The sequence below is a fragment of the Oncorhynchus tshawytscha genome, linkage group LG09, assembly GCF_018296145.1.
Source record: "Oncorhynchus tshawytscha isolate Ot180627B linkage group LG09, Otsh_v2.0, whole genome shotgun sequence".
NCBI classification, from domain to species: Eukaryota; Metazoa; Chordata; class Actinopteri; order Salmoniformes; family Salmonidae; genus Oncorhynchus; species Oncorhynchus tshawytscha.
Window position 1 is genome coordinate 38767761 of NC_056437.1, and position 114340 is coordinate 38882100.

The window sequence follows — 114340 nt, forward strand, 5'->3', positions numbered from 1 at the left end:
TTCTAAGCTGTGTACAGAAGATAGGAAGACTCTTATGGGATCATGATTCACTTCGGAGGTCTGAGGCTTCAGCCAACTCATTTCCTCTCAGTCATATTAAAAGGAACTACCCACACCCATCACTCTGCTGCATGCAGTGTGTGTGTGTGTGTGTGATAAAGGGAAAATGAATAAAAGGACCGATAAGGTCTACCATGTGCCGTGGTTACTAAGCAATGCTGCTGCAACCTCGTGTTGGAAAGTTGCGAATCGGAATAGTCAAACTCAAATGTGTTTATTTCAGCTGGGAGTAAGACAGGCTATCAGACAGCTTCTGTGCATGTCTCCGGTTTGATCAGTCCAATAACATGGAGGTCTTTGACCGTTTACAAGCTGCAGTTTTTTTGTTGACTGTTCTTGCCAACATACTCAGATGTATCATTTGTCAATAGAGATCCCCATGCCGATGACTCGTTCCACGGCATTGATCATCAGTTTGACCATGAGCCACAGAGTCAACTAACGGTCAACTAATCAAATCAAAGCATATTGTATTGGTCACATACACATGGTTAGCAGATGTTATTGCTTGTGCTTTTAGTTCTGACAGTGCAGCAATATCTAAAATGTAATCTAACCATTTCACATCAACTACCTAATACACACAAATCTAAGTAAAGGAATGAAATAAGAATATATACATATAAATACATGGATGCGCAATGACAGAGCGGCATAGGCAAGATGCAATGGATGGTATAAAATACAGGACATACGTATGAGATGAGTGATGCAAGATATGTAAACATTATTAAAGTGGCATTATTAAAGTGACTAGTGATCCATTTACTAAAGTGGCCAATGATTTCAAGTCTGTATGTAGCCAGCAGCCTCTCTGTGTTAGTGATGCCTGTTTAACAGTCTCTCGGTCCCAGCTTTGATGCACCTGTACTGACCTCGATTTCTGGATGGTAGCGGGGTGAATATGCAGTGGCTCGGGTGGTTGTTGTACTTGATCATTCTTTTGGCCTTCTTGTGACATCGGGTGCTGTAGGTGTCCTGGAGAGCATGTAGTTTGCCCCTGGGGATGCGATGTGCAGACCGCACCACCCTCTGGAGAGCATTACAGTTGTGGGTGGTGCAGTTGCCATACCAGGCGGTGATAGATGCCAGTCTGACCAGATGCTCTCAATTATGCATCTATAAAAGTTTGTGAGGGTTTTAGGTGACAAGACACATTTCTTCAGTCTCCTGAGGTTGAAGAGGCACTGAATGCTGAGCTATAGTCAATTAATAGAATCAATGTATGGATCCACTAAGGTAGGGTCATAAAGAGAATGGTTGTCAATATGATATATGATATATGAATATGATGTTAGCTAATTGCTATGAATGATTCAGAAAGCACACTATATATTAAAAAAAGGTGAAAATGGTGCTGGAGGGGATGGCTGCCATTTTACAGGCTACTAACCAACTGTGCTATTTTGTTTGTTTTTTCACATTGTTTGTAACTGTTTTTGTACATAAAGTTGCTGCTACCATCTCTTATGTCCGAAAACAGCTTCTAGACATCAGAACACAGATTACTCACCTCGAAGTGGACAAAGATTTTTTCATTAATGAGTCTGACGTAAAGGAAATACTTCTTTCCGGAGATCAGGCCCAATTCCCTGTCATTTGTGTGAGGAAAAGGTGAAGAACAGAGGGAGAAGATCAGGGTGACTTGTGAGGATTCGGAGACGAGTGAGTAAATCGGCACTACCATCGGTTCTATTTGCCAATGTGCAACCACTGGAAAACAAACTCAATGATCTACGGCCAAGACTACCCTACCAACGGGACATTAAAAACTGTAATGTATCACAGAGTCGTGGCTGACCGATGACACAGATAATATAGAGCTGGCTGGATTTTTCATGCATCGGCAGGACAGAGCAGCTACATCTGGTAAGACGAGGGGCGGGGCTGTGTGTTTGTTTGTCAATAACTGCTGGTGTGCGATGTCGAATATTAAAGAAGTCTCAAGGTATTGCTTGCCTGAGGTAGAGTACCTGATGATAAGCTGTAGACCACACTATCTACCAAGAGAGTTCTTATCTATATTATTTGTAGCCATCTATTCACCACCACAAACCAAATCTGGAACTATGACTGCACGCAACGAGCTGTATAAGACCATAACCAAACAAGAAAATGCTCATCCAGAAGCGGCGCTCCTAGAGGCCCGGGGACGTTAATGCAGGCCAACTTAAATCTGTTTGACCCCATTTCTACAAGCATGTCACATGTGCAACCAGGGGGGAAACAAACTCTAGACCACCTTTACTCCACACACAGGGACGCATACAAAGCTCTCCCTTGCTCTCCATTTGGCAAATCTGACCATAATTCTATCCTCTTGATTCCTGCTTACAAACAAAAACTAAACCAGTATGTACCAGTGACTCACTCAATATGGATACAGATGGCAGTGTGGTGCCAGGACAACAACCTCTCCCTCAATGTGAGCAAGACAAAGGAGATGATCGTGGACTACAGGAAAAGGAGGGCCGAACAGGCCCCCATTAACATCGACGGGAATGTAGTGGAGCAGGTCGAGAGTTTCAAGTTCCTTGTTATTCATATCACCAACAAACTGTCATGGTCCAAACGCACCAAGACAGTCATGAAAATGGCACAACACCTTTTCCCCCTCAGGAGACTAAAAAGATTTGGCATGGGTCCCCAGATCCTCAAAGATTTCTTCAGTTGCACGATTGAGAGCATCCTGACACGTCGTAAAATCGCCTGGTATGGCAACTGCTTGGCATCTGACCATAAGACGCTATAGAGGGTAGTGCGTATGGCTCAATACATCACTGGGGCCAAGCTTCCAGCCATCCAGGACCTATATACTAGACCGTGTCAGAGGAAGGCCCAAAGAATTGTCAAAGTCTCAAGTCACCAAAGTCATAGACTGTTCTCTCTGCTACTACATGGCAAGCGGTACCGGAGCTATTACGCAGCAGCGTAAAAAATGGGGGGTGGGGGGGGCACACAATGCAAATAGTCCGGGTAGCCATTTGATTACCTGTTCAGGAGTCTTGTCCTAGACTTGGCACTCATGTACCGCTTGCCATGCGGTAGTAAAGAGAAAAGTCTCTGACTGGGGTGGCTGGGGTCTTTGACAATTTTTAGGGCCTTTCTCTGACAATGCCTGGTGTAGAGGTTCTGGATGGCCGGCAGTTTAGCCCCAGTGATGTACTGGGCCATACGCACTACCCTCTGTAGTGCCTTATGGTTAGAGGCCGAGCAAATACCGTACCAGGCAGTGATGCAACCAGTCAGGATGCTCTCGATGTTGCAGCTGTAGAACCTTTTGAGGATCTCAGGACCCATGCCAAATCCTTTTAGTTTCCTGAGGAGGAATAAGCTTTGTCGTGCTCTCTTCACGACTGTTTTGGTGTGTTTGGACCATTCTAGTTTGTTTTTGATGTGTACACCAAGGAACTTGAAGCTCTCAACCTGCTTCACTACAGCCCCGTCGATGAGAATGGGGCGTGCTCGGTCCTCCTTTTCCTGTATTCCACAATCATCTTCTTAGTCTTGGTTACGTTGAGGGAGAGGTTGTTATTCTGGCACCACCCGGCCAGGTCTCTGACCTCCTCCCCTGTATCCGGCACATGTGACAAATAACATTTGTTTTGATTTGAAAGTATGTGGACACCCCTTCAAATGAATGGATCCGGCTATTTCAGCCACACCCGTTGCTGACAAGTGTATAAAATCGAGCACACTACCATGCAATCTCAGTTGACAAACATTGGCAGTAGAATGGCCTTACTGAAGAGCTCAGTGACTTCCAACGTGGCACTGTCATAGGATGCCACCTTTCCAACAAGTCAGTTCATCAAATTTCTGCCCTGCTAGAGCTGCCCTGGTCATCTGTAAGTGTTGTTATTGTGAAGTGGAAACGTCTCGGAGCAACAACGGCTCAGCCGCAAAGTGGTAGGCCACAAAATCTCACAGAATGGGACCGCCGAGTGCTGAAGCGGGTAGCTCGTAAAAACTGTCTGTCCTCTATTGCAACACTCACTACCAAGCTCCACACCCCCTCTGGAAGCAATGTCTGCACAAAAACTGTTCGTCGGGAACTTCATCAAATGGGATTCCATGGCCAAGCAGCTGCACACAAGCCTAAGATCACCATGCACAATGCCAAGCATCGGCTGGAGTGGTTTAAAGCTCGCCGCCATTGGACTCTGGAGCAGTGGAAATGCGTTCTCTGGAGTGATGAATCACACGTCACCATTTGGTAGTCTGATGGACAAATCTTGGTTTGGCTAATACCAGGAGAGCGCTACCTGCCCGAATGCATTGCGCCAACTGTAAAGTTTGGAGGAGGAAGATTAATGGTCTGGGACTGTTTTTCATGATTCCGACTAGGCCCATTAGTTCCAGTGAAGGGAAATCTTAATGCTACATCATAGAATGACATTCTAGACGATTCTGTGCATCCAACTTTGTGGCAACAGTTTGGGGAAGGCCCTTTCCTATTTCAGCATGACAATGCCCCCTGTGTGAGATGTTCGACGAGCAGTGTGTCCACATACTTTTGGTGATGTAGTGTAGGTTGACTCTCAATTTTTTATTTTTTTGGGTGAAAGCACCACATACTAAATGAAATCATGACATCTAGAATATGATCTCTAGGCTGATATACGTACACCCAGTGTAGATCCCAGTTAAGCTACTATCATCATCGTTACCATCATCATGCAACTCCTCCGTTATGTTCCATTAGTGTTCACACATGCGTAGTGAGCTGTTTCTCCACATTGTGAAATGTTGTCTGGAGGCTGGTAGAGCTTTGTGAGTCGACATGACATGGCGGCAAATTCAAGATACAAGAACCATTTGAACAGTTTGCTATTACAGAGGATGAAGGAGCGGAAAGAGCGTGGAGATGTGGAAATGGACAGTGAGGAAAAAAGAAAGGAGCTGAGTGTAGGGGGAACTGGTGTGGTGAGGAAAATTGGCAAAAATAAAAAATCTACTCCTGTAGGTCAGAAATTGAACCTAACGAGAGTGAGGATGAATTACCTGTGGTGGCAGGTGCGCTGAAGACCACGAGTTAGGACCTTGTCCAGATTATGACAAAGATGATTCTGACCCAGTGGGCGTAGACTTTTTGGACAGAAAAGATCCTAGCCATATGGCTGATCCATATGTGGAGTCAGGTTGGATGGAAAAGAGGTTGGGCACTGTTGAATCGTGAGAGTAACTTGAAGTGGACTCGTGATTATTTTTTTGTGTCTTCCATCCAGAGGGAACCGGCACTCTGCATCACATACTTCAGGACTTGCTTTGTTTTCCAGAGCAGGGTGTGATCACTGGAGTGGCGTTAAGTGTTGAGGAGGACGAACTGTTTGATGTGATTCAGGCCCGGTGGAGCGTGTGGTGAAACAGGGAAGACGGTCTGTCCTGCTGTTTTGAAACAAGCTTGGCAATGTGCGGGGGCACCGGTTAGTTGAGATAATTGAGGTAATATGTACTTGTAGGTAGAGTTAAAGGGACTATAAACAGAGTAGCAGCAGCGTAAAAGAGGGGTCTGGGTAGCCCTTTGATTAACTGTTCAGGAGTCTTATGGCTTGGGGATAGAAGCTGTTTAGAAGCCTTTTGCAGTAGCAGAGAGAACAGTTTTTGACTAGGGTGGCTGGAGTCTTCGACAATTTTTGGGGCCTTCCTCTGACACCGCCTGATATAGAGGTCCTGGACAGCAGGAAGCTGGGCCCCAGTGATGTCGGAATCCAAGCAGTTGCCATACCAGGCAGTGATGCAACCAGTCAGGATGCTCTCAATGGTGCAATTGTAGAACATTTTGAGGACCTGAGGACCCATGCCAAATCTTTTCTGTCTCCTGGGGGAGAATAGGCTTTGTTGTGCCCTCTTCACGACTGTCTTAGTGTGTTTGGACCATGATAGTTTGTTAGTGATGTGGACACCAAGGAACTTGAAGCTCTCAACCTGTTCCAATACAGCCTCGTCGATGAGAATGGGGGCTTGCTCTGTCCTCCTTTTCCTGTAGCCCACAATCATCTCCTTTGTCTTGATCAAGTTGAGGGAGAGGTTGTTGTCCTGGCACCCCACAACCAGGTCTCTGACCTCCTCCCTATAGGCTTTCTCATTGGTGATCAGGCCTACCACTGTTCTGTCATCGGCAAACTTGATGATGGTGTTGGATTCGTGCATGGCCATGCAGTCATGAGTGAACAGGGAGTACAGGAGGGGACTGAGCATGCACCCCTGAGGGGCCCCCATGTTGAGGATCAGAGTGGCGTATGTGTTGTTACCTACTCTTACCACCTGGGGGTGGCCTGTCAGGATTTTCAGGATCCACTTGCAGAGGGAGGTGTTTAGTCCCAGGGTCCTTAGCTTAGTGATGAGCTTTGTGGGCACTATGGTGTTGAACGCTGAGCTGTAGTCAATTAATAGCATTCTAACATTTTCCTTTTGTCCAGGTGGGAAAGGGCAGTGTTGAGTGCAATAGAGATTGCATCATCTGTGGACCTGTTGGGGTGGTATTCAAACTGCAGTGGGTCTAGGTTTCTGGTATAATGGTGTTGATGTGAGCCATGACCAGCCTTTCAAAGCACTTCATGGCTACAGACGTGAGTGCTACGGGTCGGCAGTCATTTAGGCAGGTTACCATAGTGTTCTTGGGCACAGGGACTATGGTGGTCTGCTTGAAACATGTTGGTATTACAGACTCAGGGACAGGTTGAAAATGTCACTGAAGACACTTGCCAGTTTATCAGCACATGCTCGGAGCACACGTCCTGGTAATCTGTCTGACCCTGTGGCCTTGTAAATGTTGACCTGTTTAAAGGTCTTACGGAGAGCGTGATCACACAGTCGTCCAGAACAGCTGGTGCTCTCATGCATGTTTCAGTGTTACTTGCCTCGAATCGAGCATAGAAGTAATTTCGCTCCTCTAGTAGGCTTGTGTCACTGGGCAGCTCGTGGCTGTGCTTCCCTTTGTAGTCTGTATTTGTTTGCAAGCCCTGCCATATCCAATGAGTGTCGGAGCCGGTGTAGTACGATTCAATCTTAGTCCTGTGTTGACGCTTTGCCTGTTTGATGGTTCGTCAGAGGGCATAGCGTAATTTCTTATAAGCTTCGGGTAAGAGTACAGCTCCTTGAAAGCGACAGCTCTACCCTTTAGCTCAGTGCGGATGTTGCCTGTAATCCATGGCTTCTGGTTGGAGTATCTACGTACGGTCACTGTGGGGACGACGTCATCGATGCTCTTATTGATGAAGCCAGTGACTAATGTGGTGTACTCCTGAATGCCATTGGAAGAATCCCAGAACATATTCCAGTTTGTACTAGCAAACAGTAGCTGTAGCTTCATCTGTAGCTGCTTCATCTGTCAACTTTCTTATTGACCGAGTCCTTGGTGCTTCCTGCTTTAGCTTTTGCTTGTAAGCAGGAATCAGCAGGATAGAATTCTGGTCAGATTTGCCAAATGGAGGGCAAGGGAGAGCTTTGTACGCATCTCTGTGTGTGGAGTAAAGGTGGTCTAGAGTTTTTTTCCCCCTCTGGTTGCACATTTAACATGCTGATAGAAATGTGGTATAACTGATTTGAGTTTCCCTGCATTAACGTCCCCGGCCACTAGGAGCGCTGCCCCTGGATGAGCGTTTTCCTGTTTGCTTAAGATTTTCCTGTATACAGTATACAGCTCATTGAGTGCGGTCTTAGTGCCAGCATCGGTCTGCGGTGGTATATGTACAGCTCTGAAAAATATAGATGATAACTCTCTTGGTAAACAGTGTGGTCTTCAGCGTATCATGAGATGCTCACCGGAGGTAGAGTAAAACCTTGGGACTTCCTTAGATTTCGTGCACCAGCTGTTGTTTACAAATATATATAGGCCACCGCCCCTTGTCTTACCAGAGGCCGCTGTTCTATCCTGCCAAAAAAGCTTACAACCCGCCAGCTGTATGTTAATATTGTCATTGTTCAGCCACGACTCGGTGAAACATAAGATATTACAGTTTTTAATGTCCCGTTGGTAGGATATACGTGCTTGTAGTTCGTCTATTTTATTATTGATTTATTGTACGTTGGCTAATAGTACCGATGGTGAAGGTAGATTACCCTCTCGGCGATGGATCCTTACAGGGCACCCGGACCGTCGTTCATGGTGTCTGGAGTAAATCCTTCCCGTCCGACTCGTTGAAGAAAATAATTCCTCCAGTACGGGGGAGTAATCACTGCCCTGATATCAAGAAGCTCTTTTCGGTCATAAGCCATGGTGGCAGAAACATTATGTACAAAATAAGTTACAAATAATGCAAAAGAACATACACAATAGCACAATTGGTTACAGGATCGTAAAACCGCGGCCAACTCTTTCAGCTCCATTACTGTGTCAGTTATCCAGTTATCCTGTGAGAACCTTTGTACCAAACCCATTACAGCGTTTTAAGTGCCAAACTTATGGTCATGTTGCAGCAGTGTGTTGGAGGGAGATTTTTATATGTGAAGTGTACACGAGGGCATGAGACAAAGGAATGTGTAGTGTTGAGGGGAAAAGCTGTGTGTGTTAACTGCAGGGGAACCCATGGTGCTGGAGATCAGAAGTGTCTGATGAAAGAAAAGCAGGTCGAGGTTGCCAGGATCAGAGTAGAACAGAAGGTGTCCTTTGCTGAGGCAATCAAGAGAGTAATAAAGGAAGATGGGTCCAGGGCGAGGGATCCTAAGAAGCTCCCTGTGAGTAGGCCGTGGCCAATATAGAGTGATAGGAATACTGTGTTTCTTTAAGGTTGGCTTCTTAGCGTTCATAGCCACGGTTATTTACTGTACCACAGAAATAGAACGTAAATCACAGAAAATAAATGTTGTGGTGGCAGGGAAGTACTTGGGTGTACGAGATTTTACTGCAGAGGAGTTACAAGGTGTGTTAAACGATAGTGTTCTGGCTGCTGGCCTGATGTTGGATCAGATAGGGCCAAGTAGTGGAATAGTGGTGAGGTTTTAATGGGTGTAGGGTTAGTTGGTAGGGCAATTTTTCTTCCCTTTTCCCCATCCTTTTGCCCTTCTCTTTCGTGTCATGAAGTGTGAGGAATTCACACTCCAGAACAGTAGGTGGAAACCAATGATGTGTATTAACTCTGAATGACTGACAGGGGCTGCTGTATTTAACCCACTGCACAGCCATTTTGGTAATCTTGTACTAAAAATATTTAGAAATGCATTTATTAATGTCTACATTTGCCTTTGACACATGTATTATATCACAGACACCTTAATGCATACTTTAAATTATATTATGCGAGTAAAACATGAAAATATATTTCTTTCCTTAAAGTTATTTATTTATTTATTTAGGTTCTAATGTTACTGTCCCCACTACAAGAACAAAATACTACTATTAATTTAATTGTGTCCTTGAAACATTTAATTGAAATATTGTAGAATTCCATTCATTCCTATGGAGGTCTGCTCATACTCGGGAGTGACAATATGGCCGACCGGTGGCTTCGAAGCCTCTCAATGGCCAATACATAGCATCAGCAATCCAGGGTTTATATACGTAATTGGCGGAAACACAGGAGCCTCACAATCCAGTACAGTAGGTAGATCAATATCAATTCCTTGTTTTTCTCTTAGGAACAGGGCACAATTGAAAGGAGTGTTTTCTGGGGTAGCATTCATTATGTAGATGGAGCAATTGAAGTTGAAGATTCTGTGTGTTTGTGATGCCTGCCATTTGGTGCATGGCAGACCCAGTGGGGAGTGTGGTGAAACAGAGGAGTCACTGTCAGTCCCTTTGAGTGTTGAGTCAGTCTCTACCCAACAAAGTCGTGTAAGGATATATTAGTTATCCTGTTAGAGCTTTTGTGCCGTATCCACTGCATTGTTCCATGGTCATGTTGCAGCAGTATATAGGAAGGAGATTCCAAGATGTCGGAAGTGTGTTGGAAGGCATGGGACATAGGATTGTGTAGTTTTCGGTGGATAAAGTTGTGTATGTCAATTGTAGGGGTGCCCATGTTGCTGGAGATCGGAAGTGTCCGGTGCGAGAGAGGCAGGTTTAAGTGACCAGAGTCAGAGTAGAGCAGAAGATTGTCATATGCTGAGGCAGTGAAGACATTAGAGGAGGATGGTTCCACCTTTCAGTTGGTTGCGATCCACCAATACAAATGTAAAGAAGAGCTGTTTCTTGTACTGGCTATACAAGTACTTAGTAGTGGGGATGTTTGTGTTGTAGCTTCAATGAGCAAGGCAGAGGCAAAAGGCCTGATATGGACAGTGATGGTGCAAAGATGGTGGGAGCAGTGGAATATAGATACTAAGGGCAGTCATTTATTTCAAGTACAGATGAAGTCTGGGAGGGGAGTTCAGCAGGAAAGGACAGAAGAGGGGAGGCAGGGACACAGCCGGTCACTTGAATAATTTACCTACTTATTTACAGATTCTCATTTAGCTCTCTTGTAGCTTTGTCAACTCTGTGTGTGTTTTCTATACCTGTTCGCACCTCCTTTCTGTAGGCTTTACAGACACTCCCCACCCCTTGGCTGCAATTCTTTTAATTTAGTGTACCCTGTGAGCACAACCCATGTGGAATTCCGGGTCTCTGGCAGCATTTGAAACGGCCTATTTGCTGTCAAGAACATCAAGTTCATCTCAGCCTATGCTGCCTTTCAGTACCTTGACGTTTTGGCCCTGACGGAGACATGGATCACCCCAGAGAACACTGCTACTCCAGCTGCTCTTTCTTCATTTAACTATGTTTTCTCTCATAATCCGAGATCACCTGGTTGTCATGGTCATGCAAAGCTTCCAGTCGAAGCTCGCATCCACTACAAGACCATGGTGCTTACCTATGGAACAGCAAGAGGAACTGTCCCTCCCTACCTTCAGGCTATGCTCAAACCCTACACCCAAACCTGAGCACTCTGTTCTGCCACCTCAGGTCTCTTGGCCCTCCCACCCCTACGGGGAAGGCAGCTCCCGCTCAGCCCAGTCCCAATTTGTTACTGTACTGGCACCCCAATGGTGGAACCAGCTTCCGCCTGAAGCTAAGACAGCAGAATCCCTGCCCATCTTCCGAAAACATACCTCTTCAAACAGTATCTTAAATAATCGTCCTCATCCCCTCGAAAATAAAGAATAAAAATGTATCCCACCTCTTCAAACAATATCTTAAATAATCCTCATCACCTCGAAAATAAATAATAAAATTAACCCGGACTTGCACTTGACCCCCCCCATTCTAGCTCTGACTCTACTGATAGCTATGTCACTGAGGAAGAAAATGTACTTTCTACGCCTGTGACATGTGGTTGTCCCACCTAGCTATCTTAAGATGAAAGCACTAACTGTAAGTCGCTCTGGATAAGAGTGTCTGCTAAATACTATAATGTAAATGTAAAATGAATAAGACTTTAAATGTGATAGGAAAGCATCCAACAGGAATGTGATTATTGCAAGGAAACAGAGACAGTGGGGCATGTATTGATACCGTGTGGGCAGTATGAGAGGTAAAGAGAGAGGCTGAGATCTAGTATAAGGGAGAAGGAGATACAGTCAATTTTATATTGAGTATGTTGAAAATAGTATATTGAGTAGAACTTCCTTCGATACAGTCGCAAATATTTTTTAAAGAGAAACAGGGCTGGCTGGTAGGATTTAGTTTCACTCTGTCGCTGGCACACACTGCAGTGCACTAGGTGGCAGTAATGCACCATAACGTTGTATGCCAACCGCCGAAGAAGAAAAAGAGCTGTTTCTCCAATTATGTTGCCTTCCATGTAGCAGGCAGTCTGTTTTCTTGGACACTTCTATCTAGTTTTCTCCTACACCAAGCTGGTTATAGCATTTCCACCTCCCTGGAAACCATGGCCGAACAGGCCACGGAATCCGCCCGGCAGCCCCAGCACGACGGTAAAGTTTGTTCTTTTTTTGGAAGTATATGATGACGTTTCGAGCTAATCCAGATACTATAAGCGGCCTGTGAATCTTCGGTTTAGCTAGCACCATCACCCGACGTGTCACCAACCTTACCTATACTTGGCCATTATTTCACGTTTCACAATGGATGTATATAATACATAGCGAGCTTCACGGGCACCAAACTAGATGTGCATACTTTGTCAGAAAATACATGTATCGTTACATTTTGCGCGATAAGAATGGCATATGATTGCTGACCCACCTGTCTGGATCTATTTTAGCCACAGACGACGCTTAACTAGATAGCATCAACACAGTTCGACTAACTACGTTAGCTAGCTAGCTGTCATTGTTGTTTTGCAGCGCTTGACAGTGTATGCAAGTTATTCGACGGAGTGGAAGTTGGATAGTGGTGGTTATATTTGTACATGTAGCAAACGTTTTTGAAAACAGTTTTTATTGACGCATGAATATTCAGTCATTTAGTTCTCCATCACCTGCCCTGGTTTGCAAAATGTAGCGTCTAGCCCTAAAGTTATACAGGTAACGGTTTGGGGACGGGCCAATGTATGACGTTTTGCTCCAGACTAGTTTAGTTTACTAGCAAGCTAGTAACGTTAGCCACACTCCACAGATAAATTGTAAGCCAACATGTCTTTATACATTGAGCCTATGATTGAATTGAAAGGATTATTTTTCTCTAACTAGCTACACCAAATCTGGTAAAGGAGATCATGAAATGTGTCATGACAATGCCGGTGTTTACATGAATTTGCGCATGTGCCCGGTGATTTCAACCGTAGTACCGACGCTCTAAAAAGTCGGATAAATATTACTTTACTGTGGATATTTTGTCTAAAATTCCAACCCACTGAAGGACCAACCGCAGACAATCGGTAGATTTAAGTTCAAATGCAATTTTATTTAACATTCAGGCATGCTTTCCAAGTCATACTGATTTATTAGGAAACCTACGTTTATGCTCTCCATAACGACTGAGATTGGTCTGTTGTCTTTTTGAGTAGTGAGTTAGGCTATGCATTATTAAGAATGGGGAAAAACTGTACAGTATGTAGCCTAAAGCTAGTGGACAAATGGGCCTATACCTCAAGTAGGCCTAAAGCCCCAAATCATCAGACTGGTACTTGCAACTAGTGTACTTTCTGCGCTGGAAATTGACTCTAAGACGTAGGCTATATAACCATTATGTTGGACACCAGGGAAGTTACTTTTCAGGCACCCCATGTTTTATATGTATAAACTTGAATCTCTGAACAACTTGGAAAACCTCGAGTTTGTTCTTTGGTAGGCTCATGTCATAGATCTTTGTTTAGTTTGCGTGTCTTAATGGTCAAACCTTTTGCTGACACTGTCAGTATGCCAATACAGTCATTAATAGATATTGCCCCTAGAATGCTGCTTTGTATTTTGTACTGCACAGGTGTCATCCTTTTTGATTGGCTACAATTAGTCCACCAGTTAGACTTTGTCCACCAGTTAGACTTCCATTTATTGTATGCTATTAAAAACACCAACCGTGCTTATTGTTGAAGTGAAGACCAAATTACCCTCCCACTCAGTCCTGCCTGGGCAATACTTTTTTTGACCAGATTCCCCCTTAAAATAAATAACATCCCCTCTTTCAGGCTGCTGGTTGTAAAGAGAAATACCTTTTTATTTCTGGAAGTTTCTTTAGTGTTCTTGTTTTGTCCTCTTCCTTAGTGGTGCTCCAGCAGCGAATGGCAGCCCTGGAGCAGGAGAGAGCAGAGTTCTTCAAGCTCAAACAACAACTGGAGTCTGAGTTCAACCAGAAACGGGCCAAGTTCAAAGAGCTCTACATGTCCAAAGAAGGTGACTGTTCAATGTAGGGGTGTGACCTGAATTAGGGATCATTAACATTTAGAAAAAAAACTTAATTGAAACACCCCTAAGCCTACAATTTCCATTTCCCTGCGGAAGTCTAACATAATAAAAACATCCCCATCAAAAGCTGTCCTTTTAAGCTAGAGATATATATTTTTTTGCATGGGTTGCTTCTCAATCCACTGATATCTCCCTTCTGCATCTGCGGTAGAAGGAAGAAAGAAAAAAAAACTTAACCTGACTCAACCTTCCTTCTCCCGCTCCTGCTGGCTTTCAGCAGATTCTGCTCTTCTGAAGTTGCTGGTAGGCTACGCGAGGAGGTGGTAGGCTACGCGAGGAGGTGGTAGGCTACGCGAGGAGGTGGTAGGCTACGCGAGGAGGTGGTAGGCTACGCGAGGAGGTGGTAGGCTACGAGAGGAGGTGGTAGGCTACGCGAGGAGGTGGTAGGCTACGCGAGGAGGTGGTAGGCTACGCGAGGAGGTGGTAGGCTACGCGAGGAGGTGGTAGGCTACGCGAGGAGGTGGTAGGCTACGCGAGGAGGTGGTAGGCTACGCGAGGAGGTGGTAGGCACGCGAGGAGGTGGTAGGCTACGCGAGGAGGTGGTAGGCTACGCGAGGAGGTGGTAGGCTACGCGAGGAGGTGGTAGGCTCACGCGAGGAGGTGGTAGGCTACGCGAGGAGGTGGTAGGCTACGCGAGGAGGTGGTAGGCTACGCGAGGAGGTGGTAGGCTACGCGAGGAGGTGGTAGGCTACGCGAGGAGGTGGTAGGCTACGCGAGGAGGTGGTAGGCTACGCGAGGAGGTGGTAGGCTACGCGAGGAGGTGGTAGGCTACGCGAGGAGGTGGTAGGCTACGCGAGGAGGTGGTAGGCTACGCGAGGAGGTGGTAGGCCACGCGAGGAGGTGGTAGGCTACGCGAGGAGGTGGTAGGCTACGCGAGGAGGTGGTAGGCCACGCGAGGAGGTGGTAGGCTACGCGAGGAGGTGGTAGGCTACGCGAGGAGGTGGTAGGCACGCGAGGAGGTGGTAGGCTACGCGAGGAGGTGGTAGGCTACGCGAGGAGGTGGTAGGCTACGCGAGGAGGTGGTAGGCTACGCGAGGAGGTGGTAGGCTACGCGAGGAGGTGGTAGGCTACGCGAGGAGGTGGTAGGCTACGCGAGGAGGTGGTAGGCTACGCGAGGAGGTGGTAGGCTACGCGAGGAGGTGGTAGGCTACGCGAGGAGGTGGTAGGCCACGCGAGGAGGTGGTAGGCTACGCGAGGAGGTGGTAGGCTACGCGAGGAGGTGGTAGGCTACGCGAGGAGGTGGTAGGCTACGCGAGGAGGTGGTAGGCTACGCGAGGAGGTGGTAGGCTACGCGAGGAGGTGGTAGGCTACGCGAGGAGGTGGTAGGCTACGCGAGGAGGTGGTAGGCTACGCGAGGAGGTGGTAGGCTACGCGAGGAGGTGGTAGGCTACGCGAGGAGGTGGTAGGCTACGCGAGGAGGTGGTAGGCCACGCGAGGAGGTGGTAGGCTACGCGAGGAGGTGGTAGGCTACGCGAGGAGGTGGTAGGCTACGCGAGGAGGTGGTAGGCTACGCGAGGAGGTGGTAGGCTACGCGAGGAGGTGGTAGGCTACGCGAGGAGGTGGTAGGCTACGCGAGGAGGTGGTAGGCTACGCGAGGAGGTGGTAGGCTACGCGAGGAGGTGGTAGGCTACGCGAGGAGGTGGTAGGCTACGCGAGGAGGGTGGAGGTGGTACGCGAGGAGGTGGTAGGCTACGCGAGGAGGTGGTAGGCCACGCGAGGAGGTGGTAGGCTACGCGAGGAGGTGGTAGGCTACGCGAGGAGGTGGTAGGCTACGCGAGGAGGTGGTAGGCTACGCGAGGAGGTGGTAGGCTACGCGAGGAGGTGGTAGGCTACGCGAGGAGGTGGTAGGCTACGCGAGGAGGTGGTAGGCTACGCGAGGAGGTGGTAGGCTACGCGAGGAGGTGGTAGGCTACGCGAGGAGGTGGTAGGCTACGCGAGGAGGTGGTAGGCTACGCGAGGAGGTGGTAGGCTACGCGAGGAGGTGGTAGGCTACGCGAGGAGGTGGTAGGCTACGCGAGGAGGTGGTAGGCACGCGAGGAGGTGGTAGGCCACGCGAGGAGGTGGTAGGCTACGCGAGGAGGTGGTAGGCTACGCGAGGAGGTGGTAGGCTAGCGAGGAGGTGGTAGGCTACGCGAGGAGGTGGTAGGCTACGCGAGGAGGTGGTAGGCTACGCGAGGAGGTGGTAGGCTACGCGAGGAGGTGGTAGGTGCGCGAGGAGGTGGTAGGCTACGCGAGGAGGTGGTAGGCTACGCGAGGAGGTGGTGGTAGGCTACGCGAGGAGGTGGTAGGCTACGCGAGGAGGTGGTAGGCCACGCGAGGAGGTGGTAGGCTACGCGAGGAGGTGGTAGGCCACGCGAGGAGGTGGTAGGCTACGCGAGGAGGTGGTAGGCTACGCGAGGAGGTGGTAGGCCACGCGAGGAGGTGGTAGGCTACGCGAGGAGGTGGTAGGCTACGCGAGGAGGTGGTAGGCTACGCGAGGAGGTGGTAGGCTACGCGAGGAGGTGGTAGGCCACGCGAGGAGGTGGTAGGCTACGCGAGGAGGTGGTAGGCTACGCGAGGAGGTGGTAGGCTACGCGAGGAGGTGGTAGGCTACGCGAGGAGGTGGTAGGCTACGCGAGGAGGTGGCAACCTTTCTCATGTTGAAAACATTTCGACTGATCTGCGTGCCATTATGGTATTCATATGCACATTTTTGTGGAACAGTTTAATTTAATTTTAATAAAGTTTAGGTACTGTATCTCAATCATTGTCATGTGGTTAATCAAAATTCTATCCAAAATAAAATGATACAAACCTAAAAAGTAACTTAATGCCAACTATTTAAAAATAGCCTACATAAAGGCAACAAATAAAAACATTGCAGCCTGCAGGTAGAAAATATTCAGATTTTAATAAAATAATCCTATAAATCACATTGTTGCAGACACGCCATGTGTAGCCAAACTTGAAACATTCTTTCAACTTGGGTCTGGCCTGAAGCTTGTGCTAACAAACTTGCAACATTGTATAAAATATTCTGGGCCCTGAGAATTTCCAGCTCCAGTGAGCTCGGGACAGACACAGCTGTAGGCTATTTGCTCAAGGGATAAGTTTCCACTGGATCAGAACATGACATTTTTTCCTTTCTCGCAGAGTGGGTATCGAAAGATTTTTCAAATACATTGAAGAAATATTGACATTCTCAATGGATGTAAAAAAAGACTGTGTTTTCTTGCTGTTTGCGGGGAAGAAAGCTCCACAGCTCATTAGTCGTGGTGCATTAAGCCAATCAGAAATACTATCAGATCCTCTAATGAGAACATTTTATATGCCTACTTTTGTGCAGGCCAGGTAGCCTATAGGCCTACTTCTATGCGTAATCAGGTGCGTGTCCTTATTCAACATTGACAGGAGCGAGCGCACCAAACAAAAGACAATAACTAAATTGACAGCTCGTAAATGGAATGAAATAACCCAAAACTTGTTTCTCACAAGTGTAGCATAGGTTGTGCACTCTGCAAACTACATGTCAACTCTGAGAATGAATAAATGACGAATAATAATATATTGAATGCATTAACAGAAATTACCGTAACCAAACACATTGCCTATTAGAAGTGATAGGAAATAATGTATATCACCAGTATTATATTTACCGTTATGTAATGGAAAATTGATAGACACTAACAGTCAAACGCAAACAATTCGCATGTTAAGAAAAAATGAATGTGCACCACTTGTTTGGAGAGAGACGTGCATCTTAGCCACACTCTCCTTCTTGGACTGCCATCCCCACGGCCTTTGCAATGGTGAGCGCTATTTGGTCGGTAGTCAGAACTGTATTTCCCCCTAGTGGTCATATGCAGGACCATATCTGGACCATAATTGTGATTTCACGTCACTTTTTTTTTTTTTACAAGATTTTTTAAAACGTTTGATCATTGAACTAGGGATGTTGACTATCATGCCATTTTGCTAATTGTAAACTCCCAACTAATTGTAAGCTTCATGAATATGGGAGAGGGAAAGGGGGATACCTAGTCAGTTGTACAACTGAAATGTCTTCCGCATTTAATTCAACCCCTCTGATTCAGAGAGGTGCGTCGGGTTGCCTTAATCGACATCCACGTCTTCGGAGCCCGGGCCCTGGTCTCCTGGAACATATCCGGCCTTATCATGGGGTAACTCTCTTGTATTTTCCTCAGTTCCTCAATTTTCTTCCCCAGAGGAGCTGAAGAGCCAGGCAGCGTCTCTGGAGGGGGCCCAGTCGGAGCTGAGTCGTGTCCAGGCCCAGCTGGAACAGGCCCAGGCAGACATGGAGAACATCAAGGCAGTGGCCACTGTGTCAGAGAGCACCAAGCAGGAGGCCGTTGACCAGGTCAAGAGACAGTGGCAGGAGGAGGTGACCTCCCTACAGGCCATCATGAAAGGTAGCTAGGCGAACTCTACTTTGCCTCCTCTGGCTTTCATTTTGCCATTCAGTATCTAGTTGGTGACACTGTTGGAAGGCTTTCAGAAAAGCTGTAACCCATGTAAAATTTAGTCTAGTCTAGGCCTTCATAAAAGGCAGTCATTCATTCTGTTACAGCCTTGATGACGTATCATCTTAGCCTGACACGCAGACATTAAAATAGAATAGGATTACAATTCTGTGGCTAAATAAGTTGAGTTGAAGAGTTAAGCAGTGATAAGCCTGGTTGCAAATGAACTGCTACGCTTTACACTGAGGATCAGTTTCAACACAGTACCAGTCAATGCTCACCTCCCCCCCTCCCCTCAGACACAGTGCGTGAGTACGAGGTGCAGTTCCACCAGCGCCTGGAGCAGGAGCGTGCTCAATGGAACCAGTACAGGGAGGCGGTGGAGAGGGAGATGGGCGAGCTAAGACACCGCCTCTCAGAGGGTGGACAGGAGGAAGAGAACTTGGAGAACGACATGAAAAAGGTAGGCTGGTTTCACACCTGGGGTGGGTGGGGGGTCATCAGAGTACATGTTTCCTTTTGTCAGGGTTGGGGTCAATTCCATTTCAATTCAGGAAGGAAACAGAAATACCAATTCCAAATCAATTTTCTTATAGAGAAGCGTTGATGACAATTATAATTTTAGTTTACTTCCTGAATTGACTGAATTTAAATAGAATTGAGCACTTTTGTTTTAGATTTGACTTATTTGTCTGTTTTGATTCAAGGTCAATAGAGTTGGACTTGATTTGAATGTCTTTTTTCCCCCCAAGGCTCAGGAAGGTGCAGAGAAGCTGCGGTCGGTGGTGATGCCCATGGAGCAGGAGATGGCAGCTCTGAAAGCCAAGCTGACAATGGCAGAGGACAGGGTAAAGGAGCTGGAAGCCTCAAAGGTTAGTCAACGGGGACTGGAAAGGAAAATGGATGCTGTGGAAGTTAGACTTTTACAATACAAAAACTCCATGATGCTAATTTTATTAACAAAACAATGTTATCCATCCAAAATGTCAATTGAGGTATGGGTTATATCCTTTGCAAAGGAACATGATTTTGTGTTGATTATTTATGACATTTATAGGGAAAACTGCCTGAAGTGATACAGAGGGGGGAAAAAATGTCTAAAAATGTCTTACAGTTGAAATATGTCATATGAGTTAGATGACAAATTTTCATTCTGTAGGTAAAGGAGCTCAATCATGTCCTGGAAGCAGAGAAATCCTGCCGCACAGACCTGGAGATGTACGTGGCGGTGCTCAACACTCAGAAGTCTGTCCTTCAGGAGGATGCAGAGAAACTACGTAAAGAGCTCCATGAAGGTGACTCACTTGTAAAGCTTTATTCAAATGCATGCTGTAAAACTTTAGGAAAAAAAGATGTGAGAGACTTCAATACAAGAGTACAGCACAGTATTCTTTCTCTTTATCTCCACTTCTCTCAATCTCCCCCACCCCCTTTTCTAAATGCCATATTTTCTTAGTTTGTCACCTGCTGGAGCTGGAGCGGCAGCAGCACAACCAGCTGAAGCACACGTGGCAGCGGGCCAACGACCAGTTCCTGGAGTCCCAGAGGCTGCTGATGAGGGACATGCAGAGGATCGAGAACGTGCTCTCCTCCGAGCAGCTCCGCCAGGTGGAGGAGATCAAGAAGAGGGACCAGGTACGCACACTAACGATAAATTACCATTATTTTTTACAGAAGTGCTAGAGCTGGGTGATATGGACTTAGTCATATTGTGATGAATGTAACTATTTTGCTTGATTACAAATACAACGATAAAACAAAATGTCTTAATGGACAGTTACTTTACATCAGCGGCAGGGCTCTAGACAAAATGCTTTCAGTGCCAAGTAAGAATTGATGGTAGCCTATGTTGAGAAAGTTATTTCATCTAACATATCCAGGGAATGCATGATTTTACATTTTGATGGGCAACCTGGCAAAATAAAATCCAGAAATATCAGATTTATTTTTGGATCTTCAGAGAATTTGCCGACATCTTGCTCCCGAGTGGCGCAGTGGTCTAAGGCACTGCATCTCAGTGCAAGAGGTATCACTACAGTTCCTGGTTTGAATCCAGGCTGTATCACATCCTGCCATGATTGAGAGTCCCATAAGGCGGCACAGAATTGGCCTCGCCAAGTAGGCCATCATTGTAAATAAGAATTTGTTCTTAATGGACTTAACTAGGTTAAATAAAGTAAGCTACAGTGGCAAGAAAATTCCAATAGGTTCACATACTTTATCTGGATTTCTACATAAATTGGTTATAAAATTTGATCTAACCTTCCTCTAAGTCACAACAATATTTACACAGTGTGCTTAAACTAATAACGCACAAACAATATGTTTTCATGTCTTTATTGAACATACTGTGTAAACTTTCACAGTGTAGGGTGTAAAAAGTATGTGAACCTTTGGATTTAATAACTGGTTACCCACCTTAGGCAGCAATAAACTCAACCAAACAGTCAGGAGGAATTTTGGACCATTCCTCTTTACAAAACTGTTCCAGTTGAGCAGTATTCTTAGGATGTCTGGTGTGAACCGCTCAAGGTCATGATACAGCATTTTAAATTGGGTTGAGGTCAGGACTCTGACTGGGCCAGTCCAGAAAGCGTATTTTCTTCTGGTGAAGCCATTCTGTTGTTGATTTCCTTCTGTGTTTTGGGTCGTTGTCCTGTTGCATCACCCACTTTGGCGGACAGATAGCCTTACATTCTCCTGCAAAATGTCTTGATAAACTTGGGAATTAATTTTTCTGTTAATGATAGCAAGCTGTCCAGGCCCTAAAGCAGCCCCAACCATGATGCTCCCTACTCCATACTTTACAGTTGGTTTTGATGTTGGTGTGCTGTGCCTTTTTTTTCTCCGACATAGTATTGTGTTCCTTCCAAACAATTCAACTTTAGTTTAATCTGTCCACAGAATATTTTGCCAGTAGCGCTGTGGAACATCCAGGTGCTCTTTCGCTAACTTCAGACGTGCAGCAATGGTTTTTTTGGACAGCAGTGGCATCTTCCGTGGGATCCTCCCATAAAACACCATTCTTGTTTAGTGTTTTACGTATCGTAGACTTGTCAGAGATGTTAGCATGTTTCAGAGATTTCTGTAAGTCTAGCTGACACGCTAGGATTCTTCTTAACCTCATTGAGCATTCTCCGCTGTGCTTTTGCAGTCATCTTTGCAGGACAGCCACTCCTAGGGAGAGTAGCAACAGTGCTGAGCTTTCTCCATTTATAGACCATATGTCTTACTTTGGACTGATGAACATCAAGGCTTTGAGATATTTTTGTAACCCTTTCCAGCTTTATACAAATCAACAATTCTTAGATCTTCTAAGATCTCTTTTGTTTGAGGCATGGTTCACATCAGGCAATGCTTCTTGTGAATAGCAAATTCAAATTTCGTGAGTGTTTTATAGGGCAGGGCAGCTCTAACCAACATCTCCAATCTCGTCTCATTGATTGGACTCCAGGTTAGCTGACCCCTGACTCCAATTAGCTTTTGGAAAAGTTAGTAGCCTAAGGGTTCACATACTTTTGTGTGAATGTTTAAACATAGACAAAAATAAACTAACACACAAATTATTGTAAACACATTGTCTATTGTTGTGACAAATATGACACATTTATGCAGAAATCCAGGTAATTCCAAAGGGTTCACATACTTTTTCTTGCCACTATATTATTCCCCACCTCAAAACACTTAGCTAGATTGCTAACTCTGAATCCAATATTGCTGCTATATTGATTGATTTATCAGTAAATGTAAACTCATGTCCTACAACAACTTTCCAGTGCTAGACCTAGGCTACTTGATGTAGGTCGTTTTTCCTAGCCACCATGCTAATGCATTGCCTGCTCTTTGGGGTTTTACGCTGGGTTTCTGTGTAAGCACTTTGTGACAACTACTGATGCTTGGGATTTATAAATAAATGAGATGTAGTCCTATTAACTGCAAATGGCGCGTTTGTCTCTGCTCCACTCCAAGGGTGTTTATTCACTATGTAAATAAACACCCTTGCACAGAATAACTTTTTGCGGCTCCGCCATCTTTTTATTTTTGATAGCGGTTAGGTTTTCCAGCTTAGCCTTCTGGTCTACTCTGCCATCAAAAGTATACCTGATGGGGACAGCTTAAAACAATGCTGCCCCATCCACAGCTCAATCCAAAATGCCTTCCTCAATGAACTGAAAGAGAGGCTCCTTTTGTAGGGGTAGCCCCTCCCATCAGAACAATTAACACTAATTAATTAAGCAGTTACCTATTCAAACCAACATTTTCCATTTAACTAAACATACTAAAGTATATACATTGCAACAAATTTTTTATGAAACAATATCCCAATATAACATTTACAAAATCATATCCCTACTGACATGGTGTCTTTTAATATGCCCATTTACATTAACGAGCCATTCGGGACAGGCACTACAAAGTCAGCCCGATTCCCTTAGCTCTGGTCCTTATCCAGCATACCCGGAAGCTACAGGGATGGAGAGAGGAACAGAACCAAACCAACAAAGTGCTCATCCATAACATTGATGAGTATAATAAACATTACTTACATTAAACATGAATGCTTATCTGTATATTCTTTATACCATAACCGGGTTATTGATGGGAGGTAAGTGTGAAATGTATGTACTAAGATAGGGACGTTAACTTATGTGTCGACCCACATTATTAACGTAGCTGATAATGGAGCAGGGAGGCGTGATGAGCGTGTGTGTGCGTGTTAGTGTACCAAATGCTGCCTGGGGCCTGTGACGGACTTCTCCGTCACAGTGCCATGAACTCCATATTAAGAGGTAAGAAATAAATGATATACTCCCAGAATGCTGTGACTTATCAGATGTACAATAAATGCTTCAGTAAGAGGAAGGCAATGTTGTATGTAATTTTCGGTTTATCATCCCAGGTTTAACTCACACCCAGAGTCAGAGGGGTGTGTGTGTGTAGGGGGATGTGTTTGACCGTGCAAGGGTGAATCAGACGGTACATGAGAAATAGAGTAAATACCGTGTCAGCTTGACGGTGTACTGACATTTATCAACAGGATATTGTGTGCTTATGGGAATGCAAGCCAGTTGATAAGGTAGAAATACCCTGTCAAAGTGTAACATTGTTTACAAGTCATATTTACATGCTCAGACTATTTATTGACATTGTTTGCTTCCCCCCAGGAGGAGGATGATGATAATGAAAGGATCATCCAGGCTAAGGAGCAAAACGAGGAGGACGGGACAGAAACCGAACCTTTAGAAGACTCATTTCTTGGGCTCAGTACTGAAGAGGTAGGGATATGACATCACCAACACCTTACCGAGAGCACATTACCCCAGACACACACGATTCTCTGAGGTCAACCGCTCCATAAAACATTCTCGTTCATATTGTATATGTGACCCACCACCTGGATTCCGTCCTATGCAACAAAATTATAAAGTGTTTTTTACATTGTATAAAAGTAGACGGGCTACAAAATGGTATACTGAACAGAAATGTAAACGCAACAATTTCAAAGATTTTCCTGAGTTACAGTTCATATAAGGAAATCAATTTCATCTATGGATTTCACATGACTGGGAATATAGATATGCATCTCTTGGTCACAGGTGGATAGCTTTAAAAAAAAAAACATGTATCTGGTGTGACCACGATTTGCCTCATGCAGTGTGACACATCTCCTCTGCATAGAGTTGATTAGGCTGTTGATTGTGGCCTGTGGAATGTTGTCCCACTCCTCTTCAATGGCTGTGCGAAGTTGCTGGATATTGTCGGGAACTGGAATGCGCTGTCATACACGTCGATCCAGAGCATCCTACACATGCTCAATGTGTGACATATCTGGTAAGTATGCAGGCCATGGAAGAACTGGGACATTTTCAGCTTTCAGGAATTGTATACAGATCCTTACGACATGGGGCTGTGCATAATCATGGTACAACATGAGGTAATGGCAGTGGATGAATGGCACGACAACGTGCCTTAGGATCTCGTCACGGTATCTCTGTGCATTCAAATGTCCATCGATAAAATGCAATTGTGTTCGTTGTCTGTAGTTTATGCCTGCCCATACTATAACCCCACCTCCACCATGGGGCACTCTGTTCACAACGTTGACATCCGCAAACCACTCGCCCACACAACACCATACACGCGGTCTGTGGTTGTGAGGCCGGTTGGACGTACTGCCGAATTCTCTAAAACGACGTTGGAGGCGGTTTATGGTGGAGAAATTAATATTAATTTCTCTGGCAACAACTCTGGTGGACATTCCTGCAGTCAGCATGCCAATTGCACGCTCCCTCAAATCTTGAAACATCTGTGGCATTGGAGTTGTGTCACAATTGCACATTTTAGTGGCCTTTTATTGTCCCCAGCACAAGGTGCACCTGTGTAATGATCTTGGCATTTAATCAGCTTCTTTATATGCCATTTCTGTCAGGTAGATGGGTTATCTTGGCAAAGGATAAATGCTCACTAACAGGGATGGAAACAAATTTGTGCTCAATTTGAGAAAAGCTTTTTGTGCGTATTGAACATTAATGGGATCTTATTTCAGCTCATGAAACATGGGACCAACACTTTACATGTTGCGGTTATATTTTTGTTCAGTATATATCATACACTGCAGTTGAGAAACAATGAGAAAGTAATTCTGCTTTTAAAGTTGATAAACATCTAACACCACTTTTGATAAAAATAGCCTGTGAATGTTTTGGTACAGCTACATGAAGTAGTCCCCTGGAATCAGTTTCATTTTATCAAAAGTGGGGTGTGCCTTCGTAAAAGTTAATTTGTGGAATTTCTTTCCTTAATGCGTTTGAGCCAATCTGTTGTGTTGTGACAAGGTAGGGGTGGTATATAGAGCCCTATTTGGTAAATATTATGGCAAGAACAGCTCAAATAAGCAAAGAGAAATGACTGGGCATTATTACTTTGACTGACTTATGTCTTACTGTGGAACATTTAATTAACTTTGAACGTTTCTTCAAGTGCAGTCGCAAAAAAACATCAAGCTCTATGATGAAACTAGTTCTCATGAGGACTGCCACAGGAAAGGAAGAACCAGAGTTACATCTGCTGCAGAAGATAAGTTCATTAGTTACCAGCATCAGAAATTGCAGACCCCAAAAGATGCTTCAGAGTTCAAATAACAGACACATCTCAACATCAACGGTTCAGACGAGACTGAGTGAATTAGTCCTTCATGGTCAAATTGCTGCATAGAAACCACTACTAAAGTACACCAATAAGACGAGACTTGCTTGTGCCAAGAAACGCAAGCAATGGACATTAGACTTGTGGACATCTGTCCTTTGGTCCGATGAGTCTAAATTTGAGATTTTTGGTTCCAACCGCTGTCTTTGTGAGACGCAGCGTAGGTGAATGGATGATCTCCACATGTGTGGTTCCCACCGTGAAGCATGGATGAGGAGGTGTGGGGTGCTTTGCTGGTGATGCTGTCTGTGATTTATTTAGAATTCAAGGCACACTTAACCAGCATGCTACCACACCATTGTGCAGCGATAAACCATCCCATCTAGTTTGCGTTTAGTGGGATTATCATTTGTTTTTCAACAGGACAAGGTGCTATTTCATAGTTTTAATGTCTTCACTATTATTCTACAATGTAAGAAATAGTAAAAATAAAGAAAAACCCTTGAATGAGTAGTTGTGTCCAAGCTTTTGACTGGTAGTGTATGTGATTGACGATGGTGTCAATATTGGAGAGGTTGGCCAGAACCTTGGGCAGGAGGGAGTTGATGTCATGGACACCGGCTCCTGGGTGTCAGTGGCTCTTGGTCCGTCAACACAGACTGTAGGCAGGCCAAAATCTCTCACCATCAAGATGCCCACAATGATGGTGGTTGTGATGGAATCCAATGGAGAAGGAAGAGGGGGAGCAGGATGGGACTGCCTCGGGCAGGGCGGATGAAGGCTTCGAGCCAAGCCAGCCAGACTTTTCGCACCCGCAACAGCAGATGGTGTCGGAAACCCCAGCAAGGTGGAAGATGGCCCGAAACCCTTCAGCAGGTCACATACTCAAGACAGAACTGTGGTGGCCGTGAGGGAGGGTGCCACAGGGAGGCCGCCGGCTGATGGTATACTCCCAGGATCCATGCTGACTCCCGGGGCTGGTAGGTCCGTCTCAAGTGGGCCAAAGCTGTTTGATAGCTGGATCGGGTAGATGAAGGGTGGCCAGACTGCCTCCCCGATCTCCTACGCCTTGCGAGTGTCCAGTCTCCCATGGGCTGCAAATTGAGGTTGACATCTGTCTGTTGGCTTGGGACAGATCACTGCCGCCCGACTCATCGACAGCTTTGCAATAGGAGGCATTTATAACTGCGATTGGGTTTGCTTGGGCTACAGCGAGTTCGGTGTACTTAGAAAGCAGATTATCCTTTTCTCGCAGCCGGAGGATCTCTTCCTCTCAGCCTCTTGGTGGTGCATTTAGGGCAGACAAATCCTTGTTAATTTGTCAGTTCGACCTTATCTTCACCTTGTGATTGTGTGGAAATCATCTCACACCTTAAGCATTTGTGCCCAGCTGTGGATAACTAACACCGGTGGGCTAGCACTGCTAGCGTTAGCTTGCTCAGTTTTTTTATGAATGCTAGCAGCTAACTGCTACTTAACACTAGAACCGCCTGGCCTTTCAGCATATAAGTATCCGCTAGAGAACGTTGCTGGGCGTCTCCTTTAGCATATGCATCAGATGCATATCAACTAGCAAGGTGCGCAAACACGCTTGATAAATAGTCTGTATTGTAAAGGATGAATTTCATAAAGATATATTAATGACAAGATAAAATCAACAAATGACTTTTTTTTTTTATCAGACACTGTATTGTGCCCTTATACACCGGCCCTTATGCATGTTTCAATCTCGTCTTCTCTTTATGCTTCGGGTCCACAGTCAGCACACAGCTTCGGGGCTGCCGACGTGTGCACCTGCCGACGTGACATTTTCGTCTTTTTCTAGAGTGGTAGCTGTGGTGCTTGGGGAAGAGGGAGAGCAGGACCTGCTGCCTGCTTGGCGGCTGTAGTTTCTTTCTTGTTGTTCATGTGGTTCTCACGAAGCTCACATGCCAGATCCATGATGAAGTCTCTCCAGCTGACTGTCTTGTCAAGGCATTGCTTGTACAACATGTGCGCGTTGATAACAGCCATGTCGAGCACTTTGTAGAACACTGCTACAGGCCAGCGGCTAGTATCTTCTTTTACAGAGTACAGTCTTGCCATCTCGTCGAGTGCATCCACACCAACCTATAGAATATAATATAGGTTATAATTATATAGAATAATATTAATGTAATAAAAGTAGATAATATTTGGTGTTTGGCAAATGGAAAGGCTATCTGTATATGGCAGATGGCAACAGTGGGATGCAAGGTGCTGAGGATCCAAACACTTTAGTTCATTTTATATCTGTACACCACAAGTATTGCCTTACCACTCTCTCTCACTGATGTACAGTACAGCTCCGCTGGTATGCTTTGCAATCAACTTGTCTGCCAGGGAAATTGATGTGAAGAAGTTGTCCATGGTCACCTTTCTGCCTTTGCCCATTTTGTAAGGCTCCCAGTTTTAAAACCACAGTCTGTCACTCACCCGCTGGCATGGTTTAATCTTTCCTGTAAAATGGCACTGAGCTTTTGTTGAGAACAGTTGTTCATCAACCGTTACGTTCTCTCCTGGCTTGTAAGAAGCAAAGAAATCCGTCACGACTTTTCAAGGTGTCTGAGACGGCGACAAACTTGTCTGTCTGCACACGTATTGGTGATGTCTCCTTGTCATCGTAACACAAGTGTCGCATAATCTGTCTTTAAGCAGTTGTGTGGCATGGTCTCTGGAAAAAGCCCACCCTATACCTATCAGACCAAAATGACTCCACATCATGCTCTTTCCGCTGTATGCTCTACGGACATACAAGAGTGTAATAAATGCTTTGAGTTCATTCATGGACATGTCCTAGGTACGGTTTCCTTTTCTGTGCGCATTAGCGACGGCACAATCTCCAATGTGCTGCAACATCTGCATGTTAAGTGCACTGGCAATTTGTGTCTTTGCGTGATGTGTAAGGCCTACTCTCTGTGAGAATATTCTGCGCTCTTGTCACACTTTCCACCCAAACCGTGCCATCCCTCCCAGACTCCTGTCTAACCGTGGCAGTTGAAGTCAGAATCGGATGAAGACTCTTCATCAACAACGTTGATTTCAAGCTCAATATCCGATCCTCCTTTTGACTCCAACTCATCTAAATTATCTAAGTTAATTTGTTACGTGCGCCGAATACAACAGGTGTACGTACTGTAGACCTTACAGTGAAATGCTTACTTACAGGCTTTAACCAACAGTGCAAAAAAGGTTTTAGGTGAACAATAGGTAAGTAAAGAAATAAACACAACAGTGGAAAATAACAGTAGCGAGGCTAGTTAGTCGGACTGATTTGAGGTAGTATGTACATGAATGTATAGTAAAAGTGACTGCATGTATGATAAACAGAGTAGCAGCAGTGTAAGAGGGCTGGGGGGGCACACAATGCAAATACACTGCTCAAAAAAATAAAGGGAACACTAAAATAACACATCCTAGATCTGAATGAATGAAATATTCGGGCGGGCCAGTCCATAGCATCAATGCCTTCCTCTTGCAGGAACTGCTGACACACTCCAGCCACATGAGGTCTAGCATTGTCTTGCGTTAGGAGGAACCCAGGGCCAACCAGCATATGGTCTCACAAGGGGTCTGAGGATCTCATCTCTGTACCTAATGGCAGTCAGGCTACCTCTGGCGAGCACATGGAGGGCTGTGCGGCCCCCCAAAGAAATGCCACCCCACACCATGACTGATCCACCGCCAAACCGGTCATGCTGGAGGATGTTGCAGGCAGCAGAACGTTCTCCATGGCGTCTCCAGACTGTCACGTGCTAAGTGTGAACCTGCTTTCATCTGTGAAGAGCACAGGGCGCCAGTGGCGAATTTGCCAATCTTGGTGTTCTCTGGCAAATGCCAAATGTCCTGCACGGTGTTGGGCTGTAGTAAGCACAACCCCCACCTGTGGATGTCGGGCTCTCATACCACCCTCATGGAGTCTGTTTCTGACCGTTTGAGCAGACACAAGCACATTTGTGGCCTGCTGGAGGTCATTTTGCAGGGCTCTGGCAGTGCTCCTCCTGCTCCTCCTTGCACTAAGGCGGAGGTAGCGGTCCTGCTGCTGGGTTGTTGCCCTCCTACGGCCTCCTCCACGTCTCCTGATGTACTGGCCTGTCTCCTGGTAGCGCCTCCATGCTCTGGACACTACGCTAACAGACACAGCAAACCTTCTTGCCACATCTCGCATTGATGTGCCATCCTGGATGAGCTGCACTACCTGAGCCACTTGTGTGGGTTGTAGACTCCGTCTCATGCTACCACTAGAGTGAAAGCACCGCCAGCATTCAAAAGTGACCAAAACATCAGCCAGGAAGCATAGGAACTGAGAAGTGGTCTGTGGTCACCACCTGCAGAACCACTCCTTTATTGGGGGTGTCTTGCTAATTGCCTATAATTTTCACCTGTCTATTCCATTTGCATAACAGCATGTGAAATTTATTGTCAATTAGTGTTGCTTCCTAAATGGACAGTTTGATTTCACAGAAGTGTGATTGACTTGGAGTTACATTGTGTTCTTTAAGTGTTCCCTTTATTTTTTTTAGCAGTGTAGTTTGGGTAGCCATTTGATTACCTGTTCAGGAGTCTTATGGCTTGGAGGTAAAAACTGTTGAAGCCTTTTTGTGCTAGACTTGGCACTCCGGTACCGCTTGCCATGCGGTAGTAGAGAGAACAGTCTATGACTGGGGTGGCTGTGGTCTTTGACAATTTTTAGAGCCTTCCTCTGACACCGCCTGGCTAGAGATCCTGGATGGCAGGCAGCTTATCCCCAGTGATGTACTGGGCCGTACGCACTACCCTCTGTAGTGCCTTGCGGCCGGAGGCTGAGCAATTGCCGTACCAGGCAGTGATGCAACCAGTGCTCTCAATGTTGCAGCTGTAGAACCTTTTGAGGATCTCAGGACCCATGCCAAATCTTTTTAGTTTCCTGAGGGGGAATTTGTCGTGCTCTCTTCACTACTGTCTTGGTGTGTCTGCAACATTTGCAATGCTGTCAGTGCATCCATTAATTTGGTCCGGCTTGCCATTGTGAACATTGTATGTTGTACTCACTCTCTGATTTGATTCCTGAGGGGACAAAAAATAAGCTATTTTAAGTTTGTTACTAGTTTTTTGCTATGTAGTCAGAGCAATGAGGCCTCGCAAGTGTTCATGTGCTGAAGGCATGGACAACACGTATATTTTCGTTAAGTGGATTTTGGAAAGGGTTGCACCTCTTGAATTGTGAGAATTATTTGACAAAGGTAAGTGTCAGAAACGGCAGAATGTGCTCATTCTGATACTATACAGAAATCAATATTTTACCTGCATCTGACTCTGAAGGACGATTGGATGAAGTGGTGATCTTTTCCCTGCGTCTGTCAATTACAAAATGCACCCATCTCTTCATGTACAATTTGACAAATAATAATATTGTCACTCATCAGATTACACGTTTGTTTCCTGCTCATCAACTTGGATAGAGTCAAGGATATTTTTAGCAATATTCTAAAGGTCTACTGCAACACGTAGCATGTTTTAGTTTCCTTTACAATCCTTTTTTTTAGAATTTTACCCCTTTTTCTATCCAATTGTTTTAGTAGCTACTATCTTGTCTCATCGCTACAACTCTCGTACGGGCTCTGGAGAGACGAAGGTTGAAAGTCATGTGTCCTCCGATACACAACCCAACCAAGCCGCACTGCTTCTTAACACAGCGCCATCCAACCCGGAAGCCAGCCGCACCAATGTGTCGGAGGAACACCGTGCACCTGGCAACCTTGGTTAGCGCGCACTGCGCCCGGCCCGCCACAGGAGTCGCTGGTGCGCGTATCAACCTGCAAGGCACACGGTCAAATTAACATAAGCGCCAATAATGATAAATGGGCATTACACAAACTCATCACACTATTGTTCTAAATTTAAATTGACCTCTTCGCCCTCATCATTCAGTTAAGCCTAATTTACATTTTGATTGTGAAGTAACTTGCATTTTTTTTATTTACAAAGGTCAGAGGCCATTGTCGTTTGATTATGGCGGTTCCAGTGTTAACAGTAATCCGGCGCACAAACTTGCAGTCCCAGCCATGAAAGCTAACCGTGTTGCGGAATCTGTAGCAATAAAAACTTGAGCTATGATTTTAAACTATTTACAACCATTTCATTAAAACAACAAACCGAGTATAGATAGTACATTCTGTTGCACACTCTGACGTCTGTTGTGTGATGATGTACAAAGAGAGAGAACTGAGGACTGGAGTGGCCATAAACTCAGGATATTAACTCCACGTCTTCACAATGACTTCTCTGTGACGGTAGAATGTTCACTTTTCCACCTAATCCTCTGTGACAAGCATGGTCAATTGTGGTCTGAAATGCTATCTCCTTAAGTGGCTTGGAGAATTCCTGACATAAGTATTCAAGAAATTGGTCTAAAGCATGTTAAAAGCACTATTCTCTGCTGACAATACACCTTTAATTTCCAATCTTGACACTGCAGTTTTGCCATCGCTCAACCACAGCACATCCCCACAGCACTTTCTCTCCCTCTTCTCTCTTTCTGTGTTTACACAGCCACCCGAAGAACCAAAATTGTATTTTTTCTATATCCTATATATTTTTCTGACTGTCCAGCAACAGGTGCTGTATAGATTACAATATACTTTTTCTGACTGTTTGGAACAATGTAAACAACAATAAATCAAATATAAGGTTACCAGAGAGTCTGTAAGGTTTTTTGCTAAGCCTTTATTACAGCAAAGTCTAAACAGTCGCATTCATTAATGCAATTTCAGAAATAGAACTGTTTATTTATTATTTAAGCTAATTGGTCAAGGCTCACTTTATTTCAACTAAAATGCTTGATTGCATTTCATGAATGATTAATTGATACAGTAGCCTATATACAATGCATTCGGAAAGTATTCAGACCACTTGACTTTTTCCATATGTTACGTTACAGCCTTATTCTAAAATGGATTTAAAAAATAATGTCCTCATCAATATATTTTTTACATGGAACTTTTAACTAGGCAAGTCAATTAAGAAAAAAATATTATTTACAATGACGGCCAAACCCAGACGACGCTGGGCCAATGTGCGCCTCCCTATGGGACTCCCAATCATGGCTGGATGTGATACAGCCTGGATTCAAACCAGGTACTATAGTGATGCCTCTTGCACTGAGATGCAGCGCCTTAGGTTACTGCGCCACTGTTACACACATACCCCATAGTGACAAAACGAAAACGGGTGTTTTTAGAAATTTTTGCAAATGTATTAAATACACACTTTATTTACATAAGTATTCAGACCATTGGCTATGAGACTTGAAATTGAGCTTAGGTGCATCCTGTTTCCATTGATCATCCTTGATGTTTCCACAACTTGGAGTCCACCTGTGGTAAATTCAATTGATTAAACATGATTTGGAAAGGCACACTCCTAAGGTTCTACAGTTGACAGTGCATTTCAGTTCAAAAACCAAGTCATGAGGATGAAGGAATTGTCCGAGACGACAGGATTTTGGCGAGGCACAGATCTCGGAATGGTACAAAAACATTTCTGCAGCATTGGAGGTCCCCAAGAACACGGTGGTCTCCACCATCCTTAAATGGAAGAAGTTTGGAACCACCAAGATTCTTCCTAGAGTTGGCCTTGGTCAGGGAGGTGACCAAGAACTCGATGGTCACTCTGACAGAGCTCTAGAGTTCCTCTGTGGAGATGGCAGAACCTTCCAGAAGGACAACCATCTCTGCAGTACTCCACCAATCAGTCCTTTCAGGCCAGACGAAGCCACTCCTCAGTAAAAGGCACATGACAGCCCGCTTGGAATTTGCCAAACGGCACCTAAAGAACTCTGATGAAACTAAGACTGAACTCTTTGGTCTGAATGCCAAGCGTCACATCTGGAGGAAACCTGGCACCATTCCTACAGTGAACCATGGTGGCAGCATCATGCTGTGGGATGTTTTTCAGTGCAGGGACTTGGAGACTAGTCAGGTTTGAGGAAAAGATGAACAGAGCAAAGTACAGGGAGATCCTTGATGAAAACATGCTCCAGAGAGCCCTACTAATGATAATGACATTACTTATTATTATTATTTATTATTATTATTATAAAAATATTATTAATAGTAATAATAAGGAGATCAAGAAAAGAGCGTTGTAATTTTTCGGACAATTTGGAACATTGTAAGCAACACTAGATAAATTATAAATAATACTAGAGGCTGTTCTAATGAAAGAAAAAGTAAAGCCTTTATTGCAGAAAAGCAAAGATTAAAAACAGCCAATTTTGTGAAATTATTTACTTGATAGGTCGTTGCATGAGGCTTGGTGTGCTCACAATCTGTAGGCTATTAAACAAACACTCAAACAGCCAACAGAAGCAGGATCTGTCTTACTTCTGTAGATGTATTGATGATTCATAAAGCCAGGCACATTTAAGTTAGGCTATTGATTGCAGACTTAAGTTGCGGTTTCTTCTCTCTTCACTGCTGCCTCCACCTCATTTTTCTCAACACCAATATGCTGGTTAACTTTGCTATTAGGCACATCGCAACATGGTCTAGGAAAAGGCGCTTCAGAACCGCGGACAGCAACCACTATCAAACACTGGGGAAAGTGCATTTCAGATAAGCAAAAGATAAGCAAAAGATCTGAATTGGGCTTCCAGTGTAAATGCAGCCTGAGGTGCTACTCATCTACTTCTCGTCATTACAACCACTCTCTTACTCCCTCTTTTCTCCTCCAGCACCACAGTGCCCACGGCTCCATGTACTCCTTAGACACAGACCTGGTGGCAGGGGGCCCCTTGGACTCCTACAAAGACTGCCTGCGGAGGGTCCAGTCCACAGACAGCCTGGGTTCCTCTCCCGGTCTCCAGGGCCTGGGGGGCCACAACCATAAGGCTAAGTCGGCCAGCCATCTGGACGAGTCCGAATTTGGGCCCCTGGTGGGGGCGGACTGCGGGGCCTCTGAGGGCCTGGCGGGCTTTGGGGACACACTATCGGTCAGCTCCATCCAGCTGACGGCCGGCCACTTCCTCCTCACCAAGGTCTTAAATCAACCTTTATTATACTTTCATTTATTGCGTCTGTAAAATGTATAGTTTTTTTTTACATGCAGTTTTAAGTAATAATTTAAGTAATTTGATATGATCCAGGACCAGGAGAAGGCCATCAAGGCCATGACACCGGAGCAGGAGGAGACGGCCTCGCTGATGTCCAGCATTTCTCACGCCCCCGACACCGCCTTCCTTTCCCCATCAGGCTACCGGTTGGTCAGCGACCAGGAGTGGAACCTGCTACAGCAAGAGGTCAGACAGTTTTCATAGTGTTTTGGTTCATTTAAATTGTATGAGGTTTTCGTTGGGCTTTGTTTTCCAGTTCGATATTGTACTCTAAACCTTGTTTACATGGTAACAGTTGTTGGCTTGTAATTCCATATTCACATTGGTTCAAAATCACCACTAAGTACCACTTATTACCAAGCAGGGTTTCCGTTAGGAAAATGTGGTGCCGGGTATTTGACAGGCAGTGTTTTAATTGACCGGGTATTTGAGAACCGAACCATATGCATTGGGTGCTTAACCTGATTAGGGCGTCCACTCACAGTGCTCGCCCACCTAGACAAAAGGAACACCTATGTGAGAATGCTGTTCATTGACTACGGCTCAGCATTCAACACCATTGTTCCCTCTAAACTCATCACTAATCTGAGGACCCTGGGATTAAACACCTCCCTCTGCAACTGGATCCTGTACTTTCTAACAGGCTGCCCCCAGGTGGTGAGGGTAGGCAACAATACGTCTTCCACGCTGACTCTCAACACTGGGGCCCCTCAGGGGTGTGTACTTAGTCACCACATGTACTCCCTGTTCACCCACAATCCCAAAAACATTTTTTTCACATAAACGCACAAGACTGTAGGCTACAGCGCAAATGTTCATTCCATAATGCAATTAGCTGGAAAACTCTCAAAAGCCAACTGCACATGTGAGCGGTTTGTGACAGAGAGAAAAATATCTATTTGAAATTTAGAGGGGAGATCTAATATGCAACAACCAGCATGGGTTGCTAATATGACTAGGATTGTGCTTTGGGCTACTGGACAATGAAAGAAAGTTTATATAAAATGATTGCTTTCATGGATATGTTCTGATTTTGGCTAGGCTGCTTTGAAGCAAGGTAAGACTTGACTCATATGTAGTAAAAACATTTGCTGTTTGAGATGCAGCAGCAGCTCTTGCACTGTCTGACAGATTTTATACTCAAAGGTACCATGTGTATGCTGCACACGTGCCAATTTCATTCCCCTAAATTCTGCAATTAATTAGTCCGATAAGCATGATCAGTCAAATGTATTTCCATCAATGAATAGGCAAAAAATCATTATTTTGTCTCCTGGACAATTTGTCTGGCGCCAATTTGATTAATCAGCTCTTCAATTTTTTTATCGGCCAAAAGCCGGCTATTACCGGCTAATGGAGAAATACAATGTAGGCTAAGTGTTGAAATGGTACTGTAGAATAAAGTAAACAATCTTCACACTGCTATGAAATGTGTACAGTTTAGTCTGCACTCATGGACAGCCCACAGTTTCTATATACATCTTTCTCCTAGACGTATTTACCATGTGGTATTCCTCCTAAGTGGTTTCTTGGCCGTCTGTCACTAGGTGAAGAACGCAGGGAGGAAGTTGGGCCGGCGGTGTGACATGTGCTCCAACTACGAGAAACAGCTGCAAGTCATCCAGGGCCAGGAGGCAGAGACACGTGATCAGGTAACTCCCTCCCTGAGACACTCCATTACAGTTGGACTTTCTGAAATCTTTACTAAATGCCAAAGATACTTAAAGGGAAGGTAAATCTCAAAATCAAAGTCCTTTATTATAGATTATAGATAAATGTGATCTTTAGTCTTTCCATATTCAATGGCATATGTTGTGTGGCTATATGAATTCGAATAAATATGTCGACAAGAATCCTAAATGAATAGAAAATATTTGCACCATCTGATTTAGTGTGTTAACTGGTGCCGATCTCTCCCATTCATTTCTCTGGTACTTCTCAGGTAAAGAAGCTCCAGGTGATGCTGCGGCAGGCCAACGACCAGCTGGAGAGAACCCTGAGTGAAAAACATGAGCTGGAGGACTCTGTGAAGAAGGGAAACGAGGAAACCACTGCCAAGGTCTGTCCTGATTACACACACATACGCACAATTCAGAGTTCTTATGCAAAAAGCGTAAAGTAATCTTTATGCATAGCTCTTACGTTGTTTGAGTAGTTAGTTATAATCTTCAAAGATTGTACAATGCTCCCTGTTGGAATGTGGATAAATCAGCATACATCATTCCTTTTCTGTAGATTGTATGTTTGCTCAGTTATCCCTTGGAGCCTGCTGATTTCTTTCTTTGTGTCTCAGGTCGCTGCTCTCATGCAGAGAGTCCACGAGTCGGAGTTGCTGCTCAACACACTACAGGAGGCCTTCAGTCAGGCCAAGAGGAACACACAGGAACAGATGGTGAGCAGCACGTCTCTACTACACCCTCTCAATATAGCCTTTGTTTGGCCCTCCAGTGTCTTAATAATGTCTGTCTATGCCAGAAAGACTGTAAAAAAAAGATGGCAGCCAAAGCATTTGGACATTCCATCACTGCATGTGCCTTTGATTTAGTGATGCAACTGGCTTTTTTTTGGAATTAAGGAGGATGTTTCTCCTGCCAAAGAGATAGAGCTGGTGGAAATGTGATGGAGTGTTCTGCCAGATGGCAGACGTTTGGCCTCTATTTGCCAGTGAATCACACCTGAAGACTGTGGTCGGCAGTTCCATTTTACAGTACATTGAATCATCAGGAGGAAAGAGGGTGATGACATGATTTGATGGAGTGCTGTTTTTGCCATAACCAGGCAGTGCTGATGCAGTCTAGGGAGCAGGTGGCAGACGAACTGAGCAGACTGCAGAGGGACAACGACAGCCTAACAGGCAAACACCGACTCCACTTATCTCTCCAGCAGCAGGAGGACTTCAAACTACCCACCACTGTGCAAGTACGAGACAATCATTCACAGACACCGTTTTGAGAATTGCTCTCAGGCTGTAACGGTTTTGACTTGAGGTTATTATTTATAGGGGTGCCAGGTAGGTTGTGCCTACCAGAGAAAACATTGGTTTCTCCTTTTGGTTTGGGAGGGAATGAGTCCCATCTGGTCCTTCAAGTCTACACCAATACAAAGGACTTATGCAAAAGTCAGGATGGAAATAAACTTTTCATAAACCCTTAAAACCTTGGAAAGAACTTCAAAAACAACTATATTCTTTTGCGTGGGTTGTATTAGCAACATCAATGATTACACACACATATAATAATATCACAATGAGTTCTGGTTCTTCTAGAAATGTCCTGTACCTCGGGCCTAAAAAGAGTCCAGCCCGGTAAAGGAGTTCAGGGAACTTCCGTGACCTTTGTCACGCAATGTTTGTCCGTTCATTCAAGTGTAGCGTAAACCCAGTATTAATCATACAATCAATATAACAATTATTTTACCACAGAACTTTAAAGCGTATCAACTCTTACTAAGTCCTCAACTACAACTAACTACATAAATCATCACCGTATACATGACATCAAAACAAATGAAATACTGTATACAAAAAGGTTGCAGTCAGTCGGTCAGTCAGACAATCCAATCCGCCAACAGATCTCCAGCGGAGAAAGGCCACGAAGAACAGAGAGGTGTAGTCCACGGACACAAAGAGTGGATCCGATCCTGGGTAAACTCTATTAGGCTACAAAACACACGTTTAACGGCAACAAAAGAAATGGAATAGAGAAGCTTCGGGAACTGAGGGTTGAACACATCCTCATCCACGTCTTCATCACAACCCCACTTTTGCGCAGCTGATGCTGGCTATTTAATTGGGAATTAAAGGGAAAGCGCCCTATTGGAAGGAGAAGCACTGAGACGGTTCAGAAAAATTCAGGGCTGTCACAAGGCGCATCTCAATACTGTAAACCATAGCCCTCGATTTTTGTATGTATTTTGTCACACACATTCATAGATTTACAGAATGTCTCTTGACATCTGAATAATAAACACGAGTTCATTGCAAGAACCATCCAGGCTCTTAATTTCCCCCCAATGCTTACATACCATGCTTTCTTAGCATTGACAAAGAAGAAAACCACAGTAATATAGTGTATATTTTAAGCCTAGATTTAGCTTTGTCATATTCTAAGACTTTGGTTGCGTTCCAGATGCACTGATTCTGCACACATTATAGGAGCGTCATGTTGATGTGGTTCCTGAGATGTTAAATACTTCTCCTGGAATTGTAAAGGTCTAGCAGACCTGCACAGAATCTGTCTTTCAGAACTGAAACAATCCACTTGTCTGACCAGATAATATATCACTGACTTTGTTTGATGAACTGACAGGGGACAGCATACTAGGGCCCTTCAGGGGTGATAAAGATTCTATAGTGTATTTCTTGACCGCTTTGACATGAACAAGTCTTTAGATTGAATCCAAACCTTGATGAAAGTGCGGTAGCTAAACCCTCGTAACCACCTAACTGATTATTTTTTTTCATCCCATATAAACTCATATTGCAGTATTCAATTACTTAATAGCTTTTAAAATGAGGAATAGAAATAGGAATACGTTGGAGTAAATGAAGAAAACAAAAATCTTGGAAGAACAGAGTAACCAGTATAAAAGGGGTGGAAGCAACTGAAATGTATGAGTAAATCATCACCATACACTTCTCCACATGCACAGTCCTCAGAAGCAGACTACCATCTCTGGTTCACACCATCGAGCTAGTTACATGCCCATCAGGTAATTCTTTCACCATTTATACCTAGTGTGACTCACTTAAATTGGTACGTGCAACTATTTCTGCTGCCCTCTAGGAACTACAACCACTGGTGCTGCAATTGCGGGAGGACATAGTTGCGGTCCGCACGGCTGCAGACCACCTAGAAGAGAAGCTGAAGGCGGAGATCCTGTTCCTGAAGGAGCAGCTCCAGGCAGAGCAGTGCTTCAAAGAGAACCTGGAGGACACACTACAGATGGAGATAGAGGGCTACAAGGAGGAGAAAGGTGAGGCTCCCCTTCCCATTCCCGAGGCTTGACACAAGGATAGGTCAGAGAAGGGTGAGAAGAACCATGGATGTATATTTGGCATTCATGAAAAGTTACTTAGTTGCGCTATAATCCTCATGCTCATTAATCAAGATATCTATTGATTCATGTGCCAGATTTACCAAAAGTATAATTTTGATCTGTATTTACTGGGCAGGTGTAATGTTTATCTATGGCTCTGAGTTGAGATGTCTGGACACCCAATGAGGAAACTGTAGGTGCAGAGAGTGAATACGAGCAATAAAGAAAGTCTTCGAAGTTGCATTTTCCAAGAGCCGAAGATGCTAAATATCACCGTTAGCTCAAACTTGTATGACTTAGTTGTGTCATTAGTACACATTTGAGTAGTTAAGGGATAAAACGTGCTGAGCAAGTGTTCAGCTTCACGGTCCCATAATGAACTCTTCAGCGCAACTGAACTCTGATTTTCCTTTGAACTTCATAAAAGACCCAGGCTTTCACATTTTCTGAAGATGTTTTTCTTCCTCCTTTCCTTTGTACCCTCTCAAACCTATCTTTTTCTCCTGTCCTTTTTTCTCGGTTGGTGATTGTTCAGACATCTTGGAAGGTACGAAAAACACTGTCTGGCAAACCTACTGAGGCTGTGTGTGTTAATGCTGTAAATGTTGGACTAATGACTGTAGGACACAGAAACTCACTCGCTGCAGTAATTTTTTGAACATGTTGCATGCCAAATTGATGTAGGAATTTTTAATATTATGGATGTCACACGACATACATTTTAGTCATTTGGCAGATGCTCTTATCCAAAGCGACTTACAGGTGCGATTTGGGTTAAGTACCTTGCTCAATGTCTTAGCCATTCACATCGCTCTTCTTAGTCAGCATGGGTATGATAAAATAACATGCCTCACTGCTAGGAATACCATTCATGTGGCATCACAGCTTTGTTTTTGTCTATTTTGTTTTCAGAAATGTTCAAATGAAATACACTGCTTAATGTGCAGTGCAGAAAACCCATGTTCTGCAATGGCTGAATTCTGGCCCAAGTTATCAACACTTCCTTGATTGCTCTTTGTGTCAGTCGAATAGTTTGGAGGAGCACTGTGTTTGCTTGCTTAGTAGCCCACACATCACTCCCCTTGGCAAACCGTGCTAATTCATTATTCATGAGTGATGAGTCATTTGCCACATTAGAATGATAGAACGCATGTGTGAGGTCGATGTTCTGATTTACCATCATAATGGCACTGTAATAAGCCTTCTATCTCTTTTCTCTCCTTCCGCCAGCGTCATTCTCGAGTCTGAAAACCGAGCTGGAGCGCGTGAAAGATGCGAAAGAACAGGTAAATGAACTATAGGGAGTCTGCATGTGAAGTCAGATTTCCTTGAGTGGCTGCCTTCAATAACATAATCCCAGTTTAGGCCTAAAATCACTGGCTTGTTAGAGTAGTAGTTGCTGTTTTGAAATGTGTGGAATAAGATGAACAAATGTAGGTGTGAGTGATTTTTATTTACCATCAACAATGTGAATAACTCCTGGCCAATATCAGTGGTCACTGACCATAGATGTGTAGAGCTACAAGGTGTGTAGGCTTTGGCTCAAGCCTTATATGTACACAACTGAATTAACGAAGGTCTTGATGTTTAGTTGAATTTGACGTTTGAGTTCTGAGCTGGAACAAAAGCCTGTGCACCTAACTCTACCAGGACCAGGGTTGGAGGCCACTGGCTTAACATTGTTTTGCAATGCAGACTGTTTGTAGCCTTGTTGGCGTGCAGACCACGTGACACAGCAAGAGGATCGGTGCCGCACTGTTCTGGACAGGTGGCAGTTATAATTCCATATTCCACTCTTTTCGAGAGTGGACGCATTGATTGGTTCTCTTAAATGGTTTTTTTTCCTGGGGGGTTGGATTTGAAAATCCAACACATGTAAAGGAGGGAGGCGGATCTCGGGGACTGTGTGGATGTCCATGTGGGTGTTTGAGTGAGAAAGACAAAGGAGAACCACTAAGGCACAGCCCCTTTCATTATCGACGCATCGTGCTGACATCTAGCAGCCTCCCCAGACTGAAGTCAGGAGGACTTCAAGTTTGGTACTAGACTATTTGTGCCAGTAGTTATTAATAAGCCTGATTGATGTGCTATTTTCCCAGCTGGAGAGCAGCTTGGCAGAGAAGAGCAAGACATTAGCGAGTGTCCAGGGTCTGAAGAGCAGTCTTGAGGAGCAGCTCAGAGATCTCACCACAACCAAGGTCAGAGGTTAAAACTGGCCACTGCTGTTCCTTTCTCACCTATCTGTGATAAGTCTCAACATCCTGTGGGAGTAGTGATACTGTGTGTGTCTCTGTGTGTGGGGGGGCAGACTTCCCTGGAGGCTCAGGCTTTGGATGAGAAGGACAAAGCACAGCGCTTGCAGACGGAGCTGGACGTCAGTGAGCAGGTGCAGAGGGACTTTGTCAAGCTCTCCCAGAACCTCCAGGTACGGACCGCAATGCCACATGGTTACCATGGCAACCAGTTTGAGATCGCAAACTGGTTACTTAAGTTTTTGTTTTCAGACTGGAGTGTTTAACATTCATAGATATAGGACAGCAAATACACCTCCAATTATGTATTAAAGGTTATGTACGACCATTCCGCTTCCATTGGTAAGCAATGCATGCCTTCCCCTAGAAATAGATAAGCGCTTACTTTTACGCATTTTACAAGTAAGTATTTGATCAGGATTTTTGATGTAGATCTCAGACATAACTTTGTATTTGACAAAAACTGATCTTTACCTTGTCTGACCTTACATTTGATAGGTCCGCATGATCGTGGTGTTACTATGGCAATGTTACTCCAACTGCTAAAGTACACCTCTTACCATGGCAACCATATTCCTCCCCGGCAACCATATACAGCACCTCATTGGTGCTTTTAACACTATTTGACAGTGGCTTATTTTACCCTATCTCTGATGTGCTGACCCTGATATGTGAGATGTAACCTACATGGCTGTATGTGTATTTCTAGATCCAGGGTATACGAGGCCTGGAACCTGCTGGTTTTCCGTTCTACCTGATAATTAATTCCACCCACCTGTTGTCCAAGTTCTAAATCTGTCCCTGATTAGAGGGGAACAATGGAAAAAACAGTGGAACTGGCTTAGAGATCCACAGTTGAGTTTGAGGGTTCTAGGTTATCTGGTAAATTCAATCATGCAATCACACTCTTCCCCTCAGGTCCAGTTGGAGCGGATCAGACAGACTGACTCTCTCGACCGTATCCGAGCCATCCTCAACAACACCAATTTAACTGACATCAGCCAGCTCCCAGAGACATGATACCCATGGCTGAAGAAACTGCATTCCCCCTCCTTCCACTCTATCTCACTGGCCTAATGAAATTCTCCTACCCCCCCCACCCCCAATGCAAGGGCTCAGGATGGATAAGAGCGGTGTGGGTGTTTTTAAATAAAGACTAAATCCAAGGTGGAGGATGAAAAAATACATTGTCTGTACAGGAGGATTTGGAGCATACCAAGGCAGGAGTGAACACTACTACTAAGAGGTTGCAAATAACTAAATGACTGTTTCCTGCAGAGTGGCAATTCCTGCCTGTTTATCTGTCCTGTGTTTTTACTGTAGATATTGGATATTGTAGCCTTCTAAGGCACTTTCTTCGACAACAGGGATCATCAACTTGATTCAGCCACAGGACATTTTTTTTTTTATTGAGTGGATGGTCAGGAGGTCGGAACATAATTACAAATAATTGTAGACGGCAAATTGACCACAAGAAGTCTAAACAGATATTTGACTAAAACAATCATTTAAAACCTTGCTTAAGTTTTTATATACCATCACATAGATCTCTCTGTGTCGGAATACTTTGGAACATATTTCAAAAATTAAAATCACTTGGAGCTTATTTGTTGGCATTTTTACAGTATTTTATTTCCAACAAATATAATCACCGCGGGCCAAATTTGGCCTGTGGGCCGCCAGTTGGGGAACCCTGAACTCCAACTTCTTTCAGGTAATGGGAACAAATGGATCCACAAAATTTCTGCCATGTCTGCAAGTGGTTAATAAAATGCTCCCACTGTTTCTCACTCACACACCCTTGGGTTTACTCTCTCTTTCTCTCTCCATGCTTTTGTAGTTCATTTTCATCCTGTTGGGCCTATGGCAAAGACTTAATGAAGGAGATTCATAGAAATATGTGTACATAACAATGTAAACAGAATATACACAGTATTAGGTAAACCACCCTTTCACAAAAATGGTTCACTCCTACAGACTGAGTCATGGGGCCTTGGCTATCTATATAAAGCAGGCAGCGGGTATCGGGGCATTCATTCAGTTACTGTCCGATTGAATGTTCGAATGAGCTAAATGACTGACCAATGCGACTTTGAGCGTGATGATCGCCAGGCGCGCCCATTACAGTATCTCAAACTGAGTATCTTCCCTCCCACAAGCAGGCAAATAACGGCGCAGACGGCATCTCGGAACGCACAACTCGACCGTCCTTGTCACTGTTAGGGTTGCGTAAATTCAAATCTGGTATCAGGATAAATATAACAATGAGTCACCGATTGTATACTATGTATTTTTTATTAGCTAAGTAATAAATGGCAAATGCAACTTTCGTATATACGGGCTCACTGTAATACCACGCAGGGCAGAACAGGGAACTGACAGGATGTATGTAAAACAGTATTCTTTATACTGTGATAGACAGTTCCAACCCGTCTGTTGGCCTATCACAGTAGAGACTGGGCGTGGTTTAAACTTGCTCAGCCTATTGCAGGCGCTCAGGCGGGTCCCCGCCTCTTGGCGCTTCTGTTGATAGATGTGAAGAACATCCAGGCTCTCATGCTCCATACCGTTATCTCGCACCTGGCTCCTGTTATCTAACAAAAGACCGCTTGTTCTCGCAACACCCCGCTCTGAATGTGCCCCCCTCCCAACTAATTTGAACAGTTCCTGTCTTCATGCTTCTCTGTATTTTTCCATCATGAGAAAGTCGCATGGCCCTGATACTTTTAACAATGTTTCAAGTCAGCTATGTTGCATAACACATCATACATCCACACAAGCCAACAGCAGATAATATTCAATTATATATATGGTAATGGCTATAATGTAAAACACAGGATCCAACAATCCCCCTGTTGATACCCTTATTTCAGCGGTCCCAACATAGTAATGTGTTAATAGCATTTCATGAAAATAACAAAACGTTTATTAATAAACCATTATTTTTATTATTTTTTATTTTTACAGAAAAACTGAAAATAAAAATCAACCAAGAAAAAATCAAAATCAAGTGATATATGCTTATGTCTCCCCCTGTTGACAAAAACAGGATAAGACTTTATTGTTTATTGACATGTAAGATGTAGGATAAAACTTTGGTCATGGAAAACAGCGTAAAGCAGAGCAAAGCATTATTATAAACCATCTGGTCCTCTCAGCTACTCCTATCCTGTACCAGGTGGGCACCATGCCTTCACAACAGGGAGAACAAACATACTGGAAAGAAAACCTATCATAAAAAATGTATAACAAGGAACTGTGGTGGTGTAAAATGTATTCTACTACCTCACCCACAGCATACCATGGGTCATCCTCAGTCAGTCCCATCCTCCCCTGAAAGCATGATTCAGTATCAGCATCTCCAACTGGAGCATCAAGCGCATGATTCAGTATCAGCCTCTCCAACTGGAGCATCAAGCAAAGGCATCATGCCTGAAGCCTTCACCACATCTGTAACAGACTTCTTAAAACACAGTATGATGCAAGCAGCACAACCCAAAAGCAATAACAAAAATACAAGAATTAGGGTCAGAAATCCAGTAACCACCATACCAGTGTACTTACCAAACCAGGCTCCCAACCAAGAGAACAGTCCAGACTCCTCCACCCCCGCCATGGTCCTCATCTCAGCAGATAGTGCATCAAGCCCACTAAGGGCCTTAGATATACTACCATCTGGACTGGTGTTATTAGGAATATACGTGCAACATTGTTCACCGAACATCTTGCAGACACCCCCTGACTGGCAAGAAGCATATCCAAAGCAAGTCTATTCTGTCTGGCAACCCTAGATGTGGCCTCAAACTGTTCAGACATACCAGTGAGTGCATCACGGGAGTAATTCACAAAACGCTGTTGATTATAGTAGATGTAATTAATCCATGCAGTCTGCCTTGCATCCACTATGGCTGGACCCATAATAGGTAGTAAGTGCCAGAGTCCATCATTCCTACCCAAGGCCTGAAACTCATGAGGAACCCCCACTGGCACTCCCAACAGGTTAGTGTGTATGTCAACTACATCCTCTGTCCATGGAGCACTACGTCTATGTCTCCCATGGGATGGAATGTTTTCAGGTCCCCTGGATACAGAACCCAACAGCTGTTCAGCAGTAACATCAACAATGGTCAGTGGAATTATCAAACTGGTCAGAGCACTCGTACCTTGCCAGTCTCCTCTAAGAATGGGTCTCAGCACTCTTTTGGGTCCACAGATCCACCACACATCAGCCCTCTCCTTCTCCTATAGCAAATGGGTGTGTAGCCAGAACAGGTCTAGCATGACCAATGTTTCATGTAACTCAAGCAGTCCTTTCTTTTCAGGGTCTTAGCTGTATACCTCATATAAGACAGCCACAAAATGTCCCTACCATCAAAACCAGTCTCAGTGCCTAATTGATCAATAGCTGAATAGTCTCTAACATTAATTACCTGAGTGGGATTTTTAACACAGTGGTGGCAGGTTCGGTCCAGGGGTGGTAGAGGAGTGTGTCTGGCCCTGGTTCGTCTGGGACCTCTGGTTTTGGCAGCACCTTAATAGAAAACACACCCATCGTGTCTGTCCCGGTCCTTTGTAGTCCGAGGGTGTAAGTGCCTGCATCAGAGAGCTTAATAGTTTTGATGGTTAGTAGGATTTCATCACCTTTACAAAGTTCAACAGTGCTCCCAGGTTTTCCCCATATCATGGAAAATCTATCCACCTTTGTGGGATCCCCTATGCTATAAGGATACCCTCTTCTCCAATCCCAGAACTGTCCCAAGTCGGTTATCATGTAATCCCCATACGGACACCCTCCCAATTTAATATAATTTAATTTATAATTTTCGTCCACTTGTTCTGTAGACATACATTCAGCACTCCACGGGTCAGAACCTGGAATCCGCTGGTACCTCACCATCTATTTCCATCGATTTCTCCAGAGTCCTGGAAATAAGGCCTCATACACAGGAAATTAGACAACAGCCCCATAAAACTAAAACAGTCACACAGGTGAATGTATCCCATAACACAGTGATCATAATATTTTTTCCCATTTTCCGAACATGCTATCAAAACAATTAGTCAGAGAAGTATCCACCCCAGAGTTTTCTGCCAAACCGTGAGCCAGGGTGGTCAAACCAGCTGAGGCTTCGGGCACGATTGTCCGGAGCTGTGTTATTTGGGATGTAAGCACAAACATGGTCCCGATAATCACGCATGCTTCTCCCTTTTCAGCCAATAACATATGTAATGCAATTCTATTCTGCCAAGCCATCAGGCTGGTTGCTTCAGTCTGTTCTGCAAAACCTTTAATAGCATCTCTGGTATAATTGTTAAAGCGCTGTTGATTATAATAAATATAATTAATCCAGTCCACAGCCTTGGAACCCCAATGTTATCAATGTATACTTTGTCCTTCCATTTTATTTATTTTATTTATTTATTTTATCTTTATTTAACCAGGTAGGCAAGTTGAGAACAAGTTCTCATTTACAATTGCGACCTGGCCAAGATAAAGCAAAGCAGTTCGACAGATACAACGACACAGAGTTACAGGTGAGAAGGGAGGTAAAGGCAAAAAGGCCATGGTGGCATGGAGTGACATGGGGTGACTAGAAATACAAATAAGAGATATACCTACTGGAGCAGTTGTGCTAAAGCAGGTGGAAGATGCTATGGTGACCAGATATACCTACTGGAGCTGAGATAGCTGAGGGGGACTTTACCTAGCAGGGTCTTGTAGATGACATGGAGCCAGTGGGTTTGGCGACGAGTATGAAACGAGGGCCAGCCAACGAGAGCGTACAGGTCGCAATGGTGGGTAGTATATGGGGCTTTGGTGACAAAACGGATTGCACTGTGATAGACTGCATCCAATTTGTTGAGTAGGGTATTGGAGGCTATTTTGTAAATGACATCGCCAAAGTCGAGGATTGGTAGGATGGTCAGTTTTACAAGGGTATGTTTGGCAGCATGAGTGAAGGATGCTTTGTTGCGAAAGAGGAAGCCAATTCTAGATTTAACTTTGGATTGGAGATGTTTGATATGGGTCTGGAAGGAGAGTTTACAGTCTAACCAGACACCTAAGTATTTGTAGTTGTCCACGTATTCTAAGTCAGAGCCGTCCAGAGTAGTGATGTTGGACAGGCGGGTAGGTGCAGGTAGCGATCGGTTGAAGAGCATGCACTTAGTTTTACTTGTATTTAAGAGCAATTGGAGGCCACGGAAGGAGAGTTGTATCGCAGTTGTTGTAGCCCATACTGGGTCAGTGGATTCATATACAGTGCCTTGCGAAAGTATTCGACCCCCTTGAACTTTGCAAGCTTTTGCCACATTTCAGGCTTCAAACATAAAGATATAAAACTGTATTTTTTGTGATGAATCAACAACAAGTGGGACACAATCATGAAGTGGAACGACATTTATTGGATATTTCAAACTTTTTTAACAAATCAAAAACTGAAAAATTGGGCGTGCAAAATTATTCAGCCCCTTTACTTTCAGTGCAGCAAACTCTCTCCAGAAGTTCAGTGAGGATCTCTGAATGATCCAATGTTGACCTAAATGACTAATGATGATAAATACAATCCACCTGTGTGTAATCAAGTCTCCGTATAAATGCACCTGCACTGTGATAGTCTCAGAGGTCCGTTAAAAGCGCAGAGAGCATCATGAAGAACAAGGAACACACCAGGCAGGTCCGAGATACTGTTGTGAAGAAGTTTAAAGCTGGATTTGGATACAAAAAGATTTCCCAAGCTTTAAACATCCCAAGGAGCACTGTGCAAGCGATAATATTGAAATGGAAGGAGTATCAGACCACTGCAAATCTACCAAGACCTGGCCGTCCCTCTAAACTTTCAGCTCATACAAGGAGAAGACTGATCAGAGATGCAGCCAAGAGGCCCATGATCACTCTGGATGAACTGCAGAGATCTACAGCTGAGGTGGGAGACTCTGTCCATAGGACAACAATCAGTCGTATATTGCACAAATCTGGCCTTTATGGAAGAGTGGCAAGAAGAAAGCCATTTCTTAAAGATATCCATAAAAAGTGTCGTTTAAAGTTTACCACAAGCCCCTGGGAGACACACCAAACATGTGGAAGAAGGTGCTCTGGTCAGATGAAACCAAAATTGAACTTTTTGGCAACAATGCAAAATGTTATGTTTGGCGTGAAAGCAACACAGCTCATCACCCTGAACACACCATCCCCACTGTCAAACATGGTGGTGGCAGCATCATGGTTTGGGCCTGCTTTTCTTCAGCAGGGACAGGGAAGATGGTTAAAATTGATGGGAAGATGGATGGAGCCAAATACAGGACCATTCTGGAAGAAAACCTGATGGAGTCTGCAAAAGACCTGAGACTGGGACGGAGATTTGTCTTCCAACAAGACAATGATCCAAAACATAAAGCAAAATCTACAATGGAATGGTTCAAAAATAAACATATCCAGGTGTTAGAATGGCCAAGTCAAAGTCCAGACCTGAATCCAATCGAGAATCTGTGGAAAGAACTGAAAACTGCTGTTCACAAATGCTCTCCATCCAACCTCACTGAGCTCGAGCTGTTTTGCAAGGAGGAATGGGAAAAAATTTCAGTCTCTCGATGTGCAAAACTGATAGAGACATACCCCAAGCGACTTACAGCTGTAATCGCAGCAAAAGGTGGCGCTACAAAGTATTAACTTAAGGGGGCTGAATAATTTTGCACGCCCAATTTTTCAGTTTTTGATTTGTTAAAAAAGTTTGAAATATCCAATAAATGTCGTTCCACTTCATGATTGTGTCCCACTTGTTGTTGATTCTTCACAAAAAAATACAGTTTTATATCTTTATGTTTGAAGCCTGAAATGTGGCAAAAGGTCGCAAAGTTCAAGGGGGCCGAATACTTTCGCAAGGCACTGTAGCCCTCTCCCTCCAAATGAGCTATGACCTGTGTCCACGATCAATATGGGAACCTGCACCGATGCCATAATGGCTCAGAGTCCTAGACTGCCATGTAGTTAGAGACTCCATTTTGATCTACATAAAACTCCATTGAGAGATCCTTCCCAACCTCTACTCTAACTTCCTGTCTACCCAGATCTAGGGATCTCTTATGCTTATTTTGGAACAAAATCCTCATTGTCTAAACCCTGGGTCAAATTACCACTCTCCGCATACTCAAGTAGGACGTGCTGTATCAGGAATATGTCACCCACGATAAGACAGCTCAGACGAACAGCTTCCATGTGAAGCCCCACCCTTTCCCCGAGAACACATCACTTAGCAAGAGCCAGACACATCTTCACTTCTATAAACAAAAACAGGGGTGACAGGACAGGGAGGGTTACTTCATTGGAGAGATGGCCCCCGGAATTCTGTTAATTCCAGTTCTCCTCTCAAACACTGTTTATTGTTCGACAGTGTCATTGTGTCCTACCCTCCTGCCGTGCGATATGAATCCGGGTAGCTCTTTCAGCTAGCTGTCACCAGGAGTCCTTGGTATGGTCCCCCCAACAAGCCTCTGGGACTGGATTGAGTGACTTCACCTGTAGTTCACCTGTAATGCATAAAATCCTGGACATACAGGCTTGGTTAACAAACAGTTTCTCATATGTTTTATCTGATCATATCTTTAGTTTCTTATCCAATAGGCCACTAACTTATCCTAGACCACAATTTACCCATCCCCCTTTTGATACCTGTCTCTGCCCAGGTAACAACCTTACCTACTCTAAATAATGACGTAGGTAAGATTAGTATATTATCCTTCTGTTCTGACATTATCATGTAGGAGCGCCCCTTTCATTTTCCACATGTCCAATTCTTCCTTTTGTCCTGGCTCCCTTCTAAAACTTCTCCTCTGCTCTCCAACCTTCAAGGTCTCTGCAGTGCGGGTGAGGGCTCTTCTGTCTGCCTTTTCCCATGTTTCCACATTTTAACTAAATGTCTCACTGTTTGGCTTTATCTAAACTCATTGATTTTTTTTTTAGAAAAACATGTCTATGGTGGCAATTTCTAAAGTCTTTATATAGGTTAATTAAACTCCACAAATCTTCATTCACCCCAGCAAGCAGACCAGTGGGATACGCAATGGCCCCACCTTCTGTCCATTCTCTGTACAGCTTCTCACCCCGTCTCTTCCCCTCCTTATCGTCTCTGCCTTCATTCAATTCTAGAGTGGACTTCAGCATTTTCAACACCTTTTCTATATTCAACGACATTTTATGTACACTACAAAACTGTCAACAACCTATGCCTTTACTAAAACCCAAGTGGTACCCTTTCCCTACGGCTAAATCGGCCCCCAATTAGGTCTAAAGTAAGAACTCAATTATGCACTGTGGGTCCCCTAGGGTATTAAGTAGTCTAGTGTCCCCCGGATTATCACCTTTACTTCAATACCAAATGTACAAAATAAAAAATACAATCACTCCATATGACTAACGTGTCAACCGGATCACGTTTCTAGTACAACTTAATGCTTAATGCCTCACTCAAACTTGGTAGTCAGTGCGCCGACTTCACTACCCGATGTACTCCACACACACACCTATGCTTTGTTAGGACCTTAGAGAGACCCTTTCCCAAAGGCTAAATCGGTCTCAAGTCTGAGTCATCAATTTAATTATCCGTCATTCACACTTGGCCCTGCCTAGTACATCACATTCGCATCATATGGCTTTCCATTCCCACTTTGGTGGTCACTCGTTACCCACCACTCATACATGTAGTCCCAGACTATCCATTCACGCTTTGGTGGTCACCCGTTACCCACCATTCATACATGTAGTAAGTGCTCTCTGTTACCACCTACCAGCCAGGCATACTAGTACATCCCATACACAATGCATCATTAAGTATTGTTGATCAATAATAAAATTGCAGTTGCCAATGAAGATATTACTTCTCAACTATATTCCAATATCACATGTCACAATAGTTTAAATTTAGTAACTTACATCAAACAGGTGTCTCACAAAACTAAATTTGGATAACTCCAATGTGCAGAACTTTAGTTTTTCACAACAGGTGTCTGCTTACCTCTTTTAGTTGACCGGTCAGGATTTGTGAGACACACCGTCAGACGACAGTACTGGCCAATCGGCCGGACAATCTCCAGCGTTGTCCTTCTACCAGATTGTTACAGAGTTTGGGTAATCCAAAAGTTGTTACTGATTACAATTTGACAGGTAACTAGTAACAGATTACATTTAGAAAGTAACCTACCCAACCCTGGGAATGGATAATCCGTAGAACTAACTAATTGACTTCTGAAGGGTGGATTTTTAAATGGTCAGGATCACTGTTGACAATATTCCTTTTGACATTTTCAGTGAGTCTTTTTGTGCGACAGGCCTGGATGTTAATGGTAAATTGTTTTTGAAAATATAGTCTGGCTTGTTTCTCTTGCAAAAAAATTATTCTCGCTACTTGATATTTTGTATTTCATTTCACATGTATAGTTTTGTTCCGGCTGCATCACTAGTCACCAATACTCTTGCAACCTCAAGTCATTTGAGGGGGGCAATGACATAGTCTTTCTGTAAAGTGTCCACATTGAACATTATCTGATTCACCATCACTGTAACTAGTTTCATGGAGTTTCTGGCACATAACTTCTTGAGCACCTTCTGACGTTTCTCTAACATCAGTGGATAAAACATAACCGCTCACCTCTACTAGGGACTAGAGAAGGCATCCTGGTCAGCTTAAGTGTAACGTCTCAGTGGAAATTATGAATAGTGTGAAAAATCAGTTGGATCATCCTGGTTGTATCCTACTTTGAGTTTTACTTTGTTTCCAAGGAGCTGGTTGAGTACTCTTCCTGTTGGTTTCATGTCCCTTGGACAGAATGGTCAAATCATTGACCAATGATCACTGGGCATGGATGGAAGATGGAATTTTTGGATCAGAATGAATATGGTTTTGGCAATGAGGGTTATGATCATTACCCTGGCATCAGAAAAGCTAGTTCAGCAACATAGTACATTTTCAACATGGGTTGTTCAAGGAATCTCAACAGGCAGTTAACGTCAAAGAATGGTTGGCTTTAGAGAAGAAAAAGCTTCTACATTTTGATCTACTTAATACAGACTTTTCCAAAAATATAATGCACCGTGAACTATTTGCATTTGAATGTTTCAGCTCATTTCTCTAGTCAGTTTTAAATGCTGGTAGTTAAGTTCTCTGTGGGTAAAATGCTTTATCACTCATTGGCTGATGTGACAGGGTTCTTAGGGTGATTCTATGGAAACTCTTTAGACATTGATGTATTGCTTTTGTTGTAAAACAATACCTAGAAAAATATTTCCTGCTGCTTAATCTTGGATGAACATTGTTGTATTAATGTGATTAAGAATACGTTGGAGATCATTGATTATTTGACTTGCATGTACTACAATATCAACTCAAGACATGTAGATGTATCAAAGAATCCTGCTATGTTTTGTCCATCTAATAGTTTGATGATATGCGTAAGGAAGCCAGATGAACTTGTACTGAAAGATAAATGTTTATTGCTTGCAAAAAAAACACAAAAAAAGGGATTGTGTAATATTTTTTAAATTCACTTCACTCCCTGAAAGTTTGATCTGGCACAGTAGGACTTCTATACTGTGCGTGTGTTGGATATCCATCAAGAGACCTCTTGCTTTGGGTTGGTGTGTTCATGACAATGTTCCCCATTTGGTAATGACAGTAGAAATTGAACCAAATTACAGAGAAAAGGGTTGATTCATATAAAGACATTGTATTGGTCACATGCGCCGGATACAACAGGTGTAGACTTTAAAGTGTCTAAGCCATGTATTCTTAACTCCTTCACTACCACATGCTCACAGCACATTTATTTGTAAAGCATTGAATTCTTAACAGTCGGACTTAACAAAAGACGTTGGGGTTCTATCATTTTTATAGAATAACTCGCCTACCTTTCCCTTGGATAGTGCTACTGTGTGTAATTGTCTCAAACAACCCCTTAATTTGGGCTGGCCATAAACAAGGCCATGGCTTTCATTTTAGGATTTCACTGTGGTGTAATGTTGCCTGCAGAACAGTAATATTGTGAGGAATCTAAACTAAATCCTGAGTTCTCTGCATGCTTCTGCTAGGCCCCCCTCACAAAAGTCAATACAGTACTGTGTATTTCTGTATTATCTAATTAATCAAATTGTACTTTATGGTATGCGTGACTATCCCTAAAAAACAATTCTTCGATGGAGGGCAATCCTCAAAGGCTCTTAACAAATGGCATTTCAGATACTAAAATAAATGGGAAATGCATCTTGGGCAGAAAGCTCATCCACCCAAGGGTCGAAGATGGGTATGCTATGGAAAACGAGTATTAGGGCTAGATTCAATCTTGACCTTGAAGATCATAGCGCAATTTAAATTTAAAAAAAGGTAATTTCCCATTGACCCGACATATGCAGCATTTACTGTGAATGCAGAATCATTGCTTTTAAATTCAAATCGTGCCATAGAGCGGATTGAATCTCCCTTTGTTTTAAGACCATGAATAGATTTAGCTGGTCTAACCTATGCATCAAAAAGGTATGGCGATGCATGGTTCATGTCACACTGACGGAGGAGTAAATCACACGATAGGAGATTAACTGAGATAAGGATCCATTGTCTAATGGTGACACTGAAGAACATCTCCACCAAGGCCCATATGCAGAGCTAACTGTTCATGCAGTTAAAATAGGCAGTACTGTACACAAATTTTATTCTCCAGATAGACAAACATACATAGTGTATAAAACCTTGGGGATTTTCTCATTTCAACTACTGGTTCCAAAAATGTGACTGGCAGACACAATGACTAGCCTTATAAGACAGACTATTTTAGCAAGCATTGACTGAATATTCACAATAGCGCTTCATTATTATTATTTTGGTTGTTTGGAAAGCAGTGGTACAGCTGTGGATGAAAGATGGCTCCGTTAACAGCTCAGACACTGAAATGGTTCTTGATGTCCTTGATCTGTTTCATCATTTCTCCTATGTGCTCTCCCCTGGAAGAGAGAAGGAAACAAGGCTGTCAGGAAAGACCACTGCAAGTGTTACGGATGTCGTCGTCCCCCCTCTTCGGCTCCTAGCTAACTTGAACTTGGGAACTCTGCTTGGCTAACACGTGACCGCCCTCAAACATTCAAACGATTTGAGCAACCCAAAAGCTACAAATTGGATGGCTCAATCAATCTAGCTGTGGAGTGCACTTATGGTACGTTCTTCACTCTGTTACACTCACTCACATTAAACTCGCCACAGTCACCCCAGCCGCCGAGCTAAGCCCAACTACGCACCGGAGTCACTCGGCACCATTGTTACACATGTCACATTGCTTGGTTAGCGAGTACCCCTTCCCTCTCCGATTCAGTTCATACCTGGCTTGAACTTGAGACCTCTGCTTTGCTAACACGTGACCGCCCTCCTTAACAACATTCCAATGGTTTGAGCCACCCAAAAAGGTACCAATGTCTCCCATCTGCAACATTTCAAGCTAGCTGTGGAGTGAGCTTATGGTACATTAACTCCGTTACACCAGATCATATTAGACAAGACTCAGGACCAACATTAAATTCTACAAACAAAGGAGATCAATGGGTGTCATAAGGTCAACAGGCTGGCAAAAACTAGTATGCCACCCAGGGAAGAGCTGCCCATACTCACTGTTCCTTTATCACTCCCTGGACACACTTCCTCTGGTGGGGGTTGAGGGCGACAGTAGCTCTGGCTGGAGACAGCCCTTTGTCCATCTGTTTCTTCTGGTACTCCTTCTTCATATTTACCTGGAAGAAGATAAAACACCAGTCCAATTATTACTATGAACCAGTAGGAGCTCTGATGATGACGACGATAGACCTCAAGAAGGCAGCCCACTTGTTTAATGCCATTGCCCAGGTGACGCAGCTGGTCGTTGATGGTCTGCAGCTCTTTCTTCATGTCCTTCTCGCTGTCAGACAGAACGGGCAGCTGACTGCGCAGACTGCCCAGAACCTGCTTCACCCTGGTATAGTACAGAACACAAGTCAGAGAAGGAGGAAATAGGGTCATATGTTGTAATAGAAGCTCTGAAGCAGATCGCATTAGTTTTGAGATGAAATCAGTTATGTTGCTTGGGCATCTGACCATTTCAATGACTTCTGAAACTAAAGCCCGGAAGAAAGTTTAGATTTGAAAGACGAGCGTATCTAGCTACCTGTTCATGGTGGCTTCCTGGCGATACTTGGCATCCTCGTACTTATCAGCCAGAAGCTCTGCAGACTCTCGCAAACTTTTCCTATTGATAAAATAAATACACAATGAAGAATAGCTCTCAAGTATATGAAATGCAGGTGAAGCTCATATGAAGCCTCTGTACTTCAAATGCTTCCGTTTTGTACTCTTGTAGGAAGCAGTAACTGCCCATTGCTGACCTATACTTATAACTGGGCTCAGAGGTGCAACTTTGGTTTTAGAAACATCCTACCCAACCGCTCGGAGGTGTCTGCAATGTCCTAAAGCCAATCGTTACCTCTATCACATTCAAGTGATAAAACGGGGGGGGGGGCATGTCCCAGTCCCTAGTGAAAATTGCGCCCCTTACTGGGCTAAACTGATCTGAATAGGGCTTTCATTCACGTGATTGAAAGACCGCTAGTAGGGACTACCCACGCTGCGCTCGGGCTCTACCTACAACAAAATCAGACTTGATCTTGTAAAGCTAGATTTTTCTCATTAAAATGTTGATTCAATCAGAGAAAAAAAATCTATATAGTGCAAACTAAAATTGGGCGAACTCAGTTAAGTTCAATCTCTTGCATTTCTTCTGCGCGGCAGTCTGGAGGAAGTGCGCAGCTGCGCACATGTTTAGAGGGAACATTGGCCATGGGCATCAAGTTCTATGTTTATTGGGAAACTTGTCCCGATTTCACCTTTCCTCTCGGCACAGGGCTAGGTCCTCCAGCTGCTTGTTCTTCTGTCCGGTCAGCAGTTTCACCCTGAAAAAGAAACCCGTCAACATGCTTCCTCACATGGACACGTGTGTGTGTGTGTGTGTGTGTGTGTGTGTGTGTAAAATCACGTTTTAGTTGGTAGTGTACGCATATTTTGCAGATTTTATCACATGGGTGGTGAAACACTTATGTTTCTATATTCAACAGTGCAGTAATACCTAATACACACATCCCCCAAAATAATGGATATCAGAATAGGAATGGCAGATGGCAAGAACAGCTCAAATAAGCAAGGAGAAACAACAGTCCATCATTACTATAAGACATGAAGGTCAGTCAATCCAGAAAATTAAGAACTTTTAAATTTTAAGTGCAGTTGCAAAAACCACAGGAAAGAAAGAACAAGAGTCACCTCTGCTGTAGAGGATAAGTTCAGTAGACTTACCAGCCTCAAATTGCAGCCGAAATAAATGCTTCAGAGTTCAAGTAACAGACACATCAACTGTTCAGAGGAGACTGCGCAAATCTGGTCGAATTGCTGCATAGAAACCACTACTAAAGGCCACCAATAAGAAGAGACTTGCTTGGGCGAAGAAACACTAGCAATGGACATTAGACTGGTAGAAATCCGTCCAAATGTGAGATTTTTGGTTACAACCACTAACTTTGTGAGACGCAGAGTAGGTGAACGGATGATCTCCGCATGCGTGGTTCCCACCGTGAAGCATGGATACCACAGCACTCTGTAGCGATAGCACAAACCAGATGGGATGGCGTATCATTTGTTTCTCAACAGGGCAATAATTGAAAGTCCAAGAACAGTGGCCAAAGAATTTTAGAACCACCAACTCTTCCTAGAGTTGGCCGCCCGGCTAAACTGAGCAATCGGGGGAGAAGGGACTTGGTCAGGGAGGTGACCAAGAACCGATGGTCACTCTGAAAGAGCTCCAGAGTTCCTCTGTGGAGATTGGAGAACCTTACAAAAGGATAACCATCTCTGCAGCACTCCACCAATCAGGCCTTGATGGTAGAGTGGCCAAATGGAAGCCACTCCTCAGTAAAAAAGGCATATGACAGCCCGCTTGGAGTTTGCCAAAGGGCACCTAAAGGACTCTGACCATGAGAAACAAGATTCTCTGGTCTGATGAAACTAAGACTTAACTCTTTGTCCTGAATGCCAAGCGTCACATCTGGAGGAAACCTGGCACCATCCCAACGGTAAAGCATGGTGGTGGCAGGATCATGTGGGATGTTTTTCAGCGGCAGGGACTGGGAGACTAGTCAGGATCGAGGGAGAGATGAACGGAGCAAAGTACAGAGATCCTCCATGAAGTCCTGAGCGCTCTGGAGCAGGTTCTCAGACTGGGGAGAAGGGTCACCTTCCAACAGGACAACGACACTACGCACACTGCCAAGACAACGCAGGAGTGGCTTCAGACACATCTCTGAATGTCCTTGAGTGGCCTAGCCAAAGCCCAGACTTGAACCTGTTCGAACATCTCTGGAGGCCTGAAAATAGCTGTGCAGCAACGCACCCCATCCAACCTGACAGAGCTTGAGAGGATCTACAGAGAAAAAAAAAAATGGGAGAAACTCCCCAAATACAGGTGTGCCAAGCTTGTAGCATCATACCCAAGAAGACCCGAGGCTGTAATCGCTGCCAAAGATGCTTCAACAGAAGTACAGAGTAAAGGATCTGAATACTTATGTAAATGTGATTTCAGTTTCAAATGTCCAAAAAATGCTAAAAAAGTTTGGGATTTGTCATTATGCGGTACTGTATAGATTAAGGGAAAATAAACAATAAAACTTTAGAATAAGGCTGTAACGTAACAATGTGGAAAAGGTCAAGGGGTCTGACTACTTTACAAATGCACTGTATATACACAGTACCTTGAAAGTACTCACACCTTGACTTTTTCCAAATTTAGTTGTTGTAGCCTGAATTTAAAATGGATTTAAAATTGAGATGTGTTGGCCTGCCAAGTGGAGCAGCAGTCTAAGGCACTGCATCACAGTGCTAGAGGCATCACTACAAAGTCGGGTTCGATCCCGGGCTGCATCGCAACCGGCCATGATCGGGAGTCCCATAGCGCGGCGCACAATTGGCCCAGTGTTGTCTGGGTTAAGGGGTGGGTTTGGCCGGGGAGCAGTGAATTTCCTACAGATTCAACCACAAAGACCAGGGAGGTTTTCTTAAGCCTCGCAAACAAGGGCATCTAATTGGTAGATGGGTTAAAATAAAAAGCAGACATTGAATATCCCTTTGAACATGGTGAAGTTATTAATTACACCATCTCAAGTGTATCAATACACCTAGTCACTACAAAGATACAGGCGTCCTTCCTAACTCAGTTGCCGGAGAGGAAGGAAGACGCTCAGGGATTTCACCATGAGGCCAATGGTGATTTTAAAACAGTGTTTAATGGCTGTAATAGGACAAAACTGAATCAACAACATTGCAGATACTCCACAATACTAACCTAGATGACAGACTGAAAAGGAAGCCTGTACAGATTTTTTTTTTTATCCTCCAAAACATTCAAGGCACTAAAGTAAAACTGCCAAAAATGTGGCAAAGAAATTTACTCCTGGTCCTGAATACGAAGCATTAGATGTTTGGGGCAAATCCAACACAACACATCATTGAGTACCACTCTTAACATTTTCAAGCACGGTGGTGGCTGCATCATGTTATGTGTACACTTGTCATCAGCAAGGACTAGGGAGTTTTTTTTTAGGATAAAAAAAGAAAACGTCTAGCAACGATCAACAACTAAATAAAACAGAGCCTGAATAATTTTAAGAATGTGCAAATATTGTAAATTCCAGATGTGCAAAGCTCTTAGACTTACCCAGAAAGACTCAGCTGTAATCGCTGCCAAAGGTGATTCTAACATATTGTGAATGCTTATGTAAATTAGATCTGAATTTAATACCTTTGCAAACAACATTTCCACAAGCATGTTTTCACTGTCATTATGGGTTATTGTGTGTAGATAGGTGATTAAAAAAAGATTTAATGCATTTTGAATTGCGGCTGTAATAACAATGTGGAATAAGGGGTATGAATAGTTTGAAGGCATTGAATATAATTTATATGTACATAGGGCAGAAGTCTAATTCATTCACATTTCAGTTGTATATATTACTAGGTTTTAATTTGATGACTTTAAAGAATGAAAAATAAGTCATCATCTCATCTCTGCTCAGGCAGTAAGTGGCAGCCAGCCATCTGTTATCATCTCTGTGCTCCCCATTCGAACAAGTCATCCTATTTGGCTAGGCTAGCAGTAGCTTTCTGGGTGACAAATTATTTTTACTAGTTCTTCAAAGTAGATAAGGCATACTTTCAAGACTGTTTTTTACCAACTACTTTAACTAACAATCGGGTAGAGCTACCTTACGAACTGTCTCTATCCCTCTCGTCATTGTGTTGTCATTACTCTCTCATGCAGTCTCATATGGTGTGCCTGTAACAACCTTTGTCTGTGACCGGAAAGAACAGGTGCAATGGATTATGGTAATTGTAGTTCATTACCAAGTTTGTGCTGAACTAGGTTGAATATTAACCTAAACTCCCAATCAGCTCAGCGTCCCACATAGTTCTTGACTTAATTTCACTCCCTCTTGAATGATTGTACTTTGAGTTAACATAATTAAAGTGAAGTCGGTCAATTAGTTGATTTAAAAAAAAAAAAAACAGAACAGCCCTTCGAAATGTTGGTTAAACGCTCAGCACTAATATCCAAACTAAAACTTCAAGTGATCATATGTGTTATTGATTAATTATACAGTACCAGTCAAAAGATGACACACCTACTTTCATTCAAGGGTTTTTATTTGTACTATTGTCTACATTGTAGAATAATAGTGAAGACATCAAATCTATGAAATAACATATATGGAATCATGTAGTAACAAAAAAAAATTGTTTGAAAAATCTCAAATATATTTTGATTTGTTTCTAAGTAGCCACCCTTTGCCTGGACAGCTTTGCACACTCTTGGCCTTCTCTCAACCAGCTTCATGGGGTGGCAGTTAGCCTAGTGGTTAGAGCGTTTCGGTTGCTAGATTGAATCCCCGAGCTGCCAAGGTAAATCTGTCGGTCTGCCCCTGAATAAGGCAGTTCGTAATGATGAAAGTAATGATGAACTGTTGTTTCTCTATGCTTATTTGAGCTGTTCTTGCCATAATATGGACTTGGTCTATGACCAAATAGGGATATCTTCTGTATACCACTCCTACCTTGTCACATCACAACTGAGTGACTCAAACTCATTGAGGAAAGAAATTCCAAAAATGAACTTTTAACAGGGCACACCTGTTAATTGAAATGCATTCGAGGTGACCACTTCATGAAACTGGCTGAGAGAATGCCAAGAGCGTACAAAGCTGTCATCATGACAAAGGGTGGCTACTTTGAAGAATCTCCCATATAAAATATATTTTGATTTGTTTAACACTTTAATTACTTCATGATTCCGTGTGTTATTTCATAGTTTGTCTTCACTTATTGTTCTAAAATGTAGAAAATAGTACAAATAAAGAAAACCCCTTGAATGAGTAAGTGTGTCCAAACTTTTGACTGGTACTGTATGTGTATGTGCATTAGTGGATCTGTTAATGGGAGTGACATTTACCTTCTTTGCATCTCCTCACGGGCAATGTCCTGTTTGAGGATGTACTCCTCCCTGAAAACCTGGGTGGCTCTGCTCAGCAGCTGGAGACACTCTGGAGGAGGAGACGATGTGTCCTTGTCCCCTGCCCTAAACACACAGGACAACAGGACCGAGTACACACACTAAACCAAGGCTAACAGTGTTCCTTTGTGCATGTTATAGGGGGAGTTTTATCTAACATTTATCAGGTCAGGTCATGGAGAAACAATTGTCCTTCACAAAAACAGCAACAAGGGAGGATACTACATGTAAAAAATAACACAGCATGACGCCAAAGCATGTTGCCATGGAGTCAATTGGGATCTGTGCAAATCCAAGATCTCCTCAAGGGGTGTTTTCAATGCACTGTAGTGAGTGCGTTACCTGAGCATGAGAGGGTTGGTGGAGCTCCGGGCCAGGATGTTGCGGATGTGCTGCTCAAAGGAGTCGTCATGCAATCCACGCAGAGGAGAGCTAGCTGAGCCTACCCCCGGGTGGGAACACAGCAGGGGAGGAGAGGGAGGCCGAATGGAACTCCTAGGCACACACAGACATCCACCATCAGCCTATGACACAGTTTCCCATCTATAGCAGTTTCAATAATTGAACTGATATAATAATTAATCTAAAAATAATAGGCTATTATCATTCCAGAATCAAAAGCACCAGTTATCAGAGCAGCTCACAGATCACTGCACCTGAACATAGCCCATCTGTAAACAGCCCATCCAACTACCTCATCCCCATACTGTATTTATTTATCTTGCTCCTTTGCACCCAGTAGCTCTACTTGCACATTCATCTTCTGCACATCTACCATTCCAGTGTTTAATTGCTATATTGTACTTAATTTGCCACCATGGGCTATTTATTGCCTTACCTCCCTTATCTTACCTCATTTGCACTCACTGTATATAGACTTTTCTTTTTTCTACTGTATTAATGACAGTATGTTTGTTTATTCCATGTGTAACTCTGGTCACAGTTATAGATGAGAACGTGTTCTCAACTAGCCTACCTGGTTAAATAAAGGTGAAATAAAATAAAAAATAAGTGTAATTGACCAAAACACTTGAGTCCATACTGAACCGTACAGGAGAGGCAGTAGTAGACACTCATAGGTGCTGGTAATGCAGATCATGGTTGCACCCAAAGACAGGTCTGACACGATCAAGAAGCCCCGTACTGGAGCTGACAAGCTGGAGAGTGAAAAAGAAGAGATAATTGTTCAATAAACAAAGTCAACAACCTTTACTGCCAAGCTGACAATCAATGACAAGTCAGCTGGTTCTCCTAACTTGATGTCATTAATATCTGATGCCTTGATAATTGTGATACCTGCTACTTAGAGGCCTGGTACAGAGAATGTGCTCTACGATGCAGCGGTGCTCAGCAGCCAGCTCCTGGAGACTATCCTTGTCCTCATCTGTGGAGAAAGAGCATTATGGCAAAGCAGGCAAATTAATGCACTAACCACCTCTGATTTATATGGTAAACAACACAATTGAATTGACACCCCCATCTGGACATGAAGGACTCACCTGACTGGAGGAACTTGTGTAGTTTGTTGAACCAAGTGAGGCCTACACTGTGCACTCCTGCCTCATGTGTGCAGTGGTATCTGTGCTGGCACAGGGGGTCTGAAATTGGGCATAAAGCAAGTTTCAATGAAACAAAAGACACCGCAGAAAGAAAACCACATTGAAAGTACATTAGACAAACATAATGATGGGGTGTGGACCTTTGAGACTTGGTGGGAAGTACCAATGGATGCAATTTTAGCATTGAACTATATCAGCAAATCAGCATGACCCACTCACCTCTGTGCAGTCGGATTGGGCAAGTGAAGTCAGACTCCACAGGCTCTTCCTCCTCCCCTGCAGGCAGTTTGAGGGTGAGCTCCAGCTCCACACACTCAAACACGTAGAGAGAGGGCACTGCCTCCGAGCCCCGCAACCACCGCTCCACTGCCTGTCAATCACACACAGAGAAGAAAAGTCCTCAGTGTACACTCCTGAAGTGTATTCAGTGAGGTGAAATTGTCAATGTTGCAGATATATATGTAAAGAATACAGCCAACAGGTTCCCTGTTCTAACGGATAGACAATCTTAACCATTCTACACAGAACATTTATATCTGAATATTCTGTAACGTTGCACTCTAGTACAGTACTTACTCCAGTCTCCTCTTCCTCCTCTGCTTCCAGCACCACACAATGGTACAGTGTGCCTGTTTCTGTGGCGATGACCAGGATATTGGGAACACAGGGCAGGCAGAGCACGGCACAGGCGTCATAACCATAGTTATCCTCCGCCGCGGGGTACATGGGTAAGGGCCCAATGGGCTTACTGAGGCTTCCCAAACTGAAAAACAGAAGAACACGGTCTAGGGATGAGATTCAAATAAGATTCTTACTAATGGATGATTTTTATTAAAATGTCCTCAAACAGTAGCATAATATATTTGTAAAGGTCCACTGAATAAGCTTAACTGAAATTCAGTCAGACAAAACTAAATGTTAAGCTGACCTACAGTACCAGTCAAAATTTTGGACACATCTACTCATTCAAGCGTTTTTCTTTATTTTTTACTATTTTCTACATTGTAGAATAATAGTGAAGACATAAAAACTGAAATAACACATGGAATCATGAAGTAACCAAAAGTGTTGAACAAATTTAAAAAAATATATATATATATATATATATATATATATATAGGATATTCTTCAAAGTAGCCACCCTTTGTAGATCTGTGAGTATAACAGAACTTATTTGGCAGGTGAAACCCTGAGTACAAACATCCAGGATTTTTTTGAGGAACTGCACCTGGTTGCAGTTCCTATGGCTTCCACTAGATGTCAGTCTTTAGAAATTGGTTGATGTTTTTCTTTTGAGTAATGAAGAAGTAGTCCTGTTGTTGCCATGTGTTAAGGACTCTTTTGTTTGGTGCGCGCGACCTGGAACTTGCTCCACTTTGATTTTATCCTCTATTTGGCCAAGGAGAGTGATGGCGTGCTGTTTCAGATGACCTGGCCGCCACAATCACCCGACCTCAACCCAATTGAGATGGTTTGGGATGAGTTGGACTGTTAAGTGAAGGAAAAGCAGCCAACAACTGCTCAGCATACGTGGGAACTCCTTCAAGACTGTTGGAAAAGCATTCCTCATGAAGCTGGTTGAGAGAATGCCAAGTGTGCAAAGCTGTCATCAAGAGTAATTTGAAGAATCTAATATTTATATTTTATTTATTTGTTTAACACTTTTTTGGTTACTACATGATTCCATGTTTTACTTTGTCGTTTTGATGTCTTCACTATTATTCTACAATGTAGAACATTGTAGAAGATCACACTTTCAAGTTTAGAACACAGGAAGCATCCAGTTTTCAGGCTTCGCCTCTTTTCCCTGCTTTTCCCCTGAAAACCGGATGCTTCCAGTTTCTAATGTCCCGCTGAGGGTGCTAAGCCACTTACCTGTGTGCGAGGCTGGTGTAACTCAGATAGGTCTCTCCGTTCTCGTAGAGGATGTAGAGGGGGTACACCAGCACATCCTCCTTGGACCGCTGGCCTGTGAGCTGTTGAGGGGCGCCGGCCACTGGCCCAAAGTCAAAAGCCACAGCGATCTCGCCCAGAGAGGCTGCATAGGAGCGCCTAAGGAGGGGTGAGAGACAGATCTTATTAGTAAACTACATAGCAGGGTGTAGGTCAATTCCATTTTGATTTGGTCAATATAGAGGGTGAAATAACTCACCCACGAGTGTGTACACTGCTGTCCTCCTCTGACTGGGAAACTGATAGTGCTCTAGCTGGAGTCTGAGGCTCTTTCAACCCGTAGAACCTATACACGACAATACAATGTCAATGCAGTGCAATAGTATGGCCAATAAGGTATAAAACTATCGAAAAGAAAGGAGGACCAAGGCACTCTACATATAATTAATTAAAATTCCTTTATTTGTATGCCATGTTCAATGGAACCAACAGACGCATTTCAGCTGCATGGCCTTTGTCAGGGAGTACAAAAATACAATGAATATTAAACTATTAATACACACATACATCACCTGCAGGACATAGGGCCCCAGATAACTAGGGGCCCTATAGCTAACAAACCCATTGATTGATGAGACATAAAAAAATAAATTCTAAAAGAAAACACTATCACAACAAGTCATTTCGTCAATTCATTGACATTGTGCTTTGTAAATGGTCCATGTATGTTTACCTGATGGTGTTGTCAGAGGTCAGTAGCACTAGGTGGGGCTCCTCTGTCTCACTGGGGAACCAGGCGGCCTGCCGCAGGGTCACGGAGGCTGAGCTGGTGAAGAAACGCTCAGCCACAGGAATAGTCCTGGTAGAGAGGAAACAACCAAATCTTTAGTTAATCTACTCCATGGATTAGAGTCAACACAGGATTTGGAGTGGTGTAAAGAATGTTTATTTCATATGGACTGAAATTAGTTTTCCCTATAACTCAAGACAACGAGTGTGGGATGGGGATCCTTTCTTACGGTAGGCTATATGGGTGAGTTAGTTCCAGCCCACTGCACGCTTCAGTTATACAGAAAAATAAACTAATGAACCAGGTTCTTCCTAACTGTTCTAGTAGGCACCCCGCTGAGTGCTGACAGTGTTCTATATATCCCTAAAGGGACCAGCATAACCTGAAAAAAATGCTTTGATGGGTCAGATAGTTATTTATGTTAGATGGGGTATTGGGCTAACATTTCATACTCACTTGCAGTTAACTTCACTCCGTCCTCCTTCAAACTCGGACCTCTTGCCCCACCGCTGTGGTAATTCTAGAACGGTGACACCCCGTTGTCCAATGAGTGCAACATGGTACTGTGTCGGGCTCAGCAACACCTGGCACACTTCAAACCGTGGTGGATTGATGCACAACAGAGTCTGAGGAAAGAAATGAAAGTCATCTGACGTTAGTCTTCAACTTCACCGGCTTGGGTGATATTACAACAGCATTGTCTATTGACAGCCATCGTTGATGGTGACGACATCTTGATGTGTCAGATAATGGTTCAGCCTATTTGAACTAAAATCGCAGCGCACAGCAGGGCAGCACACGTGCCATTCCGAGTAATTTGCCTATTACTGTTTCAATAAATATGTTATATGGCCGTTATACGGAACGCAAGAGAGGAATGCAGGCCAGACAGGGCGCTGTCCACAGGGTATTGCATGGCGTTGCAAAATGGTGCGATAGCCTTCCTTCTTCAAGATCCCTTTTACCCTGTACAAATCTCCCACTTTACCACCACCAAAGCACCCCCAGACCATCACATTGCCTCCACCATGCTTGACAGATGTCATCAAGCACTCTTCCAGCACATTTATTTTTTTCTGCCTCACATATGTTCTTGATCCGAACACCTCAAACTTGGATTTGTCTGTCCATAACACTTTTTCCCCAATCTTCCCCTGTCCAGTGTTTGTTCTTATTCCCATCTTAATCTTTTCTACTTATCAGCCAGCCTGAGATATGGCTTTTTCTTTGCAACTCTGCCTAGAAGGCTAACATCCCAGAGTCACCTCTTCACTGTTGACGTTGAGATTGATGTTTTGCGGGTACTATTTAATGAAGCTGCCAATTGAGGACTTGTGTGGCTAGACACTAATTTGTATTTATTTTATATTTTTATTTCACCTTTATTTAAACAGGTAGGCAAGTTGAGAACAAGTTATCATTTACAATTGCGACCTGGCCAAGATAAAGCAAAGCAGTTCGACAGGTACAACAACACAGAGTTACACATGGAGTAAAAACAAACATACAGTCAATAAATAATACAGTAGAAAAATAAGTCTATATACAATGTGAGCAAATGAGGTGAGATAAGGGAGGTAAAGGCAAAAAAGGCCATGGTGGCGAAGTAAATACAATATAGCAAGTAACAAAAAAAGAACACTGGAATGGTAGATTTGCAGTGGAAGAATGTGCAAAGTAGAGAGAAATAATGGGGGTGCGAAAGAGCAAAATAAATACAGTAGGGGGAGAGGTAGTTGTTTGGGCTAAATTATAGATGGGCTATGTACAGGTGGAGTAATCTGTGAGCTGCTCTGACAGCTGGTGCTTAAAGCTAGTGAGGGGGATAAGTGTTTCCAGTTTCAGAGATTTTTGCAGTTCGTTCCAGTCATTGGCAGCAGAGAACTGGAAGGGGAGACGGCCAAAGTAAGACTTGGTTTTGGGGGTGACCAGAGAGATATACCTGCTGCAGCGCGTGCTACAGGTGGGTGCTGCTATAGTGACCATTGAGGTGAGATAAGGGGGGACTTTACATAGCAGGGTCTTGTAGATGACCTGGAGCCAGTGGATTTGGCGACGAGTATGAAGCGAGGGCCAGCCAACGAGAGCATACAGGTCGCAGTGGTGGGTAGTATATGGGGCTTTGGTGACAAAACAGATGGCACTGTGATAGACTGCATCCAATTTATTGAGTAGGGTATTGGAGGCTATTTTGTAAATGACGTCGCCGAATTCGAGGATCGGTAGGATGGTCAGTTTTACAAGGGTATGTTTGGCAGCATGAGTGAAGGAGGCTTTGTTGCGAAATAGGAAGCCAATTCTAGATTTAACTTTGGATTGGAGATGTTTGATGTGAGTCTGGAAGGAGAGTTTACAGTCTAACCAGACACCTAGGTATTTGTAGTTGTCCAGGGCGGACAGGTGCAGGCAGTGATCGGTTGAAGAGCATGCATTTAGTTTTACTTGTATTTAAGAGCATAATGTACTAATATACTTGTCCTCTTGCTCAGTTGTGCACCAGGGCCTCCAACTCCTCTTTCTATTCTGCTTAGCGCTGTTCTGTGAAGGGAGTAGTACACAGCAATGTACGAGATCTTCAGTCTCTTGGCAATTTCTCACATGGACTAGCCTTCATTTCTCAGAACAAGAATAGACTAACGGTTCAGCCGTTTCCAGCCACAATAGTAATTTACAACATTAACAATGTCTACACTGTATTTCTGATCAATTTTATGATATTTTAAAATGGATAAAAAAATGTGACCCCAAACTTTTGAACGGTAGTGTGTATGTATTATAACAGACACTCCTTAACCATCTTGTCTAGCTGTTTATATTAAAAAATATATATCAAATCAAAAGTTCCGACCATGCAGTAATATCTAACAAAAAATCTAACAATTTCACAACAACTATCTTTCACACACAACTGTAATGGAATGAATATGTACATATAATATATGGATGAGAGATGGCCAAACGGCATAGGCAAGATGCAGAAGATGGTATAGAGTACGGTATATACATATGAGATGAGTAATGTAGGGTATGTAAACATTATATAAAGTGGCATTGTTTAAAGTGACTAGTGATACATTTATTACATCAATTTTTTATTATTAAAGTGGCTAGAGATTTGGGTCAGTATGTTGGCAGCAGCCACTCAATGTTGGTGATGGTAGTTTAAAAGTCTCTCGGTCCCAGCTTTGATGCACCTGTACTGACCTCGCCTTCTGGATGATAGCGGGGTGAACAGGCAGTGGGTCGGGTGGATGTTGTCCTTGATGATCTTTTTGGCCTTCGTGTGACATCGGGTGATGTAGGTGTCCTGGAGGGCAGGTAGTTTGCCCCCGGTAAAGTGCTGTGCAGACCTCACTACCCTCTGGAGAACCTTACGTTTGTGGAAGGAGCAGTTGCCATACCAGGCAGTGATACAGCCCGACATGATGCTCTCGTTTGTGTATCTGTAAAAGTTGGAGAGTGTTTGCCAAATTGAAGAGGCGCCGTTGAGCCTTCTTCACAACGCTGTCTGTGTGGGTGGACCATTTCAGTTTGTCCGTAATGTGTACGCCAAGGAACTTAAAACATTCCACCTTCTCCACTACTGTCCCGTCGATGTGGATAGGGAGCTGCTCCCTCTGCTGTGTCCTGAAGTCCACGATCATCTCCATTGTTTTGTTGATGTTGAGTGTGAGGTTATTTTCCTGACACCACACTCTGAGAGCCCTCACCTCCTCCCTGTAGTCAGTCTCGTCGTTGTTGGTAATCAAGCCTACCACTGTAGTGTCGTCTGCAAACTTGATGATTGAGTTGGAGGTGTACATAGCCACGCAGTCATGGGTGTTCAGGGAGTACTGGAGAGGGCTGAGAACGCACCCTTGTGAAGCCCCAGTGTTGAGGATCAGCGGGGTGGAGATGTTTCCTACACTCACCACCTGGGGGCGTCCCGTCAGAAAGTCTAGGACCCAGTTGCACAGGGCCGGGTCGAGAACCAGGATCTCGAGCTTAATGATGAGTTCAGAGGGTACTGTGGTGTTAAATGCTGAGCTGTAGTCGATGAACAGCATTCTTACATAGGTATTCCTCTTGTCCAGATGGGTTAGGGCAGTGTGCAGTGTGATTGCGTCGTCTGTGGACCTATTGGGGCGGTAAGCAAATTGAAGTGGGGCTGGGGTGTCAGATAGGGTGGAGGTGATATGATCCTTAACTAATCTCTCAAAGCACTTCATGATGACGGAAGTGAGTACTACAGGTGATAGTCATTTAGCTCAATTACCTTAGCTTTCCACGACAATGGTGGCCCTCTTGAAGAATGTGGGAACAGCAGACTGGGATAGGGATTGATTGAATATGTCTGTAAATACACCAGCCAGTTGGGCTGCACATGCTCTGAGGGCGCGGCTAGGGATGCCGTCTGTACGCAGGCAAGAATCAAACATTGCCAAACAAAATCCTGGCAGAGGTTTATAAACGTTTTATACCACGACCATGCCTTCCTGTGGGGTTTCGACTAGTTACCACAGCCACAACGTCCATATATGGCGATATTGTAATAATTTATGAAAACAAAAATGTTCTTTTAATCTTAATATAGGTTTAAGGTTAGGCACAACGTTAGCAGTGTGGTTAATGTTTTACTCACGTTGGCTGCGGTGAAGGAGAGCCCGCAGGTTTTGGCAGTGTCGGTGGCACTGTATTGTCCTCAAAGTGTTTAGTTTGTCTGGGAGCAAGACATCGGGGTCCGTGACAGGGCTGGTTTTCTTTTTGTAGTCCGTGATTGACTGTAGACCCTGCCACATATCTCTCGTGTCTGAGCCGTTGAATTGCGACTACTTTGTCTCTATACTGACGCTTAGCTTGTTTGATCGCCTTGTGGAGGGAATAGCTACACTGTTTGTATTCGATCATGTTTCCATATGACTGAAGGCCACGCATCATAATTTTATGCATCTCTTCTCCAAATCAAACAATGTAATGGAGATCTCAAAAAGTTATTAGAATAGCCTAGAAACGTAAGGTAGCCAGAGGACTAATAATGAGAGAACAAACAATATTCAGTAGAAAAATATAATTATCCTATTAAGAAAGAAATTATCCATGCATGCCCGGAAAATCCATCCATGTGAGGTTGAAAACCAAATGGCCAATAATCTATCCTCCCACTAGGCCTATCATAAAATCTTTAAGACAAGTTAAAGTTATGAACAGTAGCTTATTTCTCAAATATTCTAGACTGCGAGGGTGTTGTCCTAAAGTTGTAGCTTTCAAAAATAACAAGAATGAATGTCTATAGCCTAAGCACAGACCAACGTTTCCAAAACTCGGTCCTCAGGAACCCAATTGGTGCATATTTAGTTTTTTGCCCTAACACTACACAGCTGATTTCAAATGATCAAAGCTTGTTATTTGAATCCGCTGTGTAGTGCAAGAGCAAAAACCAAAATGCATAGGCTATTCTCAATCACAGCTTTGAGGCAAATAAAGCAATTATTATCCCATTGTGCTTCTATTCAGCCCATGGTGTAGGCATATAAAATACTGTAGCTCACTATACGGTAAGACGGCCCGTTTCTCACCAGACAGTCACTGCTCCATCATGACCGCATCACACAGACAGACACACAAACCTGTTCTGCTCCTCCCCCAGAAAGGAATAATAGAAAACACTTGCCATTGCCTGCACTTAGCCTCTACCCAGGCATTCAACATGATCTTTCATCATGATTTGTCCAGTTCCATTACATTTCAGCTATAGACCAACGGTTGGTTTAGCTGTTTTCTTAATATTAGATTTTTGGGGGGGGTGGCCAATAGGGGCGATAGCATAGTATATCACAAAGTTTAATGGCTACATAATCACAATAGGATAAAAGGTTGACATCGCTCAACCCCAATGCTTATCACCAAAAAATATATGGTAACATTGATCAGGAGCTGATGAAGTCAGTGACCTTGTCCAGCAGAAAACCCTAGCCCCTGAAGGAGAATTAAGATTTGAGAGGAGTTCATTAGGTTTAACTTTAGGCAATACGATAACTCCACCTTGCCGGGGCTAGGTAGACTATTAGCTAGAGATTGGACGCTAGATATGTGCTAACTATGATTCCATTACTAGGCGTTTCAGGTTAGCTTATTCAAAATGCCACCATACATGTTGAAACTAACCTGCTCTTGGCGATACGCTTTTCTCTGAATCGAGAACGAAGAGGGTGTCTTATAAATACCTATGTCCAGTTGCTGTTGGTTCTACAAAAACCAGAGAAAACTCAACGACATTAAATTAATGTTTTTTTTTATTAATCGAGTGAGAAATGCGTCTTACATGACCAGGTGTAGAAGTAGATGACAGTGCGACCAAAACAAATATCTAACAAGATCTTTGCTTGGGTCGCACCGTCTTCTACACGTGGCCATGTCGCATGTAAACGAGTAGTTTCTGCAAATATGATTGGAAATGCTAGATGTGTGGCAGCTAAGATGGTTAGGAACCTGTCGCGGTACAAAACATAGACGTAATATATTTCTGACAGTATCCCCAAGAGCAGGTTAGTTGAAACATCTACTGGAGCGTTTTGTATAAACTAACCTGTAACGCCCAGTAATGGAAACATAGCTATCGCGTCTGGCGTAATTTACAATATGTAGCTAACAGTAGTGGAATATATTCCATATTGCTTACACCTGTACAATCCTCCCATATCTCCACAAGCGACTAGGGGGACAGTACATGGGTAATTATGGGTTGTTCTGGATGAGGTCAATGTGAAATACAATTGCATGTTGCGCCAATGAATGGGAGTCGCAGCTACTATTTTAGCTAATATAATACGTTAAAAAGATGAACAACCACCCTTTAAAATCGTTATCCATCGAGAATAACGTGCTCACCTGATATTTCACACTCTCAATGCTGTCCTCCGAATTCAGCTGCCTCAGGTTGGTCGTGTAAAAAACACTGTCTGCGTCGTTCCACACGAATATGTCACCATTGAGGCAAAATGTCAGATTCTTTGCAGTTTTCCTGCAATTCGCTTTGGGTTCCAAATCAAGTTTCTCTCGTAATTTAAAAAATATATAATGACTTGGTAGCTCGCTTCTCCATCGCTCGCCAGCAAACGCCGCCATTTTCCCGTCGTCTGAAAATGACGTCGTCAGAAACGTACCAATGAACACGAACTTCAGAATACATACTACTCGATCATCCAATCAGATCCAGCGGCAAACTAAAGGCGTACAAATAGTTTTTAGAGCCACTGAAACGAAAGTTGCCTCAAAAGTTGATACATAAAATACCTTTAGTTGCTACAAAATGATACAAAGTAACCACAGATAGAACAATAATTTATGTTATAACAGTCAGCGAAGTGAAAATGCTTTCAGCATTCCAGTTCCCAGTGTACATGCACACTCGCCTACATTACACATAATTGTGAATGTAGGAAATACAGGTGTAGGAAATAGGAATGTAGGAAATACAGGTTGTACGTAGGCAAGAATCAAACATTGCCAAACAAAATCCTGGCAGAGGGTTATTACTTTTAAAACCTGCTTATAAACGTTTTATACCACGACCATGCCTTCCCGTGGGGGTTTCGACTAGTTACCACAGCCACAAAGTCAATATATGACTATATCGTAAAAATGTATGAAAACAAAAATGTTATTTTTAGTCTTAATATAGTGTTAAGGTTAGGCACAACGTTAGCAGTGTGGTTAAATTTGTGGTAAAGGTTAGGGTTAGGTTTAAAATAATATTTTAAGAAGAGTAATTGTAGAAATAGGCGGCGTTTATGACTTCGTGGTTGTGGTAACTAGTGACGAGGTTCTCGTGGTTGTCGGTAGCATTACATTAGCTGCAATGCAATCGTGGTAAGTATGTGTCACTGCATCTTGTATTGACTCTGCCAACAGAAGCTTTAACCCATTTTCACTAGGCGCTTGTGGCTGTGCTATTCACTGCGAACGACATGGAACCAGATGGGCTTGCAAACGAACTCGTCTGAATTGCTTGTGAAGGAAATACAATGTCCAATTTTAAGGACACAAACTCTACCCCAGACGGGTATAGGGCTCTAAACATGAGTGAATTGCAGGAGCTTTTACAAGATAAAGAAAAAATGGACCAGATCGTCCGACTCAATGAGAAGGTATTTGGTTCAACAATGTGGCAACTATCGAATACAGCCACACAGTTTTGCTAAATATATCTGTGTGTTACATGTAGTTGATATTTCCTCTTCCAGATATTGTATTCAAACTTAAATAGTTATACATTATGTTCTCTTCAAATTTCTATGATTTCTTTGATGCCTCATCCTATGGCACATGATATAGGATATGGCCAATGCATGAGCCGCTTTAGTAGCCTCCCATGACTCTCTGCATTATTGTCTGCGTGGCTTCCAATGGCTTTCGAAAGCCTTTCATTTCCCCCCCACGTTCTCCTTCGATCCTATGAAGCTCATGTGAATGTAAACTAAACGTAGGATACTTATTTACAATTGGCTTTGTTCACATTCCATTCGTTTTTTACAGGATGTTTTTCCATACCACTGAACCTGAACAGGGAATTCCTGCTTGCCATACAGGACATGTTCAGTGAGCAGCAGGATCAACCTATTCGAAATACTACAAAGGCACTCAAATTTTAATTTGAAAACACATCTCGGTCTCTCTGTTGCACACACACACACACACACACACACACACACACACACACACACACACACACACACACACACACACACACACACACACACACACACACACACACACACACACACAGTAAACACATCTCTCACACACTTGTACATTCAAATGCACCTCTTTCTATATTTCTGTCTTATTCCTGAATGTAATGTTAAATTACTAGGGCAGTTTTTTATTTTCCTATTTGAACCCGCAGTCTTGCACAGTTCCAAAACATTGTCATTCATGGTACATAGCCCTCTGTCTGAAATCATCAGGTGTGGCATTCATTCTTGGACAGAGATAAAATCGTTACTCATTTGGGAATGGACGTGGGTGTGTCCAATTCAGAGCAAGACATGACATTTGAAACCTTCCTCGCTGCTGCAGCAAATGAATTCGAGCGATGTTTCCAAAGTGGTCGCATCTCACCGAGAGAGGCCATGGAATTCTCCCAAGGGACTGGATCAGAATTACTTAGCTAGAGCCATGGTCGGGATTTCAGTAATGGTTGTATTTGCAGTTATATTCGACTTGACCAAGACGTTTAATCGAAAATAAATGTACAAAGTGTTACATGCCAGTAGTTAGTTGAGACATTCACACACACATTCTCATTTACACTGTGTGTAACTAAACATCACTAGGGTGTCTGGGTGTGCTCCTCTCCCATTGCCCTTCCTGCAGATGCCATTACAGTTTAATAAAGCACACATATGCGTAGTTGGCTAACATGTGATGGTAGTTGAGCTCATTGTAGTGGATGGCTCCACAGCCCCTATGATCCACTGGTGAGCAACGCTCCAATTCAGTAACGGGTTGGGGTCTCCGGCGGCAATCACCCAGTCTGTGGTGGTATGTAGCTGTCTACATACCAACACAGACTGATGATGGCACTAAGACCGCACTGAAGGAGCTGTATTCTGCCATAAGCAAACAGGAAAACGCTCACCCAGAGGCAGTGCTCCTAGTAGCCCGGGGACTTTCATGCAGAGAAACTTAAATCTATCTTACCAAATTTCTATCAGCATGTAAAATGTGCAACCAGAGGGGAAGAAACTCTGGAACACCTTTACTCCACACACAGAGACGCATACAAAGCTCTTCATCGCCCTCCATTTGGCAAATCTGACTATAATTCTATCCTCCTGATTCCTGCTTAAAGCAGGAAGCATCAGTGACTCGATCAATAAAAAAGTAGTCAGATGAAGCAGATGCTGAGCTACAGGACTGTTTTGCTAGCACAGACTGGAATATGTTCCGGCATTTCTCCGATGGCATTATTAAGGAGTACACCACATCAGTCATTAGCTTCATCAATAAGAGCATCGATGACGTCGTCCCCACAGTGACCGTACGTACATACCCCAACCAGAAGCCATAGATTACAGGCAACATCCGCACTGAGCTAAAGGCTAGAACTGCCGCTTTTAAGCAGCGGGGACTCTAACCCGAAGCTTAAAAGAAATCCCGCTATGCCCTCCAACCAACCATCAAACAGGCAAAGTGTCAATACAGGACTAAGATCGAATCGTACTACAACGGCTCTGACCTTCGTCGGATGTAGCAGGGCTTGTAAACCATTACAGACTACAAAGGGAAGCACAGCCAAGAGCTGCCCAGTGACACGAGCTTACCAGATGAGCTAAACTACTTCTATGTTTCCTTCGAGGCAAATAACACTGAAACATGCGTAAGAGCACCAGCTGTTCCGGGAAGACTGTGATCACGCTCTCCGCAGCCGATGTGAGTAGGACCTTTAAACAGGTCAACAATCACAAGGCCGCAGGGCCAGACAGATAACAGGACGTGTACTGTGAGCATGCGCTGACCAACTGGCAAGTGTCTTTACTGACATTTACAACCTCTCCCTGTCCAAGTCTGTAATACTAACATGTTTTAAGCAGACCACCATAGTCCTTGTGCCCAAGAACACTAAGGTAACCTGCCTAAAGAACTACCGACCGTAGCACTCACGTTTGTAGCCATGAAGTGCTTTGAAAGGCTGGTCATGGCTCACATCAACACCCTTATTCCAGAAACCCTAGACCCACTCCAATTTGCATACCAGCCTAACAGATCCTCAGATGATGCAATCTCTATTGCACTTCACACTACCCTTTCCCACCTGGACAAAAGGAACACCTTTGTGAGAATGCTATTCATTGATTACAGCTCAGCGTTCAACACCATAGTGCCCTCAAAGCTCATCAATAAGCTAAGGACCCTGGGAATAAACACCTCCCTCAGCAACTGGATCCTGGACTTCCTGACGGGCTGCCCCCAGGTGGTAAGGGTAGGTAGCAACACATCCACCACGCTGATCCTCAACACAAGGGCCCCTCAGGGGTGCGTGCTCAGTTCCCTGCTGTACTCCCTGTTCACTCATGACTGCACGGCCAGGCACAACTCCAACACCATCATCAAGTTTGCCGATGACACGAAAGTGGTAGGCCTGATCACAGACAACAACAAGACAGCCTATAGGGAGGAGGTCAGAGACCTGGCTGTGTGGTGCCAGGACAACAACCTCTCCCTCAACGTGATCAAGACAATGGAGATGATTGTGAACTCCAGGAAAAAGAGGACCAAGCACAACTCCATTCTCATCGACGGGGCTGTAGTGGAGCAGGTTGAAAGATTCAAGTTCCTTGGTATCCACATCACCAACAAACTAACATGGCCCAAGCACGCCAAGACAGTCGGGAAGAGGGCACGACAAAGCCTATTCCCTCTCAGGAGACTGAAAAGATTTGGCATGGGTCCTCAGATCCTCAAAAGGTTCTACAGCTGCACCATCGAGAGCATCCTGACTGGTTGCATCACTGCCTGGTATGGCAACTGCTCGGTCTCCGACTGCAAAGCACTATAGAAGGTAGTGCGTACGGCCCAGTACATCACTGGGTCCAAGCTTCCTGCCATCCAAGACCTCTACAACAGACGGTGTCAGAGGAAGGCCCTAAAAATGGTCAAAAACTCCAGCCACACTCGTCATAGACTGTTCTCTCTGCTACCGCACGACAAGCAGTACCGGAGCGCAAAGTCTAGGTCCAAAAGGCTTCTAAACAACTTCTACCCCCAAGCCATAAGACTCCTGAACATCTAATCAAATGGCTACCCAGACTATTTGCATCCCTCCCCGTCCATCTCTTTTACACCGCTGCTACTCTCTGTTGTTATCATTTATGTATAGTCACTTTAATAACTCTACCTACATGTACATATTACCTCAAGTAATCAATGCCCCTGCACATTGACTCTGTACTGGTACCCCCCTGTAAATAGTCTCGCTATTGTTATTTTACTGCTGCTCTTTAATTACTTGTTACATTTTTTTTACTCATATTTTTTAAAAACTGCAATGTTGGTTAGGGGCTCGTAAGTAAGCATTTCACTGTAAGGTTGTACCTGTTGTATTCGGCGCATGTGACTAATACAATTTGATTTGATTTAATGACATAATAAGATGGATGCTTGTGTAAATAGCCCACATATCACTAGCTAACTCCTTGTGGAGAAATGTTCTAAGCCTTCTGACTGGCGGAATTGCTATCCTCTAGTGGCTCCATAGGATTTGACATGGGGTATTAGCCGAACTGTGAAAATTCAATTACAGAAATCTGGACACTGTCACTGCTACATTTTAAAACACTCAGTGACTCCTTGAGCATCTCGTCTTACCACAAATGGCAGTGAAGGAGAAGAGTAACACTCAAGCCCTTTCCCCCCTAAAACAAATCTATCTGATCGATTCTAGCAGGTTGACTTGATGGAAAATGAGCCAGTATTCTTAAGCTGGCATAATAAATCACATTTTTCACATTTGTATAATATTCAGTGCATTCGGAAAGTATTCCGACCACTTTACTTTTTCCACATTTTGCTATGTTACAGCCTTATTCTAAAATTAATTAAATCAATATTTTTCCTCTTCAATCTACACACATTGCCCCGTAATAAGAAAGCGAAAACAGGTTTTTTGAAATGTTTGCAAATTTATAAAATAGAAAAACTGAAAATACTTTATTTACATAAATATTCAGACCCTTTGCTTTGAGACTCAAAATTGAGCTCAGGTGCATCTTGTTTCCATTGATCATCCTTGAGAAGTTTCTACAACTTGATTGGTGTCCACCTGTGGTAAACTCAATTGATTTGAAAAGGAACACACCTGTCTACATAAGGTCCCACAGTTGACAGTGTATGTCAGAACAAAAACCAAGCCAATACGTCAAATGAATTGTCCGTAGAGATCCGAGACAGGATTGTGTCGAGGCACAGATCTGGGGAAGGGTACCAAAACATTTCTGCAGCATTGAAGGTCCCCAAGAACACAGTGGCCTCCATCATTCTTAAATGGAAGAAGTTTGCAACCACCAAGACTCTTCCTAGATCTGGCAGCAAGGCCAAACTGAGCAATCGGGGGAGAAGGGCCTTGGTCAGGGAGGTGACCAAGAACCCAATGGTCACCCTGACAGAGCTCCAGAGTTCCTCTGTGGAGATGGGAGAACCTTCCAGAAGGACAACCATCTCTGCAGTACTCCACCAATCAGGCCTTGATGGTAGAGTGGTCAGACGGAAGCTACTCCTCAGTAAAATGCACATGACAGCCCAATCAGTAAAGGGCACCTAAAGGACTCTCAGACTATGAGAAACAAGATTCTCTGATCTGATGAAACCAAGATTGAACTCTTTGGCCTCAATGCCAAGCGTCACGTCTGGAGGAAACCTGGCACCATCCCTACGGTGAAGCATGTTGGTGGCAGCATCATGCTGTGGGGATGTTTTTCAGCGGCAGAGACTGGGAGACTAGTCAGGATCGAGGGAAAGATGAACAGAGCAAAGTATAGAGAGATCCTCCATGAAAACCTGCTCCAGAGGGCTCAGGACCTCAGACTGGGGCGAAGGTTCACCTTCTAACAGGACAATGACCCTAAGCACACAGCCAAGACAACGCAGGAGTGGCTTCGGGACAAGTCTCTGAATGTCCTTGAGTGGTTCAGCCAGAGCCCGGACTTGAAATCTATCAAACATTTCTGGAGAGACCTGAAAATAGCTGTGTAGCAACGCTCCCCATGCAACCTGACAGACCCTGAGAGGATCTGCAGAGAAGAATGGTAGAACTCCCCAAATAAAGGTGTGCCAATCTTATAGCGTCGTACCCAAGAAGACTCAAGGCTGTAATCACTGCAAAAGGTGCTTCAACAAAGGACTTATTAAAGGGTCTGAATACTTATGTAAATGTGATATTTCAGTTTTCTAAAAAACTGATTTTGCTTTCTCATTATGGGGTATTGTGTGTTGATTGATGAGGGAAAAAACATTGGAATCAATTTTAGCTTAAGGCTGTAACTTAACAAAATGTGGAAAAAGTCAAGGGGTCTGAACACCTTCCGAATGCACTGTATATATCCCAATATCAAATGTCGAACAATTATATTTTGTACTAGGTTCACATCCATTTGTATTGTATTTCCAGTTTTTGTGTCTTCACACATTGACCCACAAAAACTAAACAGTACATTTTCAACTCGAGAAGTGCAAACAACATCTTTCCATATCCAAAGTGCTCTTCAAGTGTTGTTTGTCAGTGACGGTAAACACTGTCAGGTTTGCTTTATAACCAGTGCATCATACCAAGCACACTGTCCCGGGGGCTCCTGGAACTCTCTCTTCAATGGTAAACAGGGGTATGAGCAGCCACAGCAGGAAATGGAAGGTCTGTTGCAATTCCTGTTTAGGGGAAAACTTCTGGTGAATATGAATAGCCACGGATGACACGGATTTGGAGTGAAATGAGCTGTACAGTGTACTTGTAGTCACAGGAAATTCAAGGGAAAACAGTGGATTTGCAGTGGTTTTGTGTACAAAGTACTTCTTTTGAATGGGCCAAATGCTCTGGATTCCACAGAACCTGGGGCTCTGATTGCCTTGCAAATGTTCATTATACAAACCACAAGTGTGATAGAAATGCACAGTGCAACACTTGTGGATGGACTGAAGTAGCCCAGTTTTGAGGGAGACATTTGAAAAACATTTGGAGCTGAATCACACATCTTTAGAGCACTTTCAGATTGGCTGCTAAAATTTGTGGTCTCTCTAAATTGTGTGCGAGCCACACAGTGTGGTGTCATGGAATTATAATACTCTACAGACTTTGCCATCTTGCCTGCTGTGATGTGACAAAGCAGATATTTCAAGCTGCAGCCATGACAAGACTTAAGTATGCACAAAGAGGTGTGACAAGCCTAAAAGCTCAGCCACACCGGTAGGATTGTCAAACATTTGCCTGCCAACAGTACTTAGCACCTCTGACCAGAGTGTCGGCAGTCAATCTCTTGTGTTTACACAGCAAACACCTTTGAAGTCATCAGCCTCTCAGCGTTGTTAAAAGAGTGCCCCCTCTGCTGTCTCTTGAAGTCCAAGATCAGCTCCTTCATTTTGTTGATGTTGAGGGAGAGGTTATTTTCCTATCAACACTCCACCAGGGCCCTCACCTCCTCCCTGTAGGTGGTCTCGTTGTTGTTGGTAATCAGGCCTACCAGTGTTGTGTCATCCATATACTTGATGATTGAGTTGGAGATGTGCGTGGCCACGCAGTCATGGGGGAACAGGGAGTACAGGAGAGGACTGCGCATGCACCCTTGTGGGGCCCATGTTTTGAGGATCAGCGTAGCGGAGGTGTTGTTGCCCATCTTCACCACCTGGGATCGGCCCGTCGGGGAGTCCAGGTCCCAGTTGCACAAGACAGGGTTCAGATCCAGGGCCCCGAGCTTAGTGATGAAGTTGGAGGGCACTATGGTGTTGAAGGCTAAGCAGTAGTCGATGAACAGCATTCTTACATGGCCAAGTCTCTTGATGATGCTGAGGGAGAGGGCTGGGTCTTAAGCAGTTCTGAGAACGCCCCTTTATTCATTTGAGGATGGGGGCCCTTGTTATAAAGTCCCTATTTCTAAGACTAATTTTCCTCCATTTGATTAATAATGAAAGAACACAGCTTAAAGACTTGCTCGTATGTCAGCCCATCATAGCTAACTGAAATACTTTTTTCTAAGTGCTTCATCAACCTCAAAGTCTGAGACGATTACGGTTTTAAGTATTGGGGAAATAAATGTATTTTGGACCCACAAAGTTTCTATGATTATTACAGTGCAGTGTTTCTAAAAAGCCTCATATGTCCAGCCAGACACTTTCGACTGAACTGGATTCCCGGGAGCAATGATATAGTTTTGAAGTTGGCCAAAGTTAGAAACAGACGTCTTCATGCTGACTGCCGAGAGAAGCTTTAAATTAGCAATTGATTATCACCCTGATCCAGACGTCTTGGACTTTCTTCTCAGATAAGGTGGGCAGTGTGAAATGTTCTCTCCTTCCCTGTACATTTAACTGCCTCCAATTACAGAAGTCTTATCTAACATTTTGCTCTGTGGTTTCAGCTTGCGGAAATGGAAGCATTCAATCCGAAGAAGACTTTATCTCCCCTTCCATTTTGGGCGGTGTGAGGTATACAAGGCACCTTTTCTCAGAGACCAGTACGATTGGATCATTGGTTTCTGATTTGCTCTGGTTGGGGAGTGGCAGTAACTTCAGTTTCCTGTTGCAACAAGCTCATGTGGTTTCAGTCGAGAAGTGAAGGTTATTCGTACATTTTGAAGTTGAAAGAAACCACAGTTGAGCCAGGACCGTGCCCTGAACTTTAGTCACTGTCACTAGTCGGCTACCACCCGGTACACAGAGAGATTTCCGCTCTATGTACATAGTCATGGAACACTGGTCACTTTAATAATGTTTACATACTGTTTTACCCACTTCATATTTATATATAATGTTTTCTAGTCTGGGCCTATCCTATTTAACTATTGCTGGACATGCACTATTCTATCCTACATATACTACATATACAGTGCCTTTGGCAAGTAGTCAGACCCCTTGATGTTTTCCACATTTTGTTACGTTACAGCCTTATTCGAAAATATATTAAATTTAAAAAAGATCCTTAGCAATCTACACACAATACCCCAAAATGACAAAGCGAAAACAGTTTTTTAGAAATGTATTCTAAATAATAAACAGAAATACTTTATTTACATAAATATTCAGAGCCTTTATTATGAGACTCAAAATTGAGCTCAGGTGCATCCTGTTTCCGTTGATCATTTCTTATTTTATTTTATTTAACCTTTATTTAACCAGGTAGGTCAGTTGAGAAGTCCTCATTTACAACTGCATACTGGCCAAGATGAAGCAAAGCAGTGTGACAAAAACAACAACACAACAAACAACAAACGTACAGTCAAAAACACAATAGATCTATGTACAGTGTGTGCAAATGTAGTAAGGTTAGGGAGGTAAGGCAATAAATAGGCCATAGTGGTGAAATAATTACAATTTAGCATTAACACTGGAATGATAGATGTGCAGATGATGATGTGCATGTAGAGATACTGGGGTGCAAAAGAGCAAAAACATTTATAATATGGGGATGAGGTAGTTGGGTGTGCTATTTACAGATGGGCTTTGTACAGGTACAGTGATCGTAAGCTGCTCTGACAGCTGATGCTTAAAGTTAGTGAGGGAGATATGTCTCCAATTTCAGTGATTTTTGCAATTCGGTCCAGTCATTGGCAGCAGAGAACTGGAAGGCCAAAGGAGGTGTTGGCTTTGGGGATGACCAGTGAAATATACCTTCTGGAGCGCACACTATGGGTGGGTGTTGCTATGGAGACCAGTGAGCTGAGATAAGGCGGGGCTTTACCTAGCAAAGACTTATAGATGACCTGGAGCCAGTGGGTTTGGCGATGAATATGTAGCGAGGACCAGCCAACGAGAGCATACAGGTCACAGTGGTGGGTAGTATATGGGGCTTTGGTGACAAAATGGATGACACTGTGATAGACTACATCCAATTTGTTGAGTAGAGTGTTGGAGGCTATTTTGTAAATTACATCGCCAAAGTCAAGAATCGGTAAGATAGTCAGTTTTACGAGGGTATGATTGGCAGCATGAGTGAAGGAGGCTTTGTTGCGAAATAGGAAGCAGATTCTAGATTTAATTTTGGATTGGAGATGCTTAATGTGAGTCTGGAAGGAGAGTTTAACGTCTAGCCAGACACCTAGGTATTTGTAGTTGTCCACATATTCTAAGTTAGAACCGTCCAGAGGAGTGATGCTAGGCGGGCAGGTGCGGGCAGCAATCGGTTGGAGAGCATGCATTTAGTTTTACTTGGATTTAAGAGCAGTTGGATTTAAGAGCAGTAACTTGTCTTTCGAAGAATTTTGAAATGGCAGGGCAGGATGGATATAAGTCTATAAAAGTTTGGGTGTAGAGTGTCTCCCCCTTTGAAGAGAAGGATGACCGCGGCAGCTTTCCAATCTTTAGGGATCTCAGACGATAATGAAAGAGAGGTTGAACAGGCTCGTAATAGGGGTTACATCATCCTTGAGATGTTTCTACAACTTGATTGACGTCCACCTGTGGTAAATTCAATTGATTGGACATGATTTGGAAAGGCACACATTTATCTATATAAGGTCCCACAGTTGACAGTGCATGTCAGAGCCTAAACAAAGCGATGAGGTCGAAGGAATTGTCTGTAGAGCTCCGAGACAGTATTGTGTCGAGGCACATATCTGGGGAAGGGTACCAAAAAATGTTGAACCATTGAAGGGCCCCAAGAACACAGTGGCCTCTATCATTCGCCAATGGAAGAAGTTTGGAACCACCAAGACTCTTCCTGGCCGCCAGGCCAAACTGAGCAATCGGGGGAGAAGGGCCTTGGTCAGGGAAGTGACCAAATACCCGATGGTCACTCTGGCAGAGTTCTAGAGTTCCTCTGTGGAGATGGGAGAAACTTCCAGAAGGACAACCACCTCTGCAGCACTCCACCAATCAGGCCTTTATGGTAGAGTGGACAGACGGAAGCCACTCCTCAGTAAAAGGCACATGACAGCCCGCTTGGAGTGATCCTTGATGAAAACCTGCTCCAGAGCACTCAGGACCTCAGACTGGTGCCAAGGTTCGCCTTCCAACAGGACAACGACCCTAAGCACACAGCCAAGACAATGCAGGAGTGTTTTTGGGACAAGTCTCTGAATTCCTTGAGTGGCCCAGCCAGAGTCCGGACTTGAACCTGATCAAACATCTCTGGAGAGACCTGAAAATAGCTGTGCAGCAACGCTCCCCATGCAACCTGACAGAGCTTGAGAGGATCTGCAGAGAAGAATGGTAGAACTCCCCAAATACAGTTGTGCCAAGCTTGTAGCGTCATACCCAAGAAGACTCAATGCTGTAATCGCTGCCAAAGGTGGTTCAACAAAGTACTGAGTAAAGGATCTGAACACTTATGTAAATGTGATATTTACGTTAAAAACAAAAATTGTAATACATTTGCAAAATTGTCCAAAAAATAAATTTTTGCTTTGTCATTATGGGGTATTGTGTGTAGAAAAAACGATTTAATCATTTTTAGAATAAGGCTGTAAAGTAACAAAATATGGAAAAAGTCAAGGGGTCTTAATACTTCCCATCATATACATATATACACATTTATATTCTGGATTCTGATATTGCTCATCCTAATATTTGTATATTTCTTAATTCCATTATTTTACTTTAGATTTGCGTGTTTTGTATTGTTAGATGTAACTGCACTGTTGGAGCTGCACTGTAAGCATTTCGCTGCACCCGGAAGAACACCTGCTAAATATGTGTATGCGACCAATAACATTTGATTTGATTTGACTGAGCATTTCAAATCCATAAGTCAAGCTGCAAGAAAACTCAATGCACCCTCACTGCATCATTGACAAAGATCACTATTAGTGACTGTGACTCAGTAACTTGCCCCACTTTCTGATGTCACTGAGAAGCTTTTCCTCCTTGGCTATTTCTGTCTCAATCACTTTCAACAGACCAACTTTGTTACATGTTTGATTGTAGAAATTACGCAATGAACATAAATTCTCACATCCCTGTAAGCAAATAATTTCAAGTGGAGGCTTTCCACATGGATACAGCTAAACTGTGTTTTGGTCTTAAAGCAGAATATCATGAGGCAAAAATCTCATATTCATTGAAGTAATAAATCATTAATCCTTTTTGCTTTGGTGAGCTCAGCCAGAGTTAACAATATCCTGAGTTTTAAACAGTGAAATTGGCAGCTAAAAAACCTAATAATTTCACTTCAGGCAGATGGAAAATAGTGAATCTTTATAAAACCTCCATGCTCTTTTGGCCTCAAACAATTGGAGTTAACAGTGGGGTTTGTGGTTTGCTGTCCTGTCTGTGCTATGCAAATGTCTTCCATGACGACATTCTTGAATTCCTCCTGAGCTCCATAGCTAAAGGTTGCCTGTGGCTGTTGGATTCATCTCGAAGGAGCCTTTTGTGTCGTTTTGGGAACAAAATGGAGGGAGCCCCCAATGACAGGCCACAGAATCTCTTCATAATTTTCCAGAGTGATGCATAGTAAAAAAAGCCACTGGAAACGCCATTAGTTCCTGACCATTGGGGCTGGCCCTTTAAGTGGAATACTTCTCAATGCATAATTTCTAATTGTCCTTCAGTTTGGGGGTTATTGCCATATATGGATCCTTACTTAAATGCTAAATGGATTTTTGCTTAATTGAAGCCTTAGTCTGCGGAACTGTCACTGTTAATTACTGCGCATATATGAATGTTCTTGCTTGTGGTATGAGGATTGATGAAAGTGTAAGCAATAGCCTGAGTTTTTAGTCCTGAGTTTGGTTTTTAAACAACTTTAAAGGGCTGATATGTGAAGTAAGCAAAATTGGACTTCACTCATGCCAAGTCATCAACTGAATGCTCCCAGTGTGTATGACAAAGCCACAAGCGTAGCCATGCTTTCCATGTGTAACACGAGCAAGGCTCTTGACCAGGAATTCAGTCCTCTGTTTGACAGATGTGGAAAGTCACATTGGTTTTGGGAATGTGGCCTATAAGTATTTTTTTTTAACACCAACTTTTATTTATCTTGTTTAACACATCTTTACTTAACCATCACGTGAAAGTAGATTTGAGACGGGCTGAGTTGCTCTTAGTATTATGTGCCCTCAGCTTTCTTTAGCCTGGCTGAGAACCACTTTTCATACATTCAATATGTAGCATAGACTTACTGGCTGAAGTTCACACCACGGAACAAGTTTTGTTCTTAAGTAACTGGCCGTCAAACATGTATGTACTGTATAGACACCCTTGTTCCTTCCTGTGTTTCTAATCCCCAATAACTCTGTTGTTTCTCACAGTTTCATACTTTCCCCTTTGACTCATCCCCTTGCTGTTGCGTTCTCTGCTCAAACCCTATGAGACAAAGTGTTCCAGCTCACCACATTTCAATCTTAGTGTGTAGAGCATTTAATGCGGAGTGAGGTTAGCCTTGAAGATCTGTTGTTGCTTGACAAGTGTTTGATTAACTATACATTCTGGGAAGGCTCAGTTGAGCAGATTTGTAAACATCAATCTCTAAATAGCTAAATAAATAAGTACTGTTCAACTGTTATGCCAATGTTAAACTCCTGTTTATCAAGATGTTATAAGTGGGTTGATACACCAGTATTACTGGAATACTATTTTAAACATGGCACGCCATCATCACAGTCTGCTATTGTTTTAGTTAATCAATTGACCTTTTCTTTGTGTGTGCTGAGCTGTACATCCTCAGGGTCCTGATGACATGTTTGTCTCCAGTTTCAGGAGCTGCAGGTGGACAGAGCGATCCTGCTGACCTCCAACCGGAGCTTGGCTGAGGAGAGCATCGCCAGGCGACCCCGCCTCAACAACGGAAAACTCCAGCTTGCCGAGAAATACAAGGAGCTGGCCAATCTGGCAACCATCTGTTGGGAAAAACAGAGCCGGCTCGGTGAGTCTACATGTGCCCAAGAGAGACAGAGGAGAAAGGAAGGGAAGACTGTCTTTGTTTCTTTTCTGTTACCAGATGTTCAGGGAATAATGCTGTCCACCATGAGTCAGGATTAAGAATATACACAGACATCTGGATAAGAATGTATGCAAATATATGTCTTATTGTCTGTGTGTGGTGTGATCATAGACCAGGGAATGAGGTTTTGATGAGCTGTTCTAGCAGACTATTTTTTATGTAAGCTGCAAATGGTTTATTAATAACATTCAAACAACCCCAGGGCGTGTGCCTTTGTGTCAGTGGAAACACATCACAGAGCAACAAAGTTCCATAACAACACACCCTAATGTCCACTGTGTTTAATTTATGAGGCAGCTATGAACAGTGTCACAACCTCTTGTGTGGATTGTTATCCCATATGGCTGGTTGGCTGGGTGAAATCTGCTGGCATATTTGGGATCCAAACCATGGTCCACCCTTCTCCCATCCCGTCCCCCTCATGGGTGTGAGGGTTGGAGCCAGAGGCGGGGGTGTAGCAGAGCTATCGTATCCCCATAGGTGAGCTCAGGCCCCTCCTGGCTGTTCCACCCCACTTTCAACACTAGCCAAGAATAACCACTGGAGCAGGTATGAAGTAGAAGTCCTGCTCCACATGAGCCTGTTTCACTTCCCAAACAGTGAACAGGGTCGCTCCTCTACTGAAATATTATTGTGTTCCTCCCTGTTAAAATCAAATTTTTTTAGTCACATGTCCCTAACCAACATTACAGTTTAAAAAAAGTATATGAGTAAGACAAAGAAATAAAAGTAACAAGTAATGAGAGAGCAGCAGTAAAATAACAATAACGAGACTATACACAGGGGGGTACCGGTACAGAGTCAATGTGCGAGGGCACCGGTTAGTTGAGGTAATATGTACATGTAGGTAGAGTTATTAAAGTGACTATGCATGGATAACAACAGAGTAGCAGCTGTGTAAAAAGGGGGGGTGGGGAAACAATGCAAATAGTCTAGGTAGACATTTGATTAGATGTTCAGGAGTCTTATGGCTTGGGGGTAGAAGCTGTTTAGAAGCCTCTTGGACCTAGACTTGGTGCTCCGGTACCGCTTGCTGTGCGGTAGCAGAAAGAACAGTCTACGACTAGTGTGACTGGAGTTTTTGACCCTTTTTAGGGCCTTCCTCTGACACCGCCTGGTGTAGATGTCCTGGATGGCAGGAAGCTTGGCCCCAGTGATGTACTAAGCCGTACGCACTACCCTCTATAGTGCCTTGCAGTCTGAGGACGAGCAGCTATACCAGGCAGTGATGCAACCAGTCAGGATGCTCTTGATGGTTCAGCTGTAGAACCTTTTGAGGATCTGAGGACTCATGCCAAATCTTTTCAGTCTCGTGCCCTCTTCACAACTGTCTTGGTGTGCTTGGACCATGTTAGTTTGTTGGTGATGTGGACACCAAGGAACTTGAAGCTCTCAACCTGCTCCACTACAGCCCCGTCGATGAGAATGTTTTCTTCTTGGCTGTGTAAGAAACTGACTGTTTTCTCACAGTCAGACAAACTTACACATCTCAGAGTCATCTTTGGCTCGCTGAACCAAAGAATATGTTATTCAAACAGACAATAAAAATATAAACAGAATACAGTATAAAATAATGTTTCATTGATATGGTACTGTTCATGCATCTTGTTTAGCTACCCACAAGGCCAAAGGGAACGGCAGAAACCTCAGCACCCAAAGAAGAGCAATCACTCTAACCTCATCAGGCTGAGTAATTGCATGGTTTAGTCCGCAGTGGCCCTCATTGTCTTACCTCATTTTAGGTAAGAGACAAAGGGGCACTTATTGAAGCAGTCCTGCCGAGACTTGAGAGAGAAAGCTTCAGTCTCGCTTTCTTTTCTTAAGCGGTAATCTCAGATTGAACTCGTCTTGGAATTTTCAACACCCCGGTTTCGGCACACTGAGAATTAATGATTTAGATTATGAAAATTTAGGGAGAGCACAAAAAAACTAACAATGTCTAGATTAGCTTTAAGTCTCCCAGGTGCATCAATTTATGCAGTCGATATGAGGACAAGCATAGGAATGAGATTGCAACACTTCCCCATCCTACTTCCATTCAATCCTGACCCACATTCTCCTACAGCCTCAGCCAGTGTTCTAGCATTCAAAGCAGACAAGCAGATATGAGTTAAATGTTGACTTTCACCCAAGTACCACATTTTCATACTTGAGTAAAAGTAAAGACATCTTAAAAGAAAATGACAAGTCAAAGTCAAAGTCAAATAGTCAAATACTACTTGAGTAAAAGTCTAAATGTATTTTGTTTTAAATGTACTTAAGTATCAAAATAAAAAGTATAAATCATAAAATATTTCATATATTAAGCAAACCAGACAATCAGATTTTCTAGTTTTTTAAAAATGTACAGATAGCCAGCGGCACAGTTCAACACACAAAATTCCCAAACAAGGTATTTGTGTTTCGTGAGTCTGCCAGATCAGAGGCAGTAGGGATGACCAGGGATGTGCTCTTGATAAGTGTGTGAATTAGACAATTCCTGTCCTGCTAAGCATTCAAAATGTAACGAGTACTTTTGGGTGTCAGGGAAAATGTAAGGAGTAAAAAGTACATTATTTTCTTTAGGAATGTAGTGGAGTAAAAGTAAAAGTTGTCAAAAATATAAATAGTAAAGTAAAGTGCAGATACCCCAAAACCTACTGAAGTACTTTACACCGCTGCCAAGTGATGCAGAAAATCTATTTGTCAGGCCTTTTGCCTGCTGCTATCAGGGATTTCAAAGACAAGGGAAAGTTTCACATGACTGTAGAGAACTGTTTCCAAAAGCCTCTGAAGGCAGGTGGCCCACTCCACAGGCTCTGTTTTCTCTGCTGTAACTGTGTGCAAGCTCACCAGCTAATGGTCATGGTAAATATTGGGCGCATCAATGCCAGCAGGAAACTGAACCGTTGTCAGGGGATTTTTGGAGGTGGAAAGGTGCCTTGTCTTTGCTTAGCAGATTCATGCTGTTGACAGGACAATAGTAGAGCTGCACTAGTAGGGTATGTGAGAGCTCTTAGCTTTAGCAGAGCAGCAGCTACTCAGTAATGGAAATTTTAAACCCCTCTTCCGGAATCCTGAGCCTCATGGGTGAAACTCAGAAAAATGTTACTCTTCATGAGTCGGGCTGAAGCAGGTGCTGTTCAGTTCCACGTGTTTAAATCAGTTAACTATTTTGATGTTTAGACAAACTTATCCATATTATGTACAGATAGGAAATCTCAAAACCAGCAGATTTAAACTGATCCTTGTGTACAACCAGTGTAACGATCGTTGTTGGAATGAGGTGAGGACCAAAGCGCAGCGTGGTAAGTTTTCATCATATATTTATTAAACCGAGAACACTAAACAAAATAACAAAGGAGAAACAAAACGAAACAGTTCTGAAAGGTGACATACACATAACAGAAAATAATCACCCACAACTCAAAGGTGAAAACCAGGATACCTAAGTATGGTTCTCAATCAGGGACGATTGACAGCTGCCTCTGATTGAGAACCATACCAGGCCAAACACAGAAATCCCAAATTTTAGAAAAAAGAACATAGACTGCCCACCCCAACTCACGCCCTGACCATACTAAAACAAAGACAAAACAAAGGAACTAAGGTCAGAACGTGACAACCAGCATGTTTTGTAGCCCGGCGTTTCTCCCCTTTTCTCCCTTTCTACAGCCTTAGCAGCTGTCCAATGATGGAAGGAGGGTGGAATGTTCACCTTCCTGCCACCACACACACACACACACACACACACACACACACACACACACACACACACACACACACACACACACACACACACACACTGTACCAACACTCCAGCTGCACCAGCAAAGCAGGATGGGTGGGAGTCCTTCCTTCCTCCACAAAACATCTGATTCTCATTTGGCCTGATGACGGGGAAAAGACGGGGAAAAATTGTGGGAAAAAAGAAAGAATTCCTGAGGCAAGCAATCGCAGAGGAGTTAGAGTCTAGCTGTTAGACTGTGTTTTGGCTCAAGGTAAAGACCTATTGAGTAATGCGGCTTGCTTAGAGATGGAAGACATTGAAGGGATAATCCAACCCCAGAAAAAATAATCATGAAACTCCTGTCAATTTGGTGAAAGCCTATGTTCTATCAGTGGGTAAAATAATTGTTTCCTCCATAATTTAAATTCTATGTGGTCCGGCTTGAAACCAGGAAATTGTGTAGGAGCACATCATAGCTACATGGTTCTCGTAATAGTAGATAGGGGATAACACACTATAACATTCTATAACGCTTTTAAAACAATTGCCTGCACTCTAGATCACCAAATTAGCCAATAGATGGTATGTGCATACCCATCTAAGACTCACATCCATCCATTTATATCATCATGACAAAGTATACAGTGCCTTGCAAAAGTATTCATCCCCTTTCATTTTTCCTATTTTGTTGCATTTACAACCTGTAATTTAAATGTGTCTGTTAGGTGGTGGGCTGAAGCCAAAAAACGTGAAGTTGATTGATCCCCGTCGAGGGAAGAGCTGACTTATGAATAGCATTTTATTGGAACCTTCAATTCGTGCAAATCTCATAATAAGTATATTTCAAAACTGTCAGCTTAGGCAAATTTGCCAAACTGCTTAACTTGGAACCAATCAGAACTCCCGTACATACCACTTGTGATGTAAGCACAGCCTCTTGTGAAAATGCGATCTGCTGTCTGATGAAGAGGACAGATATAGTTAGCTCCGAAAGACTTAAATAAGATAAATATCTGTTTTCGAGTACACTTGAAATATGCAGCATGCAATACGATTTGTCCTGATTGTATGAAGAGATAACTCCGTTGACCATTTAGACAATTTATTGAAATCTAGCCAATGTTACAGTTAGCCTAGCCAGATACTGTAAATGACAATTTGTCTTTCATTAGCTATCTCTCTGTCAGTGAATAACATTTACGAATCATGTTTTGGCATGATTATATGTCTCATTATAAGTAACTAGTTGCAAGTTTAAAGAAACATTCAATCATATACTTTGCATAGAAACCAGGGGTGAAAGTAGATTTTATTTCTTACCGGTATGGGGACCTCATGTGTGCACACGCTTTAATTTGTTATGGGCTTAATCATTGAAAGATATAGAATCTCTATTAATTTAATCATATACTTTGCATAGATACCAGGGGTGAAAGTAGATTTTTATTTCTTACCGGTATGGGGACCTCATGTGTGCACACGCTTTAATTTGTTATGGGCTTAATCATTGAAAGATATAGAATTCCTATTAATTTAATAGGATCTCTATGGACCTAATAGTAAAGTAAAGATTTGATGTTTCCTGATGTTTTCATCTGATAATCAAACAATTATGCTACTTCAAAAGGCTCATGTAGGGTACATGTGCACATTGTTCAGGGACGGCGGAAAAAATGCAGGAAAAATTGTTTTTAAGACTCATTTAGCTATTTTTATGCTTATATTTTCTTACATTTGTAAGCTATTTGTTAGTCAACTTGTCTATATATAAGGGCACAAGGCGAGACCCAGATGCAGATGGTTTGAGTCTTGATATTTATTAAAGGGGTAGGCAAGAGAATGGTCGTGGATAGGCAAAAGGTCAAAACCAGTTCTGAGTCCAGAAGGTACAGAGTGGCAGCAGGAATGGTCAGGCAGGCGGGTACGGAGTCCAGAAAACAGGCAAGGGTCAAAAACTGTGAGGACTGTGTCTGTGAGGACTGTGTCTGTTACTTGAGCTGTTCCTGCCATAATATGGACTTGGTCTTTTACCAAATAGGGCTATCTTCTGTATACCCCCCAACCTTGTCACAACACAACTGATTAGCTCAAATGCATTAAGAAAGAAAGAAATTCCACAAATTAACTTTTAACAAGGCACACCTGTTAATTGAAACTCATTCCAGGTAACTACCTCATGAAGCTGGTTGAGAGAATGCCAAGAGTGTGCAAAGCTGTCATCAAGGCAAAGGGTGGCTACTTTGAAGAATCTCAAATATATTTTGATTTGTTTAAACACTTTTTTGGTTACTACATGATTCCATATGTGTTATTTCATAGTTTTCATGTCTTCACTATTATTCTACAATGTAGGAAATAGTACAAATAAATAAAACCCCTTGAATGAGGAGGTGTGTCCAAACTTTTGACTGGTACTGTATACTGGAAGGAGCTACCGAATGTAATTTTTGGTGAGTTTGGACATTTACAAGTGAATGTGAACAAGAGACATTGTGCAAATTAACAAAGTTTTGCCACGTGTTTGTCTGATGGAAGAACGGTACTGGCTCTGGTTCAGCATGTGTACACGCTGTGTCTGTGTGGAGTCTGGAGTCGCTAGGGCAACAGGCCTGCCTGCTCTGCTCGGGAAAAGAGGGATGGGCCGAGAATGGAAAGGAGAAAAAAAATCAAGAAAATCAAGATAGCATTGGCAGCTGTACAGATTTCTCAAACATGGCAGAAAGCTAACACTATATCATGTATATCATGTTATCATAACACCCCATCTGCTTATTAATTCAGCCACTTACTTAGATAACTAGCAAGTTAAACTTAGGAGTCACGTTAACGGCGAATTCAGCATTTTTCAACCAGAGAAAAAAGATAAAACACACAATAAATATCTTGCTTGAATGCAGATCTAAAATGCTTTTTATTAAGCAAAACATTAGGAATTGTAGCTGGCTACATTCTTTCTATGATAAACTTTGCAAATATTATGGCCATGCATTGTTTTTGCAAAAAAGACCTTGCTTTTTTGTAAGCTTGTTTACTTGTGTGGCTCACAGCTAAATAGCTTTGCACTTTTTTCTGCTGAATTTGTTGCACTAATATATATACTGTAAAAGGAAAAATATAATTGCACTCCCTGATCACTCTGTTGAAGCAAAAAACATGCCATATAAAGTGTTGCCGTGCCATATAAAATGCGACCCGTCAATACACAGCTGGACTCACCTGCTCCCGCTTTCTCCCTTTATGCTATTTCCAAACAAACATGTGACTGGCTCAACAGTTCGGGGGAACTATGGTAAGTTTCACAATGTTAAATAATGTGACAGGTTAAATGAAGAATGCGATCTGCTTTATCTCCTATCTACTTCAAATCTAGCTACAAATATAAAAATGTATTTAAAAACTTCAAAGGAATGTACCTGTATTGGCGGTATTGAAAAACCATCTTGTGGCTATTTCCAAATCCCCAATATATGGTATACATGGAATATCGCCGAAGCCTGATCACAGCAAAGGAATGTAGTTTGTGAGCTTGAAAATGAACATCCTGACAATCTGAGTCAGGGTGCTCTGCAATCATCCTATTATTGACAGGGGTAATATGGCATTTCTTATTTGTCAGAATGAAATGAGTGGGTCCTGCCTTGATGACTGTATTAGATTTACACTACTTGTTCTATAGATTTTTAAAATTATTACTTGGAATAAACTGATAGCTAGTTCTTGTTCCGGAATGACATGCTAGCTAGTAGGGCTGGGAATTGCCACGATATGTATTGCGATTCTCATGATTCTATAGGAATTGTGATTTGATACTGTGATTTTATTGCGATTCGACAAGAGAGCCATGAGATAACAAGTTTTGATCAGAAAATGTAAATAAAAGTGTTAGCTCCCCAATACTGGAGTTTTAATGCAGGTACCACCATCTAGTGCAAAGATAATATTGTGATATTGTTGATCATGTTATCTGTATCTAACTTAGAACACAGCAAGCTAGCCACATTACATTACTAAAGTTTCTGTGTTCTAAGTTGGGAGTCATTTTACAACTTGAATTTATGGTATCACGTTTCTATAACTAAATAGTTAGATTACAAATCAATAAAAAAATACTTTACCTGATAGCAGTTTGTTGGACGAAGATCTGTCTCGATATGTCACCAGCTGTCTACTACCTTAGATACAGATAACGTGATTGGCAGACGAGATCAACAGAGATAGTACACGCGTTATCTGGTTTACGGTTTAGTACTCAGCTGCGTTTTCCTGTCCAGCTAGCGAACATGAAAGTACGTTTTCAGAGAATTGGCATTGCCAACAAACAGAAATGTGTTAAAAATTTTAAAAATACACAATATGTAAAAATCTGCTCCTCCCTCGACAAAGATCAATCACCTCGACAAAGATCGATCATCTCGACAGAGATCGATCAAAGAAAAAATATGAAGGGACCCCCCAGGTGGGTAGAAGAATCAGGTGATTACAAATGCAAATGTGAAAAGAAGGACCTAGACAAATGAAGTCCACTTTGAGTGACCTTGACGTGCAAGGCCTTTAATGGCCGCTCACGCACCCACTTCTTTAGACTGATCGGAAGCCAGCTACTTTAGTGTGAAGGTGTGAGATCGCACAGTGACTGGTGGAAGAGTCAAAAATGTCTCAGTTTCATTTTGGTTTGGGTGTTGGTAGGGGTAGTTATCTAAGTTGGATTAAGGCTATTGAACTCCCCTTACACTACTCTTTACCACATGGGGGGAGAATGGGGCCCTTTGCAGGCTTTAGTACTCGATCCCCCTGACAATCAAACCACAACTGCCAGCTAGACAAAGACAGCCCTCACTTATATGTAACAAATGCAAAACAGTTTTTCTTAGCATTGCGCATTCCAATGGGAATTGTGTACCCATAGTTTTGTGCAATTTAGCAAAGATCACAATAAGACTCATATTCAGGGGTTTTATATTTGTATATTTATATTTGTTTGTATTTTAATTTAAGGGGTGATATTGAGGTCACATTGGAATAGGTTTTTCCTTTCTATAAATAGTTTAGGCCATGTTATCCGTGGAGGCTCCTCAGAGGAGGAAGGGGAGGACTATCTTCAGTGAATTTCATAAAAATAAATAATAGTTAAACATTTAAAAAATTATCATTTTTAGATAAAACTACACTAAATATATTCACATGTCACCAAATAATTGATGAAAACATACTGTCTACACTAGACTCAGCAGCACTCTGTAGGGTAGCACAGTGTTGTAGCCAGAGGACAGCTAGCTTCTGTCCTCCTCTGGGTACATTGACTTCAGTACAACACCTAGGAGGCACATGGTTCCATAGAATTACAAAGTAAGTATGTAATTATGTCAACTTCCGGAGGATGTCCTCCAACCTATCAGAGCTCTTGCAGCATGAACTGACATGTTGTCCACCCAATCAAAGGAACAGAAAATGTTTCTAGTACTGAATGCATAAGTTACAATTAGCACTGCAGTGCATCACATGTGGTGAGTAGTTTACTCAAAGAGAGAGAAGGACAATAGTTGAACAATTTTGAACAAATTAATTTATTCCAAAATGAAGGAAAAGCGAGAGAGAGAGAAAGCTATTTTTGGTTTTATTTTTTAAAACTTTCACTTAGCTAGGTTTTAAACTTTAATTCATAGGCTAGATTGTAGCAACCTCATGATGGATACCTGGAAAAGTCAAGTATCATGTAGTAGCCTGAACCTATCGATGTTACATTGAGCTGGATGAATGGAATATGAATGACAGTCATCCAATATTCTGTAATCATCCTCCCTAATCTTAAACGGCACCACTGCATGTTATATAGACTCAAGAGCACTGGAATGCACAGCCCAAGAAGCGAAAAGACTATCAGCATACATTAAGGTAAAGGATGATAAACACACACACACACACACGTGTGAGAGGCCTCCATTCCTTCACACAGTATGTAGGCCTTAAAGTTGTCATAAAGAGATTGTGAAATAGAGCTTGTGAAATAATTAGCTCAATATCTCATACTGTAAGGAGAAAATAAAAGTCCCAACAAATGTGATATAGTGGTGAGCTATTAAAGCACACACTGTAGGACGTTATCTAAAAGCAAAATCCTCCACCTTTCAACTAGCCCAAAGGTGTAATCTATCTTGCTGGATTTGTCTAAAGAATGCTTTTCATGTTATTTTTAGCTGCAGTGGAGAAACAGCTATGTCGTTGCTGAAGGCACTGGCTGCTAACTGTGTTGCTGTTGTCAGACTGTGGTAAAGTAAAGTTGAAGCCACAGAGTTGCTACACACTCAGCGTCAGTCTGGAGAGCAAGCACTATGCTCGAACCTCCTCTGCTCGCACACTGTCTCTTTTGATCTGAGAAAACATTCTGTACAAATGACATTACACAAGATGCTGGTGTGCATTTTCTCTGCCTCATCTACATCCTAAAAGATTTTTGGGAAGTCTCTACCAAACTTGTCATAGGCAGAAATAGATGATGTCAGCACAGTGTATGGTGTTATAAAAGCTTTGAGGAGACAGGGTGACACATTCAGGTAACATGTGTCTCTTTGTGTGAAGCCCATCAAGCTCATTTTATCATCCCCAGTCAAGCGGAGCAGCACCAGTCATCAGTATTTATCTCCACAGACCAAATAACACCCACTGTTATTGACAGGAAGAGTGTGTGTGCATGTGTGTGTGAGGGGGCTTTCGTTTCGCTGTATGAAGTGGCCTCGGAGCTTGCGTGCTTTGTCTTTTTCATCCTGACCTAATTTGAGAGAGAAGACATGTTGGTCTATGTAGGCATCTAAACTGGGCCAGGGTCCTGCAGGGTTATAATTTACTGCTGACCCACTGGCTGATTCTGAACATTCAAATATTCCAAGCCCTGCGAGGCCCCATCTGTGATACTATGACTTATTTTCGTGGCATCAGTATGAGCTGATAGGTACAGTACATTACCATTAGAAAAAATGAGATTCCTTTGGACACATGGCCTTATATTGGTGTCTAGCTGCGGTGCTTCAGGCATACCAGTCAGCAGAAATTCTATCTAATAGCCATTGATGAGACAATGTCAGCTGCAGTTCAGTCATGAAATTGGTCTTCTTTCTGTTGGCTTGCTTGGAGACCTTTATACTGTATGCTTTACTGAAAGAATTGTCCAAGGAAGTTTTCAAAGGATTTCACAAAATGTTCAATATACTGCCTTCTCTTTTTCAAATGTATTATTAATAACCAGTTCATATACAGATTAACATGGGCTTGTTTCTACTGTGGTCAGTGTTTTTTCAGTAAAATCCGTCACCAGATCTACCACTTCAGTGCGGCGGCCAGGGTTGGGGAGTAACGGATTACGAAAAATGGTATATGTAATCCGCAACAATATTGTAGTCAGATTACAGATATTTTTGAAAAACTAGATGGTTACTTCAAGGATTACTTTTAAATTCAGAAAGGATGTTTGCAGAAAAAAACCTTTGACACTTCTCTGTTTTCTCAATGACATTCAATTCAACACTGAAAAAAGACACAAGTTTAAGTCTGTTCCACCTGAATGAGTCTGACCACAAGTCAGAGACCACTATGATGACACAGCAAATGGGTTTGATGGATCACGGGAAAAGAGCAGGAATAGGCTTTTGTAGGCTACAGTCCAAGCTATGTCTTCCAATAGTGCGACTGCTGTCGGCATCCAAAGATGATCCTTGACTTGAATAAACGCTTGGAGGTAAGGATGACAGCAGTGGTTGTAGTCTACGGTGATACGGATATCACTTATTATTGATATCTACATAGTGCAATGATGTGAATCACACTGCTGGTCTCTTATTAAGCTATTTGCGCCTTAGGGATTGTGGTTGTTGTGGATGGCTGTTCACAAATCTAAATGTGTATTTGAACCCAATAATGGCTGAATTCAAGAAGTTTAACCTGCCTATCAATCATTGTTTTTGAAACCAGTGGACAGTGTGCGAATCCAAGCCTATGGATTAAAAGTTGGGTTTTTATTGCTCAATCTAATTCATGCTGATTTCAAAAATACATCCATAGGCCCAATGGACACATTCTCAAACTCACACACTTTTGATAGACTTAATGGGGCAATCTGTAGTTGCTACATCCATTTTTAAACTTATAAATTATATATATATACACACACTATCGTTCAAAAGTTTGGGTCACTTAGAAATATCCTTGTTTTTGAAAGACAAGCACATTTTTTGTCCATTAAAATAACATAAAATTGATCAGAAATACAGAGTAGATATTGTTAATGTTGTAAATTACTATTGTAGCTGTAAACTGCAGATTCTTAATGGAATATCTACATAGGCGTACAGAGGCCCATTATCAGCAACCATCTCTCCTGTGTTCCAATGGCACATTGTGTGATTAAAAGGCTAATTGATCATTAGAAAACCCTTTTGCAATTATGTTAGAACAGCTGAAAACTGTTGTTCTGATTAAAAAATTAATAAAACTGTCACGTTCTGACCTTTATTTCCTTTGTTTTGTATTCATTATTTAGTTGGTCAGGGCGTGAGTTGGGGTGGGCAGTCTGTTTGATTTTCTATGATTTGGGGATTTCTATGTTTCGGCCTAGTATGGTTCTCAATCAGAGGCAGGTGTCATTAGTTGTCTCTGATTGAGAATCATACTTAGGTAGCCTGGGTTTCACTGTGTGTTTGTGGGTGATTGTTCCTGTCTCTGTGTTTTGCACCAGATAGGGCTGTTTTTGGTTTTCCACGTTTATTGTTTTGTAGTGTTTGTGTTTATTTTTTTTATTAAACATGAATCAATATAACCACGCTGCGCTTTGGTCCGCCTCTCCGTCAATGGAAGAAATCCCTTACAAAAACCGTCCTTCTTTAGACTAGTTGAGTATCTGGCGCATCAGCATTTGTGGGTTCGATTACAGGCTCAAAATGGCCAGAAACAAAGACCTTTCTTCTGAAACTCGCCAGTCTATTCTTGTTCTGAGAAATGAAGGGTAGTCCATGCGAGAAATTGCCAAGAAACTGAAGATCTCATATAATGCTGTATACTACTCCCTTCACAGAAATCAAATCAAATCAGATTTATTTATATAGCCCTTCGTACATCAGCTGATATCTCAAAGTGCTGTACAGAAACCCAGGCTAAAACCCCAAACAGCAAGCAATGCAGGTGTAGCAGCACGGTGGCTACAACAGCGCAAACTGGCCCTAACCAGAATAGAAAGAGGAGTGGGAGGCCCTGCTGCACAACTGAGCAAGAGGACAAGTACATTAGAATGTATTGTTTGAGAAACAGATCCCTCACGAGTCCTCAACTGGCAGCTTCATTAAATAGTATCCACAAAACACCAGTCTCAACGTGAACAGGCGACTCCGGGATGCTGGCCTTCTAGGCAGAGTTCCTCTGTCCAGTGTCTGTGTTCTTTTGCCCATCTTAATCTTCAATTTTTATTGGCCAGTCTGAGATATGGCTTTTTCTTTGCAACTCTGCCTAGATGGCCAGCATCCTGAAGTTGCCTCTTCACTGTTGATGTTGAGACTGGTGTTTTGTGGATACTATTTAATGAAGCTGCCAGTTGAGTGCACCAGTCCCTCTTGCAGCAAAGCACCCACACAACATGATGCTGCCACCCCCGTGCTTCACAGTTGGGATGGAAGCCTCCCCCTTTTTCCTCCAAACATAAGGATGGTCCTTATGGCCAAACAGTTCTATTTTTGTTTCATCAGACCAGAGGACATTTCTCCAAAAAGAACAGTATTTTTCCCCATGTGCAGTTGCAAACGGTAGTCTGGCTTTTTTATGGCGGTTTTGGAGCCGTGGCTGCTTCCTTGCTGAGCGCCCTTTCAGGTTATGTCGATATAGGACTCATTTTACTGTGGATATAGATACAAGGTCCTTTGCTGTTGTTCTGGGATTGAGTCGCACTTTTCGCACCAAAGTACGTCCATCTCTAGGAGACAGAACACATATCCTTCCTAAGCGATATGATGGCTGCGTGGTCCCAAGGTGTTTATACTTGCGTACTATTGTTTGTTCAGATGAACGTGGTACCTTCAGGCGTTTGGAAATTGCTACCAATGATGAACCAGACTTGTGGAGGTCTACAATTTTTATTCTGAGATCTTGGCTGATTTCGTTTGATTTTCCCATGATGTCAAGCGAAGAGGCACTGAGTTTGAAGGTAGGCCTTGAAATACATCCACATGTACTGTCGTGGCCAAAAGTTTTGAGAATGACACAAATATTAATTTTCACAAAGTCTGCTGCCTCAGTGTCTTTAGATATTTTTGTCAGATATTACTCTTTAATACTGAAGTATAATTACAAGCATTTCATAAGTGTCAAAGGCTTTTATTGACAATTACATGAAGTATGCAAAGAGTCAATATTTGCAGGGTTGACCCTTCTTTTTCAAGACCTCTGCAATCCGCCCTGGCGTGCTGTCAATTCACTTCTGGGCCACATCCTGACTGATGGCAGCCCATTCTTGCATAATCAATGCTTAGAGTTTGTCAAAATTTGTGGGTTTTTGTTTTGTCCACCCGCCTCTTGACGATTGACCACAAGTTCTCAATGGGATTAAGGTCTGGGGAGTTTCCTGGCCATGGACCCAAAATATAGATTTTTTTAGATCCCCGAGCCACTTAGTTATCACTTTTGCCTTCTGGTAAGGTGCTCCATCATGCTGGAAAAGGCATTGTTCATCACCAAACTGTTCCTGGATGGTTGGGAGAAGTTGCTCTCAGAGGATGTGTTGGTACCATTCTTTATTCATGGCTGTGTTCTTAGGCAAAATTGTGAGTGTGCCCACACCATTGGCTGAGAAGCAACCCCACACATGAATGGTCTCAGGATGCTTTACTGTTGGCATGACACAGGACTGATGGTAGCGCTTACCTTGTCTTCTCCGGACAAACTTTTTTCCGGATGCCCCAAACAATCGGAAAGGGGATTCATCAGAGAAGATGACTTTACCCCAGTCCTCAGCAGTCCAATTTCTGTACCTTTTGCAGAATATCAGTCGGTCCCTGATGTTTTTCCTGGACAGAAGTGGCTTCTTTGCTGCCCTTCTTGACACCAGGCCATCCTCCAAAAGTCTTTGCCTCACTATGCGTGTAGATGCACTCACACCTGCTTGCTGCCATTCCTGAGCAATCTCTGTACTGGTGGTGCAGCTGAATCAACTTTAGGAGACGGTCCTGGCACTTCAGAAACAGGGATGTTCGATCGGGTTCGAGTCTGGGCTCTGGCTAGCCATTCAAAGACATTCATAGACTTGTACCGAAGCCGCTCCTGCGTTGTCTTGGTTGTGTGCCTAGGGTCGTTGCCCTGTTGGAAGGTGAATCTCCGGCCCATTCTGAGGTCCTGAGTACTCTGGAGCAGGTTTTCATCAAGGATCTCTCTGTACTTTGCTTAGTTCATCTTTACCTCGATCCTGACTAGTCTCCCAGTCCCTGCCACTGAAAAACATCCCCACAGCATGATGCTGCCACCCCCATGCTTCATCATAGGGATGGTGCCAGGTTTCCTCCAGACGTGACACTTGACATTCAGGCCAAAGAGTTCAATATTGGTTTCATCAGACCAGAGAATCTTCTTTCTCGTGGTCTGAGATTCCTTTAGGTGCCTATTTGCAAATCTCCAAACGGGCTGTCATGTGCCTTTTACTGAGGAGTGGCTTCCATCTGGCCACTACCATAAATGTCTGATTGATGGAGTGCTGCAGAGATGGTTCTCCTTCTGGAAGGTTCTCCTATCTCCACACAGAAACTCTGGAAGTCTTTCAGAGTGACCATCGGGTTCTTGGTCACCTCACTGACCGAGGCCCTTCTCCCCCGATTGCTCAGTTTGGCTAGGCAGCCAGCTCTTGGAAGAGTCTTGGTGGTTCCAAACTTCTTCCATTTAAGAACAATGGAGGCCACTGTGTTCTTGGGAACCTTCAATGCTGCAGAAATGTTTTGGTACCCTTCCCCAGATCTGTGCCTCAACACAATCCTGTCTCGGAGCTCTACGGACAATTCATTCAACAATTCATTCTTATATAGACAGGTGTGTGCCTTCTCAAATCATGTCCAATCAATAGAATTTACCACAGGTGGACTCCAATCAAGTTGTAGAAACATCTCAAGGATGGCCAATGGAAATAGAATGCACCTGAGCTCAATTTCGGATCAAATAAAATCAAATCACATTTTATTTGTCAAATGCGCCGAATACAACAAGTGTAGACCCTACAGTGAAATGCTTACTTACAAGCCCCTAACCAACAATGCAGTTAAAAAATACGGATAAGTATAAGAAATAAAAGTAACAAGTAATTAAAGAGCAGCAGTAAAATAACAATAGTGAGACTTAACTCAGCAAAAAAGACTTAACATGTCTTAACGTGTAAATATTTGTATTAACATAACAAGATTCAACAACTGAGACATAAACTGAACAAGTTCCACAGACATGTGACTAACAGAAATTGAATAATGTGTCCCTGAACAAAGGGAGGTCAAAATCAAAAGTAACAGTCAGTATCTGGTGTTGCCACCAGCTGCATTAAATACGGCAGTGTATCTCCTCCTCATGGACTGCACCAGATTCGCCAGTTCTTGCTGTGAGATGTCACCCCTCTCTTCCACCAAGGCACCTGAAAGTTCCCGGACATTTCTGGGGGGAATGGCCCTAGCCCTCACCCTCCGATCCAACAGGTCCCAATGGGATTGAGATCCGGGCTCTTCGCTGGCCATGGCAAAACACTGACATTCCTGTCTTGCAGGAAATAACGCACAGAACAAGCAGTATGGCTGGTGGCATTGTCATGTTGGGTGGAGGGTCGTGTCAGGATGAGCCTGCAGGAAAGGTACCACATGAGGGAGGAGGATGTCTTCCCTGTAATGCACAGGGTTGAGATTGCCTGCAATGACAATAAGCTCAGCCCGATGATGTTGTGACACACCGCCCCAGACCATGACGGGCCATCCACCTCCAAATCGATCCGCTCCAGAGTACAGGCCTCGGTGTAACGCTCATTTCTTTGATGATAAACGCAAATCCGACCATCACCCCTGGTGAGACAAAACTACGACTCATCAGTGAAGAGCTCTTTTTGCCTCTCCTGTCTGGTCCAGCGACAGTGGGTTTGTGCCCATAGGTGACGTTGTTGCCGGTGATGTCTGGTGAGGGAGGACCTGCCTTACAACAAGCCTACAAGCCCTCAATCCAGCCTCTCTCAGCCTATTGCGGACAGTCTGAGCACTGATGGAGGGATTATGCATTCCTGGTGTAACTCGGGCAGTTGTTGTTGCCATCCTGTACCTGTCCTGCAGGTGTGATGTTCGGATGTACCGATCCTGTGCGGGTGTTGTTACACATGGTCTGCCACTGCGAGGACGATCAGCTGTTCCTCCTGTCTCCTTGTAGCGCTGTCTTAGGTGTCTCACAGTATAGACATTACAATTTTTTGCCCTGGTCACATCTGTAGTCCTCATGCCTCCTTGCAGTGTGCCTAAGGCACGTTCACACAGATGCGCAGGGACCCTGGGCATCTTTCTTTTGGTGTTTTTCAGAGTCAGTAGAAAGGCCTCTTTAGTGTCCTAATTCTTCATAACTGTGATCTTAATTGCCTACCGTCTGTAAGCTGTTAGTATCTTAACGACCGTTCCACAGGTGCATGTTCATTAATTGTTTATGGGTTATTGAACAAGAATGGGACACGGTGTTTAAAACCTTTACAATGAAGATCTGTGAAGTTATTTGGATTTTTACAAATGATCTTTGAAAGACAGGGTCCTGAAAAGGGATGTTTATTTTTTTGCTGAGCTTATTTACAAGGGGGTACCGGAGAGTCAATGTGCTGGGGTACCAGTTAGTTGAGGTAATATGTACATGTAGGTAGAATTCTTAAAGTGACTATGCATAGATGATAACAACAGAGAGTAGCAGCGGCGTATTAGAGGGGGTGGGGGGTGATGGGCAATGCAAATTGTCTGGGTAGCCATTTGATTAGATTTTCAGGAGTCTTATGGCTTGGGGGTAGAAGCTGTTTAGAAGTCTCTTGGACTTAGACTTGGTGCTCCGGTACCGCTTTCCGTGCGGTAGCAGAGAGAACCGACTGTGACTAGTGTGGTTGGTCTTTGACAATTTTTAGGGCCTTCCTCTGACACCTTCTGGTATAGAGATCCTGGATGGCAGGAAGCTGTATGCAAATTGGACTGGGTCTAGGGTTTCTGGGATAATGATGTTGATGTGAGCCATGACCAGCCTTTCAAAGCACTTCATGGCTACAGACGTGAGTGCTACGGGTGGGCAGTCATTTAGGCAGGTTACCTTAGTGTTCTTGGGCACAGGCACTATGGTTGTCTGCTTAAAACATGTTGGTATTTCGGACTCAGACAGGGAAAGGTTGAAAATGTCAGTGAAGACACTTGCCAGTTGGTCAGCACATGCACGCAGTACACGTCCTGTTAATCTGTCTGGCCCTGTGGCCTTGTGAATGTTGACCTGCTTAAAGGTCCTACTCACATCGGCTGCGGAGAGCGTGATCACACAGCCTTCTGGAACAGCTCTCATGCATGTTTCAATGTTATTTGCCTCGAAGCGAGCATAGAAGTAGTTTAGCTTGTCTGGTAGGCTTGTGTCACTGGGCAGCTCTCGGCTGTGCTTCCCTTTGTGGTCTGTAATGGTTTGCAAGCCCTGCCACATCCAACAAGCTTCAGAGCCTATGTAGTACGATTCGATCTTAGTCGTCTATTGAAGCTTTGCCTGTTTGATGGTTCATCGAAGGACATAGCGGAATTTCTTATAAGCTTCCGGTTTAGAGTCCCGCTCCTTGAAAGCGGCAGCTGTTGCCTTTAGCTTAGTGTGGATGTTGCCTGTAATCCATGGCTTCTGGTTGGGGTATGTACGTACGGTCACTGATGCATGGGCTCGTCAGACTCATTAAAGGAAAAAAGGATTCTGCCAGTCTGTGGTGAGTAATTGCAGTCCTGATGTCCAGAAGTTATTTTCGGTCATAAGAGACAGTAGCGGCAACATTATGTACAAAATAAGTTAAAAGATAAGCTGCAAACAATGCAAATAAACAAACAAAAATCCACAATCGGTTGGGGACACGTCAGCCTTCTTCTCTGGCGCCATTGTTACAGAGTCTCATAGCAAAGGATCTGAATACTTATGTAAATAAGGTATTTCTGTTCTATATTTGTAATACATTTGCAAAAAAAACAAGCTTTTTTCATTTCGTCATTCTATATTTGTAATACATTTGCAAAAAAAACCAAGCTTATATTTGTAATACATTTGCAAAAAAAACCAAGCTTTTTTCATTTCGTCATTCTATATTTGTAATACATTTGCAAAAAAAACCAACCAAGTCCAATTTGGGCAGTTAACTGACCATATCTTGTTTTCTGAAAACAGTGGGGAGCAAAATTCTCAATCCTCTGCTGTGAGTGTCAGCATGCCAAATGCCGCTCCCAGAGGCTTGATTTGATTTATTAGGATCCCCATTTGCCTATGCCCTTAAGCCAGCTAGTCTGAGGTTGGTGTTGCTCTGCCCCCCTCCCCCATTCCGCCTGAGGAGGACCTGGTAATGCTATTGTTTTAGCCAGTTATCCTCTAGGCCTGCTGAATTAAATGCAGCTGCTCCTGGTGTGTTTGTTTGGCTGGCAAATAACATTGGAACATAGGAGTGATGGTTGCTGATAATGTGCCTCAGTACACCTATGTTGATATTCCATAAAAAATCTGCCGTTTTCAGCTAAAATAGTCATTTACAACATTAACAATGTCTATCTACACTGTATTTCTGATCAATTTGATGTTATTTTAATGGACAAAAAATGTGCTTTTCTTTCAAAAACAATGACATTTCTAAGTGACCCCAAACTTTTGAACGGTAGTGTATATTTAAAAACATTTTCCTTAGTATAATATTTTGAAAGTGCTAATGTTACTGTCATTACACTTTTTGGTGTTTTGTAACAAATGTCTCGAGTGCACAGTTCAATGTTTGGATGCTGGAATTATTTTGTAGTGGACATACATGCGCAGGTAGCATACTTTTTGAAGTGATTTGTTGTTCAATAAGATTACGTTATGTTCATGCCAAAATAAAAAAGTGAATAAAAAAAACATGATTATATGATGTCTTTACTATTAGGCCCAGAAAATGTTTAGGTTCCATGAAGAAAATAGAGACCCCCGAATTTCATTGTTTAATTCGTTCTCTGCCTACCGATGCCACTGCAAATATTATTCAATGGAAGTGGAACCTTGATGTGTGGATGTCTCTCTCACCGGTTGGTTGACAGACTGAGACAGAAGCGACTGGGTCTTCTTCTGCTGAACAAACCTCAATGTTTTGAAATGTTTGCTCACAGGCAACGTTTGCAGCTCCCTAGCCCCTCTCTCCTAGCCCCAAAAAATGTCCACCCACCATCTCCCTTTACAACCCTAAAGGTTCTTTGTGTTTTAAAATGATTTAATCTCTCCTGGTTTCTCATTGACTGAACCACCCTCAGTCTTGAGCTAGTCATAAGTCACTCTTTTTGGTAAGCTCTTTTATGTAATTAACTGATCCCTCTGTCACTGTCATTCCTTGTGAATCAATTATGTTTCCTTGTCCTTGCAGTGCCCCACACACAGAAGCACAGCCTCCAAACAGCACAGAATCTTCTCCATGAAGATGTGGCGCGTGCTGAGGAACAGTCTGAGGTAATTCCAAAGCCTGAGCTCTATTGTTGGGACTTAGCATAAACCACTGAGTGTGTTCTTTGCATTGTCAGCACTAGTGTAGAATCATTGAAAAGCCTCCACGTAAGTCGACAGCCAGGACACACTTGTTCATTCTGCGCTCCATTAAAATCGGACAAATTCTAGGAATAGTCTATGAAACTCATGCATACTTGAGTATTCAAGCCTGCAGGAGTTAGGATCCACACTGAACTGGTTGCCTTTTTCAAGCGAGATCAAACAAAGAATTTTGCCCAAAGTTTTCTGTGCACTATATTACATCTGGCCACGATTTCAATAGAAATGTCTACAATTTGAATGAGAACATTTGCCTTGACCTATTGATTTAAAAATATTCAGGTCTTTCAAATGTTAATTTGCTTATTAAACACAATGTTATAGATGACTAGACGGTTAATAGAAATACACACAGACCTCACGATACGATATTTAAGTGGCGATACGATATGTATGCCAATTCTCACAATTCTATATGTATTGCGATTCGATACGGTGATATTATTGTGATTCAATGTTCCAAACATATTGCTCACCACATATCTGCTTCAGAAGGACATGAGAGAGCCATGAGAAAAAAAATGTTTTGATCAGCCATGGAAAAACAAAAGGTTTCCATATTTAAAAAGAAGATAGAAAACAAGCTATGATGGACAAATACTGGAGTTTTGTTGTAGTTACAGCAAACGAGCGTAAAAATAATATTGTGATATGGTTAAAATTATACGATACAAAAATAATCTTGTGATATGGTCAAAATGATGCGATACAAAAATAATATTGTGATATGATCAAAATTATATGATAAATAATATTGTGATATGGCCAAAATTATACGATACAAAAATAATATTGTGATATGGTCAAAATTATACGATACAAAATAATATTGTGATATGGTCAAAATTATACGATACAAAAATAATATCCCGATATATAAGTGTAGTTTTGTCACCCGCATCAGCTACTTTTTTAATGTGCACTGCACTTTGACTGCCACGGTTTACTGAACAATTTAAATACCTCATTAACCTACAGCTACAATTTTCATACAACTACATTCAGCTCCTTCATTACTTTAACCAAGACACTACACAGCAAACATGCCCACATTGGTATGTTTTTACCCTTGTAGGAAAGTATTTTTTTTTACAGGGCAATTGGTGCAAACTATACACATTTAATCCGAGCTCATATTTTCCTAGGTGATATAACATTTTATTTGGAGAGGAATGTATGGCACTACACATTTATTGAGCTTGATCCATTAGCAAGTGGCCCTTGTAAACCTTAATTTCACAAACCATATACTGTAAGGAAGTGACTGTATAAACATGCACAGACTATAGTCCTATACAGCACGTTCCCATAATGAGAAAGGCTTACTACCATAGACTATCCCCCCACACACAATCCTTCCAACATATATCCATGAAAGGCCGTCCAGCTCGTGGCCATAATAAATAGCCCATTTGTTTATTAAATGGATTTCACACAATCAATGTACAGTGGGGCAAGAAAGTATTTAGTCAGCCACCAATTGTGCAAGTTCTCCCACTTAAAAAGATGAGAGAGGCCTGTAATTTTCATCATAGGTACACTTCAACTATGACAGACAAAATGAGAAGAAAAAAATCCAGAAAATCACATTGTAGGATTTTTAATGAATTTATTAGCGGATTATGGTGGAAAATAAGTATTTGGTACCTACAAACAAGCAAGATTTCTGGCTCTCACAGACCTGTAACTTCTTTTTTTTCTTTCTTTTTTTTAAACTTCTTCTTCTTCTCTGTCCTCCACTCGTTACCTGTATTAATGGCACCTGTTTGAACTTGTTATCAGTATAAAAGACACCTGTCCACAACCTCAAACAGTCACACTCCAAACTCCACTATGGCCAAGACCAAAGAGTTGTCAAAGGACACCAGAAACAAAATTGTAGACCTGCACCAGGCTGGGAAGACTGAATCTGCAATAGGTACGCAGCTTGGTTTGAAGAAATCAACTGTGGGAGCAATTATCTAGTGAATGACCTGCAGAGAGCTGGGACCAAAGTAACAAAGCCTACCATCAGTAACACACTACGCCGCCAGGGACTCAAATCCTGCAGTGCCAGACGTGTCCCCCTGCTTAAGCCAGTACATGTCCAGGCCCGTCTGAAGTTTGCTAGAGAGCATTTGGATGATCCAGAAGAAGATTGGGAGAATGTCATATGGTCAGATGAAACCAAAATATAAATTTTTGGTAAAAACTCAACTCGTCGTGTTTGGAGGACAAAGAATGCTGAGTTGCATCCAAAGAACACCATACCTACTGTGAAGCATGGGGGTGGAGACATCATGCTTTGGGGCTGTTTTTCTGCAAAGGGACCAGGACGACTGATCCGTGTAAAGGAAAGAATGAATGGGGCCATGTATCGTGAGATTTTGAGTGAAAACCTCCTTCCATCAGCAAGGGCATTGAAGATAAAACGTGGCTGGGCCTTTCAGCATGACAATGATCCCAAACACACCGCCCGGGCAACAAAGGAGTGGCTTCGTAAGAAGCATTTCAAGGTCCTGGAGTGGCCTAGCCAGTCTCCAGATCTCAACCCCATAGAAAATCTTTGGAGGGAGTTGAAAGTCCGTGTTGCCCAGCAACAGCCCCAAAACATCACTGCTCTAGAGGAGATCTGCATGGAGGAATGGGCCAAAATACCAGCAACAGTGTGTGAAAACCTTGTGAAGACTTACAGAAAACGTTTGACCTCTGTCATTGCCAACAAAGAGTATATAACAAAATATTGAGATAAACTTTTGTTATTGACCAAATACTTATTTTCCACCATAATTTGCAAATAAATACATTTAAAATCCTACAATTTGATTTTCTGGATTTTTTTTCTCATTTTGTCTGTCATAGTTGAAGTGGACCTATGATGAAAATTACAGGCCTCTCATCTTTTTAAGTGGGAGAACTTGCACAATTGGTGGCTGACTAAATACTTTTTTGCCCCACTGTATCTAATGAATGGCAGTAAGGGTGGGTTATTTTGTGTGTTCCAGCAATTTGGTTTTATGTATCGCCAGTGCCACTCATTAATATCTTTAGCGGCTCCCTGTTGAAGCTGACAGATTTCAGCCCCTGAGGCCGAAGGTAACATCATAGAGAGTTGATTGTGTAGGGTTAGGCGGTATCCAGATTGCATACCGTTTCTGTACAATACCGGGGTATAGGGTATTACCGAATGTGCACACAAGGGGATTGAAAAAATATATTAATATATTGACGCACAAAACAATTTAGGCAACAGGGATCTTGATCCAGGAGGGGATTGAAAAAATATAATAAACTGTTGGTATTTCGAATACCCCAGTATACAGGTAAACGGTATATCACCCAATATACAGTATATCGCCCAATCCTAGTGTCAAGCCATCTACAGCTGGCAACTATGAATAAAGAAATGTCCAGGGAAATTATGGTGGTACCATGGGGACCATTTGTGCTGCTCTGATATGGAAGATACACAGTAATGACCCAAACCTTTTTTGTGTGCGTAGCCGGTCGCTTCCTGCTAATTGAGTTCTTCCCATTGTCTATGCTCAGGCAGAGGTTAGAGTGGGGAGGTGGGCTGTGCAGACTGTAATCAATTATTCACTCCCCCAATACTAGGCTAGACAGGTTTTTACACCTGCTCCCAATGACTGGGGGTACAGTTGCCAGTCAGACTGATTACAGTCATTCTAGGGCTGTTCCAGTGGAAGTGATACTGGATATACCATTTTGGCCCATGTAAAATAATACATCTTGCAATTAAATTATCAACACATCTGTGTCAAAGTTCATGGCAAGCATTACAATGTGAAACCCCATTTTACATGTGGGGCTGTGTTTACACTGTTCCCAGGGGTTGTGAATCCTTTTGTTAGACTTCCTGGCTTCTGATACCTGGGCCTCTGCTTCACAGGACCTCCTGGAGAAGTTCATGGAGGGGAACGTGCCCTTGGAGGGGTTCCTGGACTCCTTCCAAAGCTCCAGGAAGAGCTACCACATCCGCCGTGTTCAGGCAGAGAAAATCCAGGAGCTCAGCCGAGCCAAAGAGAATTCCAGCAAACCCAAAAAGCTAGAGGAGCGAGAGGACAAGGCGCAGGAGGTGAAGAGAGACGAGCACCCTGAAACCCAGCAGCCCAACGGCTTCGTGGCCCAGGGCCCGCCCCGGGTCTTCCAGCTCCGCTACGGCCTCACCCCCGCCATCCTGCTGCCCCATTTCCCCCTGCCAACCACCTTGCCCTCTGCCCCGTCCCACGCCAGTCTACCTCCGCTGGACTCCCAGCCGGGCCAGACCCACATCCTGAGCCCAAATGCCCAGTTCTCGGGACATGGGCACCCTGTGAACCTACGGGTCATTGGACAATTACCCGGTGGCTGGCCAACCAGACCTGTGCGGTTACAGCAGCTCTATAGACCCGCCACTCACCAGCCTGAGCCGCTATACCGATAGCTGAGGCATGGGCCCTGGAGGTCTCTAGACATGGAACCAAACAGCGGCTACCAGACTCATGCACGCAAAGATGGCCTTTGAAGACTTTGTGGAATTGATCTGACACATACGTCCTCCAGCCATGACACAAAATGTAAACATACCTAAAAAGGGAGATAACCAGAAGCCATTAAGCATGGAGTATGTGTAGTTGAAAGCAAGCAAGTTAATGAATGAATGAAGGAGCAACAGGTTGTGGTTTTCATTGTTGTTCGTTTTTTTCTTTGAATGTTACACTGTCAGGGCGTCACATGGTTGTGAAGCACAGCAATGATATGAAAATGTCTCAAATGGAGTAGTGCCTCCGGGTTGTCATAAAGGACCCCATTGTCCATTCCTCCGACTAAGAACTGCAAGGCTTCTATGAAATGGCCTGGTGTCATTTTGCTGATGATCAATAAAGTACAAATGGTGGTGTTTATTATTAACCTAAATCCCTGTTGTTACTTGTTTCATAGTTCTGCCCAAGCGATACAGTTGTATTTCTGCAATTTTGGAATAATTTCCAAGCCATTTTCCTGATGCGCAAACACAAGACATCACAACACAAAGATAAACAAAGAACACTGAATACGTGACAGAGTGTTTATGCAGCTTCCCCTTTCAAATGCATATTTAGAGCAGATGGTCTAATATTTATTATTTATCCGGCCAGTAGATATATACTGGCAACATGACTGTTTGCTCAGGCTTTTCAAATGTTTTATTATCACATGGATAATGATGATGATGAATATATCGCTGAGAGTGGATATGGGGGAACAGTAAAATTGTTATCTTTGGACCGGCTCCCAAATAGGGCTACATTTTCTAAAGGATCACCAGGTTTCTCAGCTGAAGTTGATTACCGTCACAAATAAACCTCGAGGAGCGCACAACTCTGCCTTTGTTATTTCACAAACAGTGTGTCGAAGCATTCACATCAGTGAATGGTTTACTTATTTATGGAAATCCTATTTTAAATGCCCAGCTTCAAAGGCTTTTGTTTACTCTGATAAATGAGAGGCTGTTTTTCTTTCAGGGCTTCCTGAATGTTTTTATTTCTCCTCCGAACTGAGTATAAGAGCGTGTAAATTGAATCTCTGTGAGAAAGTCAGCCTTCTGCCGGAAGCACGTACTGTTATGATTTAATATGAAACAATTGCTAACCTCTTTAATTTTCTTACTATCAGTCCAGCATAGAAGTGCAATTTGGGGTAAATAGGATAATTGGTCATTATAACGTCCTGGTTTTACGCTTCAAATCAATGGGGCGCAAAATCTTCAGCAATAAAATACATTTCTCCAATGATGTGATTAGCATTATATTCATTGTGAGAGAACTACTATCACAGCAGGTCCATTACATCAGTGAGCACAGGAATCTCCACGTGACAAGGCAGGCTTCCAACCAAACAAAACACATTGTTTAGCTCTCAGGATCAATCTAAGGACATGGTTGATGAACTAAAAGGTGAGTGTGAATTTAGAGCCTTCTCCATAGGAGACCCGTGCCAAGGCATGCCAAAGAGAACGACCATGACTGGGAGGGACTGTAGTCACAAACAAGCAAGTTTTTCCCTATGTCCTAATTTTTTTCACGGCAGGAAGATTGTACAGAGTTCATGTGTAACCTAAGGGATTAGAATAAGATTACTTTAATTAACCCACATTGTTTGTGTACCGGGCGAATTGACTTAACTCATGTTTTAACACTTTTGCAACAGCGAGGTCTACTGTCACCCTGAAGTTAAGGTTACCATAAGTATCAAACATAGCCACTGGAGAGGGATTTCAATTCTAACCCAGATATTAGTCCTAATGATAATAAACAGATTCTATCACAGAAAATCTTTATGAAGGGGAATGGAGTGTTATATCTATGTGGGATTTTCCTTCTGTTTCAGGATCACATCTAAAGCTTTTTACATTTTGTCCAGTACAGTATATTTCCCTTCCCTTATCAAGGTAACCGAATACTCCTTCAGCTTTCCTGTAAATGGAGGGGAATATGGTGATGACTCACTCAGACAAAAACTATACTATTGACATGAAAAGACCAT

At 43.1% G+C, this 114340-nt stretch overlaps 3 protein-coding genes across 8 annotated transcripts; 2 read left to right on the plus strand and 1 right to left on the minus strand.

Moving 5' to 3' along the window:
• The first annotated feature begins 9503 nt into the window (after positions 1-9503).
• Positions 9504-43458, plus strand: LOC112257939 (rab GTPase-binding effector protein 1-like). Of its 5 annotated transcripts, none has more exons than XM_042326870.1 (20): positions 9504-9605; positions 13648-13776; positions 18033-18257; positions 18608-18771; positions 19061-19180; positions 19468-19603; positions 19765-19943; positions 23474-23584; positions 34186-34488; positions 34597-34749; positions 36111-36215; positions 36506-36622; positions 36857-36955; positions 37342-37482; positions 39348-39537; positions 40136-40147; positions 40831-40886; positions 41700-41798; positions 41909-42025; positions 42771-43458. In XM_042326870.1, exons 2-20 carry the CDS (start codon positions 13665-13667, stop codon positions 42870-42872), a joined length of 2541 nt encoding a protein of 846 aa, XP_042182804.1. In that variant the 5' UTR covers positions 9504-9605; positions 13648-13664; the 3' UTR covers positions 42873-43458. The 5 variants fall into 5 exon arrangements, with proteins under 5 accessions (XP_042182804.1, XP_042182801.1, XP_024287657.2 ...); XM_042326867.1 differs by lacking the exon at positions 9504-9605 and adding an exon at positions 11740-11916; XM_024431889.2 differs by lacking the exon at positions 9504-9605 and adding an exon at positions 11741-11916 and having other exon boundaries at positions 18054-18257.
• A 9862-nt stretch (positions 43459-53320) lies between these two features.
• nup88 (nucleoporin 88) lies at positions 53321-72840 on the minus strand. Its single transcript, XM_024431890.2, has 17 exons — positions 72573-72840; positions 66162-66331; positions 65649-65774; positions 65175-65261; positions 64898-65074; positions 63599-63785; positions 63242-63392; positions 62963-63061; positions 62760-62847; positions 62516-62620; positions 61806-61958; positions 61404-61529; positions 56740-56805; positions 56025-56105; positions 55706-55832; positions 55496-55614; positions 53321-54837 (listed from the first exon to the last, which is right to left on the minus strand). Exons 1-17 carry the CDS (start codon positions 72807-72809, stop codon positions 54774-54776), a joined length of 2163 nt encoding a protein of 720 aa, XP_024287658.1. The 5' UTR covers positions 72810-72840; the 3' UTR covers positions 53321-54773.
• Positions 72841-73546: 706 nt separating this feature from the next.
• On the plus strand, positions 73547-113176 carry vps37d (VPS37D subunit of ESCRT-I). Of its 2 annotated transcripts, XM_024431892.1 has the most exons (5): positions 73547-73831; positions 81809-81875; positions 87078-87249; positions 107658-107740; positions 111726-113176. In XM_024431892.1, exons 1-5 carry the CDS (start codon positions 73824-73826, stop codon positions 112257-112259), a joined length of 864 nt encoding a protein of 287 aa, XP_024287660.1. In that variant the 5' UTR covers positions 73547-73823; the 3' UTR covers positions 112260-113176. The 2 variants fall into 2 exon arrangements, with proteins under 2 accessions (XP_024287660.1, XP_024287659.1); XM_024431891.1 differs by lacking the exon at positions 81809-81875 and having other exon boundaries at positions 73550-73831.
• The last annotated feature ends 1164 nt before the right edge of the window (positions 113177-114340 follow it).

Excerpts from the sequence above, each read along its gene's own strand:
- vps37d (XM_024431891.1), top strand. The coding sequence starts at position 73,709 with ATGTCCAATTTTAAGGACACAAACTCTACCCCAGACGGGTATAGGGCT. Across the intron at positions 73,832-87,077 it reads TCGTCCGACTCAATGAGAAG|TTTCAGGAGCTGCAGGTGGA; the intron begins GTATTTGGTTCA and ends GTTTGTCTCCAG. Across the intron at positions 107,741-111,725 it reads GTGCTGAGGAACAGTCTGAG|GACCTCCTGGAGAAGTTCAT; the intron begins GTAATTCCAAAG and ends TCTGCTTCACAG.
- nup88 (XM_024431890.2), bottom strand. The coding sequence starts at position 72,809 with ATGGCGGCGTTTGCTGGCGAGCGATGGAGAAGCGAGCTACCAAGTCAT. Across the intron at positions 61,959-62,515 it reads TGTCTACTACTGCCTCTCCT|GAGTTCCATTCGGCCTCCCT; the intron begins GTACGGTTCAGT and ends GTGTGTGCCTAG. Across the intron at positions 61,530-61,805 it reads ACCAACCCTCTCATGCTCAG|GGCAGGGGACAAGGACACAT; the intron begins GTAACGCACTCA and ends CTGTGTGTTTAG.
- LOC112257939 (XM_042326867.1), top strand. The coding sequence starts at position 11,871 with ATGGCCGAACAGGCCACGGAATCCGCCCGGCAGCCCCAGCACGACG. Across the intron at positions 11,917-13,647 it reads CCGGCAGCCCCAGCACGACG|TGGTGCTCCAGCAGCGAATG; the intron begins GTAAAGTTTGTT and ends CCTCTTCCTTAG. Across the intron at positions 19,604-19,764 it reads ACGTAAAGAGCTCCATGAAG|TTTGTCACCTGCTGGAGCTG; the intron begins GTGACTCACTTG and ends ATATTTTCTTAG.